At 39.7% G+C, this 114915-nt stretch overlaps 4 protein-coding genes across 43 annotated transcripts; 1 reads left to right on the forward strand and 3 right to left on the reverse strand.

Moving 5' to 3' along the window:
- Positions 1–31690: 31690 nt before the first annotated feature.
- LOC706647 (uncharacterized) lies at positions 31691–49838 on the reverse strand. Of its 30 annotated transcripts, none has more exons than XM_078000780.1 (8): positions 49788–49838; positions 48841–49031; positions 46707–47008; positions 44028–45109; positions 43054–43171; positions 42072–42179; positions 34204–34323; positions 31691–34103 (listed from the first exon to the last, which is right to left on the reverse strand). In XM_078000780.1, the coding sequence occupies exon 4, from the start codon at positions 45041–45043 to the stop codon at positions 44234–44236; it is 810 nt and encodes a 269-aa protein (XP_077856906.1). In that variant the 5' UTR covers positions 45044–45109; positions 46707–47008; positions 48841–49031; positions 49788–49838; the 3' UTR covers positions 31691–34103; positions 34204–34323; positions 42072–42179; positions 43054–43171; positions 44028–44233. The 30 variants fall into 30 exon arrangements, 18 of the variants coding, with proteins under 18 accessions (XP_077856906.1, XP_077856909.1, XP_077856910.1 ...); XM_078000783.1 differs by lacking the exon at positions 34204–34323 and adding an exon at positions 48201–48376; XM_078000784.1 differs by lacking the exon at positions 34204–34323 and adding an exon at positions 48201–48376 and having other exon boundaries at positions 43054–43174.
- A 2290-nt stretch (positions 49839–52128) lies between these two features.
- On the reverse strand, positions 52129–70172 carry ZKSCAN8 (zinc finger with KRAB and SCAN domains 8). Of its 2 annotated transcripts, none has more exons than XM_015135783.3 (6): positions 70026–70172; positions 63024–63529; positions 62214–62355; positions 59669–59760; positions 59223–59346; positions 52129–58541 (listed from the first exon to the last, which is right to left on the reverse strand). In XM_015135783.3, the coding sequence occupies exons 2-6, from the start codon at positions 63438–63440 to the stop codon at positions 57580–57582; spliced, it is 1737 nt and encodes a 578-aa protein (XP_014991269.1). In that variant the 5' UTR covers positions 63441–63529; positions 70026–70172; the 3' UTR covers positions 52129–57579. The 2 variants fall into 2 exon arrangements, with proteins under 2 accessions (XP_014991269.1, XP_014991267.1); XM_015135781.3 differs by having other exon boundaries at positions 63024–63532.
- A 750-nt stretch (positions 70173–70922) lies between these two features.
- LOC702796 (uncharacterized) lies at positions 70923–101583 on the forward strand. Of its 9 annotated transcripts, XR_013416770.1 has the most exons (5): positions 70923–75265; positions 80303–80359; positions 82660–82757; positions 91647–91807; positions 100850–101366. XR_013416770.1 is itself a non-coding variant. In XM_078000793.1 (4 exons), the coding sequence occupies exons 1-3, from the start codon at positions 74922–74924 to the stop codon at positions 91771–91773; spliced, it is 528 nt and encodes a 175-aa protein (XP_077856919.1). In that variant the 5' UTR covers positions 70923–74921; the 3' UTR covers positions 91774–91807; positions 100850–101366. The 9 variants fall into 9 exon arrangements, 5 of the variants coding, with proteins under 5 accessions (XP_077856919.1, XP_014991259.1, XP_028703596.1 ...); XR_013416769.1 differs by lacking the exons at positions 82660–82757; positions 100850–101366 and adding an exon at positions 89093–89219 and having other exon boundaries at positions 91647–92670; XR_013416768.1 differs by lacking the exons at positions 82660–82757; positions 91647–91807; positions 100850–101366 and adding exons at positions 89093–89219; positions 89663–89795.
- ZSCAN16 (zinc finger and SCAN domain containing 16) lies at positions 82355–87757 on the reverse strand. 2 transcript variants are annotated; one of them, XM_015135772.3, is made up of 4 exons: positions 87633–87757; positions 86509–86903; positions 85508–85646; positions 82355–83005 (listed from the first exon to the last, which is right to left on the reverse strand). In XM_015135772.3, the coding sequence occupies exons 2-4, from the start codon at positions 86893–86895 to the stop codon at positions 82485–82487; spliced, it is 1047 nt and encodes a 348-aa protein (XP_014991258.1). In that variant the 5' UTR covers positions 86896–86903; positions 87633–87757; the 3' UTR covers positions 82355–82484. The 2 variants fall into 2 exon arrangements, with proteins under 2 accessions (XP_014991258.1, XP_028703595.1); XM_028847762.2 differs by having other exon boundaries at positions 82355–83063; positions 87633–87756.
- Positions 101584–114915: the final 13332 nt, after the last annotated feature.

Below are 114915 nucleotides of genomic sequence, written 5' to 3' on the forward strand. Positions count from 1 at the left end.
TTTTTTTTAGTAGAGGCAGGGTTTCACTGTGTTGGCCAGGGTGGTCTTGAACTCCTGACCTCAGATGATGCATTCACCTTGGCCTCCCAAAGTGCTCGGATTACAGGCATGAGCCACCGCTCCCAGCGCTGTTTAATTTTTTTGAAAGATCATTCTAGCTGTTCTGGAGAGACTAGGTGCCCAGAAATAGTTGTGAGTAGATCAGCTGGGAAGCCAGCACAGCAATTGTCATGAGAGGTGGTGGTGGCTCAGACTAGGAGAGTGGCATAGGAATGGAGAGAGGTAGATGGGTCCAAGACATATATTGGAGATAAAATGGTGGACACACACTGTGAGTAATGAGTAGGGTAAACAATTCATCCTAGTTTGCTAAGAACTTTTCTGTTTCAGCACAGAAAGTTCCATGTCTCTGGAAGACCCCCCAGTCTCAGGTAAACCTAAACAGTTGGTGACAGGGAAGGACAAATGATGAGTTTCCTGCTTCTCGCTTGAGTGCTGGGGCAAGTGGAAGTAGTGTTTATTAAAACTGGAAAGACTGAGGAAGTGGTAGGTATTGTGGAAATGACAATTTTGCTTTTACACGTTAAGACTCGTCATAAACTAACCTATGCAGGCCGTCTGCAGTAGAATGTTTTTTCCTTCGACTTTGAGTCAGGAGAAGAATTTGTTATTTCAAAAGACTATAGGAAATATGAGATTTATATCCATCATGGGGAACTCTCATTCAAGATTTTAACTACAAATGATTAATATTCTGGAATTTCTATTTCTTGGAGTAAATCTAATTTACAGGAAATCATTTGCTGATTCCTTGGCTTATTTCCCATTTTAAATAAATATATTCTTTATTTTGTCCATTTTTCTAAACACCACAAGGGTAAGTTGTACATATTTAGTTTAGTCAAAAGAATAAGATCTTAAAAACAAAATATCTCCAATCTTGCACAAGTTTTGACAGCAAATTTTTTCGTATCCACATCAACTGGAATAAAAATAACTTATTAGTAGACGTCTTCTTAGCAAAGGTGACAGGTGAGCCTTGAATACTAAAGATCCTAGGTGCAAACCTCTGAAAAGAGTATGTTTTCACCAAAGTAATATTCTGGGTTAATTATAAAGAGCACTATGTGAAATCCAGGGAAAGGAAATTTTTAAGAGACAAGTGCAAGGCATTCAATTAGAGCAGAGAGATGAGGGAAATACCACACTCTGTCAAAGACATTATATTTAGGTGACTCTGTTATTGAACAATATTGTTGATTATGTTCAAATTAAATAGGGATAAGATCAGTATTTAACATTGGCCAATAGAAGGAAAATTATCTTGCTGCCCATGTAAGCAAAATTCTGCCCTGGCAACTTTGTGCTATGAAGTAATTCACCTAATCCTTTAAGTCGATTCTAAGAAAATTAACACACTGATCAAAATAGGAAAAAACAAATCAGAGAAAGCCATTTTAAAAATTAGACATTCCCAGTAAATAAGCAGTAAGATATAGTATTTTAATATATAATGTTTTAAAATGCTATTTCTCAAAATAAAATAAAAAAGCTCTCACTTTTACACAGTGAAGTTTTTATGAATAAAATTATATGCTTGCTTTAAAATGCAGGAGGAAAAAGTTTGAAATATATATAAAATATTGACAAAATATTGTTAATTCTGAGGTTGAGTGATGGATATATGAGGCTACATCATATGAGCTTTTCCCATTTTTTTGTATTTTACATTTCCATAGTTGAAAGTTATAATATGTTTAACACGTTTTTTTCCGTTGAGTATCCCAAATGTTGTCGTCTCTGCACAGAAAGAATTAATAAAATAGTCAGGGAGAGTGTCAGTAGATAAGCAAATACACTATGCTGACAAAAGCAAAGGCTGAGTGAGGCTTAATACCCTATTTGTCGGAAATTCCTCGACAATCTAAAAAAAAAAAAAAAGTAAATGAGACTACAAAATTGAAGAAACATCACCGTTCATGGGATTCAAACCTGTGCAGAAAGTGCTCACTGGTCTGAAGGCTCTCGGTAGTTACGACCGCACGCTCTAAGCTGGGGCTTTGTGTGTGTCGAAGTGCAGGAGGTGGAGGTGCACAACTTGGTGGCGACGCCACGAAACCTAACATGCTCCACGAGGTCTTGCAGGGGTAGGGGCCGGGGTTTGGGGAGGGATCTCTCTATAGGTTTACTTTATTCCCGGCTTCTGTCTTCCAAGATCCCTCACACGTTAACAACAACAATAATAATGGCAAACACCTAAACAGCGCCGACTCAGGCTAGCGCTCTCGCAAGCGCTTTCCGTGCATTAATTCATAGAATCCCAGAACCACTCTTAGAAGGTGAGTGCCTGCCCAGGGTCACGCGGCAAAGAGTGGCCGAGCTGAGGCTTTCCCCGGGTCTGTTTCCACCGCCATGCTCTTAACCATCACGCCGTATTTTAGACGCGAGAATCTTAAATTATTTTTCCCCAAAGCGCAATGGAGACGCAATCGAGTTTGAGTGGTTTGAGTCTGGGGTTGGGGGTAGGGGTGGGGTGTGAAACCCGCGGTGTCAAAAAATCAAAAGCGGAACAAAGCTTTTTGAAGACCGGAAGCCACTTTTAGGACCCAGTTTCCAAATATCAACCCAAAAGCTGTAAAGCGAAATTTGCTCAGTGAGCAGCTAAGGAGCGCCCTCGGTATCTCCGGTGGCTTTCGAACCACGCTACTCCGAGCAGCGGCTCGCTCGGAGGAGGGAGTTGGGTTGATAATCAGTTCTACGCGCTGCCCCGCGGCCCTTCCCCTGGCCGCAACCTCCGCATCCACCCAAATCAGCTGCCCCTGTTCGCAGCCGCGAGGGAGTCGGGGACCAAGTCCTGACCACCGTCTCCTAGAGGATTACATGTCCCTGCACACACGGAGAATAAAGCCGAGAAGGGTAAGTGGTAAATTATAGGGAACTTGGGCGGTGGTGACATCGTTAACACCATTCTCGCCCTGCTGGGACGCGCACTTTGTGTTTCTGCAATTATCAGTCTATAGTGTGATAACCCAGGAAAGCTGCCCGAGTCCTCCCGTTTGTTGAGTACCCTTCGATTCATTCTGTGGGTAAACCAACTGTTAGTAGAGGAAATTGAAATTTTTTAACTATTCAAAGCCGCGAGTGCGGGAGCGGAATGTTAGGGTGGATGGTGACCAGGAGGAGTTTCCAACATTTTTCCGTCTTAAGATCTGGAGCCCAGCAGGGCCATAATTTTCCACTCACTTGTGATTGGTGCCAAGTAGCTTTTGGACATTCCAAAACCACAGATGTTTCTCTCAAATTGTCCTCCCACTCTGTTAAAATCTGTTGGGGAGCGTAGCTGACTTGCTGTCTCACCAGAAACGCGAAGAAGGTGGATGCAAGAAGGGCTTTGTGGGAATTGATCCAGTACTGGAGCACTGCCTGAGTGCTGGGTTTAAGAGCCCTTATCCAGTCAGCCAGATGAAGCCCGTTCTGTAGTTGAAGGAATTGCTTTTCCAGACTCTAATGAATCAGTGCTCACTTGTGATTTTGCCCTAGTTTTTTTTTTTTTTTTTTTTTTTAAGATTGTGGTTACCTTAAAAAAAAATTACAAACATTCCTAAAATTCTTCCTTTAATATCCCTTTTAGGAGAATACAAAACTGTCATATACCCAGAGTTGAATAATAAAACCCTAAAATATTTTTTCTTTCTCCGTTTTCTGGGAGTGTCTGTTTGCCCTTGGTGAGGATCTTTGATATGGTTTATACGATTGTATATCGGTTGATAATCCAGTGCTGAAGGCTGGGAACCAGCATTTCCACGGAGATAAGATAAGAATCCCTTAGAAGAAATTACATTAAACTTTGGCCCTTGACTATTTGTCTTATTTATTGTTTGGAGACAATTCTCAGAGAAAATGTCTGCTTCTCAATAAATTGTGGCAAGAAATAAGCCAAACATTCTTCTTACCCTCTCAGTTGATCTTCCAGCGATGAATCTTTCATTTTCCACTATTTTTTATTTCCCCCAATTTCATTCAAAACGCTGTCTTTATTTGGGATTTGCATTCAGGTCTTTCGGATTGTGGATGGTAGTTGCTCTCCCAAGTAGACACTACCTTACTTTTTCCTGATCTCTAGAGTTTGGGCCAGACTTTTGCTTGGTTGTAGATATTCTTAAGTTTTAATTTCTCCTAACTGGCTTGAAATGAGCAGATGATTAAATAAGAAGGTAGCTGGTCCATCAAAGAAAAGTTACGTCATCATCCAACTTGTATTAGAGACTAAGAATTCATTCAATTAATGTTACCCAGTCTTCAAATTGTTCCACTAGTATAATTTGATTTTTAAAATAGTGATAGCATAGCTTGTCCAGCAAAGGGTTGGCAGATCCTTGGCACTTTCCACATTTTTGTTTTGCAACACTCTTTACTAATTGCCCGACAAGGTAATTATTTCGTAATGGATTCTCTCTGAAAGAGAAAGAACAGCCTCTGCTAATTGGGAGTCTTCCTCACCTCTTTTCTTTTTCTAAAAATTAATTTTCTTTAAAAATAATCTCTGTTCAATTTTACCCATGCCCAAGACTGTTCTGTTGGAGATGGCCAAAATAAAAATTGAGCTTTAAACAATTGAAGCTCAAAGAATTGAGCATTAAACAACTGGGCATCCAATATTTTCTTGCCTTTGTTTTCTATTCTTCTCTCCTTTCCACATCAACTTGAGACTGCATCAGTATAGCATAATGTCAGCAAGGAAATTTTCTGATATTTCTCTTTCCAGTTAAGGATCATCTGGAAAGACTAGGGGTGTGTGTTTGTGTGTGTGTGTGTGTGTGTGTGTGTGTGTGTGTGTGTGTGTGTGTTGAAAGAGAAAGTAGATAGCATGCTTCCTACATCGGTGATCTTGGATTTATTTCTCTCACACATGCCCTATTGTAGAGTGATGATAGTCACATTTTAAAAAATTAATAAACTTTCTTTTTATAGAGCACTTTTAGGTTCACAGCAAAATTAAGCTGACGATACAGAGATTTCCCCCATATCCCCTGTGCCCATACTAGCACAACCTCCCCCATTATTAATATCTCCCACCAGAGTGTTACACTTGTTATAACCAATGAACCTTTATTGACACATAATTATCACTCAAGGTGCACAGTTTACATTACCATTCACTCTTGGTGTTGTACATTTAGACAAGTGTATAATGACATGTATCCACCATTACTGTATCATAAAGAATAATTTCACTGCCCTAAAAATTCTCTGTGTTCTGCCTGTTTATCCCTTCCTCCCCTCTAAACTCTGGAAGCCACTGATGGTTTTACTATCTCCACAGTTATGCCTTTTTCAGAATGTCATCTAATTGGAATCATAAGTATGTAGCCTTTTCAGATTTGCTTCTTTCATTCAGCAATGTGGATGTGTCTTCTCCATATGAAAAACTCCATGTTTTTCATAGCTTGATAGTTTCTCTTTTTTCTTTTTTTTTCAGAACTGAATAATATTCCATTGTCTGGATGTATTACAGTTTACTTATCCACTCATCTAGTGAAGGACAGTTTTGTAAGCTCAGTTGCTTACAAATTTTGGCAATTACAAATAAAGCCACTATTAACATTCATGTGCATGTTTTTGTGTGGACATAAGTTTGGGGTAAGTACTAAGGAATGTGATTGCTGGATCATATGGTAAGAGTATATTTAATTTTGTAAGACACTGCCAAGCTGTATTTTGTATTTCTTTCAGGAATGAATGAGAGTTCCTGTTGTTTCACATCCTTGCCAGCATTTGGTGTTATCAGTATTCTGGATTTTGGCCATTTTAATAGATGTGTAGTGGCATCTCATTGTTGTTTTAACTTTTTGTGGTTTTAAATGAGCACTTTATATGATTTACTTTTCTCTCCTTTCTTAGTATATCAATTATCCTTCTGTATGTACTATTTTTTTTTTTTTTTGAGGCAGAGTCTCGCTCTGTCACCAGTCACCAGGCTGGAGGGCAGTGGTGTGATCTTGGCTCACTGCAACCTCCACCTCCCAGGTACAAGTGATTCTCCTGCCTCAGCCTCCTGAGTAGCTGGGACTACAGGAGCATGCCACCACATCCAGCTAATTTTTGTATTTTTAGTAAAGGCAGGGTTTCACCATGTTGGCCAAGATGGTCTCAATTTCTTGACCTCGTGATCCACCTGTCTCGGCCTACCAAAGTGCTGGGATTACAGGCGTCAGCCACTGCACCCAGCCTGTATTTACTTTTTTTAAGTGGTCGCCCTGGAGCTTGCAATATGCATTTACAGCTAATCCAAATACACCTGCAAATAACACTATATTGTTTCTTGGGTAGTGTATGTACCTTTTAATAACAAAATATTCCTAATTCCTGGAACCCTCCTGTCCTTTTATCATTGCTGTCATTGGTTTCACTTATACATAAGCATACATAATTGAATACATTATTGCTATTATTATTTGAACAAATTGTTATCTATTAGATCAATTAATTTCACTTTCATGTATTCATTTTTTGATGTTCATCCTTTCTATAAGTAGATCCAAATTTTGGACGTATATTATTTTCCTTCTCTCTGAATAACTTCTTTTAACATTTCTTACCAGTCAAGTCTACTGGTAACAAATTCCCTCAGTTTTTCTTTGTCTCAGAAAATCTTTATTTCTCCTTCACTTTTGAAGGATAATTCTGCAGGGTTCAGAATTCTAGGTTGATAGTATTTTCTCTCAACAGTTTAAAACTTTTATTTCGCTATCTTCTTGCTTACATGGTTTTTAAGGAGAATTGGATATAATTGTTATCTTTGATTTTTCTATAGATATTTTTTCCTCCTTTGGATTCTTTTAAGATTTTAAAAAAATCTTTGATTTTATGAAGTTTGAATACTGTGATATAACAAGAAATATATCTGTGTTCTGTGCCCCTGGTTCCTGAATTAATATTTGGTCTTTGACCTGGGTTCCTGACACACAGCTCCTAAGACTTTTGTAATTTCCTGAATGATAGGAGTGTGTCTAACACTAATCTTCTAAATCTCTTGGAATTTCCTGAGTTATAGGAACATCTTTTGTTCTAAAGAGAAAAATCTTGGTGAGCTCCTAGGTAACCTCAAGAAGAGGGCTGGTTGCCAGGGCAACCAACCATACTATTTGAGAGTTTGAACTTTTAGCCCCACCCCCTACCTCAAGGGAGGGAAGAAGAACTGAAGTTTGAGTTGATCACCAGTAGCCAGTGATATATGTAACCAATCATGCTTACATAATGAAGCCTCCATAAAATCTCAAAAGGACAGGGTTCCTGGAGCTTCCTTGTTGCTGCGCATGTGGAGGTCCTTGAAGGGTGGTGCTCCTGAAGAGGGCTTGGAAGCTCCATGTTTCTTCCCACATACCTTTCCCTATGTACCTCTTCCATCTGGCTATTCATCTGTATCCTTCATAATATTCATTATAATAAATGGGTAAGCATAAGTATAGTGTTTTCCTGAGTTACATGAGTCATCCTAGCAAACTAAAACCAAGCAGTGAGTAGAGGGAACCCCAATTGATAACTGGTTGGTCAGAAGTATGGGTAACAATCTACTACTGGTGTTTGGCATCTAAAGCTGGTTGCAATCTTATGGGACTGGGCCTTTAACCTATGGGATCCAACTCTAACTCTAGGTAAATTGTGTCAGAATTGAATTGGATTAGAAGACACCCAGCTGACGTTTGCTACAGGATAGATTGCTTGCTTGTTGGTGGGGAGAAATTCCCACACATATGGTCACAGAAGTCTTCTGTGTTGATTGCTATGGTGTGAAAGCAGAAGGAAAAAAAGATAAAATTTGAGTCTTTTTCCATTCAGTTATTCTTATTCTTAGTGATCTGCGGTAGTTCCTCATTGTGCTTATATATTTGTAAGGATTAGCATTGCAGGAGTCAATTAAGCATCATTTCCTGTTAGGGCAACATTTCACGGGAAATAGGCCCATGGTTTCATCTATTTAGAGACAGATGGAACTAAGAAGATAATTTTAAAATGTTTTAAAAATCAGACTGTTGATAATTTAACAAAATTTTAAATCATTTCTCTTACATATCAGTAAAGTATAAATGAGGCTAAATGCATTTGTTATGCTACCTTCTGATTTGTCTTCTTCAGTGTGATGTTATGTCATCGTATGAGTTGAATTGTTATTTGCGTGAACTGGGTAGCTACAATCCTACCACCACAGCATAAGCATTAGAGGCACATAAATGCTAGCAGGGCCAAAATTAGGCATTGAAATAGCCATCCCTCCTATTCAGGTAGTAATTTGGCAAGCCTAGGCCAAAGGTTGCAGGCTTCTGAGGAGTCGTCTGTTATACCATGATTAGGCACACCAGTTTTCTTTCTTTTTTTCTTTCCAGCAGACGGTTTGTTACATACTCCTTAGCAGATTCTGACATCCATGACCACTGTCTTGCCCAGTTTTCTTATTTTTAATATAATGTCTTTCAGGGATTGCAATAAATTTTAAAATCCCAGATAAATTGGCAACAATATAACATTCTTCCCAGAGTTTCTTTCTCTATAAATAATAAGAGAGTAGTAAGTTTATTCTAACTCAACAGTCAAAATAACAGCTATTATCCAGGACAATGATGCTTCCAAAACTGTAGTAAAGCCTATAAAACATAAAATAATCAAGTTAATGTACAGCTGTGAAAAATTTAAAAAATTAAAAATACCTCTGTCTTCGTTTTAGAAGCTAAATCTATCATGTATCTGAACTGTCAAAGCTCTTTATACCTACTATAGTATGTACAACATACTCTGGATATTATAGTTATTTTTGCCCATGTCTCATTTTCTGTACACAGCTATAAAAATTTTGTAGGCAAGACCTTCAATGACTGATTAATCTTTACATGCCCCAGAACATACCACATAGGCTTAGGTGTGCAAGTAACAGAGGTGAATTCTGTTAGGATTGAAAGTTAGTGTAGGAGAAGCAGAGACAAATAACACTGAAAAACTAGGTACTGTCTAGTGCCTGCCATTAGTGAGGCAGAGTTTCCAAGTGCCAATTCCAATATTTATTACGTCTTTCCTAAGCAACAAGAACATTTATTGGAAAGCCCCACAACTACCATCACCACCAGATGTATACCAATGACATGTATAAATAAAAATGTTATGTGACCTCACATCTGTTAGAATACCATATGTGTGTGTGTGTATATATATATATATAGAGAGAGAGAGAGAGAGAGAGAGACAGAGAGAATTGTACACACAATACTTGTTACTTTCATGTATATGATATATATGCTATTCTAACAGATATGATACACACACACACACACACACACACACACACACACATACCTATATATGAAAGTAACAAGTGTTGGTGAGAATGCAGGGAAATTGGAATTCTTGTGCATTGTTGGTGGGAATGTAAAATGGTGCAGCCACTATAGAAAACACTATGGTGGTTCTTAAAAAACTTTAATATAGAACCACCATATCATCCAGCAATTTCATTTCTGGGTATACACCCAAAAGAATTGAAAGAATGGCCTTAAAGAGGTATTTGTACACTCATTTTCATAGCGATGTTATTCACAATAGCCAAAAGGTAAAAGCAACCCGGGTGTCCAATGATAGATGAATAATAAACAAAATGTGGTATATGCATATATAATGGATAATTGTTCAGCCTTTAAAAGGAATTCTGACATATGCTACAGGGATGAAACTTGATGGCATTACACTAAATGAAATAAAACAGTCACAAAAAGGCAAATACTATATCATTCCACTTATATGAGGTACTTAGAATAGTCAAATTCATAGAGACAGAAAGTAGAAAGCTGAGGGCAGGAGGAAAATAGGCAGCTGTTTTCTAATGGGAATAGAGTTTAGTTTTGCAAGACAAAAAGAATTGTGGAGATTGGTTGCAGAACAATGTGAATATTCTTAACATTATTAAACTGTACACTTGAAAAACAGGATGATACATTTGTGTTACATGCACAGTAGTGCCCCTTTATCCACAGTTTTGCTCTCTGTGGTTTCAGTTATCCATGGTCAACTTCTATTCAAAAACATTAAATGGAAAATTCCAGAAATAAACCATTCATACGTTTTAAATTGCACAGTTTTCTCAGTAGTATGATGAAATCTCTCACTGCCCTGCTTCGTCCCACCCAGGATGCAAATGATCCCTTTGTACAGCATATCTGAGCTGCAGATGCTACCAGCCCATTAGCCACTTAGTAGCTGTTCTGCTTATCAGATTGACTGTCATGGTACTACAGTGCATGTGTTCAACTAATCCTTATTTTACTTAATGGCCCTAAAGCGCAAGAGTAGTAATGCTGGCAATTTGGATATGACAGATAGAAGCCATAAAGTGCCTTCTTTAAGTGAAGAGGTGAAAGTCCTTGACTTAATAAGAAAAAAGATCATACGCTGACATTGTTAAGATCTACAGTGAGAATGAGTCTTCTATCTGTGAAATTGTCAAGAGGAAAAAGAAATTCATGCATAGTATATATAGGGTTTGGTACTATCCACAGCTTCAGGCATACACTGGGGATCTTGGAATGTACCACCTGCAAATAAGTGGGGACTACTGTCTTTTATTATAATTAAATATTAAAAAGTTATGTGAGGCCTCCAATAAGTGGCCCTCCTGTTTTCCCCCTTCCTAGAACAGATATGTGGACTGAGGTTCTAGAACTTCATTGGACTATGAGGTGATACTGAGGAAAAGAGCTACAACCCATGGTGTAGCAGAGATAAAGGCAGAATGGGTCCCTAATGCTCCTAGAGCGATTGACCCACCCCTGGACTGCTTTCCTCTCAGCATCTGATATGGTTTGGATGTTTGTCATCTCCAAATCTCATATTGAAAATTGATCCCAGTGTTGGAGGTGGAGCCTGGTGGGAGGTGTTTGGGTCATGGGGGTGGATCCTTCATGAATGGCCTGGTGCCCTCCTTATGATGAGTTCCTGCTCTGACTTCATGTGAGATCTGGTTGTTTTAAAAGCGTGGCACCTCCTCCGTGGCTCTCTTGCTTCCTGTCTTGCCATGTGACATGCTTCTCTTGTTTCACCTTCCACCATGAATAAAAGCTCCCTGAGGCCTCACCAGAAGCTGAGCAGATGCCAGCACCATCTGCTTCCTGTAGAGCCAGTGAGCCAATTGGCTTCCTGCAGAACCATGAGCCAATTAAACCTCTTTTCTTTATAAATTACCCAGTCTCAGGTATTCCTTCATGGCACCACAGAACAGACTAATATAGCTTCTACCTATTCAATACCTTTAAATCTTTCCCTCTCTGTCTTATAACCCAATTGTATTTCGACCATGACATTTACTAGTGCCTAAAATGCTTTTATTTGTTATTTATCTCTCCTTCTTACTTCATGTTCACTAGAATATAAGCTCCATTTTCATGGAGGGACTGTCTGTTTTGTATGCCACTGTTAGTTCCACTGCCTAGAAGTGCCTGACATATAATAAGCACTTAATACATGTTTATACAATAAGAGAAAGAATAACAATACATATTGGAGCCTGGGTGACTAGGTCAGGTGGCATCAATACAGGAAGTCATCAGAACAAGATGATGAAATATGTAGCAAAGGGAAATGAAAATAAAACCTACATATAATAGGATACCAGGGGGTGAAATAAATGTAATATGGTGAAAATGTGGGGCATGGGTGTTTGGAGGAGCTGCTACACACCCACTAAACCTCAGTTAGGTTTCCAGTGTGGGATGGAAAGAGAGACAAATGATCTAACACCAAACTCTTTTTATATGTCAATGACCATCAATCACTATTAAGGGGGAAAAAAAAGTAGTACCAGTACTGGCTACACCAAAAATAATTAGAAATAAAGATAATGTGCACAAAATAACATAAATTTCAAAAGAAAAAAGAATTTTCTATGGCAGTTTCAGCATAGCTATTTTATTGCATGAACACTTTATTGTACTGAATAGGGTCAAATCACAAATAAAGTTCTCTAAATCCTTTTTTTTTCCCAGAATTTATTACCCATGCAGACTCACTCTCCAATGTGGCACCAAAGATGTCCTTATTTAATAAGAGATTAATAACATTGAGTCTCATAATGGATAAGCCTTTTCATAGTGACTGATTCTCATGTTGACAAAAAAAAAGAAAAGAAAAAATCAGCCTTGCTTAAAGTTCTCACTGAACATTGCACCCCAGAGACTGCTAGGTGTCATAATTTTCAGGTTCAGACAGGGTCCTACGGAATCCTAGTAGCAGCAGTGTCTAAACTGCTGGCTGAAGGTCTTCTCTCTGGAAGGTAAAAACCCTAATCCCTGAAGTGGTCTTCCTCAAACTTCACCTTTACTATCACAAAACCTTCCAGGAGGAGCTGCTAGTCAGTAGGCTTCTTTGCATCCACAACCATCTGGGACAACAGGAGCTGTGACCTCAGCAGTGTCTGGGTCGGGAGATATTAAAGGAGCACCCTGAAGAACAAGAAGTAAATGATAAATGGAAATAGAATTTTTTGCTAAAATTGACATAAGTTAAAAAGATGAATTAATGAGAGTACTTCATTAAAAATAAAGTGAGGATTCTGGGATGGTGAAGTAGATGTACTTTTCCCTGTTCTTTCTACTAAGTACAACTAAAAACTCTGGAGATTATATATAAAACAAACATAAGAAGTCTTTAAAAGGTGAAGAGAAGGCAGACTGCATAGGAACCTCAGGATTCAAGGAATTACCCAGTAATGAGTTCCTTAGGTTTTCTTTTGGCCGTATTTATCCTAAACTTGAAAGTGAAGACAGTAGCAACCTGAAAATGCCAACAGAAGCAGATTTAACAGTAACAAAAGCTTGCTGCTGCAGCCCAAGGATCAAGAAAGGGGCAGCTTAGCAAGATAAAAAACCCTTTTAGATAATAACTGCTCTACTCCAGCCAAACATGACAGAAAAACTCCCCCTGCCAGAGTAGTATCAGAGAAAGCCAGGTTAAACAAAAGATTCTGAATAAGATCCAGAGTTTCAGAACATAATATAACAATTTCCAGGTTTCAGTCAAAAATCCTTTTTCATACCAAGGAGCAAGAAATTCTCAGACTGAATGAAAAAAAAAAAAACAATTAATATTAAAACTGAGAGGACAAATATTAGAATTATCTAACAAAGATTTTAAAGCCGCCATGACAAAAAAGCTTGACCAAGCAATTACTAACATGCCTGAAACAAATAATAAGAAAAAACAGACACAGCAAAGACACAGAAAATTTCAGCAAATAGGAGAAAAAAGAACCAAATGGAAACTTTAGAAATGAAAAACAATAACTGAAATTAAAAAAAGCTCAGTAGATAGGCAGAATGGCAGAATTGAGGGGGGAAAAGGAAAGAATCACTGAACTGAAAGAGAACAACAGAAATTAACCAATCTGAATACCAGAGAAAACAGACTAAGGAAATTAAAAACAGCCCCAGGAATCTGTGAACTATAACCGAAGAGCTAATGTTCATATCATTGGAGTACCAGAGGGAAAGAAGAGGGGGGCAAGGATGAAAAAGCAAAAAAAAAAATGACTGAAAATTTCCCAAATTTGTCAAAAGACATAAACCTACTAAATTCAATTAAGTTGAGAAAATCCTAAACATAATAAACCCAAAGAAATCCATACCAAGACAGGTAATAATTAACCTTCTGAAAACCAAAGACAAAGAAAAAACTCTTGAAAGTAGCCAAAGAAAAATGATACCTTAAAAATACAGGAAAAACAATGAGAATGACAGGGATTTTTCATCAGAAACAATAGAGGCTAGAAGGAAGTGTCACAATATTTTTCAAGTGATGAAAGAAAAGAACTGTCAGTCCAGAATCCTATATCCAGAGAAAATATCCTTTACGGATGAAGGCGAAATCAAGATACTTTTAGATGAAGGAAAACAGACTTTGTTATCAGCAGAGCTACCATAAAATAATGGCTAATAGAAATTCTCTGAACAATAGGAAATGATGAAAAAAAAAAAAAAAAAGGAACATTGTAACACCAGAAAAGAAGACAAAACACAGTAAGCAAAAATATTGGGCTGGGCACAGTGGCCTACACTGTAATCCCAGTGCTTTGGGAGGCTGAGACAGGAGGATTGCTTGGGGGCCACAAGTTCAAGATCAGCCTAAGCAACATAGTGAGACCCCCATCTATACAACAACAACAACAAAAATTAACTGGGTGTGGTGGCACTCACCTGTAGTCCTAGCTACTTGGGAGGCTGAGGCTGAGGCTGGCGGATCGCTTGAGCCTAGGAGCTTGAGGCTGCCATGAGCTATGTTCATACCACCTCACTCTGGCCTGACAGGGTGAGACCTTGTCTCTAAAAAGCAAACAACAACAACAACAACAAGAGTTGGCCATGTAATAGACTTTCCTTCTCCTCCTGAGTTTTCTAAATTGTGTTTGATGATTGAAGTAAAAACTACAACACTGTCTAAAGTAATTCTAAATGTATGTAGAGTATGTATTTACAAGCATTATAAGTTGGGAAAGGTAAGTATGGAAATACTTTATGGGAACTTGACGCTGGTAGACTGTGACAACTTAAATACATAAAATGCAATATATAGAGAATCCCCTAAAAATGCCATACAAAGATACACACACACACACACACACACACACACACACACACACACATATATATATATATACAGATCAAAATGAACTTTAAAAAAAAGTCCCAGTTACCCACAGGAAAGCAGGAAAAAAAAGAAAGAAAGAAAGAAAATGCAACACAGAGAACAAACAAAAAGCAAAAAATAAAATGGCACCAAGTATATGCTGTCTACAAGAAATTTACTTCAAATATAATGATATAAGTATATTAAAAGTAGGCCAGATGCAGTGGCTCACACCTGTGATCCCAGGACTTTGGGAGGCTGAGGCAGGAGGATCACTTGAGGTCAGGAGTTCGAGACCAGCCTGACCAACGTGGTGAAACCCCATCTCTACTAAAAATACAAAAATTAGCCGGGCATAGTGGCAGGCACCTGTAATCCCAGCTACTCAGGAGACTAAGACAGGAGGAATCACTTGAACCCAGGAGGCATAGGTTGCAGTGAGCCAAGATCATGCTACTGCACCCCAGCCTGGGTGACAGAGCAAGACTCCATCTAAAAAATAAAGTAAATGGGGCCAGGCACAGTGGCTCATGCCTGTAATCCCAGCACTTTGGGAGGCCGAGGCGGGTGGATCACCTGAGGTCAAGAGTTCAAGACCAGCCTGGCCAACATGGTGAAACCCTGTCTCTTCTAAAAATACAAAATTTAGCCAGGTGTGGTGGCTTGCGCCTATAGTCCCAGCTACTCAGGAGGCTGCGGCAGGAGAATCACTTAAACTGGGGAGGTGGACTTTGCAGTGAGCCAAGATCTCACCACTGCACTCTAGCCTGGGTGACAGTGAGATTCCCTCTCAAAAAAAAAAAAAAAAAGTAAATGGATGAAAAAAGGTAGACCATGCAAATATCAGTTAAAGTAAAGGAGGAGCAACTATATTAATGTGAGATAGAGTAGACTACAGAACAAAGAAAAGTACCAGTCACAGAGGGGACATTACATAATGACAAGAGTGAATTCACTAATGTGACGTAATACTCTTAAATGTATCTGTACCAAAGAATAGGTAGGCAAAATATGTGAACAAAAACTGATAGAACTGAAAAGAGAGATAGACAAATCCACAATTATATTAGAGAACAATTGATAGGACTAGACAGAAAATCATCAAGGATACAGAAGAACTGAACAATACCATCAGCCAACCAATAGACATTTATAAAACAGTCTGCCCAACACCAGCAGAACACATATTTATTTTTAAGTACCCATAGAATATATAACAATATGGACCATATCCTAGGCCAAAAGACAAACCTCAACAAGTTTAAAAGAACTAGAATGTGTTCTGCATCCATAAGGAAACCAAACTAGGAATTATAACAGAAAGATAGGGAACAACTGCCAAATTGTTGAAAACTGAATACATTCCTAAATAAGTCAATAACCAAAGAGGATGTCTTAAGGAAAATGAAAAAATACATTGAACTAAATGAAAATTGTAAAACAATAATATTTGTAGGACACAGCTAAAGCAGAAGAAGCAAATTTATAGCATTAAGTGCATATGTTAGAAAAGAGAAAAAGTCTCAAATCAATAATTGAAACTTTCACTTCCAGAGCCTAGAAAAAGAAGAAGAAAACCACAAAGCAAGCAGAAAGAATCAAATAATAAAAATAAGAGCAAAACTCAAATGGAAAATTTTAAAAACTATAACAAAATCAATAAAACAAAAAGCAGGTTTTTTGAAAAGATCAATAAATTAAAACCTCTAGCAAGACTGATAAATAAAAAATTAGGGAGGACACAAATGACCAATGACTACAATGAAACAGGAGCTATCACAGCAGACTCTGCAAACACCAAAAGGATAATAGGGAATACTATGAACAATTCTCTACAAATATATTTATTCTATTTTTGAGACAAAGTCTTGCTGTGTTACCCAGGCTGGAGTGCAGTGGTGTATGTGATCATAGCTCACTTCTGACTGGAACTCCTAGTCTCAAACGATCCTCTTGTCATCCTCCTGGGTAGCTATAACTACAGGTGTTCACCACCATGCCCAGCTAATTTTTAAATTTTTTTGTGGGGATGGGGGTTTTGCTATGTTGCCTAGGCTGGTCTCCAACTCCTAGCCTCAAGCAATCTTGCCTTGGCCTCCCAAGTTGTTGGTATTACAAGCGTAAGCCACTGCGCCCAGACTGTACACAATAAATTTAACAACATAGACCAATTCTTTGAAAAACACCAACTATCTCAACTCATCCAATATGAAATAATTTTAATGTCCTAATAAATACCAAGGAAATTGAGCTCAAAATTATTAATTTTTTTTTTTAAACAGAGTTTCACTGTCACGCAGGCTGGAGTGCAGTGGTGTGATCACAGCTCACTGCAGCCTCGATGTCCTGGGCTTAAGCACTCCTCCAGCTTCAGCCTCCTGAATAGCTGGGACTATAGGGATGCACCACCACATGTTGCTATTTTTATTTTTTGTAGAAATGGGGTCTTTCTATGTTGCCCAGGTTGCTCCTGGGCTCCTGCCTCAGCCTCCCAAAGTGCTGGGGTTACAGGTGGGAGCTACCGTGCCTGGCCAACATTTAACTTTTAAATCCATGATCCATTTTTTGTTAATTTGTATATAAGACATGATACTTAGGTCAAGGTTCATAGTAAGACCGTCTCTACAAAAAAATTAAAACACTTAGCCAGGCATGGTGGTGCACACTTCTAGTCCCAGCTGTTTAGGAGGCTGAGGCTGGAGGATCGTTTCAGTAGCCGTGGTGGCACACATCTGTAGTCCTAGCTATTTGGGAGGGTTGTTTGAGCCCAGAAGGTCAGGGCTGCAGTGAGCTGTCATAATGCCACTATATTCCCACATGAGCAACAGAGTAAGGCCTTGTCTCAACAAAACCAAAAGAAAAAAAAAGTAAATGTAAAACTATAAAATTTTTATGAAAAAAAGCCATAGAAGATCTTTAGGATCTAAGGTTAGGCAAAGAGTTCTTAGACTTGATACCATCAACATGATCCATAAAAGGAAGAATTGACCACTGGGACTTGATAAAAATTTAAAACTTGTGCTCTGTTAAAGGTCCTCTTAGAAGGATAAAAAGATAAAGTTGCAAATGGGGAGAAAATACGAACCCATATCTGATGATACTAGTTTCTATAATATATAAAAAACCCTCAAAAATGAATAGTAAGATAGCAATCAGAACATGGCAAAAGATATGAAAAGACATTTTACCAAAGAATGTTCAACATCATTAACAATTAGGGAAATGGAAGTTACAAGCATAGTAAGAAATTACTGTTCTATCAGAATACCTATTAGGATAAAAACAGAGACAAACACCAAATGATAGAAAAAAATGTAGAGAAACTGGATCACTTATATTTTGCTAATGGGAATGTTAAATAGTAGAGCTACTCTGGAAAAGTCTTGTAGTTTCTTTCTTTTTCCTTTTTATTATTATTATTATTATTATTATTATTATTATTATTATTATTTTCAGACAGAGTCTTGCTGTGTCGCCCAGGCTGGAGTGCAGTGGTGCGATCTCGGCTCTCTGCAAGCTCTGCCTCCTAGGTTCACACCATTCTCCTGCCTCAGCCTCCCAAGTAGCTGGGACTACAGGCACCCGCCAAGGTCTGGTAGTTTCTTTAAAAAAAAAACTGAACATGTGGCCAGGAGCAGTGACTCACACCTGAAATCCCAGCACTTTGGAAGGTTGAGGTGGGCAGATCTCTTGAGGCCAGGAGTTTGAGACTAGCCTGACCAACATGGTGAAACCCCATCTCTACTAAAAAAACAAAAATTAGCCAGGTGTGGTGGCAGGTGCCTATAATCTCAGTTTCTCAGGAGGCTGAGGCAGGAGAATTGCTTGAACCCGGGAGGCAGAGGTTGCAGTGAACCAAGATGATGTCACTGCACTCCAGCCTGGGTGACAGAGTCTCAAAACAAACAAACAAACAAACAAACAAACAAACGAAAAACAAAAAACTAAATATGTGACTATACCAGATGACCTGACAATTGCATTTTTGGTCATTATTGCAGAGAAATGATGACTTATGCTCACACAAATACCTGTACACGAATGTTCACAGCAGCTTTATTCATAATAGCCAAAACTCGAAACAATCCAGATGTCTTTCAATGATGAATGATTAAACAAACTTTGGTACGCATATACCATGAAATACTACTCTGCATCGAAAAGGAACAAGTTATTGATATACCCAACAACCTGGATAAATATCTAACAAATTACAGTGAGTGCAAAAAGCCGATCGCAAAAGGTTACATACTACATGATTTATATACTACTACTGAAATGACAAAATGATAGCAGTGGAGAACAAATTGTAACTTATCCACACAATGGAATGCTACTCAGCCATAAAAAGGAACAAATACAGGTAACATGAATTAGTGGTGGGTAGGAGCCTGACCAAAGAGACTCAGAGCTTGAGTGTTAAATTTTCCAGAATTCTGCAAGACATTAAAAAATACATTATTAAAACTGACAACTAAATTATTAATATTAATATTTTTTTGAGACAGGGTCTCACTCTGTCACCCAGGTTGGAGTACAGTGGTGTGATAACAACTCACTACAGCCCCGAACTCCCATGCAATCATCCCACCTCAGCCTCCCAAGTAGCTGGGAACCACAGGGGTGCACCACCACGCTCAGCTACAATTTAATTATTAAAAGGTAATATATACTCAAAATATATCAATTTCTAATTTACTACATTTTACTATTACTTCTGCTCTTGAGGTTGTCTGTATATCTATATAGTAGAAAGAATCTATAATCCTGTGCTACCCCACATCTCTTCTCAACTCCATGACTTCAGTGATTTGACTGGTAACCAGCCATGGTGCAAGTACTGTACACCACAGAAAGCTGGATGTTGGCAAACACTTCAAATCAGGGCTCGGTTTATTGTTTTCTTGGCTGTGCAGATTAAGGAAAATGTTAGATAAAATGTTAACAATGCAGAGTAAACTTAAAAGTATGTCATGTCTAGAGCTGTTACACTGTGACTAGCACAAAGAAATGCAATTCTTCCAGTGTTTGAAAATGATTATCAGCTTCGGCAAAGAAGTCCCTCATATCCTTGACCAGTGAGGGACATAGTTAGTGCTGAAGTTGAAAGGGGTTTCAGTTGAGGAAATATAATTTGTAGGAGGGTGAAAATGCTGAAATGAAAGGTTTGTCCATCTCCATTTGAACTCAAGGAGCTGTGTTCACAATGGAAAATATATACCCTGGGCTTTAGCCATGATGGCGCCACTAAATTTTGAGTTACTAGGGGCCAAAATTGCTATGTCCTCCACACTACTTAGAATATTACACATCCTTTTTTCACTAGGAAATGATGATTCTGGAGTTGAGATGTGGAAGGGTCTTTAACTCATCTTCTAGATTGTGGCTTGCTTGGTCAGGTAGCCAAAGTAGGAAAGAAACAGAGACAACGTACCTCGCACATTCCAAGCTCTTAGATATTCCAGTGTCCTCAACTGGTACTCAAACAAGTAATTTCAACACTAGGCTATGTTAAAGTTAGTCAGAAATTGAAATGACTTCAAAACAAAATAAACAGAATTCAGTAGAAAAATATATTTTTTAAACAACTGCCCTTGTATACTTTTTTGTTCCACTGATACTTCATTGCATTTAAAAAAGGTAATTGCAGGTAAATTCCTTGATGTTTATTTTCCTAAATTCTCAACTTTCACAGTATTTATGATTTTTATAAAAAGTCTTCAATGTGGCATCCATGATGTTCTTAAACAATGAAGTTCAAGAAACAGTTTATCTCAGTAAGAAAAAATCCTGGATACTACTTGAAGTTGTCACCAAACACATGGGCAAGGTGTTCAGTTGTAGTGGATTCTCTGGTGATTAATCAGGGCTGAGCTTCCACTGCAGGCTTTGCACCACTCACCCCAGTCCCAGGTCTTGGCACAATGTGGCTTCTCTGATGTTGAACCAGGGTTGCTCTCTGCCCCTAGGCTTTCCCTCACTCTTCACGTGTATAGGGTTTTTCCTCAGAGTGGACTCTTTCATGTTTGTTGAGATCTGACTTCCAGCAGAAAGCTCACCCGCATTCAGAACACTCAAAAGGTTTCTTTCCTGGGGGGATTCTGAGATGGTAACTAAGACCTGTCTTCTGACTGAGGGCTTTGCCACACACTTGACACTGATAGGGCTTCACCTTGTTGTGAATCCCCTGGTGTTCTATAAGATCCTCTCCCCTTGTGAGGGCCTTTCCACACTCAGGACATTGGTATGTCTTATCCCCAGTGTGGATTCTTTTGTGGTTCCTCAGTCCAGTTGACCGAGTAAAGGTCTTTACACACTTATCACATTTATATTTTCTAGGCTCAGGAGAGTTTCCATGCTTGCCTCCTAACTTGTGTTTATTAAGCCTGAACATTGACTAAAGGCTTCAGACACTCATCACATTTATAGGACTTTTCCCCAGTGTGACTTCTCTGATGTATGATCAGGGTTGAGCTCACATTAAAGGTTTTTCCATACTCAGCGCATTCATAGGATTTTTCCCTTGAGTGGATTCTGTGATGTATTATTAGTTCTGAGCTCCGGCTAAAGGCTCGTCCACATAAGGACATTCAAAAGGTTTCTCTCCAGTGTGGATTCTCTGGTGTTGGTTAAGTCCGGCATACTGAGTGAAGGCTTTTCCACATACTTTACATTCATAGGGTTTTTCTTCACTGTGAATTCATTGATATTTAATAAGAGGTGAACACTGCCTGAAGGCTTTCCCACATTCATTACATTCATAAGGTTTCTCTTTGTTGTGGAATTACTGATGTTCAATGAGGTATGAACTATGGCAGAAGGCTTTCCCACAGTTCATACATTCCAAAGGTTTATCTCCAGTGTGGAGAATTTGATGCTTCGTAAGAACTGATCTCCAACTAAAACATCTGCCACATTTACTACATTGATGGGGCTTTTCTCCAGTGTGGATTTTAAGATGTTGGAAGAGTCCTGCCTTTTCACTGAAGCTTTTCCTACACTCTTTACATTTATGGGTTTTTTTTCTTGCTGTGAAGCCCCTGATGCTGGGTAAGTTCTGCACGTGTGATGAAGGCCTTTCCACATTCTGTCCATGGGTATGGTTCCTCTCCATTATGGATCCTCCTATGTATCTGAAGGCCTCTGATCCAGGTGAAAGTTTTCCCATACTCATCACATTTATATATTTTTTCACCCGTGGCATCCTCATCGTGCAATTCCAAATTGCCATTAGGCTCACTGTCTATTCTATGTTTGGCATGCTGAGACACAGTTTCATTACATCCATCAAACTCCTCCCTATGTGGTTCTGTTACTTAACAAAATTCCTGCTTCATGCCTAACATTGTGATCTCAGTCTTCATATCATCATCTGAAACAACAAACCACAAAACTTGAGGAGAAAAGACAACCCAAAAATAGTAGTTTAAGAGACAGACAGCTAGAAAGGCCAGTCTTTATGTTAGGTTAATTTTAGCAGTGGATATTATATAGTCTCTTTATTTGGAGTTCAGAGAAATATGTCAGTCAAGGCAGTAGGAATGGTAGTAACACAGGTATGGAAGTGAGAAAGAATAAAGCATGGCTGACTTACCAGCAGAATATGGTAAATTTTATAGGATGTCTCTTCTGTGATTATAGAAGATTCCAAGTTCTATCTTGCTAGTAAACTCTTTCCATTGACATACTCCCTTACCGACTTTGATGTAGACAGCCACTATATGGAGAAACCAATGTTGTAAGGAACTGAGGGTAACCTCTGGCTAGCAGTTAGCAGGAGAGTGAGGCCCTCTGTCTGACAACCTTCAAGAAACTGGGTCCTGCCAACATCCATGTGTGGTTGGAAGTGGATCCTTCCCTTGTAACAGATGAGATGCCAGCCCTAGCCAACATCTCATAAAAGACCTTGAAGCAAAAGGCCCAGCTAAGCCATACCCAGACTCTTGACCACAGATATTGTGGATAATAAATGTGTGTCTTCTTAAGCTGCTAACTTTGTGGTAATTTGTTAAGCAGCAACAAATAACAAATACACCACTAGTATACAAATGCAAAGTTTCCTAACTATAAGAACTGTAATTTTTAAAAAATGAGTAAAAACAAACCACACATTAAAAAGCATATATATGTATATACATATATACATACACACAATACATATCTGTGTGTGTGTATATACATTTATACTTATGTCTATATATTTGCATGTGTATGACATGTAAACAGAAAGCAGAAGAAAATTATATTAAGATCAAACATAGCTGTCATATAAATAAATGCAAATAGGCTTAATCTACCGGTTAGATCAAATTAGATTTGATCAGAACAAAACTCAATTTTATTATGTATGTAAGAGATATAACTAAAATAAAATGATTGAAAAAAGTTGCAAATAAAGAATGAACAAGGGTAAATTAAGCAAATACAAATAAAAAGAAAGAATTCATCAAACTCTCAATTTCAGAAAAAGACCAAAGAATAAAGTGAGATAAAGAAGAGTACTTTATAATGTTAAAGAATACAGTTTAAATGATGATAGAACAGATATGAATAATTATGCAGAAAATAACAAGAGTAACTTTCTTAAAGCAAAAATTATAGGAGATATAAAAAGTTTTAGAAAAAAACAGAGACTTTGTCCTCTGCCTAAAAAAACACCAAATGAACAAAAATGAATGAAATCAATAAATTAAATCTTATGGAATATTTACATATGTCAAGCTCTATACCCTAAAAATAGAGAATTATCTTTTTCAGGTATACAGTGAACATTAATGAAAACTGATTACTTATTTGGCCACAAAAAAAACACAATAAATTCTAAAAGGTACCAAGAACATAAATATTCTCAGATAACAATGCAACAAATCTAAAATTAATAACACAGTCAGAAAACAAACAAGTCCTTCTATTTAAAAATTTCAAAATTTTCAAATAATTACTGGTTCAAAAGCAAAATACAAATATAAATTTCATATTTTCTAAAAAATAATAAAAATACTACATTTAAAACAGTTGAGATTCATCTAAATCAGTGTTCAAGGAAATATTCATAGCACCATATAAATCAGTAATAGAGGGAGAGTGGAAACAGAGGGCGAATAAAACCAACCCAGCTTAAAAGTTAGGAAAAAAACACACAACAGAATAATCCAAGATAGCCTGCTCATTAATGCACACTTTGTTGACTTTTTTTCCCTTTCCTGTTTCAATAATCCCTCCTTGTGCTTCCTGGAATCACTTCTGATACAATCTACTACAACTTAAAATATGTAAATAAATAAATGAACCAAAGGAGAACACATGGAAGGAATTAACCAAAATAAATGCAGAAACAAATTAACTATTAAAAATAAACGCTATCATGTTAAAACTGAATTGAATACATCAATAGGAACTCATGAATTTTTAGAAAAGAACTGTCCATTGAGCTCTGCCCAGGAAATGTCTAGAGGCAGTGTTACTCTAGTGATAAGGACACCCCTAGCACCCAGATTTTGTTTTCCAGTACTAGTCTCCATTAAAAAGAACCAAAGCTCCTTCAGAAATGCTCGAGACCAGATCTGAGAACAGGGGAGGTACAAAGTGAGCCTGGAACAATTAATTTTGCTCAGAAAGCAAGCATTCAAAAATTAATAGGGTCATGGCAAACAGATGTAGACGCAAAACTTAAGATGTCTACACAAGCCAAAGATGTGTCAATTTGAGCATTAAAAAAAGTAATGACTATGGTGGATTAAAACCCTGATTCAATGAAAATCTGTAAGTCTATTACAATAGTAACATAGAGAAAGTCCTAAAATCTCATGTCACAATTTGAAGTGCCTATTAAACCACTCCTTGGACTTAAAAATTGGTAAATAAAGGGAAAAAAACTAAGTACTAATAACTTCCTAGTAGGAAGTGACCAAACTGACATATTTGATGAGGGAAAACTCTACTATAAATAAAAATGTCAGTTAATAATGTAGAAGGAATGAAATACTTATAAAATCATTCTGTCACCCTTGATAAAATGACTGACCCATAAAAAGATTATCAAACATTATGTATTTTGTTGATGAGAAACTGGCTATTCACATAGTGCCAAAGTGACACCACAAAGTTAGTAACAAGGGGAAAAATTAGCTGTTCAATGGAGGGATCAGACTCTCATCATACTAAGAAAGTGATTTAATAGTGGGTCACCCAGATATCAGTGTCTCCTGTAACCTAATATTAATTTTATCCCCAAATGTTTAACTTGAATCCTTCAAGCCTTTTGATCTAACTTGCAGTTTACAGGAAATATAGGGAATGTAGGTATCAAAGGAAGTGACATAACGAAGAAACAAACAAAATTTCAGAGGGTGAGACAACTAGCCTGGACTCATCAAAAAGACTGTTTAATGGGGGGGGAGGGGGGCAGGGAAGAGACAGTAGGACTGCTCTAGAATAAAAAATTAAGAGGCATAACAACCATAGGTATCGTATAGCTCTGGTTTGGGCAAATCAATTTTAAAGACATTATGGGAAAACTGGGCTAATTTGAATTTGGGCTGAATTTAGGTAATATTAAAATGTAATGACGGGGAAAGGAGAAGATTATAAACTGAAGAGAATCGGTTATAAAATACCATACATAATATGATCAGATTTTTGTAAAAGGTATATGTGTGTATGCATATATCCACACATACACATATATAAACATGGAAAAAGATGTACAGATATAAAAGTCATCAATCATAATCTCTGGGTGGTAGAATATAATGCTTTATTTTCTTTATTTTTATTTTTATTTTTGAGATGGAGTCTCGCTCTGTCGCTCAGGCTGGAGTACAGTGGTGCAATCTCTGCTAACTGCAAGCTCCGCCTCCCAAGTTCAGGCCATTCTCCTGCCTCAGCCTCCCAAGCAGCTGGGACTACAGGTGCCCACCACTGTGCCCGCCTAATTTTTGTATTTTTAGTAGAGACGGGGTTTCACTGTGCTAGCCAGATGGTCTTGATCTCCTGACCTTGTGATCCACCCTCCTCGGTCTCCCAGAGTGCTGGGATTACAGGCATGCACTACCATCCCTGGCAAATTTTGTATTTTTAAGAGATGGGGTTTCTTCATGTTGGTCAGGCTGGTCTCGAACTCCTGACCTCAGGCGATCTGCCTGCCTTGGCCTAACAAAGTGCTGGGATTACAGGCGTGAGCCACTGCACCTGGCTGGCTCTTTTTTTTTTTTTTTTAATGCACATCACAGTTTCTGACCTATATCATTATGCTCCTTTCTAAAGAACTTTTTTTGGCAAATGATGTGTATGGGCGACAAATTCTCCCACTTTTTGTCTGAGGAAATCTTTTGTTTTTTCCTTCATTTTTGAAGGATAATTTTGCTGAATATAGAATTCTAGGTTGGTGAGATTTTTTTCAACATTTTACATATTTCACTCTACTCTCTTCTTGCTTGCATGCTTTCTGAAGAGAAGGCCAATGTAATTCTTATTCTGGCTTCCATATAGGCGAAGTAAATTTTCCTCTAGCTTACGATTTTATTTCTTTGGTTTTCTGCAGTTTGAATATGATATGCCTAGGTGTAGATGTTTTGTTTATTCTGCTTCACATTCTCTTGGGCTTTCTAGATCTGTAGCTTGGTGTTTATGATTAACTTTGGAAAAAACTCAGTCATTATTGCTTCAAATATTTCTTCTGTTCCTTTTTCTCTTCTCCTTATGGTATTTCCATTACATGCTGTTATGGACTGAATGTTTTTGTCCCCTGCTCCCATTCACATATTGAAGCCCTAACCTCCACTGGGGTGGCATTTGGGGATGGAGCCTTTGGGAAGTAACTAGAGTTAGATGAGGTCATGATGGTGGGACACTTATAATGGGATTATAAGTACCCTTCTATTAAGAGACACCTAAGAGCTTTCTCACTCTTTTTGCCACGTGAGTATACAGCAAGAAGGCAACCCTCACCAGAAACCACATTTTTAGCCTAGGGAAATGTAGTAGGCAGAAATTTTCCCACCCACCCAAAGATGTCTATGCCCCAATCTCTAGGATCTGTGAATATGATGTTATGTGGCAAGAGGGAAGTTTAAGGTTTGCTATCACCTGACCTTAAAATAGGGAGATTATCCTGTATTATCTGTGTAGGCCCAATGTAATTACAAGTATCCTTAAAAGTAGAAGGGGGAGTCCAAAGAGAGCTTGGAATGATATGACATGAGAAAGACTCAACTCAATGTTGGCTTTGAAGATGGAAAAATAGGGCCAAGGGATGTGAACAACCTCTAGAACCTGGAAAAGACAATAAACCAGACTCTCCTCATTAAGTCCCCTAAATGAATGCATCTCTGCTGACATCTTGATTTTACCCCTCAAGTTCTTCTGCTCTGAAAAAAAGAGATTTTAGCCCAGTAATACTCATTTTGGACTTCTCATTTCCAGGACTGGATGATAATACACTTGTGTTAAGTGACAGCTTGTGGTCATCTGTTGTAGCAGCAATAGGAAACTAATATAGCTACCTATTACTCACTGTTGAGGCAGACCCCTTCCAAGTACTTTACCCAGTGCTTTGTGAATTAGGAGATTCTTCCATGTTGCTGGTGGGAATATGTACTGTTTCCAGCTTTGTTTTGAGTGTTTTGAGGACCTCTAGATGTTGATTTATCTCAGCTTCTATTTATCTGAAAATGTCTTTACTTTTGTTCTTAAAATGCTTTGCTTAGTACAGAATTCTGTGTTGGCAGTTACTTTCCACAAATTTCAGTGTCTTTTGGCACTGACTTTGTTTTACTTAGCTGCCAATCTAATTGTTGCTTCTTTTAAGGTACTTTTTTTTCTTGCTTTTAAGATACTTCCGCTGGGTGCAGTGGCTCACGTCTGCAATCCCAGCACTTTGGGAGGCCGAGGTGGGCAAATTGCTTGAGCTCAGAAGTTCAAGACCAGCCTGGCCAACATGGCAAAATGCTGTCTTTACAAAAAATACAAAAATTAGTGAAGCATGGTGGTGTGCACCTATAGTCCCAGCTACTCAAGAGGCTGAGGAGATAATTGCTTGAGGCTGGGAAGTAAAGGTTGCAGAGATTGCACCACTGCACTCCAGCCTGGGCAACAGAGCAAGACCCTGTCTCAAAGAAAAAACAATATATTTCTGACTTTAATTTTTAGTAGTTTTACTATGATATATCTAAATAATTTTTTTCATTTATCTTATTTGGGGTTCATATGGTTCTTATGGTCCCTGAATCTGTGCTTGATACCCTTCATAAATCTTAGGAAGTTCTCACCTATTCTCTCTGTAAATATTGTGTCTGTCTCATTTCCTCTCATTTTTCCTGAAATCCTAATGACAAATATTTTGGATCTATATTCTCTGTGTCTTACCCTTTTCCTATATAGCCCATATTTTGTCCCCTTGTGCCTCATTCTGGATATTTTTTTCTAAGCTATTGTCTTCAGCTGTTTCATCTGATGCTATATCCATCCACTACTATTTCAGTTGTTTTCCAATTTCAGGATTTCCATTTCATTGTCCGCCCCCAACTGCCCCCCTCGCCTACCTCCCCCTCCCCCCGGCATTTTGTTAAACTTTTTTTTTTTTTTTTTTGAGGTGGAGTCTCACTCTGTCACCAGGCTGGAGTGCAGTGGCACGACCTCTGCCTCCCAGGTTCAAGTGATTCCCCTGCCTCAGCCTCCCGAGTAGCTGGGATTACAGGTGTGTGCCACCATGCCCGGCTAATTTTTTGTATTTTAGTAGAGAAGAGGTTTCACCTTGTTGATCAGGATGGTTTTTATCTCCTGACCTTGTGATCCGCCCGCCTTGGCCTCCCAAAGTGCTGGGATTGCAGGTGTGAACCACCGCGCCTGGCCTGTTAAACTTCTTAATCCTGTCACTTATATTTGAACACTGTATACATAGTTATTTAAAAATCTTGTATAACTCCAATTCTATATTCCTCTTCAGTGTATTCTATTATCTGTTGCTTCTGTTGGGTTTTCCTTTGTGTCATTTTTTCTTCTCATATGCCTAGCTTTTAAAATGTTTTGCAAAATTGTTTGAGAAATAATTTGAGAGCTATGATAATATTTCCTCATAGAGAGGATTTCCAGGAAGCTATAGCATTATGGAATCACTGAAATCCAACTGCAGAAGAATATTCAAACGTGAGCTACAGTCCTGGGATGGCCTGCCTGTCTGGTTCACCCTTACTCATCCTTTGGGGTCCCACATTATCAGTGAGCAAGTTAGTCAGTCCTGTCTTTCCCCAAACCCCAACTTGGAAGTTCCCAGAATTCAACTTTGGTGTCTTTTTCTTTTGTGAACTTATCAAACATTTGACTCACTTTCTCAGGTGCCCCTCCTAGAATCAGAAGATACCTAGAAAAACAATGGCCCCAAAGACAGGGCTCATCTCCGTCTATCTCCATGCTCCTCTAATCTAGCAATCTTTCACTCTCTAATTAGTTCTCTAATGCCATTAGGTAGATTTTTTTTTTAAAGCATTATTCCCAGCTTTTCCACTTCTCCTCAGTGGAAGAGTTGGTTCATAGTACCTTGTCTGCTATTATCAGAATCAGAATTCTGGTCATATGTTTTTGCAGGGTAGATGTAATTAGAAAAGTGATTTCAACTCCAATTCCTATGAATTATTTTGACATTCTAACTTAAGGAAACATTTACATTTAACTTACTTGATTAAAAGTTCTTTTAAAAAAAGAATACATTATAAGCAATTCTTCCTGAGAAACTATCGATTTTGAAAAAATTCTCTAATTTTAGACCAGATAATTTCAGGATGTCCTTCAGCATTTTAAGCCTAAATCCTTTAAAAAAATCCAAGTGAGGGCCGGGTGCAGTGGCTCATGCCTGTAATCCCAGTCTGCAATTGCCTGTAATCACCTTGGGAGGCCAAGGTGGGAGGACAGCTTGAACTCAGGAGTCCAAGACCAGTCTGGGCAACATGGTAAAGCCCCATCTCTACAAAAAATACAAAAATTAGCCAGCATGGTGGTGTGCGCCTGTTGTCCTATTCGGAAGGCTGAGGCTGGAGGATGACTTGAGTTGGGAGGTCAAGGCTGCAGTGAGCTGAGATCGCACCACTGCACTACAGCCTAGGTGAGAGAGACCTTGTCTTAAAATAAATAAATAAATAAAAATCCAGTTGAGAAAAATACTGCTTTCTTAAACTCTTGGTCTTTAGCAGTGTCTGGGGTGAAGAGAAAAGGGGATTGCCTGTAATTAAAACTTTCACCGGTACTGACAGGTGTGGCTGGGGAATGCTTCTGGACTGAGGGGCAGAAGCTGTCTCAAGAATGCCTCTTCCTTTTTTTTAAATGCCAAACTTTGTGTGAGGTACTAACAGATATCCCAGACTTAACACGTTCAATAAAAATAAAAAACAAATACAAAAAAATCCCTGCTCCAACTGCATTCTCCCATCACTGTTAAAGTAACTCCATTCTTTCATTCTTTCAGTTGCTCAGTGCCAAAACATTAAGAGTCTAAATAAAAATGAGTCAAAAGAAAATAATTTTGAGACAGGGTCTTGCTCTGTCACCCGGGCTGGAGTACAGCCACCAGATCATGGCTTGCTGCAGCCTTGACCTCCCTGGGCTCAGGTGATCCTCCCCTCAGCCTTGTGAGGAGCTGGGACTATAGGTGCATGCCTCCACACCTAATTTGTTGTTGTTGTTGTTGTTCTTTGTAGAGACGGGGTTTCACCATGTTGCCCAGGCTGGTCTTGAACTCCGGAGCTCGAGCTATCTGCCTGCCTCAGCCTTCGAAGGTGATGAGATCACAGGCATGAGCTACCAAGCTGGGCCTTAAGAGACATTCTTGCCTCTTCTCGTTCTCTGTAGCTCTATGTCTAATCCATCAACAAAATCTTCTTGGCACTGCCTTCAATGCTTATCTAGAATCTGATCACATATCACCACCTCTGCTACCTTTATCTAAGCCATTCTCATTTCCTTTCTGGATTAGCTTTAATTCATTAATGCAAATAAAAACTAAAGAAAGCCTAAATAGCTCCTAACTGTTTTTGCAGCTCTCACCCTGGCCCCATATAGTCTATTATAAGTTTTGACTTTTTAAAAACTGACATGTCATATCTTTCCTTACAATCCTATAATAACTTTCAATTCACTTGGGATAAAATTCAAAAGTCCATAAATTGGCTTACAAGTCTATTTCTTTTCTTTTTCTTTCTTTTTTTTTTTTTTTCAGGCAGAGTTTCACTCTGTCACCCAGGCTAGTGTGCAATGGCATTATCTCGTCTCACTGCAACCTCCACCTCCTGGTTCTACCTCCTGATTCTCTTGCCTCAGCTTCCTGAGTAGCTGGGACTACAGACGTGCACCACCATGCCTGACTTATTTTTGTATTTTTAGTAGAGACAGGATTTCACCACGTTGGCCAGGCTGATCTCGAACTCCTGACCTCCAGTGATCTGTTCACCTCGGCCTCCCAAAGTGCTGGGATTATAGGTGTGAGCCACCATGCCCAGCCTGCTTACAAGTCTATTTCTACAGGCCCTCTCCCCTGTCTCTCTGACCTCATTTCCTACTACTGTCTCACTGGCCTTGCTGTTTCTCCAATGTCAGCACCTTTGCAATGGCTGTACTCCCTTTCTGAGATGATGTTCTTAGGTAAAAAGGAAAAATATTTTATTTTCTCTTTGCTCATAGCATAGTCTGATATGTGCCTTCTTAGGTTACACTGTAGTTTAAGTAGTATAATCAGTTTGCATCACCAGACCCTGAAAAGTCAGGCATTATTTCTGAGGTTGAGGTTTTCTCATTCTTATGTTGGAGATTCATCTCACTCCAGGCTGCTAGCAGATGAGAATATGCCTGCCTGGTTTAGTTGTCAGTTGCTCTCAGAAATTCATGCAGAAAAGGGGCTATCATGATCAGGCTAAGCTGCCAGACAGGTCTCTTAGTTCACAAAGAACAGAAACCATTACTTGCTAGTGATATTGACACTGTGCATACTTGTGACCCAGCAATTTGACTCCTGGGTATGTTCTCCAGAAAAACACTCCCAAAAGTGTTCAGAACAAGACTGTTTATTATAAAGAGTTGTTTAAAATAACCTTCATTAGAGGAACGAATCAATGACTAAGCATTGCACAGCAGTTAAGGGGGTGAACTAGACTTTCATATATTGACATGAATAAACCTCAAAAAGCAGAATGGCATAAAATGAGACATATTAACACAGGACCAGTTTTGTAAATCAAATATTTAAGGATGGGAGAAACACGACTGGGATGAAAGTAAAGGAGAAAAAGTGTGTAAGAATGAAAGCAAGGCCTCACACAGACCAATGATTATGATGTGCCACGAAGTGAGTTCATAATCAGTCCACACTGAGTACCCGAAGTTATTCATTGATCAGGTCTGGGAAGAGGGTAGAATCCTATGGCAAACATAATTAGTGGCCCCTCTGTAGGCTGGAATGAGACCAACCCATAAACAGAACCCTTGGAGTAGTCATTCAACAAGCATGTTTTGAGGGCCTTTTCTGTATCAGTCATTATTCTGTATATTAGAGACACAAAGATGAACAAGGCAGTAAGGTCTGTTGTTCATCATACTGCAGGTTCACACAGTCTATGCACATTTCTACGCCTTTTTTTTAAACAAAGGAATAGGAAATTTTGGGAAATGATTTGCCAAAACACACATCTTTATTTGCAGCATTTCTGAGACTAACATCATAAAAAATAAAAGGGAGTAAGTCTGGAAGAAGTGATACACTTATTGGGTCCCAGGAATAAATGTCAAAATCATTCTTAGAAAAATTTTAGTGAGCATTATGAATTCCAAACAAACAACAATATAGTCAATAATGTTTGGATTATCCAGGTTATAGTTACATGATTAGTTATAAAGACTTACCCTCTACTCTCTACCTCTACTACAGAAAATAAAAAGTTAATAGTATCAAAGACAGTTAAATATCCATAGAGACTGGTCACAGATTAATTCCTCAACTCTGCCCATGAAGTGACATGCCAATCTTCTTCTAATAACAATTGTCTTTAATTCCATAAAATAATGTCAAAGTGATAATATGCATTTGGTCTATTTTTTTTTACTGTCACCACTTCTATTTAATGGTCTTTTCCTTAATCATGACAGATGATGTTGAAAAATTACTATCTCTCTACCACATATTTGATTATTGAGGTCCATTTTTGTTGTGTATCCTTTGTTGCTTAGTAAAGGATGAGTTCATCAAAATGTTTTCTTACATTTGTCCAAGTCACAAAGCTTCCATCTAGTGTGGACTCTGATGCTGGATAAGATCTGAACTTTGACTGAAGGTTTTCCCACATAATTTACAAAGAGCTTTTCCCTCTATGGGAATCTTGATGCCCTTTAAGCAATGAGCTAACACTGTTAGCTTCCCTATGGTCATATGCATACAGTTTTGTTCCAGTGTGGATTTTCTGATGTATACGATTGAGCTTTTTTACATTTTTACATTTATAAATTTTCACTTCAGCATGGGCATTCTGATGATTGAAAAGTGCTAGCTTCCAAATAAAGGCCTTCCCTCATACACTACATTCATAACGGTGCTGCTCTCCAGTGTGGATTCTCTGGTGGGTGACCAGAGCTGAACCACAATGAACCTTTTACTATCTTCTTCAGACCAATAGGGTTTTTCTGCAGTGCAGATTCTCTGATGTTTAATAAGGCTGTCACAGCACTTTGAGGCTTTGCTACACCCACGAATATAGATAAGGCTCTTGTCCAAAATGAATTTACTTATGTTCAATAATACTGAGCTCACACAGAAGGCCTTCCACACTGAAGATATCCATAAGAGCTCTCTGATGTCTGACAAGACACTGACAAGATCCAGTGTCTTAAGATTTTGCCATATTCTTTACTCTCATGCAAGCCCTCTCCAGGATGGCTTCTCTGTTGTTTCATGGAACTTGGGTTTACACTGAAGGTCTTTCCATGTTGAAGATAAACATAGGGCTTTCCTCCAGTTTGGACATGCTGGTGTTCAAGTCAGGGCTGCTGGTGTATTAAGGCTTTTTTAAATAGGGAGGGATATTTTCAGAAAAATGACTTTCCCACTAACTTTACATTGAGAGCCTGCTTGTTTTATTACAGTTGCTGAGGTTGAAAATCATGCGCAAACTGAAAGGAGGGTTTCCCACTCTCAGAGCATTGGCAGGACTGAATTTCAGAGCAAATTCTCCCAGGTGTCTCAGGTTCCTTTATCAGTGATACTCTCCTTAGCTTTAGGCAATGTCTGTTGTGCTTCTTCAAAGGGGATCTCCCCTCACTTGGGAAAACTATTCAGAAGCCCATGAACTTCTTCAGTGTTGGGTCCCTAATAAATGTTTCTATTTAGTCCCCTGGGCATCACTCTGTGTTGGACTTCCTCTGGAAAAGTCTTGCTTTGAAACAGACTCCTGTTTAAGGCCAGGAGTCACCATCTGAAAGAACAGGTTGATTATGCAATTAGCACCTTTTTCCTGGAGACAGAAAGGGGAATTCTAATGTAACATATACGAGTAGCCTACAGAGAGAACCTACCTAAAACACACTCTTTATATATGAAGGCTCTAAGTAAGGATATGTTTGCTTTTTCATTGATTTCTGCTCTTATCTTTAGTACTTTCTGCCTTCAGCTTTCTTTGGGTTTATTTTCCTGTTCTGAAACAGTAGGTCTCAATAAATGGTAGACAGTAGTAGTAGTAGTAGTAGTATCGTTAAAGCAAAACAGGAGAAGTAAAATAGAAGTAAGAGGATTGGGGAGATTCAATACTGATACAAGATCTACTATGAAGATAATAACATAGAAAGCAGAGGATGAAAGAGGTCATCATATCAACATCAATAAAGTATTTTACTATGTACTTGGAGAAAGGATAAGAAATTCAAAGCTGACGGGGTATCAGAGAATATCTGGTCTGTTTACCTCATTTTTAAGGATACAGAAATTGAGGCCCAGGTATGGGGCATGAGCCTAGGTAATACGGTTACTCAGAGGTAATGACTGGATGAGACCAAGGGCTCCTGAATCTCAATCTCACTTTTAGAGTTTTTACTAGCACACCTCATGACTCTTTAAAGCCCAACATGGTACATAGACATAAACCTTCAGATTAAAACTCTCATAATACAGCACTGTGGTTAAGAGAAAAGATTGTGAAGTCAGACTTCTGGTTTCAATTCCTGGCTCTACCGTTTCCTAATGGACAGGTTATTCAATGTCTCTGTTCTTCAACTTCTTCAGCTGTAAAATGGGAATACAGAAGTATCTGTCTCATAGCATTGTTATTCATTGAGAAAAAAATATATATATATAGGCATTCAGGAAAAGCCCTGGTATAGAAAGCATACCATAAATATTGGCTATCAGGGTAGATACACTATCTCAATAATAGATTATTGTTATTACACACTGAATTCTTTGTAAGGATTATTTTCCCCACCCCACAGATACTAGGCTTGGTAATTTGAGTTGTTTTAGCTAATGAAGTGGAAGTGACATATGCTCCTCCAGAGTAGCTAATTTAAATCCATCACATAGTTCTACAACTGTTTTTTCTATTGCTGTAAGAGCAGCACATTCAAGGTAGGACTGCTCCTCTAGCCTGGATCCTAGAACAGAGAGAATGTATTGCACAGCTGCAACTGACCCATAACTGATGTGCAGTAAGAATAAACCTTTGTTATTGCAAGCCACTGAGATTTGGGAGGTTGTTGGTTACATGACAAAAAGCTAATTGATCCTAATTAGCCCAAGATGACTTGTACAATCTCAAGCCATACCAAGGGCTGCAAAGAATCCATAAAGAATAATAATAATCCCTGCAGTCAAAAAACTCACAATCAAAGGAGCAGGACAAGAGAGACACATACAAAGTAAAATAGGGCTGGGTGCGGTGGTTCACGTCTGTAATCCTAGCACTTTGGCAGACCATGGCAGGTGGATTAGCTGAGCTCAGGAGTTTGAGACCAGCCCGGGCAACATGGTGAAACTCCATCTCTACTGAAACTACAAAAATGAGCCGGGCAAGGTGGCGTATGCCTATAGTCCCAGCTACTGAGGAGGCTGAGGCATGAGAATCGCTTGAAACTGGGAATTGGAAGTTGCCTTGAGTTGACATTGTGCCACTGCATCCCAGGCTAAGCAACAGAGTGAGAAACTGGCTCAAAACAAAAAAACAAACAAAGCAAAAGAGAAGATGAATGTTCTAAGAAAGAAACAATGTGCTATGGGAGGTGAAAGAAGGGGAAGATTGGAAGTAGTTACAGAAATGCAAATATGTTTGTTTAGAAATCAGACATCAATAGAGCTCAACCTAAAATGTTTTAATGAACTGTGCAACTTGTTCTAAACATCTTCCAGGTTGAAGCTTTCCTACTTTTTGATAAAGAAGTTTGGAATCCCAACTAAGCACCCAAACTGTGATGCAGAAGATTCAGAGTTTTTTCATGAGGAACAAATTGTCTTTACTTAGAAATTCGTCTACTACTCATGCTCATGCTGAAGTGGGTTGGCTTTATAGCTGGGCAAGAATAAAATTCAGCTATCTATTCACACATCCATCTCCTAAACCATCACAAAAAGAATCTGAGGTAGCTATAAAGAATATGTGATCACAGATACTTGTCACAGAATTCAATCATGAATCTTAAGCCAATACTTGCTTAATGTATGTGAAATCTGAGAGACACTACTTGATAATCATTTAACTTTCCATCCATTTAGATTCTTGAAGTCGAACCCTTTTGATTATCAAAATCAAGATTATATAAAGCAAATCCCTGAACATACTCTTAGCATCATGTAGAAATGCTTCACTAAGTTAGAAATTTCATGGGAGAATGAACTAAAACTATATTCAATAGCTTGGATCCATCTCACAATGTCAAAAGAAACAAGTCAGCCACAAAGGAGTTACGTGGTATACACAAAGTTCAAAAACAGGCATAATTCATCATGGTGTTACAAGGAATCATGGGGATAAAGGCTTTTGGAAGGCTGAAAATATTATTTCTTGACCTGGGTGTGGGCTACACAAGTGTGTTCACTTAGTTTAAGTGATAAAATTGTATGCTTATGATTTGTATATTGTAGGTGTGTTGTAATTTAATAGAAGTTAACACAAGATTTTGTGGGATTGTTTTAGGGTTCACTATGACCCATTTTTTCTTTTTAAAACTATAGTTGAAGACAATATCTATTATTTAATATATTTTACACAGGGATTCAAGCAATATGTTTATTTGAATTTAGTTCCAGGAAAAAGTTCATCTCTGCAGTCAAAGACAGTTGCTTTCTTTTGTTAGGCAAATAAAAAACAATATAAAACAACCTATTTTCCCTTTTGCTAATTGCCAGAAAACTTCAACTTCAGTGCTCAAGTGCATTAATCAATTATTTCTGAGAAGAGAAAAATTTATCATCTGCAGTAGGTTGAGTGGTGGCCCCCAAAAAGTTATGTCTATGTCCTAACCCCTGGAATCTGTGAATGTGACCTTATTTGAAAAAAGGGTCTTGGCAGATAATTACTAAGTTTATGATCTCAAGAAAAGATCAGCCTGGAATATCCAGGTGGGCCCTAAATCCAGTGACAAGGATCCCTGTAAGAGATAGGAAAGGAGAAGACAGAGAGTAGACAAAAGCTGTGTGAATACAAAGGCTGAGATTTGAGTGATGTGGCTACAAGCCTAGGATTCCTAGAATCTGGAAGAGGCCAGGAAGTACCCTAGAGCTTTCAGATGGAGTGCAGCCCTGCCAACAACTTAATTTGGACTTTTGGCCTCCAGAGCAGTGTGAAAATAAATTTCTGTTGTTTCATGCCACCAAGTTTGTGGTAATCTACTATGGCAACCCTATGAAAATAATACCATCTGAAAAGTTCAAACAAGGGGACACTCTGCCTTCGTTTTAGCTCTTATCAACAAGTTTCCTTTTGGGGCATAACTAGTGCCCCGTTTTGGGGGTAATTTTTGTTTAAAATGCTACCCAAATATAGTGGTGAAGTGCTGTCTAGTGTTCCTAAGTGCAACAAGACTGTTATGTGCCTTACAGAGAAAATAAGTGTGTTAGATAAGCTTCATTCATGCATGAGTGATAGTGCTATTGGCTATAAATACAATGTTAATGATTCAACAATTCAGTACATCCAGAAAAAGGAAGAGAAAATTTGGTCGTCTGTACATGAGGTCACTAGGGAAAGTGCTAAAAAGTCACAGCTACAGTGTGGGATGAAGCTAAGAAAAAGCCAGGCATGGTGGCGCATGCCTGTAATCCCAGCTACTCAGGAGGTTGAGGCAGGAGAATCACTTGAACCAGGGAGGCGGAGGTGGCGGTGAGCCAATATTGCGCCATTGCACTCTAGCCTGGGCAACAAGAGTGAAACTCCATCTCAAAAAAAAAGAAAAAAAAATTGAGAATTCATGAGATGACAACTAATTAAAGAAAAAAACCAAGAACATGTGACACCCATCTAAGTTAGTGCTGGCTGTCTCCCATACTGTGGAAAATGTTAAAAGTGTGTGTGTGGAAAATGTTAAAGTTTCAGGCAAGACAGGTTCTAAAGATTAGAAGGCTATGGAATATTTTTTAAACACCTGTGTAGTATTATACAGAAAAGGGTTATGTGGAAGAGCTGCTTTCCTTATTTATTTTTATTTTTTATTTTTAGAGAGACAGGGTCTTGTTATGTTGCCTAGGGTGGTCTCAAACTTCTGGGCTTGTGATCCTCCTGCCCTGTCCTCCCAATGTGCTAGAATTACAGGTGTAAGCCACCTACCTGCTCAGCCAAGGAAGAGCTGCTTTCAAACCCTGATGGGACTGGTTTATTTCACAAGCATGTTGGCGAACAAATGTTTACAATGCAAATGATATATGGATTGATGAAAATATTATGAGTACAGGCTCACAGGAATTTAACCCCCCATTAACTCTAGGAACAACAGTTCAGTACTCATTAATTCAGTGTTTGTGGTAACATTATAGGACCCAACTAACGGCAAGTAATGTGAACTGACTGTATATAGTCGTTCCTCGGTATCTGTTGGGGACTGGTTCCAGGACACCTCAGCATGCACAAGTCCCTTATATAAAATAACATGGTATTTACATATAACTACACACATCCTCCTATATACTTTTAAATCATCTCAAGGTTACTGATCATACCTAATTTAATGAAAATGCTATGTAAATAGTTGCTATACTATATTTTTAAAATGTTCTATTATTTTAGAAATCAGCTACCAGTGGAGCTCAACCTAAAATATTTTAATGAACTGTGCAACCACCAAGTAAGACTTGTTCTAAAGTCTTGTTTTTGTGCAGGTTAAACAGAGTCAAAAAAATGTGAAACCCTTCTCAGCTAGTGCTGGTTAGCTCGCATACAGGTAGTGTGAAAAATGTTAAATTTTTAGGCAAGGCAGGTTGTGAAGATCAGGATCAAGATAACTATTTATTTATTTAATTATTATTATTTCTGACTACTGACAATACACGGTTGAATCCATGGATGTGGAACCTGTGGACGGGAAGAGCCAATTTCTGAGGGTAACAAATGGGAAAATGATTTTGTTTGAGTCTAAGAGGTTGGCAGCCTTCTATTTCTCTTCTGCTGAGTGTATCCAAAGAAGTGAATGGTTAGCAAAGGCTTGGAATATCCAAGTTTCAAAAATGTTGGAGGTATGAGAGAAGGGTAATCTCAAGATGAGTCACTGGAGAAAGGAATCTACAGGTGAGGTCACAGCAGGCCTTCCAGACAACGATGCCAACTATTACCACTTCTTTTTATCATGGTAGTAGAGGTCATACTAATGTAATAAGGGGGAAAAAAAGTATAAAAATTTGAAAGGAAGAAATACAACTGTCATTATTTGCAAATGGTATATGTAAAGACCAAAAATATCTATATGTTGTTAGAATGCTGGCTACAAAGTCAATATATAAAAATCAATGCTAAGTCTCTGTAAACAGAAAGTAAATTTTAAAAAATGACACTACTAACAATTACATGGAAGCAATGTCAAATGTCTAGAGATAAATCTAATACAGATCATTAAGACCAACACAGAAAACCATAAAATATTATTGGGAAAAATTAAGACCCTAAAGAAATGGAATGCTATACCATGTTCATGAATTAGAAAATTCATGCAAGAATGTTGATTCTCCCCATTAATCTATAGATTCAATACACTCTCAATCAAAATCCCAATAATTTTTTAGAAGGGAGTGGGTCAAATTTGACAGCTGATTCTAAAATTTATATGTAAATGCAAAGAACCAGGAACAGCCAAGACACTTATGAAGCAGGAGAAGAAGGTGGTGTTAAGAACTAAGCTGATGCAGAAAGAACTGAGCTGTCAGGTGTTGTGGTGGTCAGTTAAAACATGCCAAAACGATAAGGTATCAGTCAAGCCTTCGATCAGCGGTAGCATTAGCAAGAGGCTCAGCAGGAAAAAGTGCTGGCTCCTGCAGTGTTACATTCTTACCCATGGAACAGAGTCAAGCAAGCGTCAAAAGAATCAGCCAAGTATGGGGATCATCTCCCTACTAAGACAAACCTGAATAAAAGGCTCCATCCATTTTATGGGCCTAAGGGCTGGTAGGAGAAAGAGTGAAAATTGCTAGGACTGGAAAAGTACTAAATACTGAAAGTGAAGACAAGTGGCATCAAGGTTCCTGATCCCAGTAAAAAGGTCTCAGAATTGTTTAGAGGAGGCCACCAATAAACAGACCTCCAAATAGAGGTGCTTGGTATGCAGATATGCCTAACAGCATGGCTGGGCTGGGGGTCTGGGTCCTTGACTGCAACTTTCTTCAGAGACTGCAATGCATTGGCTGTGCCCCAAGTCTGGCATGGGAAGCGTAGCTTTCCTTCATGAGGAGTACGGACTTTGTAACTGCCTACGGTTGGGCCTGAAAAATGACACATAAAATTTGGCACGGAGTCTGACTCTTCAAGTAGGATGATTTGCTCCACTGGATACCAGAACAATGTAAAGCTACAATAATTAGGAAAATCTCATATTGATGCAGGGAGAGCCAAATAAAGCAATGGAACGTAACAGAGAAACTAGAAACAGATCCATGCATTTTTGGAAAATTAATTAATGACAAATTGGCACTGTAGAACAGTGGGAAATAACAGGCATTCCCATAAGTGATGAAGGATGAAAAGAATATCCATATGGGAAAAGAATGAAATTAGACTTTACCTCACTCAGGCAGAAAAATAAATTTCAAATGGATTACAGATACAAATGAGAAAGCAAATTAGAAAACTTTTTAGAATGGTCGAGATTATCTTCTTGATCTTAAGGGAGAGAAAGAATTATACAAAAGACACAAGACACACACGAAAGAAAAAGACTGATAAATTTGACTATATTAAAATTAAAAACTTATCTTCATCAAAAGACACCATTAAGAGAATAAAAGGTAAGCTATAAAGATGGAGATAATATTTGCATCCTCTATGAAAAGAGCTCATATCCAGAATATGTAAATAATTCCTATAAACATGTAAAAAAATTGAACAGAACTTTCCAAAAGAATACCAGACAGTAATAAGTAAGCAAGGAAGCTAACCTACTCTTAGTCCAAGAGATGTCACCTCATCTTTCAAGGTTACTAGCTGCATGACAATAAAAAGTGGCCTGAGTAAGAGCTGCTATGCCCTTGCAATGTTGGCACACCCAACAAGACATGTAGGAGTGCAAGGCCCAAGGAGGATGGTCTCTCCCAAAAATGGTACACTGAGTGACAACATAAAATGGGTTTTTTACTGCACAAAATGTTTGAAGAAACACTGGTCTAAAGAATATGCTTCACACTTCTTAGCAGAACAAAGAATGTCATGGTCTGGTCATAATATACTACTTTCATATGCATATTCTATGATCCTTGAAATATAATCAAGGTCCATGAAAACTTCCTTCTTTACCCCCAGATGCATTGTGCTTTTTCACATGCTATTCTCACTGTACCTTCCCTCATTCCTCTTTATCATATGGCTCAAGAACTCATTTTTTTTCCTCCAAACTTTCGTCCTCCTCCAAAGCCTTTCCAATTGTTTTCGTGAGTCATTGTTAAACTTTCTTCAGTGCAAAGTACTCTACAAATCCAGTGGCTTTATCACAGTATTCGTTGTTTTCTATCTACTCTCTTCTCCCTGTCACCAAATAGCCTGCGAGTCCCCTGAGATTAGGGTGCTTTTTTTCACTTATTTTTGTATTCCTAGCACCTGGCACAAGACCCAACCTAAAACAAATAATCACTAGTACCTTACTTTGAGCTCAAAAGGAATAACCACAGTACACATATCCTGACTGCTTAATGGTTAAATTCTTCAACAAAATAAATTTATTTTCAGAAATAGCTCCTCCTTCAAAGTCTTCAGAATACCACTCACTGCTTAATATTTATAGTTGTGCTGGTTTGGAGTGGGATATGGCATCACATTCAGTGCTGATTCCAAAAGGGTGTCCTCCACCCAGATGACTGTCTGTAAACTTCCATTCTAGAAACAAACCAAGATAGCTGGGGTTAGAAAGATAAACATTAAAAACATTGAAGATAACAGCACAGAAATGGGGTGACAGGTCAAACAAAGGAAAACCTAGTCTCCTTCAATTGTCAAAGACAGGAAGAAGCAGGGCAAAAGAATTCACACATGAAGTCAGCAATGCAAAGAGAACTTCTTGAAGCCCTTCACTTCTGCTATAAGTACAGTATGTGTTTTAACTTCTCTAATGTGCCCAATTCCCTGAGTAAGGTCCATTTCCTCAATGTGAGCTCCAGAACCATGATCTTCTTTGCCTTCAATCCCCATATCCAGGCCTTGGGCAGGGCTGTAGGCACTACTCCAATACCAGAGGCTTCATCATGTGCTTTTCCACATGCATCTCTGACCTTAGTGCCTTCTGGTCACAAGTTGGCTCAGAGCTTCATGAGGTCCAGTGTGTTTTACAGCTGACTTGCCTGAAGTGCTGATTAGGATAATTCATGGAAACTGTGCATCCCTTTGCAACACAGAGCCTCTTTCTGAGAAGTGAACAACATTTCACCTTCCCAGAGAGCGTTCTCTATAATCTCTTCCAAATGTGAACCACTAAAGCTATTTGTAATTTCTATCAATTTGGCATATTCATCTTGAACCTCACATTAATTAAATTTCAGGAATAAAAAATTTCAGGACTATTACTCACGAGGGAGAAATCACTGTTAAAATAGAAAAACAGCCTAACCCGGTGGCTTATGCCTGTAATTCCAGCACTTAGGTAGGGTAAGGCGGGAGGATCGCTTGAGCAGGGGAAGTGGAGACCAACCTGGGTAACATAGTAAGACCTTGTCTCTCCAAAAAATAAGAAATTAGCAGGCATGGTGGTGCAAACCTGTAGAACCAGCTATTTGGGAGGCTGAGATGGGAGGATCACTTGAGCCCAGGAAGCTGAAGCGGCAGTGAGGTGGGATCACACTACTGTACTCCAGCCTGGATGATACAGCAAGATCCTGCTTCAAAAGGGAAAAAAAAAAAAAAAAAAAAGGAAAGAAAAATAGTAACAAAGTAATTTTAAAGTCCAGATTTCTCTCCTGAGTTTCACATGTGCAAATACAGGCTTTGGAGATTAGGGTTAGGAAGTGAGATCACGGTCTGGTGGACAGCTCTAGTGCGATTCCCATAGACAAAGCAAAAACATTTTCAAAATCAAACTCACCTCTCAAATCTGAGTATTCTTGGTTGACATTAGGTATCAAGCTTCACATAGTCATCCTAAAACCAACACCAACCTCGAAAAATTCCCCAAACGTCCCATTATTATACCTCTGAGCCTTTGCATATACGACACCACACACAGCAGTGAGCTATGATCAGCTATGAGCAAGGGTCAGAAGTCAGAAATACTTAAATCTCCTCGGGAAGTTTTTGTCTTTGTTTTGTTTGCGTTGGTTGAGGAACCTCAGTCAAACTCAAAAGCTTATTGAGTCAGTAAGTCAAAAAAGGTTTAAGGCTTTTTGACTATGCAAGAATCTCCCTGAAAAATTATCTGTTGGGTTTCCTACCTAAAAAGATGCTCTACCTTCTGCCAAGAAGTCACAAACACATCTAATCATCCTAAGAGCACAGTGGTACATCAAAGGCAAAGAAAGATAAATGGGTTGGTATTTTCCAGATTCAACTAAGGATATGTCCTTCCTCTCTCACCAATTGCTTCCAATGTCAAAATCTAATGTTTTATCTATAACACCAACAGCAACAAAACAACAACAAAAGGCTTGCTCATAAGAGGAAAATGTTTGAATTGCTAGTTTGCTCTAAGCCAACATAAACTACATTATATACTATATGGTTTTTAAATGGCTTTACCTTATGAGTTGCAAAATTACATTCTCAGAAGTAGATGTGATTTTAGAGCCTTAGAAACAATGCTGATGGAGTTACTTTTCAGTGATTTCTCACTTCAGTATTTCAAGGATGAAGTGTCAATTAAGGGATTAACTTTAACCATACTCTTCTTTCGATGGTATCTTCTGATGTAACAAAAGCCCTTTGGAATATATTTGCCACATAAATCACTGATGACACTTTCCTTTGGCATGTATTTTCTGGTGTTTAGTAAGATTAGAACTCCCACGGAAAGCTTTCCCACACTCTTCACACTCATATGGTTTCTCTCCAGTATGGATTCTCTGGTGATGAATAAGGGTTGAGATCTGGCTGAACGCTTTTCCACACTCTCCACACTCATAGGGCTTTTCTCCAGAGTGAATCCTCTGGTGATTAATAAGTGCTGAGTTCACATAGAAGGCCTTCCCACATTCCTTACACTCATACGGCTTTTCTCCTGTATGGATTCTCTGATGCTTGATGAGGGCTGAGCTCACACTGAAAGCTTTTCCACACTCATCACACTCATAAGGTTTCTCACCAGTATGGATTCTCTGGTGTTTGATAAGGTCTGAGCTCACACTAAATGCTTTGCCACACTCATTACATTCATAGGGTTTCTCTCCATTGTGGATTCTCTGATGTATAATCAGGTGTGCCCTTACACTGAAGGCTTTCTTACACTCATTACAAGTATAAGGTTTCTCACCAGTGTGGATTCTTTCATGCACAGTAAGGGTTGAGCGCACGCTAAAGGCTTTTCCACAGTGATCACACTCATAGGGTTTCTCTCCAGTGTGGATTCTGTGATGTCGAACAAGGCCTGAGCTCTGGGCAAACTTCTTTCCACAATCATTGCATTTATACCGTCTTTCTTCCATGCGCCTACCCTCATGCCTTTCTAACTGGTCCTCATACTGAGAGACTTTTTCATACTCAGGAGTCTGTAAAGTATCCCCATTATATATGCTAGGGACCTTCTGGTGTGGGTCCATCCTTAGAAAAACCTTCCCTTCAGCCCTTCAGAGTTGACACCTTGTTCACACCTCTGGCCTTGAATCCTAAAATAATAAAGAGACCTTTGAAATGTGCTTTATTCCTGTTGCTAAAGCAATATAATATGATATAGACTAGAGCTCTCAAACACGTTCAGTAATCCCAGGACACGCCAATCATATGGCACTCACATAAAATGTTTTCATTCAGCCTGTATCATGTCTCAGTAACATCAAAGAACTGCTGGAATGAATATCTGACTCAAACGGCTATTTAAATATATCTTCATGGCACACGCCTATCATCTCAGCTACTTGGGAAGCAAAGGCAGAAGGATCACTTGAGTCTGGGAGATTGAGGCTGCAGTGTGCTGTGATCACGCCACTACACTCCAACCTGGGCAACAGAGCAATACCCTGTCTCAAAAAATATATATGCATAAATAAAATATCCTCTATAAAGGCATCTAAAACATACACATACAATCTGGAATATAAATAAATATAAAAATAATATATAGTTCCTACTTTTAAAGGCGAATCATATTTAATTAAATTGGAAAACAAGACAGAAACTCAAGAGATTTGCAGATAGAGCAGATGAAGGAGTATGGGAATAGAAATGGCAATAGAAACGAATTCAACTGATAAGAAGTTTGGAAAAATGACAATAACACCATTAACAGGTATGTTTTACCACCCACAGGAGTCCATACTACTTGAGATGGAAGAGAGACATGGGGACGAAAAAAGCTCTGTTCATTGCTATGCCACTACTAATTCTGCAGCTGTTGTTGCTATGATAAACAGTATCTCAGCAACAGGGATGCTTTGTCTCTGCTGGAATTGTGACAGAATAAACCCTTCACCTCTCCAAAGAAAATGGATGGCTGCTACTTTCTTGGGAACAAACCTAGTTTTGTGTCCAAACTTGATAAAATTTTTGCTTCCAACTCAAATTACACTAATTACCCCTCTCTGCTTTTTTCCACCTTACAAATTGTTTTATGTCTCGACAGTTATAAGTTAACAGTATGCACCCTTGATATGATGAGAATGGCACTTCAACTTTGTGGCCTTCCTCCCCAGAATGTATAACCTCAGTATAATAATGACAAAAACAGTTAAATCCCAATTGAATGATATTCTACAAAACAAACAAACAACAACATTACCAACAAAAACCAACACAAAGCAGAACTGAGGATCCAGACCAACAGAAAATAAGGTCTACATACCTGCACCCCACTCTCGCAAATTTAGCCCTGTCAGAAAAGCAAGTCGGAGTCACTCCTCTAATTAGGAGTTTTAAGAGCCTCAGAGACAGCCAAGGACAGGACTCAAGACATCAGCCTGCCCCAGCCATCCTCTCTCCCAGGGTTTCTGAGGGTCTACTCTGCCAGTGCAGAAGGGCCAGGCAGGAGATGGGGTAGTGAAGGGAAAGAAATATAAGAGGGAGGATGATGGAGAGGGAGGAAAAGGGAGGAAAGAGAAAAGAGGAGGAGTGTGAGAAAGTGGGTGGAAGAGGGGAGGGGTGGGGAAGGATGGAGGGAAAAGGCAGGCCTGAGGCGACCTGGCACAGTACATAGTTTCTCCCATCCTCCGAGGGTGTCCACCCCAGGGCATAAGCAAAACCCTAGAAGAAAGTCAAGAGGGAACTCACCTGAAAAACTGCGATTAGACTATCTGACCAAGCGACTGAGGACAGCTGTTGCCCTAGAAAGCTTGACTTTCACTTCCACAGATTGTGCGCCTGGGCATCTGGTCATCTACTCTAGGATCCTGGAGGCTTCCCTCTCAGTGGTTTGTGAGCTGGCCAGAATGGACCGTGTGAAGAAAGGATCGCTTACTCCAAGAAGGCATTTTATGCTTTTTATCTCATTTAATCCTACAGGGCAGACATTCAAGTCCTTCTCGCATATATATAAAAACTGAGAAGCAAATAAATTTTCCGAGGTCAGGCACCTGTTAAAACAGCCAAGATGAAATTTCAATCTAGGGCTTGCTTCCCAGATTAAGCCACTTTATGGCTCCTCAGGGGTTAGTACTCAGAGAGTAATCTCCAAATTAATTTGTAAATTCAACACTATTTCCATGAAAATATCAACTTTTTAGAAGATTTTAATGTTCACCTAGAAGACTAAACATGCAGGACTACCTGGGGAAACTGAGAAAGAAGGGTACTTATCCTAAAGAACTTACATATTACAAAGCCTTAATACTTAAAGTGTGTAGTACTCATGAAAATGGTACAGAAGGCTCAGAAATAGGCACATACATTTAGCATACAATAAAGGTAGCAAATAAGTTAAAAAAAAAAAGTGAACTCTTCAAATGCATGGTGAGAACTGGATAACCATCTGGAAAGATGGTAAATTAGATTTCTACCTTACTCTATAAACCAGGATATATTCCAAATAAACCAGTTTTAAATGTTATAAATGAAACCATAAAAGTACCAGAGGAAAACATGAGGTGAGTCCTTTATAACCTCAGAATAGAAAGGCCTTCCTCCTGGCCGGGCACAGTTGCTCACGCCTGTAATCCCAGAACTTTGGGAGGCCAAGGTGGGTGGATCACAAGGTCAGGAGTTTGAGACCAGCCTGACCAACAGGGTGAAACCCCGTCTCAACTAAAAATACAAAAATTAGCCGGGCGTGGTGGTGCATGCCTGTAATCCCAGCTACTCAGGAGGCTGAGGCAGGAGAATTGCTTGAACCCGGGAAGCGGAGGTTGCAGTGAGCAGAGATCGCACCACTGCACTCCAGCCTGGGTGACAGAGCGAGACTCCATCTCAAAAAAGAAACGCCCCCCTCTATGAGACGATATCCAGAGGTCATTAATGAAAAGATTGATAAACTTGACCCACATAGAATAAAAACTCCTGTGAGGTAAAACAAACAAACAAAAGCACTTTAAGTAAAGTCAAAGACAAAAAAATGGAAATACAGTTACAATTTCTATTTCTGAAAACTGGCAGCCAAAATGAAGCTCCTGAACGATAAAAAAAAAAAACGTGGAAATGGCAGATCTGAGCTGTATTCTCTCCTGCTCCAGTCTCACTCTGAACTTAATCAGACTCTGCTAAGCATTCACAACTCACTTATCCTGATCCTATCCTATAGCAGTTGTTTTAAAGTCTCCTCAGGTCCCTTACTTCCAGAATCCCCAGAAGACCACAAAACGCCAAGTTTAGCACAACTCTTCTGTAGAGGGAAGAGTCTGTCATTGACACCTCAGTGGCATATTCCTGGATGGCACTAGAGAATATCTTATTCTCCCTCTGCTTCCAGAGCTGGCATTTCTTGCCTACTTCCTGACTGTATCCAAGAGCTGGGACCAGAAAAAAAATAAACACATGAGTTTATGAAAGAATCGCTGTAGAAATGAATAAATCAGCAGAACAAGCTAATCCCAGGGAGGTAAGGAGAGTAAGAAATAATTACAACAAATACCTGGATAGCACTTCCTATGTAGCAGGTACTGTTCATGTAATCCTCATAACAACTCTAGACAGGTACTTCTACTATCCCCATTGACAGATGGCATATAGGCACAGAAAGATAAAATGACTTGGACAAAATCACAGTTAGTCTGGCTTCTGACTTACGTGCTTAAAAAGTAGGGGAAAAAAGGGAAGAATCCCTAAGGGACCAAAAGTTTTAAGATAACTTGATAGTATCTCTCCCCACCTGCTCTCTGGATTCACTCAATTCCTTGAAATCATCCAGCTTAGCCACTTCCCCAAGGAAAATCCTCCCTCCCTCCCCTGGTCAGTACTGCTCCCTCTCCCAGACCTGGTGTTCCTCAGATAGGATGATCAGGAACTGGCCTCAGCCACTGTCAACTGGACTGCTGGAGCCAGCTTACAGAATGCTGGCCTGTGGAGTTTTCTCATTAACAGAATCCTTGGAACCAGCGAAACCAACTCCTCTAAAGATGCAGTCAAGCGTCTTTTCCTGTAATTGAAGAGTCTTCAAGAACACTTCTGTAAAAGAAAAATTATTTTACTCAAAGAAAAAGCAAAGATTGCCATAGGTGTTACACTACTAAGGGTTTTGGGGGGAAAGAAGTGCAATGCTAAATAAGGAGCTATTTTGCAAAGGGCTCTCAGATCACATGCTGGGGCAGCAGGTCTGCAGTGGGAATCTTTCCCATTGCCTTTGAGCACTGGTTGGGATAGTGGAAGGGCTCATGAGAGAACAGCATTAAGGGTGCTGTAAGGTGGTCCTGGCGTGGATGGAGGTGACTGTTAAAGGGAAGGGTAGCCATTTACTGCCAAGCTGAAGTACAGAGAGAACGAATTCTGCATTCAAAATGAAATGTCACGGGGACAATTAAGTGGTAGAACAAGCCTCTCCTGAATTTAGAGCACCGAACACTTATTTCCAATTCTTTGCAATTTCCCCCTTTTGTTTGAAAAAGCTGAAGATCTGGTGGGCAGTGATACCAATTGGTACCAGAAGCACACTTGTAGTTGGTGCTCAATGAAGTTCTGAAGACGGCAGTAAAGACCAGGGTTGTAACTGAAAGGGAAGTATCCCAACTCTGGGCCCCTGCAGCACTAAATCTCGAGGAAAAACCCTTTCCTGGAAGACTGCATTTGCATACAATCCCCACTGTCCCAGGAGGGGTTGCCTCTCCTGGGGTTCCTGCTCACATTCCACCCAGGCAGGCGCGGAGAGAGGAGGTCTGAGGGGTTGCAGCTGTGCAACACCCACCCAAGCGGCACCCAGATGCATACCAGCCTTTCTCTGCCTGTGCGCAGCAGCCAGCTCCGAGGCCTCGCCGCAGGAAGTCCCTCTCAGCACTTCCGGGGCGTGCCCCGGAAATCTCTGGGCGGGGCCTGGCTGCGCCCGAGTTTGCCAGAGAGGGGTTGAAACCTCAACCTGTCCAGGCTGTGGTACGGGCGGGGTCTAGACCGGGAGCGATTTGCTCTGGACCGTCGGCAATGCTATGACTTCCTACCTCACCTCTCCCGAAGGTTGTTTTTGCTTCCTGAGTTTTATCCAGGGCACGACCACCCGTGTATGTTGGAATTTAAAGATAGTACAGCTGGTGAAATATCTCGTGTGGGCCCTACAGGATCCCTTAAACCGACAAACGGGGCCACAGAAATCTGGTCTTATTAGTGATCTGAAAGCCAACACACTATATCCTGTGTGCTTTCTCAAAGATTAGAGACAAGAACCAAGAGCAATCTTTTCAAAACATGACTGCGATACTGCAAAATTTCTCCGGCTATTCAATTATTTATGAAAGAATTTAACTCAAAACACTGTAGTCAGTAAATATACTGGCTTGAATATAAAGCTGATAAAAGGAGTAATTCGTAAAACAAAACATTAGAGGTGGAGGCACAAAGTTTGAATCCATCTTATGGCAGAGCATGAATTAAGAATATACAAGGGTCACATCTGAGAGCATAACTAGGGGAGAATGGGCAAAGCCCCAGGAAACCTAACCAAGTGGCCTCTTTGAGCCTCCATTTACAGAATAATGGATTGGAACACTAAACTTAGCATTCTAGACTATGAATATTTAAATATGACAGAACAAGCAGTTATTTCTTTGGTGTATTACACATTTAAACTGATTTTCTAACTTGGGTTGAACTTTTGAGACCTCTTTCGCCCAGTGGCATAATCACAGCTCACTGCAAGGGCTCAAGGGATCCTCCCACCATATTCTTTTGAGCAGCTGGGACTACAGACGCATCCCACTACACCTGATTAATTTTTTTATTTTTTAAGTTTTTTTTTAGAGACAGTCTTGCTGTTGCTCAGGCTGCTCTTGAACTCCTGGCCTTAAGCAATCCTTCTGTCTTGGCCTACCAAAGTGCTGGGATTACAAGCATGAGCCACTGCACCCAGGGGTTGAACCTTTCTAAACCTGCTGGATTTAGTACCACTGAACGGCAAAAGGAAGCTAGTGCTTCTAAAGGCCTACTTTTTAACGATTTAATTTAGGAAATCACATTTCCTCCTACATATTTGCCTTCCTAAATAGGATTAACACAGTATGTTAAAAACTATGTTAAAAACAAGTAAAGCTGGAATGGTTTTACTTGGCAAACTGACAATATTCTGGCTTGTGGTTTCCTTGGTGTGCTGGTAATTCCTGCCTAGTGGCTGTCCAAGGGACTGAGGGTCGTACGTTGACCTCAAGGATAAATCTTTGATGTTATAGCCCCTCTGCTAAAGAGACAGCCCCCAGCATTTTACCGTTGATGCTATAATGAATCAAGATGTGGAAGACTAAAACTAGTACTTCTGTAACACTTGTATGCTGAAACACTTGGCATAGAGATGATGGCAGGTCTGATGCTGAAAGCAACCTTAAAACATCATCAATAACTTTATTGTTTCTCAATACCCTGACATATGTTGCTGTGAATGCCAAACACTAAGTCTTCTTTTTCTTTTGTAGTCTTAACCACCACAAAATATGCACACACTTAGGATTCTCTTAAAGCTTGGAATAGCTACTTTTTCTAATTATATTGCCAGTACTTCATATCTCTTTCTCCTATTTACCTTAAATATATCAAGTCTCGCAACCTCAGCATTAAGGATTTTGGGCCAGATAATTCTTTGTGGGGTGGGGGCAGGGGCAGGGGCAGGGGCAGGGCAATGTGGGGGGTGGGGTTGTCCTGTGCAAACATGATGCTTAGCAGCATCCCCAGCCTCTACCTACTAGATGGCCAGTAACATCCCAGCTGCCCACCAATGGTATGACCAAAAATGTCCCCAAACATTGCCAAATTTCTCCCAAAGAGAATCACTAATCTCATATACCAAAGCCTATTCTCAAGCACTTTTGGAATTATAACCTTAACACAATAGTCTTAGTGCTTATTTTCTTTCTTGACCAATAAGGCTGGCCAAATGGAAAGCTTCAGCTTTTTACACATAATTTCCTAAAGTTGAATTTTTTTGGCCTTACTCAGGTAGAGGCAGATCCTGACATACTATACTAGCATATGAAAATAGGTCTGTACATTTTTGAGCACCCAAAGTGGTAAGACACATTCTTGAAAACAGCTTAAAAATTTCTGTAGATAACACCACAAATAATCCACACAATACTTCAACAAGCATTTATTAAACGCCTACTATGTGCTCAGCACTATACTAGGCACTTGGGGGTGCAGAGATACAAATGTAAAAGTTATTATTCCTGCCCCCAAGGAGCTTACAATTTAATTTTGGAAATAAATACAAATATGAAACTATAACACAGAGTGCTAGAAAATAATTACAAAGCAACATATAAGTACATGGACCACAGTATAAACTCAAAAGATAAGTGCTGAGGCAGCACAGAATGAGGGAGGTCACCACATAAGGTGATGTCAATCAGGGAGAGCTAACTCAGAAGATATAAAGATAAGCTTTGAAGGGAGTGATGAACATGAGCTGGGACCAAAGAGTAATCTAAGCAAAAAGAATAGCATGAGAAAGGCACAGAGGCAAGAGCTTGTAAGACATCAGTAGAAGGCTGTAGGAAGTTTGAATCTGTTGAATCAAGGTGAATATGCTAGAGTAATGAAGGCTGATGAATATTAAGCATAGAGGTAATGGAGAATTTGGAACACCACTGCTCCACAGGAATTATCTACTGGGTGTTACTTAGTGAAAATGAAATTTTACAATAGAGATATTGTAAAAAACAGGTGTTTGAGGAGGATTGCCTTGGAAAAATTATCTACTGGGTGTTACTTAGTGAAAATGAAAATTTTACAATACAGATATTGTAAAAATGGAGTTTGAAGAGGACCACCTTGGAAACTTTATACAAGATGGGGATCCTGGGAGCAAGGAAATTGGAAAAAAAAGAATTACAGTAACCTGGGCCTCAGATCTACAAGAAAGGCTATAATGGGATGTGAGAAATGGGAGATCAAGCCTCAAGGAGAAAACTGATTAAAAACTAGACTGACAGCAAGTTTTTGGACATGGAGAATGGAGAGCAGAAAAAGATAACTCCAAGGCTGGGGTAAAAATATGAAAGGTGGTGACACTTTTCAGGGCAAAGGAATTAGGCAATGAGGCCTGTTTAAAAAGAAAACAGGAGTTGGCGATATATGGTGATGAATCCTGTTTTCAAATATCAAGTTGTACAGGTACCTGTGGAAAATTCCAAAAGTCACAAACTGACCCACAGGGTGGGAAAAATGAAGTCATTCGAATACAAATAGTAGGTATAAACAATCAAAATGGATAAAGAGGAGTACAGAAAATAAAGTGAATAAAAGATAGACAGGGAGATTATTCTCAGCGGAGAAGAGAAGGGGGAGTGGGTGGAAAGATCAGTCAAAAAAAGAAAGCCAGATATTAGAGAAAAAGGTTCCCACAAGCCAAAGGAGGGAGAATTCAACAATATAAAATATAAATTAGATCAAAAAGGACATTTAAAAAAAAAAAAAAAAAGGCCTTACTATTTGTCCACTGGTGAGTCTACGAACATTTCACTGCAATGCTAAGTATGAAAGCCAGCAAGAAGAAGTTTTAAGAACAGATTAAAGAAAAAGGGGGGGTTGAAAAGCGGAAGACATGTTTGAAAAACCATGAACAACAGAGTAGAAATAGAATGGTAGTTAGAAATGGGCAATGAGGTTGAAAGCATTTCACGTTTTATGCTGCAGATGAACTTACTATTGTTATCCTAACTGACCATCTGCCTGGCCTGGTACATGGATATTTCATTTCCCTCCACAATTCTACTTTCCCTTTGGCAGTTTAGAGAAAAATTATATTTGAATTTATTATTGCTTTATCCTCCCAGTTACTCTGTTAAATATGTTTTGTTTGCACAATTTAGTTTTATGGTACTACAAAGCATCAGCACTTAAAAATGATATAACTATAACCCCAAAGGGCATTTTCAACCAATTTACCAGTAATTCTAATGTATTTGCACTCTACTGCATATTCTCTTCCCCAGTACCTCTCATGACAAGGGCTACATATTTTTAAACAGCTGACTAGATTACCATGTACATTATACACAGCATAGCACAGTAGTCAGAAGCACAGGCTCTAGTCTAGAATCAAACTGTGTGGGTCAGAATCAGTTTTATCACATACTGGCTGTGTGATATTGGTCAACTCACTCAACTCTCTAAGCCTCCGTTTCCTCATCTATAAAATGGGGGATAAAATAATACCTACTGATATGGTTTGGCTGTGTCCCCATTCAAATCTCATCTTGCATTGTAGCTCCCACAATTCCCATGTGTCGTGGGTGGGACCAAGTGGGAGATAATTGAATCATGGGGGCAGAACTTTCCTGTGCTGTTCTTGTGATAGTAAGTCTCATGAGATCACACTGTTTTATAATGAGGAGTTCCCCTGCACAAGTTCTCTCTTTGCCTGCTGCCATCTATGTATAAGACATGATTTGCTCCTCCTTGCCTTCCACCATGAGTGTGAGGCATCCCCAGCCATGCAACTGTGAGTCCATTAAACCTCTTTCCTTTATAAATTACCCAGTCTCAGGTATGTCTCTTTATTAGCAGCATGAGAACAGACTAATACACTTATTATGAGCCTGAGAAAGGCATAACAGGGTTGGGCACACAGTAAGTGCTCAATAAATGTCGGTTATTATTATCTGGAGACTCAGAACCAACAGTAAAGTTAACTGCTCTGTTTGGGAATCAACCACCATATTCTAGCACTGCACCTTGCTCCACGGAGAAAATCTTTGAAACCTAACATGCCTCTCCCAGGGCTATGTTGGATGGCATTAGAGTTATGAAAGAACCACCTTATCATGTCAGTTCCTAAAATGAGAAGCTTAGGATGGGAGGAAAAAGTAGTGATGAATAGTTCATTTCAGGTAACATAAAGATAGAATCTATAGGATAAAGGAGCTTAATGAATGCCATTCACAGTTAAGAGCTCAAAATAACACACAGCCTGGTCAATAATATTCTATGCTAAGAGTGTGAACTTGAGACAAAGAATGATTTATAATGATGTCCTCAAAGAATCCACAGCCTTTTTCTATTGTCTTATACCGTTTGGCTAATTCTATATATGTGCTGTATCAGCTTTGATAATTCTTTTAAGACACAGTCTTTTCTCACACCGAATATAGCACTAATTTTTCTAGTCATTATTTTCTCCGAATTTATGCCAGATGCTTAGTGATTCTGAGATTTAAGTAATCTGGCTACACATTACTCTGAATACTGACACATAAAGAGACTTTAGCTAGTACATATGTACACATTTCAATATGTTGCTCTGGTCTATGGCCATACCACCCTGAATGCACCCAATCTTGTTACTATGTTGCTTTGCTAAAAGGGCTTTTTATTGGAATAGAAGAGAAGCGTTCTTCTAAAGTATACGGCAGGTGTGTGTGTGTATACATACACATGTGTACACACACATGTATTTTCCCTCTGACAATGCACCTATCATATGTAATACCTGCATACAAGGTAGTACTGGCCCCAGGAAGAATCAGTATCTTACAGAGGGTAAGGCACAACTGAAACAGAGAGCGAAGATCTAGATATGACCAGATTTAGTTGTTTCTGGTTTCTTAAAATTTCAAATACAAAGAAATTAGGAATGGTAACTTATAAATCAAAAAAAGAAACAAGAGAAGGGAGAATAAAATAAAGGATAATGAAAAGGACTGTTGGAAACCAATTTGACAAGTGATGGGTGCCTTCATTCACCAATAGCTCAATGAAATTGATGTAGATAATTCTGATGTTGTTAGTAGTCAAAGTGGGCCATAGGGAGGCAGAGAAGGAATGTTATAGGGAAAGAATTTATGATCCAAAAGGTGGTCCTCTATGAGATAAGATTTTGATTGCTATTTTTGACCCATCAATCATAAAATAATATGATTAAGTGTTATTTCTTTTCAAGATAGTCACAGGGTGAAATTATGAAGCTTTCATCAGAACCTATTTTTTTTTTCTGAATAGGCTTAATGTAATCAATTTTAAGTTTGAAGGTTAATTTTGGAAAGCCCAAAATTAACTCCAACTCTGGTAAATAAGTGGCTACTCAAATGGTAAAACTAAAGTGTAAGAGTAATAGAGGGTTTTCTCATATGGGTTATTAAATGGGAATTCTAAGAATGTTCCAAATATTTGGAAGAATACAGTAGTACTATTGGAATAACAGTACTTGGGAATAACAAGTGACAACCCACATTGGATGCGTAAGTTCTGGCATGTTACTTTAAACCAGTCTCATTACTTTATATAGTATTCCTTGGTATAATGAAAGCCTCAAAGATGAAATATAGTGCCTGGTGATACCGAGTTTAATAGTACATCTCTGTTGGTAGATTACAGACATGGATTACAGATCAAGTGCACCAGAGTTCAAAAGAATGAAAAACTGTGAGGTAAGATATTAGATTACCACTGTGGATATTAAAGTCATATAAACTAATGGCAAGAAACAGATGGAGAATAACGAGTGAGGTGCTAAGGCCATCTAAAGAGGTGGGTGCAAGGTAGTGATAGGAGTGACAGACCATCTAGTCAGGGAATTTGCACAGGCTGATAAGAACCTGAGAAAGCAGTACTGTAATGGGCCAAAAAGGATGAGTATACATTCTTTGTAAGGTTTTTATCTTCCTAAAGCATCTTTGTCTCCTTCTCCTACCTGATGCCATAACTAGCATAGTGCAAACTATTTGTACCACAGTGTACAGTGGGGAGGTAGAAGGAGAGTCAGAAGTCAGCAAAATGTATAACTATCCAAGATCAAGAGCAGCTGGGCTGAGTCTCCACTCACCTCTTTCTCTGTATTACTCCCATAACCATCACTATATGTGTCCACTTCCTTTGCTGATACAGGTACTGGGACTGGGGGTGGTGAAGGATATATATAGATGCTTAATGACTCAATGGAGTCAGTGAAGGTGATACATGAAGAAAAATGCTGGAGTGCTGTTAAAAATATAGCATTCTGAGTTTGTATGGGAATACAAATTTCCACTGACTAGAAGGAATATTAGAATAAAAAAATGCACACTTAAGCATAAATACATTAAGTGTCTATAAAATTTTCCTAGAAAGCTACATACAAATATAAGTTTCACACAGAAGCTACTTGTGACTCTAAAGCAGCTTCTTAGATCAGATTAGGAATACAAGGGCACCTTCAAGGGAATAAATGGGAGAGCGGGATCACAGGAGATAGGAAGAAGCAGAGGAACTAGGAGTAGCAGCCTCTCTCAAATCTATAGCTACTCACCTAAAAGACAAACTTAAGCGCCTCAAGCCACGACAAGCAACTTGCTCTAATGCTATTTTAAATTTCTAAAGGATACATTTGTCAGGAGCTCCATCAGATACTTTCAAAGACAGTCAAGCTAATCAAACCCCAAGGCACTGGGCCCAAATTACTGAAGAGCTATCCTAATTTTGCCACCACTATAGATTCTGACACTAAAGTTGTGATGACCTTTCTGCCTTTTAGTACACTGAAAGACCTCTCACTGATGTGTGGTTTCTCTAATGCTGAATAATGCTCAAATTGTAACTGAAGTTGTTCCTAAACGCCTATGGATTCAGATTTTTCACCACTGTGGATTCTCTGATGTCGAATGAGACTCGACCTCTGAATAAAGGCTTTCCCACACTCATTACATTGGTAGGGCTTCTCCCCTGTGTGAATTCTCAGGTGTTGAATGAGACCAGTGTTCCCATTGAAAGCTTTCCCACATTCTTTACATTTATAGGGTCTTTCTCCAGTGTGGATTCTCTGATGTTCAATAAGGCCTGACTTCTGACTGAAGGCCCTCCCACACTCATTGCATTTGTAGGGTTTCTCCCCAGTGTGGCTCCTCTGATGACCAATAAGATGTGAGCTCCGCCTGAAGGTTTTCCCACACTCATCACACTCATAGGGCTTCTCCCCCGTGTGGATTCTCTGATGTCCAATGAGGTGTGAGCTATGACTGAAAGCTTTCCCACACTCATTACATTCATAGGGTCTCTCCCCACTGTGGATTCTCTGGTGCAGAATAAGGCCCGCACTCTGACTGAAAGCCTTCCCACACTGATTGCACTGATATGGCTTCTCCCCAGTGTGGATTCTCTGGTGCAGAATCAGGCCTGTGTTCTGACTGAAGGCTTTACCACACTCCTTACAGTGATAGCGTTTTACTTTGTTGTGGATATCCTGATGTGAAAGAAGGGCTGACCTGTAACTGAAGGCTTTACCACACACATTACACTGATAGGGTTTCTCCCCAGTGTGGATTCTCCAGTGGCGAACAAGGCCTGAGCTCTGAGCAAAGCTTTTCCCACATTCATCACATTTATGTCGTCTCTCTTGTGTGGGATTTCCCCGCTGCCTCTCTAATCTGCCCAGAAGGTCTCGGGCTTCTCCATGCTCAAGACCCCTGATAATATCCCCGTTGCATTTTGCAGCTGTCTCTCCATGTGGTTGGATTCCAGTAGATATTACCTGTTTTGATGCTAATTCCCTGTTCTCATTCCTGGTCTCACCACCTGAATAAAAATGCAATAAATAAACATTAAGCCAATGTCACATCCTATTCTTTATGGTAGGAGAAAGGAACTGAAGATAGGGGAAAAGGAAAGTACACATGAACAGCTATAAGTAAACACAAAACTTCTGTCTCCAAAACAGCTTCTTAATAGTGACCTTGCTTAATATGAGCTAGTCAACTGGGAAAGAGGTACCATTAAAAAAAAAAAAGGTAACTGGAAGGGGAACTAAAGTCAGGAAAGGATCAACTGAGGTAAGATGAAAGCTGGGGAGTGAGAGGAATATGAAACTACTAAAAAAACTAATGAGCAGGACAGAAATGGGAAAACACCCCAAACAGTCATCAAAAGGGAGGAGATACAATTAATTTATGTGAGAAAAATCTATGTAGGAATCCCATGACAACTTGGAGAAGAAATGTATGAACTCAGACAGCACCTGTGAGATGTCAATTTCCAACTGGCAAACACGCCAGTACCCTAGTACAAAATATAAGGAAGTTCTGGACAGGAGAACAGAAGTTTCATGTAAGATTTCAAGAAGTCTAAACATTATATCCCTCCGTTGGATCCTGAGCTTAAACTCAACTATGTCTTTCAGAAAGGCTGTAGCTACTATACACATAAACAACAAACAAACAAAAAATCTAAAATGACAATAATAACCACAGTTCTCCTTACCCAGGGAGAACACGTTTCTGAAATTTTCTGGCCTGTTATCTCTACTCAGATCCTTCTGTGATGGATCAAGAAGCCACTCCTCTCGAATAAGGGACACGGCCATGTCTTCAATCTTCTCCAAAGTCTGAAACAAAACAAGATACCCATTTGGGGACTGTGATTCTTCCACAGCTCAAACCTAGAGCTTGGGAGATCCACCAGTATTGGGAGAAGATTACAACTTGGAAATGTACTATGTAAAGGGATATGAATAGCCAGGAAGAAGAGGAAAATGCATGAGATCAATTGGGGGAAATTTAGGATCGATCTGCCCCTAGGCAAAAGAATTTTTGGGACAAGTTTTTGGGTAGGTACTGCTACAAACTAGACAGTCTAGATATAGGGCAGATGCCACAAACACTGACAAGCACAGCTATGGGGTTTCAGTGAGAAGGAGCACAACTCACCTGGAACCCTGCTGTGAGAAGTGTAGCTGTCATTTCCTGGTCTCCAGAACTTCCTTTCTGGGAAGGAGTAGGACTCTGGGAAGTAGACATGGCTGAGAGGAGAAAGGAGCTATGAATGAGACCAGTCCTGTCCTGTGGTTGTGGGAGTTGGCAGTCACCAATTCCAAATTATTTGTATTTCAGCAGATATACATGTATGCCAAAGATTTTGCACATGAAGTGCTGATATCTTGGATTCTGGGCCCATATCTATGGTTGCCCCACAAAACATATGCACCTCAATGTCCCTGAAGTCAGACTGAAGTTACATTCAAAAATAGAAAGTATACTGGTTTCCTAACAGGAATCACTTTTCAATTTCTTCTCTACCATCAAAACTACTTCTATCTTTGTGCTTGTACACAGTATTTCCTTAGGTCCTGTTCTCTTGGCAAACCAAGTATCAGAATCAATCAATCTCTATTAATTCATTATCTTTCTGAAATGTCTACTATGGCTTCCAGTATTTGCTTTCTATAGATATCAAACAACTTACTATTAAAATATAGATTACTGTATCTCAGGCAACAAGCTTTAGGACTTTAGACAAGAATTATTAAGAGTGTTTTAATGCCTCTTTAGAAATATTAAAAAGTCATATTTATAAACTAAATCGCATAAATGAAAAAATATGAAATGCAGGGGAAGATGAGATTGGAACATCTCATTCTGCAATAAAGTAAAAAAAATACTCAAAAAACGATGGGAAAATGTCAAGAGGATACAAGAGCCAGACTGAAGGGGCCTTCTGTGGCCAAATCTGAAATGATTTAGCAAAATAAAGACAGTGGCCGAGCACAGTGGCTCATGCCTGTAATCCCAGCACTTTGGGAGGCTGAAGTGGGCAGATCGCTTGAGGCTAGGAATTCAAGACCAGCCTGGCCAATATAGTGAAACCTCGTCTCTACAAAAATTAGCCAGGCATGGTGGCATGTGCCTGTAATCCCAGCTACTGGGGAGGCTGAGGCATAAGAATCGCTGGAACCCGGGAGGCAGAGGGTCCAGTGAGCTGAGATCACTGTGATCACAGTGAGCCACTGCACTCCATCCTGGATGACAGTGAGACTCTGTCTCAAAGACAAAACAAAAACAAAATAAAGACAGTAACAGAATATTTATGGAATAAATAGGAATTTATGAGTCCATATTGACAAAGAAAAAATAATAAAATTGGGACAAGGGAACACTCTCCTTTACAATAAAGAAATGTAGAAGAAATGACAGAGTTAGAAAACCACTACTTCATAACTATTTCAGTAATCACTAAGTTAAGAAGCACCAATGAACACTAAAACTAGTGTTTTAACAGGAAAAGTTTAATGAGGACTAAGATATTTAAATACACTCAAGAGTATCTTCCACAAATTATTTATTACTTATTAGTTACAAATTACTTATTAGTTACAAAGGGAAAAATAGTAACTATACAAGAATAACTTTAACCAAGTCATCAAAGATAACACCACCAATAATAGGACAAATTCCTGTTGTACCCTTAAGAAGGAGTACAACATCTCTTGTTAAGATTTAGGTCCTGTATCCTTGGCAGGGTGAGGTGTTCCTGCCAAGTATATATGACCTCGATGTAAACATGATCAAACATCATGCAAATCCAAATTGCAGCCATTCTACAAAATAACACACCTGTACTGTTCAAGAAAAAGAAAGGTTGAGGAACTGTTCCAAATTAAAGGAGACTAAAAAGCCATGACAACCGCAAAGTGTGAATCCGGACTAGACTCTGAACCAGAAAGGACATAATTGGGGCAACTGGTAAAATATGAACTGTGGCCTAGGTTGGTATTGTAGCAATACTACATTTCTTAATTGTGATAAATTTAGGAATGTATTTATTTAAGTTACCTAAGAAATGCTCTTGTCTGAGGAAATACATACTGAGTATTTCCAAATGAAGTGGCATGACACTATCAGCATAACCCCAAAAACACCTGTGTTGTAAATGTACTGGGGTAACAGAAATACGCAACTACATAAAAAATAGCCAAATTATTTAATTTGTCCATGAGTTTACCACTAGAATGAATAATCTATATTTAAAGCCTAAACATTTAAACACAGACATTGGGACTGGTCTGTAAACAGGATTTTAGTTCCTGGGTCTTCAGGAACGAGATAGGTATCCCAAATGGACTTTTTTTTTTTTTTTTTTTTTGAGATGGAGTGTCGCTCTGTTGCCCAGGCTGGAATGCAGTGGCGTGATCTTGGCTCACTGCAAGCTCTGCCTCCCGGGTTCATGCCATTCTCTTGCCTCAGCCTCCTGAGTAGCTGAGACTACAGGTGCCCGCTAATTTTTTGTATTTTTTTTTTTTAATAGAGATGGGGTTTCACCACGTTAGCCAGGATGGTCTCGATCTCCTGACCTCGTGATCCGCCCACCTCGGCCTCCCAAAATGCTGGGATTACAGGCGTGAGCCACCACACCGGCCCCAAATGGACTTTTATTTCTACTTCCCCTCCTTATTATCAATGAAATCTGGCTACTCACCTCTCTCTTGTGACCCTTGGGGCACTGGAGATTTATGCTGGGTTGCTTCAGATTGGAGCTGAGTATTTGGAGGCTCTGGTGCAGATTCCGAATGTACTACCTCCTCCCAGAGTACCCTATGTCCATGTACACGAGCTGAGACCTGGAAACAACAGTTGGATAATAAGAAATTCCTTTGCGAAATGTAATGAACAATGAAAAAGGACCAAGAACACATCTATAGGGATACATACTTGGGGAAGGAAGCAGCAGACTCTCCCTTACTCCTTAGGGACAGTAAGGAACACCAATATGTAGATGAGCACAGAAAGAAAGGCATCATTTTTGCTTAGTACTAAAGGAAAAGATTTCTGCGGATGCCTTCCCTGCTACACAGAACACCAATATTTTGTGCTCCTAAGGCAGAAGAAGGAGGAAAATAACAAACTTAAAGCAGTGCTATGCAGCAGAAAAATCTTTTAATAAGGAACTAGAAAGCCTGATTTCTGGTCTCAAATTTACCTTTAATTATTTGGGTGTCCCTGAAAAAGTAACTTAAGCTTCCTATGCATTAAGTTCCCATCTGGCAAATAAGAACAACACAGTTGTAGGGACATTATGACAAAAAAAAAAAAAAAAAAAAGGATTTATATCCTTTACAAACATAAAAAGAACTCTACAAGTACGAGTCATAACTACACTAAAACTATTTTCATCCTTATCCAACAGAAACTGATGCTAAGCATCTGCTCTCCCACTGTGATGCCTATGTCCCTCTACCAAGCTTCCAGGACTCCCACAGTCACAGCATGCACACCTCCTTCTACTTACTGGTCGTCCTAGTATATCAATCTGCCTTTCCAAATCCTCTAATAGGGTCACCACCTCCTCTCCGTTCTCTAGCTGATGTTCCTTAACCAGAGTCTGGAGCTCCTCAGGTAGGATGGTCAAGAACTGCTCCAGCACCAGCAGCTCCAGGATCTGCTCCTTGGTGTTCAAATCTGGCCTCAGCCACTGATGGCAAAGTGCCCGTAGTTGGATCAGAGCTTCTCGGGGTCCTAGTGTCTCCTGGTAGCATAACTGCCTGAAGCGCAGGCGGAACAGTTCTTGGCCAGGAGGATTATTCTCATGCAGACTAGATTCCTGGTCCCAACCATGATCCTCCTCTACCTTGACGATTACAAGATCCTCTTCAGGAGTCTGGTCTGGTGGGGATGGGGCTGACGGCTTTCTTGATTCTTCAGCCATTAGAGCCTGAAAAGTTCAGTAGGTTCGTTTCCACTATCTTCTTTATCTTCTTAAGAGAAGACTCTTCTGAGGGCCTCTTTCTAAGGGTACTTCTTCATGAAGAAAATATGATAGTGTTAAGGCAAGTCAAAAGTCACTGTAACTTACTATGGTATCTTAACAAGTTCCTTATCATGACATGGACTTCACGGTTCAGCCAACTAAATGATCCTCCCCACTGTTCCAGAAATAACTTCTTACTTCCCTAACTTTCTGCCATGCCAGTCACGCCAAACCCATCCATAGAAAAACCCCTTCCTTCTGCTTTCATCACCATGTTTGGGGATGTGGAACATGGCTAAGCAAAGTTAGGAAACTATGTAGACTGGGTCTAGTTGAAATTCTGTGTTCAATCTCAGCTAGCCTTCAGGGCTGCTCATTTAACCCCTTTTAGCCTTTGTTACACCAGCTGTACTAACCTGGTTCTACACACTTCAGCTCTCAACCTTTCCCTTACTTGTAACAGATGAGACTAATTTCCATATAATCTAATTCAAGGTATTGTCAAAAACTTTCCTAACACTTTGCTCTTCTCCACCCAACATTCCTTATCCTACCTGTGCTCCCCATCTTTCCTCCTATCTCAAGGTTAATTTCCTCTACTATGGATGTGACCTCCAACTCAAAAACTCTCTATGGAGCACTCCAAGGAACCAGGATGCCCTATTGACACCTACAATCCAAAAGTCTACTCCTACACTCAAAAGGCTACATACCATATGATTTTATTGATGTGAGATTCTGGAGTGGGAATCTCACATAAAATCATATAGTATGTAGCCTTTTGAGTCTGGCATCTTTTACATAGCATAATACATTTGTTTTTAATCAATGATGCATCAGCAGTTTGTTCCTTACGTGGACGAATGTTTAAATGTTTATCCACTTCCCAGTTGAGCAATATCTGAGTTGTTTTGTTATCACTGAATAAAGCCACTATGAACATCTGCATGAGTTCTGATGTGAGTGTAGTTTTCATTTTATTTGGGCAAATATTCAGAGGTAAACTTGCTGTGTCATAAAACACATATATGTATAACTTTATAAGAAACTGCGAAACTGTTTTCCAAAGCACTTTGCATTCCACTACCTGTATATGAGAGCTGCAGTTGCTCACCAATTTGACCAGCACTTGATATTGTTTTTGTTTTTAATTTTAGATATTCTAATAGGTGTATGTGTGGTGGCAACTCATTATGGTTTTAACATCTCGTATGATTTTAGTATGCATTTCTCTACCAATAATGTTGAGCATCTTTTTCTATGCTTACTTAACATCTGTATATCTTCTTTAGTGAAGTATTTGTTCAAAACTTTTACCTATTTTTTAATTTAGTTATTTTAAAATTAGGTTTTAAGCGTTCCTTATATACTCTGGACACAAGTCCTTTATGAGATATGTAATTTGCAAGTATTCACTCTTTTTCATTCTTTTCACAAGGTCTTTTGAAGAAAAAAAGTTCATTTTTTTTTTAGTGACTGTGCTTTTTGTGTCATATCTAAGAAATCTTTGCTTAATCCAAGGTCACAAATATTTTCTCCTTTTTTTTACTAAAAGTTTTATAATTTTAGGTTTCACATTTAGGCCTATGATCCATTTTGAGTTAATTTTTGTATAAAATTTGAGGTATGGATGGAGGTTCATTTTAAGGATTCTCCTTTACGTACTCAACTGTCTTTGTGTATTTGTCAAATATCAGCTCACTATATGTATGTATATATAAGGGTCTATTTCTGGAATCTCTATTTTGTTATTTGACCATCTATTCTTTCACCAATACAGAATAGTCTTGATTGTGTGACTTTTAAAATCTTGAAACCAAGTAGGTGTGAGTCTTGCAACTTTGTTGTTCATTTTCAAAATTATTTTCACTTTTCTAGATCTGTTGTCATTTGATACACATTTTAGAATCAGTGTATTAATTTCTACAAAAATTCTTGAATTGGATTTGTACTGAATCCATAGCTCACTTTAGGGACAATTGATATCTCAACAATACTGAGTTTTCCATTCCATGAATACAATATGTCACTCTGTTGAAGTCTTCTTTGACTTCTTTCATCAGTACTGACACTACCTTCTTAAAGGACAAGATAAAATACTGTTGCCTTTAAAATCCTTTCCTGGTGTCTCCAATTCTAAATTATTTTCCTCTCATTCTATACCTCTGTTATTTAAATGTGTATTGTTTTAATGTGACTTTCCCCATAACTGTATATTTATTAGTTCTAAAGGAATTCTGACTTCGTAACTGAATTGTATTTTCCCCAGAGGCAAAGGTCCATATCTTTATCTTATTGATAGACTCGAAGAACATTAGCTGTATTTACAATAGCAAACACAGAACATGTTTATATTTCTTGTAAGAGTGAGGTTTAAAAACAAGACCTGACGTCCAAAAAAAGTTCAATTTCATGATCTTATTTCTTTGTGAAATATGTCTATGGTTTCCATCTTTGGTATAGACATCATCTTTTGCCTAGAATTGCAATGGTAACTTTGGTTATGCTTTTTTCCCATTCGTGTTCTACAGTATTGCCTACCGTGGGTTGAAATGTGTCCCCCAAAAAGATATGTTGATTTCCTAACCTCTAGTACCTGTTGATGTGACCTTATTTGGAAACAGGGGCTTTGCAGATGTAATCAAGTTAAGATGAAGTTATACTGGAATGGAAGCCAATACAACTGGCACACTTTTAAAAGGAGAAAAGACACAGAGAGACTCTCAGAAAGGAGAAGGTCATGTGAAGACACAGACACACAGATGAATGACAGCTAAGTGACTACAAAAGCAGAGATGGAGTTATACAGCGCAAGCCAAAGCTTGTCAATGACAAGAAGCTAGAAGAGCATGGCTCTGGCGACACCCTGATTTTGGACATCTAGCCTCCCTAACTATGAGACAGTAAGTGTCTATTGTATTAAACTACCAGGTTTATGATACTTTTTTTTTTTTTTACAGTAGCCCTATACTGCCAGAGAGATTTTTTAAAAATATGTAGTATGACTCACTTTCTGAAAATATTTCAATAGGAACCAAATTATTTAGCATGGTATGCAAGGCCCTTTATGAATGTAAACCTGGCTGGCTTTATCTACTTTAAACTCACATAAAGCCTTTTTGGGCTGTGGCTTTCTCATACTTCCATTCTACTACAGAGTTCTTTACTCTAGCTCAGTGGTTCAAAACTGATGGCAATATTGTCCTTACCCCCATCCCAGGGACCTTTGGTAATATCTGTAAATATTTTTGTTGTCACAACTTGGGGGGAAGGGGTGCTACTATTATCTCATACATAGAGGCCAGGGATCCTACAACGCTCAACACAGCCCCCACCACAAAGAATTATTTGGCCCAAAGTGTCAACGCCAAGGTTGATAAATCTTGGTCTAGCTAAAACCATTCAACTTTTTGTTTTTTTTTTTTTGAGACAGAGTCTCACTCTGTCGCCCAGCCTGGAGTGCAGTGGCACAATCTCGGCTCGCTGCAAGCTCTGCCTCCCGCGTTCACGCCATTCTCCTGCCTCAGCCTCCCAAGTAGTTGGGACTACAGGCTCCTGCCACCATGCCTGGATAATTTTTTTGTATTTTTAGTAGAGATGGGGTTTCACCGTGTTAGCCAGGATGGTCTTGATCTCCTGACCTCGTGATCCGCCCACCTCAGCCTCCCAAAGTGCTGGGATTACAGGTGTGAGCCACTGTGCCCGGCCTAAAACCATTCAACTCTTAACTATAATTTATATATTAATTATAGATAAATTTTATAGATAAATTATAAATTTATCTATAAAATTATAGATAAATTATAGAGAACTTTTTCATGAGTTCTTCTCTGTCATCCCCTTGCCATTTGTCATTCCTACCAAAGCATTTTTTACATGGTCCAAATTTAGGACTTATCACATTGTGAGAATGGGTCATAGCCTTACTGCAAATGTTCATTGACAGAGGTGATCATTATCTTTGTATTTCAGGAAACACTGTAGAGAATGAAGAAGAATGTAAGTAAAGGTAGCATACCCAAAACCAGTTGTCATAAGATGCTAACATCAAGATAAAACCAGAGACCTATAGTCCACAAAGAAGAGACAGGTACTTAGGAAAAAAATCAGATTACTGTACATATAGTTCCCCATACGGATCATCAAGGCAGCGCTTATCTTTCTAGTTTTTGGAGTTGCGGCGGGGGGTGGGGGTGGGGGTTGGTTTATAGACTCTTCAACCTAAAGAAAACACAGAACTTCTTTCCAGCAAAATGTCCACAGATACAAAATTGTACATTCAATTTTAGCAGGGTTCACAGACTCAAAGGCCATCTAAGAATGACAGAAAGGTTAAAAACAAACAAACAAACAAATCCTCCATAGAGAGTATGTACAGAAAAGGAAGCGAATTTGAAAATTATTTTTAAAGTTAGACAAGGCCAGGAACAACAGGGTGGAGAGTAAACTACAGATTAGAAGAACCAAGGAGCAAAAGATATGGTTAAATATATCAATTAACATCAGGGGTATAGTTCACTGATTACGATTTTACAGGAAAGTGGAGGAATTTGCTAGAATAGTGAGATTTGGGGGAAGAGAGAATTTGAGGAAGATGCTGAGATTTTTTTGAGAAAGGGTAATCAATTTGGTTTGAACAAATTACCTATTTGTTTTTGTTTGAATAAATTATCTATAATTTTAAGATAATTTATTTTAAAATGATCTTAGCTCATTTTAAAATAATTTAATTTTTCAAATCAAAACAAACTTAAATTTTCTTAAAATAGCTTCTTGTGGTTTAATGTTAAAAAACTTAAAGGTCATTACATGGGACATAAATTCTAACTGTTTAGAATGTGATGTTATATAGTGATAGTCTTACCATGTTTTCTTGTAAATTTCCTTAAAGCCGAAGTTCATTTTTAACTACTGAACAACTGGCCATCTATTACTGAACAATCCTCATCCATAATGGTTATAAAATATTTATTATTATTATCATTATTATTATTTAGGGACAGGGTCTCACTATGTTGCTCAGGCTTGAGTGCAGTGTCTATTCACAGATGCAATCCCACTTCTTACCAGTACAGGAGGCTATAAAATATTTTAATGTGAAGTGTGCAGCATTCAAGAACTTTATATTGTTGATGTGGTATTAAAAAGTCTCAATAGTAATACTGATGAAAACCAGCTAATTACCAGGTTTGTTCATTTTTTATACCAAATCGGCCAACAGCTCTTGCCCATTGCCCATCTTGATTATTCTATTTAGTGGCTAATTTTCCATATTTTTAAGTCTCTTCCCTCTCTAATCAGCTAGTTTTTGAGAATTACAACCTATAAATAACTGAGTGCAAAATTACTCTACTATGTACTTTCCTCTCAGTTTTGTGCGTACATGTCTGTATTAAGTTGGTGAGCACTGTGTGGATACAGACTGATTTTTACAGTCTCCTTAAATAACACCTAGTCAAGTTTACATGAGTTTAATATGCCATCTTTAAAGCTTCCTCTGAATTTTAAATGCTGTAATCCTGTGAGATACTGAAGGCACAACTCAATTTTAACAGCATTATTTTTTCAATAGTTGTAGAAGGAATGTATTCTTCCTTCAGACTAAGTCTAATTTGAGAAATGTTTGGGAACTGAAAACAAAACAAAAAAGACATTTTCCAGGATTTAAAATCCAAGAAAAAGTAGGTGAAGCGAATACTATGCTTTGTTATCTCAAATTGCATTAGCTGAAAGTTTTAATTAACATCACATTTTACATTTAACCACAACAGAAATTCAAAACATGTATGTATTTGCTAAAACAATGACTGTTCGTAAATATACTCAACGGAACTAACAAACACCAGAAATATGTTTTTAAAGGTGGTGGTGGCAGTCAAAGTAGCCTGACAAAAATTATTCATGACTAACCAGAGTTTTGGAAATGGGGACCTCCCAGAGTTCCTCGTTGGCTAACTTCAGTTTGCTTTAACGAATGAAATAGGCATTCTGATAACGCTGAATTCTGAATTACCTTGAAATTAAAACAAAACAAAACAAACTTTCGTACAATTATCTAGTCAACACACCACCAGTTTCTGAAAACACTAAAGAAAGCAGAGTAACAGCAAAAATGGGTATGCATGGAAAACTGGGGCTTCCAAAAGCAAAATATGTCTTTTTTTAAAAACTGAGAATTTTGTTGTGACCGAAACGCAAAATAGCGCTATCTGAAAACAATTCAGACTCTGGAAATAATTGGATAAAAAATAACATGGGGGGGGTCAGTTCCCCATTTTAAGATAAACACGATCGACTACAAAATCATACCACAAAACGATTATCTATGAAGAAAGCTTCATAAAAGGTTCCCTCGCAAAAAGTTCGAGGGCAATGCGTGGGGACGTACTCTGCCTGTACCAGCAACTAAGGCGTCGGAATCGGTCCGCGGCGACGACCACCGCACAGGCCCCTCTGCGGACCCCTCACGCCAGTCCTCAGCTGCGGCCTGGACCAGCCACAAAGCACCCACTTTTCTCCGACCCAGAGCCCGACCGTACTCACTGTGAGTTGCAGAGGCGCCCCGGCGGGGGGAAGGTACGCTGCAACGGATAAACACACCCGGAGAAAGGTCGGGAAGTAAAGGAGATGAAAACTGTACTCCAACCAGGGCCCTCCGGCCACTAACTTCCAAATCTGCGGAGGCACAACACCGTCCAGCACGCATCTTGCCCCAAAGGCACTTCCGGAAGCTCTCTAGGAGTCCTGGAGGTCTAAAAGCTCTATGGTCTGCCGACTGCGGGTACAGGAGTACCACGCCCCTCACCTGCTGTGTGCTGTGCCTCGGGTTCGTCTGCGTGCCTCAGGCTTCCCCGTCGCTGGGGCAGTGAACGTGCTGGGGAATAACGGACCTTGGTGTCCCCTCTGCCTTGTGTGCTCGTGCAGCTCCGCGCGTTCGCTGACAATAGTAACGGCCCCCTGGGGGTAGATATCCGACGTAGGGAGGCTAGAGCTGTGTAAGGAGGCTAGGAAAGTGTTGGAGGAGGGAGCACTTCATGGTTCCTTAGGATTCCAACTGGACTCGCGTTTGGCCCCGTTACATACCCTGTACTTTACTGTTCATAAATATATTCATAAATATATCCAATCCTCCCACATAGAGTACAAACTTCATGAGAAATTCCTGCTAATCACAGTTCATAGTTTTGTGAAATCCCTATGGCATGGCACTTAGGAATCGCATACTTTATTAAGTATTCAAAAAATCGTAATTAAATATATATTATTTTTGGATCTTTACATATTTCCCACTCTTTCCTATGTTAATGAATTTCAATTGCTTACAACATCTGCTTTGCTGCTTAGCTGTTTTAATGCTAAACCTATGATGTAAGCTTGGGGAGTAAACCCTAGTTTTAATACCACAAAATTTGGGGAACAAATCTATGTTCATTCTTTTTTTGCTAGTCTTTTTTTTTTTGAGACGGGGCGCTATTGCAGAGTGTATTGGTGTGATCATAGCTCACGGCAGCCTCAACCTTCTGGGCTCAAGCAATCGTCCCACCTAAGTCCCCCAAGTAGCTGGGACTACAGGTGTGCACCAACCTCAGCTTTAAAAAATTTTTTCTTGTAGAAACGGGGTGGGGGTGGGGGGGTCTCAGTATGTTGCCCAGGCTGGTTTCGAACTCCTGGGCTCAAGTGATCCTCCTGCCTCAGTCTCCCAAAGTCCTGGGATTACAGGCATGAGCCACCGCCCTGGCCCTATGTAATGAACAGACCTGTTGCATTACAGCTTTTTAACTTTTGAGACTAATAGGATTTCAGGGGTGGAGGTTGTGGCAAGAGTTAATTTTTGTTGTTTAGGTCTCATGTATTTATTTCCTTCAGCGCCTTTCCCAACCACCTATTTATTGAGTTCTCAGGGCTCCTCCAATTTTCACCTTAATTTCCCTCTTTATCTGCTCCTGCTGGTAGCTACCACCACCGTTTCTATCCCTTCCCAATTACTAACTCCCCAAATTTTGTGTACTGACAAAGTTGTTTTGATTTAAGGGTTTTGTCATCTAATTATCACATGAAAACAAGTAAATAATAGTAAACACTAGGAAGCTACAGTGCTTCTGGACTCCTTCAAAGCACTTATTTTTGCTTTTTATTTCACAGCTGTTGCTTTCCACCTGGGATGGTAACTGGAAGTAACTGGTGACAGATTAGAACTCTACTTTGTTTCTTTTTTTACGTTTAAAAAATAACTTTTTTGGCTGAGCAAGGTGGCTCATGACTGTAATCCCAGCACTTTGGGAAGCTGCGGGAGGATCACCTGAGCTCAGGAGTTTGAGACCAGCCTGGCCAACATGGCAAAACCCCATCTTGGCAAAAAATACAAAAATTAGCCGGGCATGGTGGTGGGCTCCTGTAGTCACAGCTACTCCAGAGGCTGGGGCAGGAGAATCACATGAGCCTGTGAGGCAGAGGCTGCAGTGAGCTGAGATCCTGCCATTGCACTCCAGCCTGATCAGTGGAGCAAGACCCTGTCTCATCTTAAATAAACAAACAAATAATTTTTAAGTCTGAAGTTGTGCACATAGGTAGTTGTACAAATTCAATGTGCACACAACTATGACTGCACATACTATGTATAAAATTGTGTACACATAGGAAGTAAAATAGCATCATGCTATAGGCAGTTTTCTCAAACTGGACACACAGACACCGATTATAACAGATAAAATTGATAAATTTGACTTCAAAATTTTAAATTTAAATTCTCATCAGAATTTAAATCTTCTCAAAAAAAGCACCATTAAGAAAGTGAAGAAAAAGCTATACACTGGAAAATATTTGTAATACATCTATCTGACAAAGAACTATCCAGAATATATAAAGAACTCTCACAATTAAATGAATAAGATAATTCAACACAAATAGGCAAAATATTTGAACACTTTGTTTACAAAAGATAAAAGAATGGCCAGTATGCACACTAAAAAGTAATAATTATTCATCAGGGAAATGCAAAGTTAAAACCACAATGAATTACCACCACATATCCATTAGAATGGTTGATAATATCACCAATTTCTAAGTTATCCAGGTTTGAGAGGCTTCCTTAGCTTACTCAATGAAATATGGAGATAAAGGAGAAATTATCAGCACCAGATTTCTCCTTTGAAATGTTACTTTTCTCCATTAATGTAACCACCATCCTCAGTTCTAATTAATTCATACCTATGTGACTGCAACAGACTTGAGATAGTCTTCCTAACTATCCAAGACGTGGTCCTTAAATATCATTATCATTCTTCCAATCACTAACCCTGAGTGGTTCCTTATCTCTAAGTAAAATTTAAACTTCTCTGTTTGCCTTTTATTTTTTGTATTTTTAAAAATAAATGAAACATGATATATCAAATTATTAAAAGCTGGTATCTCTACCCTCAAATGGTATTTACCTAGAATGTTGGGGGATAATTCTTTAATGGTCTCTCAAATTACTCCTAGTCTTATGGTAGATTTTTCTTTCAGGTTAGCTTTTCAAGGATATTTGTATCTCCTTTTAGAGCACAGTTGTTTCCTGACCAGGATAAAGATAATGGCTCATTCTGGGGCAAGGCTAAGCAAAGGATGGGCTTCCTAAGCTTGGCATTCCTCTGTTAGGTTGCAAACCCACTGTTCCATCCTAGCAGAGGAATGCCAAGCTTAGGCCACTCTGTGGGCTTTGGGAACATAAGCTTTGGGAACAAGGGAATATAAAGCTTATGTTGCCTGTGTTATTAAGTAATAAAGTCTTATGTCTCTGACGCAGGAGTCCAGTGTCTTCTGTTAGTATCCATAAAACTGTGGCAAGTTAAATTGTTAGCTTGCAAAGTAGGGTAAAAGTTTCACAATTTTCGACATGGGGTAATCACTGTTAAGTCTGGAGTGCATCCTTTTCCTGTACAAATACCCCACAAATTATATCTATATACACAAAATTTTTCAACAAAAATGGAATATATATTGTTCTGACACTCCTTTTGTCACTGATCATTTATCATTTTAACGGTTGAAAGGTATTCCTCAATAGCATATGTCATATGTAATTCTTCCCCGTTGATAGACATTGATAAACAAGTGTTTTCCTTTTTTTATACCACTAGCATCCAGTCTGCCTTTTATTGCCTTCCAGAATGACCTTCTCCCTATCCCATACCCCTGGTCACAATTCCCCTGTACCCCCAAGTCAAAGGACTTATCTCATTGCTCACTACTCAATCTAAACACTCGTCTATTATTCTAATAACCCCCTCTCAAGACTTTATTATTCGATTTTGCACTGATCACATTCTGTCTTATATTACTTGCTATTGTTACATTTGCTGTCAATAGATTAAAGCTTCCATAGTTGAGGTGTCGGTTCTGAGATCTCCCTCCCAGTTCTAGTAAGTGGTAGCCCTTGAAATATGCAGATGTGCCATACATTTCTGACAGGAAAAGTGGTTTGCCTTTTTTTGTCAAGTAGCTAATCAATCTGATTCATCCTCTTCCTTCAATTCTAGTCTTATTCAATAATTCCTTCTCCTTAGGTAGGTCCTCATTCACCCAAGTACTTATCAAGCACCCACCATGTGACAGACGACAAGTGAGGAGAAAGTGCTGGGATGAGCACCTCTGTCATCCATCCATCTTTTGTATCCTTCTTGGTCTTTCCTTTACCCAAGTCCTGTACTTCACTCTTCTTCACCCGTGCTTCAGAAAAGCGGAAGTTGGTTAATTAATTCCATTTGTCTGACTTGGATGAGAGTTGACAGCAGACAAGGGGAAAGGCAGGGAAATGCCCTTAGACTGTTCTTACATGCACTCTCACACTTAATAGTCAAAGCCACCCTATGAAATAGGCACTACGTTATTAGCCTGACTTACATAAACGAGTAAACAGAGGCTTGAAGAAGTTAAAAAATAAATTGCCCTAAGTCCTCACTGGAGAGTGGTGGAGTCAGAATTTGAATCCAGGTTTAAAGAATTCCAGTGCCGGCACTCTGCACCTATTTCGCTCTAGACACTCATTTCCCCTAAGGATCAGAGAAACTCAAAATAGGCCCCTTGTCGTCTCCGTAAGTCCGCAAGGTCCTGCCAGTTCCCAGTGAGCAGGGCACCGGCAAATACAGTCTGCGACCGCGAGACGTAAAGGGAGGAATGCTCCTCGGCGCCCCTCCCCAGTCTATCCTAAAGTCAAGAACGTCCGAGCCCGCCTTTCTCCGGGGGCGGGCTGCACTAAAACAGTAAAATCCCCCATTCCCCATCAGCGGTCGACTGGGGGCTCTCCCGAAGCGGCAGCTCTATAGGACCACTCTTCTACCCCAAGATCGCTCGGCTTCGGCCCCCTCGGTGCCAGGGTTTGCGGGACCCCACGCTCAAAGTCTCAGGCTGGGGTCGACAACTGCAGAGAGGGTCGGGATAGGAAATTGCGGGTAGCGGCAGATGCGGGTCCCCAGGCATCCCGGAGGTTCCCACAGGTCTGCAGTGGGCCTACTTTGCGAAAAGGGCCCAGCTGCGGCGAGCCTCGTTCAAATCAGATGCCAGACAGTGTTTCTTCGGATCCATCCAAATAGGTCCCTAATTTCTCCTTGTGGGAGCCCTGGGCCTCCTTCCAGGCCGGAACCCAAGTGTTTAGGCGGCTGGGAAAGACCGGCCCCCTTTTTCAGGTCTCTCGCGACCTCTAGCCACTTCCGGTTGCTAACGGTTCCCAAGCAGCCCACGAAAACGCTACGTGAGCTGGGCCCTGGGCCAGAGGCAGAAAACGGACGGAAGAAAAGGTCTGGCCGGTGAGTGTCAGAGTGAGAGCGAGGTTGGGTGGTGTTCTCTGCCGGTGGATACGCTCGACCGTCCGGTTTGGGATTGGGGTTAAGTATTAGGGAGCGGTTCAAAATTATGCTAATTGTTAAGATTACGAGTATTATTTAAAAATACACACAACAGCAACAATACAATGAGTCCATGAAGATCAAATGTCAGTTAACTGATTTAAGCAGCTTTGATAGGAAGAAAATGCTGAATTTAAGGCTAACAAAAAGATCTAAGTGCGCTGTTAGGGACTAAGACTTTTATAACATTATGGGCCAATCACTCTTCTAAACCTTTCACATTTGGTCACTCATTTAATTCCTACTTTATGAGGTAGATATCATTATAATACTGTTTTACAGATGGGGAACCTGAGTTTCAGAGAAAATAAGTGTATTAGCCAAGGTCATATAACTAGTAACTGGCAGAACAAAGATTCATACTCAGGCATTCTTCCTTTAAATTCTGTACTCTCGCCTTTCGTTGATAACCTGGTTTTATCAGCTTAGGAAATTTGCTGTCCAGGTGAAAGTATAAGTTTCTACAGAGATACGTTATTGCAGCAGTGTTCTGAATCTCATCGGGTTTGTTGGCAATTTGTCTTTAAACAAAGGGTTTTTTGTTTGTTTGTTTTTGTTTGTTTTTTCTTTTTCTCTCTTTTTTTTTTTTTTTTTTTGACAAGGGTGCCTTCCACAGAGAGATTTAAGGAGAAGAGAACAATAAAAATTTTCATTTTAATAAATAAGCCCCATTTCAATGTCCCCTCTCCAGTTTCATGCCTCTGATTCTTCTCTGTCATTATTTGTTTCTATTAGGTTAAATCATTTTACCTTTCTGGTATTTAACCATTTTGACCCACAAAAACAAGGGATTTCATTTGTTTAACCTAATACAGAGACATCTTTTCAAGCAGAATTTAGGAATCTACAACAATGAGCAAGATTATATTTTCATCTCCAAAATGTATCTTAAATCTGTTCGTTTCTCTTTATACCCACTGGGAACCCATGGTCCATGCCACCACCTTCTCTCACTTGGGTTACTACAGTAGCCTCTGGACTGATTTCCTTACTTCTGCTATTTTCTCATTCTTGCCTCTTTAAGGAGCCAGAATGATCTTTTAAAAACAAACATTGGATTATGTTCCTCCCTTCTAGTAGTTCCCCATCACGTTTAGAACACACATCCCGGCCCCTGCTCACCTCTCTAACCTAATCTTGTGTGACCTTCCCCTTAATCCAGTGCTTTCAACACGTGACCTTTTTCAGTTCCTGTAACACACCAAATTCATTCCTAATCAGAGACTTTGCATTACCTCTCTCCTTTGTGTGGAATGGTCTTCTGCAGAACTGAAGGTCAGTTCTGTCTAATAAATAGGAAGATAATAGGATTCACCTATGTAATTTAAAACTTTCTTATTAAGAGCCATATTAAAATGCAAAAAGGCAGGTGAAATTATCTTTAGTTTAAACCATCATATCCAAAATATTACTATATCAACATCTAATCATTATAAAAATTATTAATATCCTGTATTCCATTTTTTGAAAGCCAGTGTGTTTATACTTATTGGACATCTCAATTCACATATTACATTTTCATAAATAATTTATACTGAGATTACATAAAATTTAAAATGGAAAAAATAGATTCACATATCCAAATTATTTCAAACATACTTAAAAGTTACCTAGTGAATTATGAGTTTTAAAGTTTAATTAAAATTATAAATTTAGTTCCTCAGTTGCAGAGCCGAATGTACTTCGTGGCTACTACACTGGACAGTACAGATTTAGATCAAGGATAAAATGTCTATGTTCATGTTTGGGTCAAGGGGCAAAGAAGAAAATTGCACCAGAAGTGTGGCAAGGAGGGAAGGGGAAGGTCTGCAAAAATGCAGTGTAAGCTCTTTATGCAAGTCACACTGAAGTCACATTACTAGTCCTCACTAGTAAATAAGGTAAGGCTTTCTAAAGTAGACTACTTTTTAGCATCATTGCTGCACTGATTTTAGATATGTTGGGAATAATTTTCTGGGGTAGGAAAATGGTCCAGTAGTGCTGGTCACATGTAGCATTTCTTTCTTCTCTTTCCTTCCTTTCCCTCCTTTCTTTCCCTCCTCTCTTTCATTTCCTTCTTTCCCTCCTTTCCCTTTCCCTTCCCCTTTCCCTTCCTTTTGTTTCTGCTGTTGTTGCCCAGGCTGGAGTGCAATGGCACGATGATCTCGGCTCACTGCAACCTCTGCCTCCCGGGTTCAAGCCATTCTCCTGCCTCAGCCTCCTGAGTAGCTGGGATTACAGGCATGCGCCACCATGCCCAGCTAATTTTGTATTTTTAGTAGAGACGAGGTTTCTCCATGATGGTCAGGGTGGTCTGGAACTCCCAACCTCAGATGATCCACCCACCTCGGCCTCCCAAAGTGTTGGGATTACAGGTGTGAGCCACCGTGCCCGGCCACATGTAGCATTTCTAAGTAGAATTTTATTGTATATGATGTGGAACAGTCATAGAAATCTGATTATTTTCCTATAGTTCAGGGGTTCTCAACTGGGGGTGATTTTGCCTCTCAGGGGACATTTGCCTCACTCAGCCTGCCCACCAAATTGCCTGGAGACATTTTTGGATATCACAAGTGGAAGTACTAGTAACATCTAGTGGGTAGAGGCCAGGGATACTGCTAAACATCCTACAGTGCAGAGGACAGCCCCTGACATCAAACAATTGTCTGGCCCAGAATGTCAATAGAAATAGTTTCTCAAGGTTGAGAAACCTTGCTCTAGAGGATCTGAGTAAGAAAGACTGAGATACCTACTCTTTTAAAACCTCAGCCTAACTCCCTTGTAATAGTATGATGGGAAAAACAGGTTGTTTTGAAGCATTTCCGTTTCCATTTGTTTCCACTGTTGATGGATTTTGTGATGAGACTATAATAAAATAATTTCATCCTCAGGATAAGAATGTAGACCATTTAATAAAGCTAATATAGTGTGTGCTGTACACATAAGACTCAAAGCACTTGGGATCAGGAGCTAGTCTTTTTACCTTTATATGGCTTGTATCAGATGATCCACTGTCTCCAACAATGATTGATGCCAATATATTAGAATCACTTGTCTATCTTTCCTATCTCCATCCCTTGTTTTATAGTTGTTCCTCTCCCTATGCCCTTGCCCTCCTTTTAAAATTATTCTCTTTTCATCCCTTTCTCCTCGTTTTCCCCCTTTTCATCAATACCCACTGACACCTCCTATAAACCCTCCCTCAACACTCATCTATTTGTTCCATTCATACCTGTTGACACCCTCACTTAGAACTGCCAGTTCACTACCATCCCATCTGTGTCTGAGAGAGCTGTCCCCCATAATCCCTATAGCTGTCTGTTGTAATTACTGTCTTGTTAGTCCATGAAACTACAAAATATAAATTCTTGACTCCTCCCCCAGGAAAAAAAAAAAAAAAACCCTCCAGAAAGATATGAAGAACAACAACACATTTGCTTTCGACACAACTCTCTGAGGAACTGCTTTCGATGTTCAGGGTTTTTTTTTTGTTTGTTTTTGTTTTTTTCAGACCAGGTGCTGTCCATTCGGGATGGCTCTCTTCTAGAACTGATACAGTGTCCAAAATATTACACCTCCTCTTCCAAGAAATGTGGCTTGATTGAGCTGTGTTATTTCCAACTGGTTGCACTCTCACCCGTTTCTTCTGTGGGTTTCTACATGCTTACTAAGACACTGCCTGCGTCTCCATAGTACCAGCAACTACTTCGATTTCCTTTGACCTCATGCCTCTTTTGCCTTTTGCCTGCAATTATCCTAGATCCCACTGACTGTTCTTCTCTTACCTACATCATGCTAGGCTGTCTCTGGCCCCATGTCTTTCTGTCCCTCCCTGACTCTTACCGTTACCCTTCTGATTAACATTAGACCAAACCTGTGGTGGGCACTGTGGTGGCAATTTGGAATCAACATAAAATCTAAAAAGGGGCCGGGCGCGGTGGCTCAAGCCTGTAATCCCAGCACTTTGGGAGGCCGAGACGGGTGGATCATGAGGTCAGGAGATCGAGACCATCCTGGCTAACACGGTGAAACCCCGTCTCTACTAAAAAATACAAAAAAAAAAAAAACTAGCCAGGTGAGGTGGCGGGCGCCTGTAGTCCCAGCTACTCGGGAGGCTGAGGCAGGAGAATGGCGTGGACCCGGGAGGCGGAGCTTGCAGTGAGCTGAGATCCGGCCACTGCACTCCAGCCTGGGAGACAGAGCGAGACTCCGTCTCAAAAAAAAAAAAAAAAAAAAAAAAATCTAAAAAGGGTAGAATGGTTATACTGCTCCAGACTGCTCTTCACTCAGCCTTTAAGGGTGCAGAACTCTAAGACTAGAATAGCTCTTTGTACATAATACGTATTCAAAACTACTAGCTGAATGGAATGTTCTGTCATATATAGCAGAAGTCCCCACGTCCCCGCCATGGCCAGGAAATCAGGAGGTGAGGGGCCAGTGAGCAAGCAAAGCTGAGCTCTACCTCCTGTCAGATGAGCAGTGGGATTAGATTCTCACAGGGTCGCAAACCCTATCGTGAACTGCACATGCGAGGGATCTAGGTTGCACTTTCCTTATGAGAATCTAATGATAAATGAAACCACACCCACTTCCCTGTCCCTGGAAAAATTGTCTTTCACGAGACCAGTCCCTGGTTCCAGAAAGGTTGGGGACTGCTGATACAGAGGATAAAGGAAAATCAGTCTGTCATGTGTTTACCAATTTTAGGAAATCTACTCTTGGGGTAGCCAAAATCATCTTTCTTACCATTGCAGAAGCCTCCCTAAATTCAAGGAAGGATAAGATCAGAAACGTGAGTTTCCCCTTTAAAGATCTGAACACTTTCTAAGCATTGTAGTGTTTCTCAGAAAGATTAAAGGTAAAAGGGGAAAAGCCATTATTCAGAAAGCACCTAACTTTATTTTTAAAATAAGGATGTTTCTAATACTAATATTAAATATTTCATACTTTACTTTTCAGGACCATTAAAGAAAATCCTTTCTTTGACTGTTTCAAATTCTTTGAAATATTGCTCAGGTAATTATAGTAAGTCACAAAACAAGTATTCGTGTGAAACCTGACATTAAAAAATGTGTTGATGTAAGATATTCAAAGTAAATATACATTTTTTTTTAAAGGACCATTATGTTAAAGGGACATAAAAGCTCAGTTTATGTTTAGGGCATTATGAGAAATACCTCAAGATTCATTTTCTTGGCGGGGCATGGTGGTTCATGCCTGTAATATCCAGCACTTTGGGTGGAGGATGGGAGGATTGTTTGAGGCCATGAATTCGATACTAGCCTGAGTAACATAGTCAGACCCTATCTCTAAAACAAACAAAATACCCAGACACGGTGGTGTGTGCTTGTAGTCCCAGCTACTCTAGGAAGGCTGAGGTGGGAGGATCGCTGGAGCCCAGGAGTTCCAGGCTGCAGTGAGGTATGATTGTGCCACTGTACTCCAGCCTGGACAATGAGGCTAAACTCTTTATTATTATTATTTTTTAAAGATTCATGTTCCTATAGTTGTAGACATAAAAATGATTCTTGTAGTTTTCCTGATCTTAAACACAACGATAAAGCAGGTGTTCTTAATAGATATCTTCAATTGAAATCTCTTAATTGAAAACAAGAGATTTGAAGAGATTAGATCACTTCTTTCCTGATTGTTTTGGTGATCATTATTCCTAGAACTAAGCAAAGAACCAGAGTTCTGCTCTTGGCAGTTTGATTGGTGGTGTGAATTTGAATGTGCAAGGCCTTCGGCCACAATTCCTGTCATGGTATAAGATTCTCAAATTAGTGATGTGGCCAGGTGTGGTGGCTCACACCTTTAATCCCAGCACTTTGGGAGGCTGAGGTGGGCAGATCACTTGAGTTTGAGACCAGCCTGGCCAACATGGCAAAATCCTGCTAAAAATACAAAAATTAGCCAGGCATGGTGGTGCATGCCTGTAATCTCAGCTACTCAGGAGGCTGAGGCAGGAGAATCGCTTGAACCCGGGAGGTGGAGCTTGCAGTGAACAGAGGATCACTCCAGCCTGGGTGAAAAAAAGACAAAAAAAGTGTGTATCTGTGCTATCCAATATAGTGGCCACTAACATGTAGCTATGAGCACTTGAAATGTGAGGAACTGAATTTTCCATTTTATTTGAGTTAATGTGAGTACTGGCCACCAATCTGGACAAACTGGACCAAGTTAGATCAACCCCTTCCTATCTCCCTCAGTTTAAAATAACCTGAAATCCAGAAAAGAAGTTATTTATCTAGTTATAGATCCTTTCCTCTCCCCAGCAACTCCTAATGATCACAGACTGCCTTCTCCTCCATTTTGTTTTCCTCAGCCTCCTTTTTTTTCTTCTTTTTGAGATAAGGTCTTGCTGTTGCCTAGGCTGGAGTGCAATGGTGCAATCACGTCTCACTACAGCCTTGAACTCCTGGGTTCAAGTGATCTTCCCACCTCAGCCTCCTAAATAGTTGTGTGGGACTACAGGTGTGTGCCACCATGCCTGGCTAATTTTTCTTAATTTTCTGTAGAGGTGGGGTCTCGCTGTGTTGACCAGGCTGGCCTTGTCTTCTGATGGCTTATTCTTTATCACTGGCAAACAAAAATTTCCAAAAAATAATCATACTCCCCATTTTAAGATAAAAAAGGGATATTTAGGATATTATATGAGTAATGATGGAAAACAAATAATTAGCATTGTTTTATATGTTAATCTCAAAAGTAGTTTTCATCTGTTTTAACTTGTCAAAACACACCTGGTGAGCTTCCATTATCATCTGTACAGAAGGGGAAATGAAGGCAGAGAAAAACTGTATGTCTTGCCTAAAGTCAGACAGTGAATGGTCAACTAAAAGGATCTAGAGCAGAGACAGAATTAATTCACTGTCTTTCATCCAGGAACCATTGATCTTGGACTGCAGGTGACCAGTGTTGTCAGTGGACAAAGCTTTCTGAAAGAATTCTTGATTCCCCCTCAAAACTGAACTAATTTGAAATAAAAGGACATTTTACTCAGGTAGATTCTTTGGTGCCAGAGAAATTTAATGATGACTGAAGCTTTGACCACACTGAGGAAACTCAAGGTTTCTAAATTAGATTCTCTGATAACTAGTTAGGCCTGAGTGTCTAAAGAACTTTTGATATCACTACTATATTAGTAGAGTTTATTTGCTGTGTGAATTCTTTGATGTCTAATAAGAGCTGAACTTACTCGGAAAGGTCTTCCACACTCATCACATTCATAGGGTTTTTCACCTGTGTGGATTCTCTGATGTTGAATAAGACCTGTGCGCCCACTGAAATCTTTCCCACATTCTTTACATTTATAGGGTTTTACTCCAGTGTGTACTCTATGATGTCCAATGAGATGTGAGCGCTGAATGAAGGCTTTTCCACACTCGTCACATTTATACGGCTTCTCTCCAGTGTGAGTTCTCCTGTGTTTACTAAGGTCTGAGCTATGACTGAAACTTTTCCCACATTCATCACATTTATATCGTCTTCTTTCCCTCTGTTGCCATTCTGATCTGCCCTCATTTTCCATAATATCTTTGGACTTAGGATGCTGAGGAGTATCTTTGTTCAGTCTGTCATTTATCTCCCCAAGGAATTCCTTGTCTTTGGGCATATCTTCCTTCTGGAACAACTCTTCATTCTTAGTCCTAGTTTTATCACCTGTAACAAACAAACAGTACACAAACGGGTCCTATTGTATGTTTGAGAAGCAAACAGCCTATGGAAGAAAGAACATGTAAATGTTATAAATGTGTTATAAAATAATGAAAGTCAACATAACAACACACATATCAAATATTTGGTACCATCTTATTTTTGGTATCATCATAGCACAGAGTCACAATGGAGGGAAGAAATAAAGAAGGAAGATATAAGCAGAAGAAGTTGTTTGAGAGTAGATTAAGAAGAAAAGGCAAAAATAGAGCTCAAAAGATAAGCTAGCAATACTGTATAAGGGAAGAAGGATAAATGAGAGGACTATAGATATGCCAAGGATAATTAGAGAGACTGGAGAACAGAGATGGGGATGGAGGTAAAAGTTTGGGAGAAACATGCAGGGGCCTGAAACATAGGTGGCAAGTAAAATCAAGTAAAAGTGAATGGAGAGGATAATAGGATTTGGGGTCTGAAAGGAATATAGTGAATAGGAACCATCCAAGGAGAGGCGTGTGTTTGAAGGATAATAATTAGCTGGAAGCAGGGTGACAACATGCAGGTCAGGGTAAACAGAGGAATGAAAAGGAATAGGAAATGACAATGGATAGTCAGTGTATATGCTGGATAAAATATTTTTTTCCTGAAACTGATGTTCTTGCTGTTATCGCCTCCTGTCTAAATCCTAGCTTAGTGGTTTCTAACCTTACTGTGCATCAGAATCAGCTGGATGGTTTATTAAAACACAGATTGCTGATTTTCCCTCCCACAGATGACTCCTTATCAGAATCAAACTCAGAGCAGTTGCTATTCTTAGAATACTATTCTCTGATGCTTTTTTCTCTGTTTCTTTGCCTAAAATGTCACCCCCTTTCAGTTCCCACATGACCTTCTCAGCTCAAGCAAGCCTACTCTGTGATACTTTTGCAGGTGCACCTTAGGGATAGCTATCCTCTTTGCAGTTCACAGTGTATCTCTAGTACAGTAATTATTATGCTATTGTAAGTGCTCACTCTCCTGCTTCTTGAAGAGAAGTAATGTAAGTGTCTTACCTTTGGATTCCTTACATTTATTTTAGTATAGTGCCTGGCATACAGCTGCTACTTAGTAAATGCTCAATGAAAGATGAATGAATCAAAAGATGGGTTGAGCTAGGCACAGTGACTCACGCTTATAATCCTAGCACTTGGGAAACTAAGGTGGGAGGATCACTTGAGCCCAGGAGTTTGAGACAAGCCTGGGAAACATAGTGAGACCTCTCTTCTAAAATAAAATAAAATAAAATAAAATAAAAATAAAAAAGAACAGATAGGAGGTTCTCAATCTCACTTCTAAAGTCAAACTAACCAGTACTCCACTCCTAGAGTTAAAGCACTTAAATGCTTCTTTATGTTACATATAATTAAATGTCATCCTTTCCAGATAGCAGCTAGGAACATCTTCGCTCAAAATAATCTTTCAGATTAGACAAATCATTGGGTAGGGATCCTACAAAATGGGAGAACTATATTGGTAAAACTTAAGTAGTAAGAATACAAAATAGGCTGGAGTAAAAGGAACTACCCGGAGAGGCATTATTAGACATGAGAGCCTCTAGAGAAAGGGCGGTAAGCACTGAAAAAGGTAGGGTTTGGACAAACTGGAATTTAAAATTCACCTGCTTTTTAATGTAGCCTGGGGGATACACTAGACACCCTCGTTTGTAATTAGGGAGCTGGGATGGGGGACCAAACCCAGTTAATTTGACATGCAGATAAAAACAAGAAACTTTGCTGTACTGACTGATCATTGTCTCTTTTCCCTACTTCTTTCATCATGGGAATGTGTTATGGATTGACTTGTCTTCCTCCACAAATTCACACATTGAAGCCTTAACCCCTTTCAAACATTACTGTATATGGTGATAGGGCCTTTAATGAAGTAATTAAGGTTGAATGAATTCATAAGGGTAGGACCCTAATCCAGTAGTACTAGTGTCCTTACAAGGGGAAGAGACACCAGGAGTGTGTGTGTACAGAGAAAGGCCATGTGAAGACACAGCAAGAAGTCTGCAAGCCCAGGAGAGAAGCCTCACTAGAAACTAACCCTGTAAGCATCTTCTTCTTGGACTTCCAGCCTCCAGAACTGTGAGAAAATAAATTTCTATTGTTAAGCCACCCATAAGTCTATGATATTTTGTATGGCAGGCCTCGCTGACCAATACAGGGTGCCATAAGTTCTCCTGTCTCAAAATGGAAATTTAGGGAGATTTGGAACTAGAATCATTAGATAACAACAGAATTATAAGGATATTAAATAAACTCCATCCTCATCCCTTGGGCCAAATAACAGCTTTTTTTGTCCAGTGAGAAACTAAAATATAACTCTATCATGGAGCAAGGGTAATAACAGGAGAAAATTATCCACAGTGAGGTGGAGGACAAGCAGGGAATCTTTAAAAGGAGAAAGTTCTCCTCTCACCTAAGGAAGCACCTCTTCCCTCATATACTTAGAGCTGTTCCTGCTTACCATTCCTTTGTGGTTTCCCAGCTTCCTGCTCCAGTTGGGTCTTCTTGGGATGGAGCTGGACAGTCAGTGATTCATATGGCCTTCCCAAGGGGGCCAACTTGTCCATGAGTATGTCCTGTCTCTCTGAATTGCCTGGGACCTAGGGAAAATAAGGTGTGTAAGGTGAACTTTATGGAAACTTAAGTAACTTCAGATAATCAAATGAAACATCTGCCAGGGACATAGGAAGGGGGGACAAAGTCTCATTTCATTGTAAATGGCAATAATGGCTAGGAAAAGGAACAGAGGCTAATCTCTACAATTGAGGACGCTAGAGAGTAAAATTCAGTGTCTCTTCTTTCATTGATCTGCAGAAGTCCAGGATCAGAGCACTGGGATTTGGAAGGTAGCTTAAAAATCATCTAGCCCAACTTCCAGCAAATGGGAGCATTTCTTCTATAACCATTCTGTCTGATATGGTAGTCACTAGCAAAATGTGGTCACTGAGTACTTAAAATATGGCTAGTACAAATGAGATAAATATCGTGGGTTAAAAATATATTTCACCTGTTTTTGTTTTTTTAATGTGGCTACTAGAAAATTTAAATACATATACAGCTTTCATTACATTTCTGTTGGACAGGTCTATTCTGCAATATCCTTGACATCTACTTGAATCTCCGCTTGAATACCTATATGGAAAGGGAGTTTCTTATGGGGTAGCCTATTTTATTTATGGGTATCTATGAATGGCAGAAAATTATTTCTTTTCCTCTAATACCTGATTGCCTTTTGGTAACTTCCCATTGATCTTAGCCTTCCAAACAGGCATAGAATCAGTCTAGTGACTCTTTTTCTCTTTACCCAGCCACACTTTAATTATTTGACATAGGTAGTCAGGTCCTTTCCTATGCCTTGTTCTTTAGAGTATAAATATTTTGAGATGTTTTTTCATATGCCTTTTGCTTTGGCTCCATCCATATGCCCTTATCACTCACAGCCAGATGACTGCCCCTTCACACCTGCTTTCCAGGTTCATCAAGCTCTCTCTCCAGATCCTCCAGCACAGTCACTGCCTCCTCTCCAGTCTCTGGATGGTGTGCCTGCACCCATGCTTGCAGGTCTTTAGGAAGAATGCTCAGGAACTGTTCTAGCACCAGCAGGTCTAAAATCTGCTCCTTGGTGTGGCATTCTGGCCTCAACCACTGACGGCAGAGCTCCCACAGCTGGGTAAGAGCTTCACGGGGTCCAGGTGCATCCTGATAGCAGAGCTTCCTGAAGTGCTGTCTACAGAGTTCCCTCCTGTGAGGACTGCACTTTGGTGAGCTGGAATCCTGTCCCCAGTAATGGTCTTCTGCCTTAATTATCGGAAGTCCTTTTCGTTCCTCAGGTTCCAGGGCTGTGGTCATTCTGGGCTCTGTCAGGAGAGATTGAGTCAAAGAGAATCTCTTAGAATCCTGCCTCAGAGACACTCCTAAGGCATAAAAAGTTGTTACCATAGAGAAATTACAAAAATTGCTGTGAACATAAACACATCATAATGAAGCCAAGCCACCAGAAGTCAATCAGAGAAAACAGTCTTATAGGAAGCTGAAAACAACAACACAAAACAATAAACAGTGATGCAGGGACATGGTTTGAATCTGTGCTCTATTGTGTAACTTGGGAAGTTATTTATTTGGACTAGAACTACAGATCCTCATGTACAATTCTCATGTGTGTTACAGGGTTGATACATAGATTACATGAGAACGTATGCAATGTCTCTGGCATGGCAGCAGGCACTAGTAAGCACTAAATAAACACCAAGTATTATTAACTGCTTTGTTAAAAGGCTCTTCATTCTGTTACTATGAGATGCATGGGCCATTTGTGTCCCCAGGATTCACTGGTTATAGGATATGTGTGCCAGCCCTGGAAGGGAATCAGATGCCTCTGCAAAGGAACCCGCAACCAGTGTCCCCCTTCCACCCGTCCTCTCCCAGAAGGTCGGGCCAACTCCTCTCCCGTAGATCTGTTGGGGGACGGAGGGAGGGAGAGGAGTATTACACTCTGCCCGCGACAGGGAGGTGTGGGGAGGGTGTTGCTGCTGACCACAGCTGCGCCTTGTCCCCTTTTCTCCACCTGGGAGCCGGGAGACACTCACCTTACGCGCGGGGAGGAACAGGTGCAATAGCTAGCGTCCTTTGGACAGCCCCGAACAAAGACTAGACTCAAAAAGACACCAATCAGCGCCCGGCCGCTTCAGCCGGGCACTTCCGGGCCGCTCTAGGAAGCTTCGCCTCTGTGGCAGCTTTAGGGCTTGCCTCCTCAGCCCTAGGCAGTGGAGGACCCGGGTTCTACACCTCGTATTGATGGGATTGCGGGGCCTGCAAGCAAGTCTTATTTCTACTTTTTAAAAATGTTTTCCGGTTTAATTATTAAATAAGTAATATGGATAAGTAATGCATTCACATACATTTATTAAAAAAAGTAAATGTCCCCCAGCGTCTAGTTTGACAGTATTTTTCGTGACTTGTATATCCTTCCATAGATACATTACACCGTTATAGATTGTCTGCGCTTTTTCCCCTCTGCATAAAGAGTAGCATTTCTGTAACTTTCTTATTTTTCTTTTTACCAAGTGATCTTGGTAAAGACTGTACATAACTGTTTCCTTGATCTTGGTCTTTTTAAACAACTGCACAGTATTCAACTGTGTATTATGTGCCGTAATATATTAATAAAGTACCCCCATTGGTGGCCATGAGGTTGTTTCCAATTTTTCTTTTTCAAACATTGCTGCAATAACTTACCGTGAACTCACATTTTTCATGTGTAAGGATATATCCATAGTCTGCATTTCTAGAAAGGGAGTTACTACAGCATAGAAGAGGGAAATTTGTACTTTTGTTAATGCCAAATCACCAATCATAGAATCTACTAGCAATATTCTTATTTACCTATATTTGTCAACACAGTGTTATAAAATATTTTGATCTTTGCTAAACTGATGGTTGAAAAATGCTCTTAGTTTTTTCCTCCCTCTTCCCGTTTCTTCCACAAATATTGACTTACCTACTATGCCAGGCACTATTGTGGAAGCTGGAACTAATTTTGAGCAAAACAATGCCCTTTCTTTCATGGAATTTATAATCGTGTGTGTGTGTGTATGTGTGTGTGTGGTGGCAAGGCAGGCAATAAACCAAAAAAAATATAGTGTATAGATGGTGAATATTAGTGCTAAGGAGAAAATAAAGGAAATAGGGAATTTGGGGTGAGAATGAAGTGATACAGTTTAAATAGGATATTCATGGAGGACCTGACTAGTAAATTGACATTTGAGCAAAGATTGAGGGAGCTGAGGGAATGGGCCATCAGGAATAAAGATGTTTCAGGGAGAGGGATAACAAATGCAAAAGCCTGGAGTGAGGTGTGTTTTAAGTAATTTGGGCAAAGGAAGGATACTTGTTTTTCTGGAGCTGAGTGAGCAAAAGAGCATTGGGTGGAGAGAGAGTGAGAACCTTCGGTGAGTGCAAGGGTATTTTTACTCTAAAATGATAAAATGCTAAGCTACTGAAAGTTTATTTTCTTTTCTCTTTTCTTTCCTTTTCCTTTTTTTTTAAGTGATGGGTCTCATTCTGTCACCCAGACTGGAGTGCAGTGAGTGGTGTGATCATAGCTTACTGCAGCCTGAAACTCCTGGGCTCAAGTGATCCTCTTGCCTCAGCCTCCTGACTAGCTGGAACTACAGGTGTGAGCTACACAGCATGGCTCATTCGAGATTTCTGAGTAGAGAAGTAACATGATTAAACTTGGGTATTGAAATTATTATTTTGGCTGCTATGTTAACAGTAGACTTGAATGTGAAGGGGTTGGGCAAGGGCAGAAGCAGGGAGACAGGTTGGAAAACTGGACTGGGAAGGGGCTTTTTAAGAATAACGCAAAACCCTAAAGACATAAAACTGAAAAGGCCATGGAGGAAAAGATAAATGAAACTGGTCTTGTAAAATTAAAATATTTGAATGAAAAAAGTAAAAATAAAATATAAATTAAAAGTAAAATATGCCACACATCTAAAAGACACAGCTGATTTTCCTTATATACAAAGACCTTTTATCTTACCAAAAAATAAAAATATGAACAAGCCAATAGAAAAATAGACAAAGTACTTAACCTGCATGCATTTATTGTCAGGCCTCTGACAATATGATACAAAGCCATCATAACCCCTGTGACCAGCAAGTATACATCCAGATGACCTGGAGTAACTGCAGAACCACAAAAGATGACATTCCACCATTGTGATTTGTTCCTGCCCCACCCCAACTAATCAATCGACCTTGTGACATTCCCCCCACCCCCGACAATGAGTCTCATGATCTCCCCACCCTGCACCTTGTGACCCCCGCCCCTGCCCACAAGAGATAACCACGTTTAACTGTAATTTCCCACTATCTACCCAAATCCTGTAACACTGCCCCATCCCTATCTCCCTTTGCTGACTCTCCTTTTGGACTCAGCGCACTTGCACCCAAGTGAAATAAACAGCCTTATTGCTCACACAAAGCCTGGTGGACTCTCTTCACACGAACTCAGATGACATTTATAGAACACAAAACTAAGAATAATGAATATGAAAAGATTCACTAATAAGAATTTAAATAAAACAAGAAAGATGTTTAAAAATCTTTCAGATTGCTAAAGACAAACAATTTATAATATTCAGTGTTAGGAAGTGTATGGATATACGGGCATACTTAGTTGTACATTTTTAGAAGGTAAGACTTATTTAGAAGGTGAGAAGTTGTCCATACCCCTTGATTCAAAACTTAGCTTCCTGGATTTATCTATATAGAAATGCTTACTTAAATGTTTGAACGTATGTACAAAGAAGCACTGTTTATTTAAATTGGGAAACTCGAATGCCTAATATTTGGAATTTAAATTTCTATATGTCTATTCATTAAAATACCACCCAGTTTTTAGAAACTAAGAGATGCCAAAGGTATATTGAGTAAAATAAAAAGTTACAAAAGATATGGTATGATTGTTTTTGTGAAAATTATTATCTTAAAAATGTTGGCCAGGCACGGTGGCTCACACCTGTAATCCTAGCACTTTGGGAGGCCAAGGCAGGCAGATCACGAGGTCAAGAGATCGAGACCATCCTGGCCAACATGGTGAAACCCCGTCTCTACTGAGAATACAAAAATTAGCTGGGCGTGGTGGCATGTGCCTGATAGTCCCAGCTACTCAGGAGGCTTAGGCAGGAGAATCACTTGAACCCAGGAGGTGGAAGTTGCAGTAAGCGGAGATCATGCCACCGCACTCCAGCCTGGTGACGGAGTGAGACTCTGTCTCAAGAAAAACAAAATAAAGTAAAATAAATAAATAAATAAATAAATAAAATTCACCGTGAGTATCAGTTGGGGGTAATCTTAAGGAGAACTTGCATTTTATACATTGTATATTTCTGGAATATTTCAATTTCTTATGAAGATTTGCTACTGGGAAATGGGAAAAGATAATTGTTCTTAAAAACCTATTTATTCTCCACAACCTACAAATTGATGGAGAATTTCATCAATATCTATTTTCCTCCTCTGAAATTCTTTGTTTGACAAGTCAAAGATAAGTAATGAATTCACATAAATTTATTAAAAAGAATAAATGTCCCCAGCATCTAGTTTGACAATTTTTTTTGTGTGTGAAATGTATATCCTTCCGTAGATATATACCTTTTGTAGATATATACCTTTCATCTTAAAGGAATTATGCCTTGTAAAAGGGTATAATTCCTTTAAGATGAAAATCAGATTCAAATTCCCTGTGCTTTTAAACAGTAAATATAAGTGAGCAAATAAATTTGTGTGAAACATTTAGAAAGTGTAGATATAAATAATTTTCAAATAAACTTTAGAACACTCTCCACTCTGGAAAGAAAATTTTAGAAAAAGTATAACCCCTGCATTTCTTTCCATTAGAAGTACATGATCAAAAGCCAAAGTCCCTTTTTCCCTTGACTGTGACATAACATGTCCCTCATAGGCAACTGAACAGATAAAAAATCCAGACAATGCTTAGTAATTTCCTGCTTCCCCTTTAGTGCACAGTGTATTATCAGTATATTTTGCTCTCTTTATTTTAAATATCTTACTGAATTAAATTATCTCATCAGGTTTTTAAGCACAAGCCCAGCCTGCTTTCTGGATGACACCTGCCACAGGTCAACCTTCCTGAACTTCCTAAATAGCCCAGAATATTCAAATATGCCCCTGGCTCATCATCCAACTTCGGAGAATTAACTGGCTAGCACCTTGGAGCACCTGCTGTGGTAACGTGAGTGGCTGAACACCAGACAAAAGGAGGATTCCAATCATTGTCGCAGATCTTGTTAAAATCCTGGCTCTATCCTCAGCTTAGGTGTATTCTTCCTGTACTAGGATAAAGCCTCTCTGACGTCTTCATTAGTCTAAGTATACAGTCTGGTATATGACAAGCAGGACCTTCCTCTCCTGCCCCTGTATCTTCCAAAACTACAAAAACAGAAAGCCCCAACCTTCTCACCCCTGCCACACACAAATCCCTACAGTGGACTATTTAAAAAATAACAGTACTTGGAAGATGTATATTCTCACTTGCTTTCGTTATAGAAAAAAGAAAGAAAATAAATGAACTAAGCATCCAACTCAAGGAATTACAAAAAGGAGAAAGCCTCCCCTGCCCCCAAGGAAAAAGCTAGAAAAAAATAAAGTAAAAGCAGAAGAAAATTGATTAGAAAATAGAAAATAGAAAAATAGTGACATTAATAAATAAATACAAAAATAAAATCTTTGTTAACAAGCCTATGGTAAATCCAATTGAGAGAAAACATTTAAACATTATAAATCACAAATAGCAGAGGAAAATAGCCTGCTAACATTTTTGAAAATCTCAATGAAATTAGTGATTTTCTGGGAAAAAATATTAGTTCCAAAATTCATTTGAGAAGTGGACAAATCTAAATAAACTAACCCTACCCTAAAGACAATAATTGAAAATGTTATGAAAGAATAATCTCTGGACTCAGATAATTCTGTAGCATTTTAATTTTTCAAAAGCATTTACATGTGTGTGATGAATTCTTTCTAACTTTTCCATTTGGAATATACAGAAATTGGAAGAAAAAAGGGGAAATCTAATTACCTAATTACCCAAATACAGTTGAGTTTGTTGTAATTTCCTTTCAATTTTTAATATTTTAAATATTTTACATAGTTGTGATTATATTATGTAATATACTCAGTGATGAAAAGAACACAAGCACGGCTATGCTGCTTGACTTTTTTTTTTTTTTTGAGACGGAGTCTCGCTCTTTCCCAAGGCTGGAGTGCAGTGGCGCTACCTCAGCTCACTGCAGCCTCTTCCTCCCAGGCTCAAGTGATTCTCCTCCCTCAGCCTCCCGAGTAGCTGGGACTATAGGCGCACACCACCATGCCCAGCTAATTTTTGAATTTTTAGTAGAGACAGGGTTTCACCATGTTGGCCAGGATGGTACAATCTCTTGACCTTGTGATCCACCCGCCTCAGCCTCCCAAAGTGCTGGGATTACAGGTGTAAGACACCATGCCCGGCCCGCTACTTGACATTTTAATGTAATAAAAACTTGTCATTTTATTATAAACTTTTCATAAGAATAATTTGTCTATACATTGTTTAAGAAAATATATAGAACCTAAAAGAAGAATTGGAAAGTTTACATTAAATATATAAGGTGCTTGGTACAATGTCTGAACCACAGTAAGTGCTCAACAAATGGCAGCTACTATTGCTATACTTTATAAGGGCTTTTCCTTTTGCATGTATCATTTATTTAATTCAGAATGAGTATTATTATCTCAGAAAATACTGTTGCAGGGTGGAGAGGGGGAATAGACAAACTTCTTCCCACAAAGGAGCACTCTGGATGCCTCTGGAGAAGCCAAGCATATATTTTTGCTCCTCAGGAGAACCTTTTTTGCTGAAGTGGCATCTAGGCTGAGCAGGATTCAACAAATTGGGGCCTAGAGTGGTAGACAGGAGAGGTATCCTGTGTCAACACTCAGAGACTAACACAGGGCAAGGATCCTGAGTGGCCCTCAAGGAATAGTAGTAAATTTAGATTTGGGTTAGGATCCTTCATATAAGGCATTTGGCTTACATGGCTTGGAAATAAAAGGTTGATTATTACTCTGAAGTCAGTGATAAAAAGAACATAAAGTACTCCTACCTCCAGAGACCTTCAGCTTCCATCTCACATTTCTCTAAAGGTTGCTGCGTTCTCCCCTACTATACTTTCACTAGCTTGGCTTCCATTTCCTCTTTTTAGTTTGTTTTTGTCATGTCCTTGTCCTTTTTAACCACTTTTTCCCTTCCCCCCTCCTAATTTCTCTTCACTTTCCTTTGCTCATAGAGTTTATTCCCATCCTTCCCTTATTCTTCGCTGCTTTTTTCAGCCTACCTCTCCATTTTCCCACTTTGGCCCCATTCTACCATTTTTCCCACAACTGCTCCTAATACTAAATACTTCAAATGTAAATGATTCTCTCCTCAGTTTAATACCTGCTTTTGGCCCAGTGTTTTTTCACTATTACACTTAATGTTGACCCCCTTCATGTGTTTTTTATCTTACCCAAAGAACTAGTCTTTAAGGAGTCTCCTAGAAGCTATTATAGTTGACTTCCCATAGATTACCTACAAATTCTATCCAAATAAGATTTCGAAGTGGCTTTCCTCTAACTTCAGGTGATCAAAGAATATATTTAAAATTTTTAATCTAAATCTTCAGATTTGTTAGCAGAAAACCTATTCTTCATAGAAAAATTTAATTGGAAGGCTAATATATAAAACTAATGAAAGTGAAGCTGTTTGGGTGGTAAAGCATCTACAGTCCTTGAAGCCTCAGTAAGAAATCCTTAGGGCACACAGTTTAAATGGGTGAATGAAGGGGACAGTGAAGGGGTGGCCTGCCCCTCCACACCTGTGGGTGTTTCTCCTTAGGGGGAACCAGAGACTTGAGAAAAGAAATGAGACACAGAGACAAAGTATAGAGAAAGAAAAAGTGGGCCCAGGGGACCGGCGCTCAGCTTACAGAGGACCCACGGCCAGCCCAGTCTCTGAGTTCCCTTAGTATTTATTGATAATTATCTTTACCATCTTAAAGATAAGGGAGTGGCAGGACAATAGGATCATTTTAGGGAGAAAATTAGCAGTAAGACATATGGATAAAGATCTCTGTGACATGAATAAGTTCAAAAGAAAATACTGTGCCTTGGTACACATATGCAAACATCTCCATAAACCTTTTAGCAGCATTGCGCCAGCGAGTCCCACCTTATGCCTTAAGGCGGTTTTCTCCTATCTCAGTAAACAGAGCATACACCGAGATGTTTCATTGCCTAGGGACGGGCAGGATTTTTAACCAGCAAGCTGCCTTCAGGCACTTGTTTAACAAAGACACATCCTGCACAGCCCAAAAGCCATTAAACCTTGAGTCACCACAGCACATGTCTCTTGCAAGGTCAAGGTTGGGGGTAGGGTCACAGATTAACAGCATCTCAAATACAGAACAAAATGGAGTCTCTTAATGTCTACTTCTTTCTATATAGACACAGTAAGAGGCTGATCTCTCTTTTCCCCACAGGACAGTATAAAGCAACAGAAGCTGTGTGGCAGTGAGGACCGTGTCCAACTGGAGAGTAGAATGAATTTGAATGAATTATTAGAATGAATTATTATTTACACAGGTAGGATGGTTCAGTGAGGGTAAAACAAGATTCGTCACGCAAATTCCCAGTAACCTTTCACATCTTAAAGATGGCAGACAGTCCAAATGGGCTGTATTTGGCCTGCACAGGCATTTCCCCACCCAATGCAGTATTTTTAGTACTTTGTGTTCTAGGTGAGAGTAGAATGAATCAGCTCGTCAACTGCTGCCATGTGGGAATGTGGTGTCTAATGTAGTCACGTCATGCATTTTTGTAAAAGTATCTGGAAAGTTAGATTTTATGTGAAATCTCCAGATTCTTAAATAATGGCAATAGTTTTAAATATTTTTAAAAATACTGCATTGGGAGGAAATGCCTGTGCAGGCCAAATACAGCCCACTTGGACTGTTTGCCTTCTCTAAGATGTGAAAGGTTACTGGGAATTGGTATGATGAATCTTGTTTTACCCTCACTGAACCATCCTACCTGTGTAAATAATAATTCACTCTAATATTACAAAATGGCTTTTGTATTTCACAATGCTTTTAGGGTAAGTAAGTAAAAAGCTATAGTATTTTATCAAGTTAAAAAAATACAGGGCTTTTTTATGTAGATCAGATGTTCTAATTTCACACTCTAGAGAAGATTATTACTCCAACTTCAAAGAAAGCAAATAGAAGAGGAGAAAAAGGGAAGGGGAAAGAGAACAGTAGTAATTGCTAAAACCTCCAGTATATGTCTAATAGAATTTTTAGATTTCCTGAGCCACTTGCTTTAGAGACATTTTGAGAGTATGGAATAAGCCCCTGCAGAGTCCCAGTTTATCAGGGGATGTGCCTAATGGCAGAGAATCAGAAAGCCTTGTTTAGCAAGCCTGCAGGTGCTTGCCCATTTCAGCCTTCACATATATTTTCTTTCCTTTTTTCTGGGACAGAGTCTTGCTCTATTGTTCATGCTGGAGTATGGTGGTGTAATTATAGCTCATTGCTGCCTTGAACTCCTGAGCTCAAGCAGTCCTCCTGCCTCAGACTCCTGAGTAGCTGGAACTACAGGCATGCACCACTATGTCCAGCTAATTTTTAAATTTTTTGTATGTTGTATGTAATTTTTTGTTATATGTAATTTTTCTATGTTGCCCAGGCTGGTCTTGAACTCCTGGTCTCAAGTGATCCCCCACCTTCACCTCCCAAACTACTGGGATTACACGCCTGAGCCACCATGCCTGGCTGTATTTTTAAATGACTGCTGAAATTGCAATAGTGATTGCAGAGTTCCCTACAAGACTGTATTGGTGGCATCTTTTTCTAGTTGGGCTTTTTTGATGTTCCACAGGAATGAGCGTAGATGAACAATGTTGCACCACGCTTGACATCACCGGGGATTCTTTTCAGTGTGGATTTGCTGATGTAAAATGAGGTGTAAGCTCCGCTGGAAAAGTTTTCCATATGCACCACATTTGCAGGGCTTTTCTCCAGTATGGGTTCTTCGGTGTCCCAAAAGATGTGAGCTGTTACTGAAAGCTTTCCCACACACATCACACTCATAGGGCTTCTCTCTACCATGGATTCGCTGGTGTCTAACAAGAGCTGAACTGTATCTGAAGGCCTTTCCATGCTTGTCCCATTCATATGGTTTCTCTCCACTGTGGATTTTCTTGTGACAGAAGAGGCCCAAGCACTAGCTAAAGCTTTTCCCTCACTCACTACACTGCTATGGCTTCTCTTCAGTATAAACTCTGATGTTGTCTCAGATATGAGCTCAGAGAGGATTTCCCACAATCATTACACTGGTATGGTTTCTCTTCTGTGTGAGTTCTCTGGTGTCAAATAACATCTGAGCTGTCATGAAAAACTTTCCCACACTCACTACATTGGAAATGTTTCTCCTGTGTGGGTCCTTCAATGCTGAATAAGATATGAACTGTAATAAAAGACTTCCCCACTCATCACACTGATAGGGTTTTATTTGGCTAAACTAAAATTTACTGATGGTCAGTAAGTTGTGAGCTCTGAGTAAAAGTTTTGATACATACATTACATACATGAACAGCGTGTCTTACGGTACAGATTCTTTTATGTCTAATGAGGCTTGAGTTTTGAGTGAATGTTTTCCCACATTCATCACACTTATATTTTCTCTCAGTTGATTGTGTTTCTCTGATATACTACTTTGCTTTTTTTTTTTTTTTTTAAAGACGGAGTCTCGCTCTGTCGCCCAGGCTGGAGTGCAGTGGCGCGATCTCAGTTCACTGCAACCTCCAGCTCCTAGGTTCAAGTGATTCTCGTCTCAGCCTCCCAAGTAGCTAGGATTACAGGCTTGCACCACCACACCTGGCTAATTTTTGTATTAGTAGAGACGGGGTTTCACCATGTTGGCCAGGCTGATCTCAAACTCCTGACCTCAGGTGATCCGCCCATCTCTGCCTGGAGTGGTGGGATTACAAGCCACTGCGCTTGGCTCTCTGATATATTTCTGTCCATCCTTCATGTTCTTGGGTTTCTCCTCATTCAGAAGCCTTTCCATTGATTTTGCCAGGCAAATTTTCTTGGGATTCCATATCTACAGTAAGTTCCTGCCCTTGAATCAGTTCTATATTATTGATTCTGATAACATAATCTGAAATAAAAAGTAGAGCATCCAAATGTCACTGGGGTATACAGGAACTAAAATCATATACTAGAAGTAAATGGCTTAAATATACCAACAAAATGGTTTTAAAACATTTGAGGAGGAAATTGGGGGATGGCAATGGAAGAGAGGATGGACAGAACTTTGAAGGCATGATTGAAGAAAAGAATGGAGAAAAGTAGGGAGGAATGATAATCATGATCCAATGAGCAAGCACAGTAAACAACAGAAGAGATCTAAGATAAAAATATGTTCACCAGGAAAGGCCGGAAGTTGAGTAGAGAAAAGTAAAAAGAGAGACAGGAAGTCAACAGTGGCAGGTACCCCGTGAGTGCCATGAAATAGTTCTGTGCAGGTTGCCCTGAAGGCCTCTGGGAATACCGAAAAAGTCAGGGAATCAGAGCACAGGGAAGTATCCCATTTCCCATGTGCAGAACAAACAGATTAGGCACCTTAGACAAAACAAGATGTTATCACGGGAATAGAACAGAAATTACTTTGGTCCCTAAAGACCTCACTACTTTTTTTGTAGAGAACACTGGGGATCTGTCAAGCTTGAAACTGCATTCTGTGGGTCATTTCAGACTTCCCAGGCTAACAGTCACTAATAGAGAGAAGGTTCTTTAACAGACCCTCAACTTGCATCTGTCTTTGCCCAGGGGATCCATGTTCCTATAATTCCTCTGCCTATATTTTCTGGAGAGGTTCCTCTGAGCAGGGTCTCAATACCCTCATTTCTTCAGGGCAGGAGATGTGGCCATATCCTCAGTAATCTATAGTTTTTGAAAACATGAGATTTTCATACCCAAGGCATATTTGCTTGAACTTAATCCTATTTTTAGGACCCAGAGTAAAGGGGAGAATTTGTAACTACATAGGAAGAACACAGAGAAAAGCAGTGTTTTGAGTGGATAAGGAACATTAAATGGAAAAAAAAAAATCATGAAGACAGCTGAAGCACTAGGACACGGACAAGTCACAGCTAACTCTAGGCAGAGGCAGTGGGATTCATTGTACTAAAATGTGTTGACTAAACAGACTCGGATGAAGAAGAGAAGGAGCCATGGTGAGACAGTGAATTCAAATCTTTGAGAATGTGGATGAGGAATAAAGTTCACTAAGCAATCTGTCTGAGAAAAATGACTCTCATCTGGGTCTTGGAACTTCTGTGAAGGGCAGGAACAAGGGATGAGGCAGAGCTGAGAAAGCACATTGCCAACAGTGAGATCAACCTTCTCTGGGGGCCTCGTTTTACACCAGAGCCTGCAATAATCTCACCATACCAGCTTGCCACACTGCTTAAAAACCCCTCACTGTTAGTGGCTATTTAAGGTTATCTTAAAGTCTTTGGGTACTTTAAAACTTTATGTTGCAGCTACCTGTCTTGGTCCATTTTGTGCTGCTATAACAGAATACATAGACGAGGTAATTTATAAAGAACAGAAATTTATTTCCTGACTTCTGGAGGCTCGAAGGTCCAAGATCAAGATGCTGACATCTGGTGAGGGCCTTCCTGCAGTGTCATCCTAGTCAGAAGATGGAGGGGAAGAGAGAGAAAGAAAAGGGGAAAGAGGTGTTGGAGGAAAAAACACACCAAACTCATCCTTTTATTAGGAACCTACTCCCATGATAACTAACCCACTCCCACAATAAAGACATTAATCTTTTCATGAGGGCAGAGCCCTCATAACCTAGTCAATTCCTGAATATCTCACCTCTCAACACTGTTGCACTGGGGATTGAGTTTCCAGCATGTGAACTCTGGGGGACAGGTTCAAACCATAGAGCTACCTGAAATATATCTGTGTGCAGAATCTGAAAGCAAATTGCACAGATACACATTTATAAAAGAACATAGTCTTTTAGAACCATTAGCAGATAAAAAAGTGACTATCATAGATGGCATCCAAAAGACTACTACAGATATAGTAACTAAAATCCATATTAGCATCAGAAGAAAATATATGGATTATTATAAAAAAGAAGCACAACATAGAAACTCAATTAGTAACTGAATAAAAGAGGTTGAGGAAAATGGTGTATTTCCAGTCAAGATGGCACAGTGAGTTTGAAGGGGTGGCCTGCCCCTCCACACCTGTGGGCGTTTCTCGTTAGGTGGAACAAGAGACTTGAGAAAAGAAATGAGACACAGAGACCAAGTATAGAGAAAGAAAAAGTGGGCCCAGGAGACCAGCGCTCAGCATACAGAGGACCCACACGGGCCCCAGTCTCTGAGTTCCCTTAGTATTTATTGCTAATTATCTTTACTATCTTAGAAAAAGGGAAGTGGCAGGATAATAGGATCATTGTAGGGAGGTGGTCAGCAGTAAGACGTATGAATAAAGATCTCTGTGACATAAGTTTAAGGAAAAATGCTGTGCCTTAATAAGCATATGCAAACATCTTCATAAACCTTTTTAGTGCATAAAGAGCGGCATTGCGCTAGCAAGTCCCACATTTCGCCCTAAGGCAGTTTTCTTTCTCAGTAAACACAACATACAATCAGGTTTTACACCGAGATGTTCCATTGCTCAGGGACGGGCAGGAGAGAGATGCTTTTCTCTATCTCAACCGCCAAGAGGCCTTCTTTCCTCTTGTACTAGTCCTCCTCAGCACAGACCCTTCACGGGTGTCAGGCTGGGGGACGATCAGGTCTTTCCCTTCCCACGAGGCCATATTTCAGACTATCACATGGGGAGAAACCGTGGACAATACCTAGCTTTCCTAGGCAGAGGTCCCTGCCACCTTTGGCAGTATATGTGTCCCTGGGTACTTGAGATTAAGAGAATGGTGATGACTTTTAACCAGCAAGCTGCCTTCAGGCACTTGTTTAACAAAGCACACCCTGCACAGGCCAAAATCCTTTAAACCTTGAGTGACGACAGCACATGTCTCTTGCAAGGACAAGGTTGGGGGTAGGGTCACAGATTAACAGCATCTCAAATACAGAACAAAATGGAGTCTCTTACGTCTACTTCTTTCTATATAGACACAGTAACAGTCTGATCTCTCTTTCTTTTCCCCACAGAATTCATACTTCACCTCCAAATACAAAAAGTAATAGATAAAAATTAAAAATCTGTAAACACATCTGTGCTAAAAAAAAAAAAAAAAGGAAAAGGAAAAAAACCCAACAAGATAAACATTTCTGTGTACCAGAAAGGAAGCAAAAACACAGAATGGTGGCTATAGCTGAAGCTCTGGGCCTGCTGGGCTCCTGGTCTTAAAAAATGACTGAAGTCTTGTCACCAGGGGAACCTGGAGAACTACAAGTGCTCCATGAGAGGAGGGACTGGCACCATCACACTGCATGGTTCCAAAGGCTAGGTGGAACAGACAGGCACCCACATACACAAGTACCTTAACATGCACAGAGCAAGACAGTACCCTGTGGCCAAGAACCGTGTGAAGCCATCTGGAAGCCTGTGACTACGTTGATGATATTTGTGATATCACATGGAACAGGAGTCCTAAAATATCACTGTATAAAACCTCGTTCTGGAGGACGAGGTGCAGGTAAAGGTACAACAGAATTGGTAAACAAATAAGAAGAGAAAGTAAATAGGCCAGAACTCCAAATGAGGCTAGAAATAGAAATTTCAAAACGAATGAATTGAATGCTAAGAAAGATGGTGACAAAATCACCAACTGGAAGATGAATTCAATCCAGATGAAATTACTTTCATCAAACATCCTGATGAAATTAATAGATTAAAGATATGGGGAAAAAAGATAAATAACATACCATCCATGGCAAATAAACATAAATTTATGAAACGAAATAAGCAGAACAAGGATAATTGCTATGAAAACTGAATAGAAATTTTAGAAGTAATAGTTTTTGAAATAAAATCTTCAGTGGAATGGATAAGCTGAAGACAGTCAAAGGGAGAATAAACTGGAAGATAGTAGAAGAGGAATCCACTAGGATGTACCACAGAGACAAAGACATAAAACGTGAAAAAGCAGTTAAGTGGAATCGATGATTGGTAAGTGGTTTTAATGAGTACATGTTGGAAGCCCCAGCAGACGATAATGTAAGGAATAAAAAAGATGCTTATTTAAGGAACTCATAGCTGAGAATTCCCCAGATTGAAGAAAAACATGGGTATTAGAGCAAAAGTGTGCATTTATAGGCCAAGCAAGCTGAACAAAGATAAAACCGTACTGGACATACTTAGTGAAACTCAGAGCATAAAAGTTAAGAGTAAATTTAAAAAGCTACTAAAGAGAAAAAATGGAATCTTTTTTTTTTTTTTTAAAAGGCAGACTACTAGTAGCTTTTTGCTAGCAAACAATAGAAGCTAGAAGAGAGTAAAGTATTAATAGTATCTTCAAAATGCTAAGGGAAAAAAAATGTCAGTTTAGAATTTTATCCCAGCTACATGATTTCAAAGGAAGGGTAAAATAAGAGAACTTTCAAACATGCAAAAGCTCAGTCTACCACCCAAAGAACCTCACTAAAATAATTTTTTTTTTTTTTTTTTTTGAGACAGAGTCTCACTCTGTCGCCCGGGCTGGAGTGCAGTGGCACAATCTCAGCTCACTGCAAGCTCTACCTCCCAGGTTTACGCCATTCTCCTGCCTCAGCCTCCTGTGTAGCTGGGACTACAGGCGCCCGCCACCTCGCCCGGCTAGTTTTTTGTATTTTTTAGTGGAGACGGGGTTTCACCGTGTTAGCCAGGATGGTCTTGATCTCCTGACCTCGTGATCCGCCCGTCTTGGCCTCCAAAGTGCTGGGATTACAGGCTTGAGCCACCACGCCCAGCTAAAATAATTTTTAAAGGATAGACTTCAACAAGAGTGAACCCAGAGGAAAGGTGTTAGTATACAAGAATGGTGACCTCGGAAATTGATAAAAATTATCAAAAAATTTAATTTACTATTAAAGAACTCATCTGTTGAGCATACAAGCCCTTCATGATCCTAGAACTGGGATTCTTGACCCTAGCTACACCTGGAGAGTTAAGAAGAAAAAGCAAGCCCATGCCTGGGCCCCACTGTAGTCCAAAGAAAATCCACTTTCTGAGGGTGAGGCCCAGCCACTGATAAATTTTTAAAGTCATCCAGATGCACAATCACATCACTCTGATGTGAGACTGCCCTGCCTACCTTTCCAGTTTCATTTTCCTAACTCTTCACCTCTCTCACATTTTTACATTCCATCTCTACTATAGAGTTAAGAACATGGGCTCTGGAGACAGGCTATTTAAATTCTACATCTGCTATCTATTAATATGGCAGTCTAATACCATTTTAGGATAAATCTGATAGACCTATCTACCTAGAGCCTCTAAGGGCAGCAGTGATTTGCAGGCCAGAGTGAGCACTCATGTCCATAATTTATAAAAATTTCTAAATTATGAACAATAGTTTTATTATTAATTAAATTAATTGTAATTAATTTAAATCTTCATGAAAAGGATCATTTGTGTTCACCCTGCTCCAAGAATATGTTATACATCTTAGTAAGATGACCATTAAATAATAAAGTTTGACCAACAAATGGCAAGCTTCAGTTATTTAGGGAAACCCTAGCATGTAGAACACCTTATTTTCTAATAATGCTCTTACTAGAAAATTTGGAAAACATGCATTTCACAATGATACCAGAATGAACAAACATACCCCTATAGGTAAGATGTATCCTACAGTCATTAAAAGTCCTCCCTAGGTATAATGAGGAAGACCATTATGAAGAAAACATAGCTCATATTTTTTAGATGACACTAGTTCCAAAAATTATGTTCTTCATTTCCATTGGGAAAGTGAGCATCATTTCCACCCATCAGACATAGGAAGATTCCAACCCTGATACCTGGATCCTTACTGAAGCCAGGAGAGGTGTCAGAAAGAGCCATTCTGTCCTCTTTCCAGTATGCTCTGGAGCTTTAGGACAAGTGATCTAGCTAAATCTCTCGCTCCCTCTCCATCCACCACCTGAAGCTGCGCTACTGTTGGCCCTCATAATGTTGAGTTGCAACTATAGCAACAGTCTTTAAAGTGGTCCTTTTTCTCCTCCCTCTGCAATACAGCTTATATCTAGTTTATAGGGCACATGTTAGTTCCTGCTTGTATAGTTGGTTTTCACACTGCTATAAAGATTGAGACTGGGTAATTTATAAACAAAAGAGGCTTAATTGACTCAGTTCTGCCTGCCTGGGAAGGCCTCAGGAAACTTACGATCATGGCGGAAGGTTAAGGAGAAGCATTGTGGAAGGTTCAGGAGAAGCAAGTACCTTCTTCACAAGGTGGCAGGAAAGAGAAAGTGCACAGGGAAAACTGCCACTTTTAAAACCATCAGATCTCATGAGAACTCCCTCACTATCACGAGAACAGCATGGGGGAAACTGCCACCATGATCCAGTCATCTACCACCAGGTTTCTCCCTGGACACATGGGATTACAATTCGAGATGAGATTTGGGTGGGGACACAGAGCCAAACCAACTGCTCAAATTAACCCCCATCTCAAGAAGAAAAGAAAAATAGGCTGTCTACAATTTTGTTCCAGACCACCTAGTTAGCATTATTCCTCTATTGGCTACTCTGTCTCAGCCAAACTGATACACTCACATCCTCTTATCATTGTTTGTACTTTTCCACAGTATTCCTCTGCTTAGACTTCATCATTCACCTTTACTGAGCATTTTCTACATATCAGTTGCAGGGGATACACAAGAACTTCAGACAAGTGAAGCAGTTAATACAGTATGCTAATGCTATGACAGAAGTATGCATAAGATGCATCATATAACTCAAACATGTGGGGGGTATCAAGAAAGGCTTCCTAAAGAAGGTGACAACTGAGTTGAATCTTGAAGAATAGCTATGAATTGGGTTGGCAGAACAATGGAGAAGGTTTGGTCAGAGGTGGTATTTTACAAGACTAGCTCAACAAGGTGGAGGTGTGTGTGTACATGTGAGTATGTGGCAGTGGGGTGGAAAAATGTTGGCCATATTTGCAAAAAACTAAAATGTACCATGGGTCCGATGCAAAAATCCGAAATGTACCATGGGTCTGATGGGACAGGGAAAGAAACATTGAGAGGAAAAAAGGGATGAATGACTGTAAGTCTTAATGTGACAGAAGAAGATAATAGAGGGACAGAGAGCTAGAAGAGGGGTAAGTATGAGGAATATCGTTCCTGATACTGTCTGCCCAGTGAAATGTTACCAGTTCTTTATGATCCACTTCAAATTCCAATCATTCCACTAACATTACCATCAGGGCCTGAAAAGACAGATTTCTCCCTTCTCAGAACTGTTATCTCTTATTTGGCAATCATTCATTGCCTCAAATGAGGCAATCTTTTTATTGGTACCCAACTCCTTTAGGGCAGGGACCCTCATAGAAACCAGAGCTAGATTTTACACACTGTGAAAGCTAAATATTTAGTGAAGTTTTGGTGGGGGGACTGGAGTCTCACTGTGTTGCCCAGGTTGGTCTCAGACACTTGGACTCAAGCGATCTTCCTTCCTCAGCCTGCTGAGTAGCTGACATTTTCTTTCTTCTTAACAGGAGCCACGAAGCTCTCATGTCCTGGTCCCTGACCACCTCTTCTCTGGGGCTCTGCCTCCATGCTGCAGTCACACTGGTTTTCTTTCAATTCCTCAAACCCACCAATTTCTTTCCCACTCCAGTTTTTGCACATGCTCTTTTGGTCTGGAATGCTTTCCTTTCTATTATTCACTTAGCTAATTTCTACACCACCTTTAAGATTCAGCTCCCATATTACTTCCTCAAAGAGGCGTTCCCTGACTACCCTCTCTCCCCATATACAATCTGTCACAGTGTATTTATTTGTGTGTTTAGTACCTCTGTCAACAAGACTGTCTCCATGAAAGCAAAGATCATGTCTGCTTTGTTCACTATTCCTAGAGCCTTGCACAGTGCCTAGCACATAAAAAGTAAATATATATTTGCCAAATGATGGATGATTCTAAGGTCTCCAGGGGAGCCATATGACCCAAGTGTCAACACTAACCACAATCCTTTTGCTGTTGAGAGTCCTGAGAGTCACTTTTAAGCTGAGTCTCCACGGAAGGATTGAGAGGCACTGAAGTCTCAGAAAGCACTTCCTGACCAGGTGCAGTGGCTCACGCCTGTAATCCCAGCACTTTGGGAGGCCGAGGCAGGTGGATCATTTGAGGTCAGGGGTTCAAGACCAGACTGACCAACATGGCGAAACCTCGTCTCTACTGAAAGTACAAAAAAATTAGCTGGGCATGGTGGCATGTGCCTGTAGTCCCAGCTACTCGGGAGGCTGAGGCAGGAGAATTGCTTGAACCTGGGAGGCGGAGGTTGCAGTGAGCCAAGATCGTGCCACCGCATTCCAGGCTGGGCGACAAAGTGAGACTCTGTCTCAAAAAAAAAAAAAGAAAAGAAAAGAAAAAGAAAAAAAGAAAGCACTTCCTGCACATGGACCTGGGCTGAAACCTGAGGACTAGCAGGCTCACTTGGGCATCTGAAGGGGCGACAGTGTACATGATCCCCAGAGATCCCACAAAGGACCAGCTTGGATACCCTCTCCAGGCTGTTCTACCCAAGTGTATAGGACCCTTTCTTAACTCCAGCAAAGCCACTGCCTCCTCTCCATTCTTTGGATGATGCTCATACATCCAGGCCAGGAGCTCCATGGGCAGAATGGCCAGGAACTGCTCAAGCACCAAGTCTAACATCTGCTCCTTGGTGTGCATCTCAGGCCTTAACCACTCACAGCAGAGCATCCAGAGCTGGCTCAAGGCCTCACAGGGCCCAGGAGTCTCCTTGTATCAGAACTGTCAGAAGTGGTGGCAGAACAACTCCTGTTTGTTTGGGCTACTCCTTTTTGGGCTGGATCCCTGCTCCATGGCAAGGCTTTCTTTGTTGTTTACTTCAAAGAGCTGCTTTGTCTCTTCAGGAGCCCATGAAAGGGACACAGTGGGCATTCTAGCTCCAATGGGCTAAGAGGATTGCTGCTGTAAGTGTTATGTTAAGACACACTCCTAAGGTAACAGAAACTATAGTTCAAAAAATAAAAGTGTAAAGCAGTTCAAACCTTTTCTCAAATAGAAGGAATGTTTGTCAAGAAACAGCAGTTTTCACAGTCCTGAGAAAATTTTTGGATGCTTGTTTCCCAAAAGTAACAACAAAACAATGTTGGTAAGGCAAAATGAAGTTTATTCTTGTGGGTGATAAAAAGCACTACCTTGACAGAGTCCTAGTAGCATCTCTGAGGGAGGAAGGCAAAGTCAGGATATTTACAAGATTTGAAAGGTTTAATGCTGATCTTTCAAAGCAGAATTAGGACTGGGCAAGGATGGTGATACAATAATTTAAGGTTGATGGACACATTCATTAAGATGAAGGTTTTGAGGTGAGGGTTTCAAAAAGTCTGGATGCTAATTATTTAAAGTTGAAGAATGTGATGTTCATTTAAATAGATTTTTTGAGGGGGAAGTTCTTGAAACAAAAATATTTGCAATTTTTATCTCCTACAGCAATAATGTCCTGGAATACTAAAGTCATGTTGATAAAGACAGTACAATAGTAGTATCACATTAGTAAAGACAGTTGAATAGTAAAATTATGCCAACGTAGTTAGGAGGCTGTGTGGGTATAGGCATTTCCAATTTTCCAAGTAATAACTGATTTAGGCAGGGCCTATCTGTTACCCAGGATTAACATGGTGGGCAGTGGTTAAGGGCATGGGCTGAGAATTCCAAAAGTCCTGGGCAAATCTTGTCACATTCTCTTATGTGTAGTGGCCTAATCTCTCTAAATTTCTATTCCCCTTCCGCTGTTAAAAACAAACTTCTAATTTTGTTTGTAACTTTTTATTTTGAACTAATTTTAAACTTAGAGAAAATTTCCAAAAAGGTATAGAATAGTCCCTATATCCTTCACCCAGCTTCCTATTATATTAACATCTTACATAACCATAGCACAATTGCAAGGCCAAAAAATAGTATTGGTACAATGTGGTTAAACCACAGACCTGATAATATAGGGTTGTTTTAGAAAAATTACAAAAAGCATTAGATGCAGTGCCTGGAAAGCATTAGACTCAGTGCCTAGCACTTAGTAAGACCTCAGTAAAGGACTGCAGTTATCGCTGACCTGGTCATCCAGGGGCTGGCAGGGGAGTCCACACCTGGTGCTCAGGGACACTTCTCTGTTTTTTGGCACAGAACTTAGGACCACGCAATAAGGCCCTCTACTGCCTTCTCTGTGCTTAACTTCTGTTACCCAATCGGCATCTTTGAAAGATATCTTCACTTCCTGGGCTCTAAGGATTAATTCAGGGGCTTCTGGAGCAGGTTTGGAGAAAGGCTGTTTCAGGAATCATTCAAGATAAAGGACATGGAAGCGGGTTCTACAGGTTGCCTTCCACTAGTTTAGATCTTTGAAAGAATAAGGCAAAATACATGTTAACCAACGAGACTGCAAACACCTTCCCTGTTTACTCTGTAACATAAACGAAATGGCAGATCATCAGTGGACAACCATAACGAGCCTCGGACTCAACAAGATCTGGCTATGTTGCTTAAGCCATCAGGGCCTGACAGATCCCAAAAAAATTCCAGTAATCGGCGGTCACGTTGGAGAAAAGGGTGGTCCGCACAGACCGACCAGGTCGGCGTCTGTGAACCAGAGTCGGACTTCGCAACGTCTGGGGAAACGTCTGGGCCGCGTGGGGAGCTGGGCTCCGGTTAGCTAGGGCAACCCGGCGGTGCCAGTGCCGGGAAGCCCACCAGTCCGCCCCGTGCAGTGTCTCCGGACGGCGCTTCCAGCGCGGGGATGAGCAAACACGGGGCTCCTCCCGCCTGCACCTGGCTGAGCCGGGAGACTCCGGCGGCGGCGTCCTGCTCTCTTCCCGCCAGTCCTACTACCTGGGCCGAGTGGCCGCTGCAGCCCAGCTCTAACTAGCTCTTCTGCGCCCTGCCCGGCCGCCGGCGGAAGTGCGTTTGCGAACCCCTTCCGACCTTGCGCCCCAGCTTCCAGAGGCTTCAAAGAGGTGCGCACCGTGTGAGGTCCCCAGTGCGCGCCGCGGAGTCTCTAAATGGGGTCGCTTAGGCATGGGGTTTTGTTTCACAACTTGTCTCATCCCAAACAAAGGATTTGAGTGCCAGTTCCGCAGCGATGAGTCCGTCAGTACTCCCCGCTCGCTCGGGTCGGCAGGCGGGAACCTCCCCCACTTCATCCCTGTCCACATACCTGGAATTTCAGTTTTCTCACAAAAGTACACTTTTCCCAATCACTGTAACCATAAATGGCTCAAAATAAAAATGAAGTCTTTCTTGACTCTGGAAAACAAAACGAAAAAAGAATCAGAATTGTTTCAAACAAAATGTCATAAAAGATCACTGTAGTCTTCTATCAGATTAGGCCTATGTTATTAATTCTTGTTCTGCTTGATGTTGGGTTTGTAATCTTCATGAATCCATCAGTTTTTGTTTTTGTTTTTGTTTTTTTTTTAAGAGTTCTGGAAGTTTTTAGTTAGTCCAGTGGTGTGATTTCCAAAGTTATCGGAGACCTGCATTCAAGAGTACTTGGCAGTGTCCTTTCCATGAATTTCCTTGAAGAAAAATAAAATTTTAGACTGTAGCGAATTGTACATCACTTTTTGAGAAGTAAAGAAAGACAATAATTGTCTGGGGATGACAAAAGGCTTAGAGTAGCCATGGTTAAACACACAGTTAACAAGAAAATTTGGTTACTTCTGTGGCCTACAAAATTTGCCATAATCATAATTATGACTGATAACAAAGACACGTCAGAATTTAGGAATATACGATTTTGGAACACATGTTAATAACATTTATACAGATGTGACTGAAAGTTTTGGGGTTTTTTTTTTTTTTTTGCCTTTTCCCACATCTTCTAGTCAATGAAAGTTAAATGCCATTTCTTATTTGACAATGCTTCCTGTGTGATTTTAACATGCCAAATAAGCCTAATATGTTTCTCTTGACCTATCAGACATTCCTTATAGAAAATACTTAATTTTAGAATTTGAAATTTGATTTTGGGAAGTATGCCAAATATCAAAGTCTTAAAACCTTTGATATCAAAAATAAGATCACAAGTCATAATAATCATTTATTTAGCCAAAGTGATAATTGAAGTATTTCAAAAAGCATAAACCTTTACTCTTTGAAAGAGAGGAGATTCAAAACAAGAATCTCTCTCTCTCCTTTTTAAATTTTTAACAGTTTATTCAAAAGATGAACACCAGTCTTATATCTCTTATTAATACTATATTGTTCAAGCAAGACAATGAAATTCTACTTTGTATCAGTGTATTGTTAATATTAAACATAATTTTAATAATACCTTATAAACAGATCCATCTATTCTCATAAGCTTTGACCATGAACTTTTTAAAACCTTTTCCACAAACTTTTTATAACCTTTTACAATTTTTCCTATTCTCTTTTCCCAAATTTCTGTATCCATTCAGTTTATTATTCTTTTTAAGCCTTTCACTTTAAAGCAACCATTTTTTAAAAAATTTTACTTTAAATTCCGGGATACAAGTGCAGAACATGTAGGTTTGTTACATAGATATATGTGTGTCATGGTGGTTTTTGGCACCTGTCAACTCGTCATTTACGTTTTAGGCCTGCATGCATTAGCTATTTGTCCAAATGCTATCCCTCCCCTTGCCTCCACCCCCTGACAAGCCCCCATGTGTAATGCTCCCCTCCCTGTGTCTATGTGTTCTCATTGTTCAACTCCCACTTATGAATGAGAACACGCAGTATTTGTTTTTCTGTTCCTGTGTTAGTTTGCTGAGGATGATGGCTTCCAGTTTCATCCATGTCCCTGCATAAAGGACACGATCTCATTTCTTTTCACGGCTGCATAGTACTCCATGGTGTATATGTGCCACATTTTCTTATCCAGTCTATCATTGATGGACATTTGGGTTGGTTCCATGTCTTTGCTATTGTGAATAGTGTTGCAATAAACAGACGTGTGAATGTGTCTTTATAGTAGAATGATTTATATTCCTTTGGGTATATACCCAGTAATGGGATTGCTGGGTCAATAAGTATTTCTGGTTCTAGATATTTGAAGAGTCACCACACTGTCTTCCACAGTGGTTGAACTAATTTACATTCCCACCAACAGTGTAAAAGTGTTCCTATTTCTCCACAGCCTCACCAGCTTCTGTTGTTTCTTGACTTTTTAATAATCGCCATTTTGACTGGCATGAAATGCTATTTCATTGTAGTTTTGATTTGCATTTCTCTAATGATTAGTGATGTTGAACTTTTTTCCTTATGTTTGTTGGCCACATAAATGTCTTATTTTGAGAAGTGTCTGTTCATATCCTTCACCCACTTTTTGATGGGGTTGTTGTTTCCTTGTAAATTTGTTTAAGTTCCTTGTAGATTCTGGATATTAGACCTTTGTCAGATGGGTAGATTGCAAACATTTCTCCCATTCTGTACGTTGCCTGTTCACACTGATGATAGTTTCTTTTGCTGTGCAGAAGCTCTTTAGTTTAATTAGATCCCATTTGTCAATTTTGGCTTTCGTTGCAATTGCTTTTGGAGTTTCGTCATGAAGTCTTTGCTCATGCCCATGTCCTGAATGGTATTGCCTAGGTTTTCTTCTAGGGTTTTTATGGTTTTGGGTTTTACACTTAAGTCTTTAATCCATCTTGAGTTAATTTTTGTATACGGTGTAAGGAAGGGGTCCAGTTCAGTTTTCTGCATATGGCTAGCCAGTTTTCCCAGCACCATTTATGGAATAGGGAATCATTTCCCCCATTGCTTGTTTTTGTCAGGTTTGTCAAAGATCAGATGGTTGTAGATGTGTGGTGTTATTTCTGAGGTCTCTGTTCTGTTCCATTGGTCTATATGTCTGTTTTGCTACCAGTACCATATTGTTTTGGTTACTGTAGCCTTGTAGTATATAGTTTGAAGTTAGGTAGGCATGATGCCTCCAGCTTTGTTCTTTTTGCTTAGGATTGTCTTGGTTATATGGGCTCTTTTATGGTTCTATATTAAATTTAAAGTAGTTTTTTCTAATTATGTGAAGAATGTCAGTGGTAGTTTGATGGGAATAGCATTGAATCTATAAATTACTTTAGGCAGTATGGCCATTTTCACGATATTGATTCTTTTTTTCTATGAGGATGGAATTTTTTCATTTCTTTGTGTCCTCTCTTATTTCCTTGAGCAGTGGTTTATAATTCTCCTTGAAGACATCCTTCACATCCCTTGTCAGCTGTATTCCTAGGTATTTTACTCTGTTTTTAGCAATTGTGAATGGAAGTTCATTCATTATTTCGCTCTCTGTTTATTACTGGTGTATAGGAATGCTTGTGATTTTTGCACATTGATTTTGTATCCTGAGACTTTGCTGAAGTTGCTTATCTGCTTAAGGAGTTTTGGGGCTGAGATGATGGGGTCTTCTAAATATACAATCACGTCATCTGCAAACAGAGACAATTTGACTTCCTCTCTTTTTATATGAATGTCATTTATTTCTTTCTCTTGCCTGATTGCTCTGGCCAGAACTTTCAATACTACGTTGAATAGGAGTGGTGAGAGAGGGCATCCTTCTTTTGTGCCAGTTTTCAAAGTGAATGCTTCCACCTTTTGACCATTTAATATGCTATTGGCTGTGAGTTTGTCATAAATAGCTCTTGTTATTTTGAGATATGTTCCATCAATGCCTAGTTTATTGAGAGTTTTTAACATGAAAAAGATGAATTTTATCCAAGGCCTTTTCTGCATCTATTGAGATGATCATGTGCTTTTTGTCATTGGTTCTGTTTATGTGATGGATTATGTTTATTGATTTATGTATGTTGAACCAGCCTTGCGTCCCAGAGATGAAGCCAACTTGATCATGGTGGATAACCTTTTTGATGTGCTGGTAGATCTGGCTTGCCAATATTTTATTGAGCACTTTCACATCGATGTTAATCAGGGATATTCGGGACTTGAACTCAGCTCTGGATCAAGTGGAGCTGAGAGACATCTACAGAACTCTCTACCCCAAATCAACAGAATATACATTCTTCTTAGTGTCACAGGGCACTTATTCTAAAATCAGCCACATAATTGGAAGTAAAACACTCTAGCAAATGCAAAATAACTGAAATAATAATAGTTTCTCAGACCACATTGCAATCAAATTAGAATTCAAGATTAAAAAACTCACTCAAGGCCGGGCGCGGTGGCTCAAGCCTGTAATCCCAGCACTTAGGGAGGCCGAGACGGGCGGATCACGAGGTCAGGAGATCGAGACCATCCTGGCTAACACGGTGAAACCCCGTCTCTACTAAAAAATACAAAAAACTAGCCGGGCGAGGTGGCGGGCGCCTGTAGTCCCAGCTACTCGGGAGGCTGAGGCAGGAGAATGGTCTAAACCCGGGAGGCGGAGCTTGCAGTGAGCTGAGATCCGGCCACTGCACCCCAGCCTGGGCGACAGAGCAAGACTCTGTCTCAAAAAAAAAAAAAAAAAACTCACTCAAAACCACACAACTACATGGAAATTGAACAACTTCCTCCTGAATGAGGTCTGCTGTTAGTGTGATGGGCTTCCCTCTGTAGATAACCTTGCCTTTCTCTCTGACTGCCTTTAACATTTTTTCCTTCATTTCTACCTTGGAGAATCTGATGATTTTGTGTCTTGGGGTTGATCTTCTCGTCAGGTATCTTAGTGGTGTTCTCTGTATTTCCTGAATTTGGATGTTGGCCTGTCTTGCTAGGTTGGGGAAGTTCTCCTGGATGATATCCTGAAGTGTATTTTCCAGCTTGGTTCCATTCTCCCTATCTTTTTCAGAAACTCCAATCAATCGTAGGTTTGATCTTTTTACATAGTCCCATGTTTCTTGGAGGTTTTGTTCATTCCTTTTCGTTCTTTTTCTCTAATCTTGTGTGCATGCCTTATTTCAGCAAGAGGGTCTTCAAACTTTGATATCCTTTCTTCTGCTAGGTTGATTTGGCTGTTGATACTTGTGTATGCTTCACAAACTTCTCGTGCTGTGAGCTCCATCAGGTCATTTATGTTTCTGTCTGAATTGGTTATTCTAGTTACCAGTTCCTGTATTTTTTTTGTCATGTTCTTACCTTCTTTGCATTGGGTTAGAACATGCTCTTTTAGCTCAGCAGAGTTTGTTATTAGCCACCTTCTGAAGCCTACTTCTGTCAATTTGTCCATCTCATCCTCTGTCCAGTTCTGTGCCCTTACTGGAGAGGCACTGCAATCATCTGGAAGAGAAGAGCCACTCTGGCCTTTTTGGTTTTCAGCATTTTTTCATTGATTCTTTCTCATCTTCATGAATTTTTCTAGTATCAATCTTTGAGGCTGCTGACCCTTGGATGGGGTTTTTGTGGGGAGTTTTCTTTTTGTTGTTGATGCTGTTGTTGTTGCTTTCTATTTGTTTTTCTTGCAATGGTCAGGTCCTTGTTCTGTAGGGCTGCTGCAGTTTGCTGGGGGTTCACTTCAGGCCCTATTCACCTGGTTCACTGCAGCTTACAGTGAGACCAATGCAGAAGGTGAGTGATTTCTGCCTTTCCAACTGAGGTAACTGGTTCATCTTATTGGGACTGGTTAGACAGTGGGTGCAGCCCACAGAGGGCGAGATGTCACTTGAGGACGCTGGAGAGCACAAAATGGGTGCCTGCTCCTTCCTCTAGGATCTCTGACCTCAAGGGGCACCGAACTGATACCAGTAGGAACACTCCTGTATAGGGTGTCTGACAACCCCTCTTGCAGGGTCTCACCCAGTTGGGTGGCACAGGGAACAGGACCCATTAAACGAAGCATTTTGACTGTCCCTTGGTGGAGGGGGTGTGCTTCTCGGGGGAGAAGCCCACTCGTTTGGTCTGCCTAGATTCCTCAGAACTAGCAGCAGGAAAGTCTACATCTTTTGGTCTGTGGAGACTATAGCCACCCCTCTCCCTAGGGGCTCAGGCCAGCAAGTGATCCTATTGTCTTGGCCTCCCAAAGTGCCAGGATTACAGCTGTAAGCCACTGTGCTGATCCCGAGTAAGCAATTTAAGCAATTTTCATTGTTATGTACCAGATGCAGAGTCCAGGACAAAAGATAGATTTGTGAAGATAATGTCTGGTGAAACTAACCCT

Source organism: Macaca mulatta, chromosome 4, assembly GCF_049350105.2.
Source record: "Macaca mulatta isolate MMU2019108-1 chromosome 4, T2T-MMU8v2.0, whole genome shotgun sequence".
Lineage (NCBI taxonomy): Eukaryota > Metazoa > Chordata > Mammalia > Primates > Cercopithecidae > Macaca > Macaca mulatta.

What these genes read in the sequence shown, in the direction of transcription:
- LOC702796 (XM_078000793.1), top strand. Translation starts at nt 74,922, where the DNA reads ATGCGGGTCCCCAGGCATCCCGGAGGTTCCCACAGGTCTGCAGTGGGC. An exon ending in CGGAAGAAAAGGTCTGGCCG is followed by an intron (nt 75,266 to 80,302) that starts GTGAGTGTCAGA and finishes TTTACTTTTCAG; the next exon opens with GACCATTAAAGAAAATCCTT. An exon ending in TTCTTTGAAATATTGCTCAG is followed by an intron (nt 80,360 to 91,646) that starts GTAATTATAGTA and finishes TTATCTCATCAG; the next exon opens with GTTTTTAAGCACAAGCCCAG.
- ZKSCAN8 (XM_015135783.3), bottom strand. Translation starts at nt 63,440, where the DNA reads ATGGCTGAAGAATCAAGAAAGCCGTCAGCCCCATCCCCACCAGACCAG. An exon ending in TTCTCACAGCAGGGTTCCAG is followed by an intron (nt 59,347 to 59,668) that starts GTGAGTTGTGCT and finishes GTTTTGTTTCAG; the next exon opens with ACTTTGGAGAAGATTGAAGA. An exon ending in CAGAAACGTGTTCTCCCTGG is followed by an intron (nt 58,542 to 59,222) that starts GTAAGGAGAACT and finishes ATTTTTATTCAG; the next exon opens with GTGGTGAGACCAGGAATGAG.
- LOC706647 (XM_078000786.1), bottom strand. Translation starts at nt 45,043, where the DNA reads ATGGACCCACACCAGAAGGTCCCTAGCATATATAATGGGGATACTTTA.
- ZSCAN16 (XM_015135772.3), bottom strand. Translation starts at nt 86,895, where the DNA reads ATGACCACAGCCCTGGAACCTGAGGAACGAAAAGGACTTCCGATAATT. An exon ending in TTGATGAACCTGGAAAGCAG is followed by an intron (nt 85,647 to 86,508) that starts GTGTGAAGGGGC and finishes TATTTTCCCTAG; the next exon opens with GTCCCAGGCAATTCAGAGAG. An exon ending in TGGGAAACCACAAAGGAATG is followed by an intron (nt 83,006 to 85,507) that starts GTAAGCAGGAAC and finishes TGTTTGTTACAG; the next exon opens with GTGATAAAACTAGGACTAAG.